Below are 124,336 nucleotides of genomic sequence, written 5' to 3'. Positions count from 1 at the left end.
AGAGGAGACCCCCGGCCCTCCATGGGCAGAGCCCCGGTGCGGCGGTAACCACCCTCCTTCAGGCTGGCTCGTTATTACTGATGGCATTTGCATGGAAACAGGATGTTTTTACGCCTCGCGGCTCCATCTGCTCCTGTTGAAGTCACTGCGCTGCACGTGAGCTCCTGGGGGGGCTGCCATGGGAACCGGGGCGAGCTCCCCGCAGCGCCGGGACCACCGGCCTGGGCTCCTGCGGCAGCCAGACCCCCGGCCAGGCGCCAGGGCAGGGCAAGGAGGGGGTACTTGGTAAGGATGGCACCCACGCCCCTGGGGCACCCAGCACGGTGCTGCCCTGGGGCAGTGCAGTGGGGAGGGGTCTTGGGGCCCCCGGTATGGTGCCAGCCTCATCTGCTCCTTGTGCTGCTCTCCCGGGATGGCTTCCAGCTCCCGCTCCTGGTACTGCGCTGGCGGTGCCAGCAACAACATTCCCACCACCCGGTGCCTGCCACACCTTGCCTGCATGGTGGTGCCAAGGGTGCCTGGTTCTGCCCCAGCTTCGCCCAGTTCCCTTGCCACGTGCTCTTGACACGCGGTGCCACGTGGGTGCTGCACCGAGGCTGTGTGGTGTCACCCTGCATGTCCCTCCTGTGCCACAGGCCAGCACGGCCGGGCTGTCAGTGGGGAAGCGTCAGGGCGCACTGATGAGTTAATAGACTCTAATTAATACAGATTGGGGAGATCACTTTCAATTCCGCTCCCTCTCCCTCTTGCTGAGGAGGAGCCAAGGGGGTGGGTAAGCCGGATCCTGCTCCACAGCTGCCGGAGCCCTGAGCCCTGCCATCAAGGGGCTGTGCCAGCCCAGCCTGTGCCCGTGGGGATACCCGGACCAAGGATCACCCACCAGGGCAGTGTGAGGGGCCACAGTGTGTGGGAAGCCACAGGACTTGGAGGCTTTGAGGAGAGGAGCATGGTGTCTGGCTTGCCCGGTGCCCCAGGGCAGTGTGCTCAGCACCTGGGTGTCCTGCCACCGCCGCAACCCTGGGGGGATGCTGGAAGCACCAGCCCCACTGGGTGCTGTAAATGGATTATTACTCAGAGTAATTAAGATGGAATTAAAAATTAATTCTCTTCTCCAGCGTGCTGCGGTCATGGCTCAGCCGCGTGCTGCAGCCATTGTGCCATGGCTTTCTCCCGAGAGAAACTGGATTGGGGTGGAGGTGGGGGGGAAGGCATCATCCGGTGGGTGGCAGTACCCAGGCTCCGCGGGCTGCGGCTGCCACCTCTCTGGGGACATCACTGCCCTGGCACCTCTCTCCCCTCACCACGTGCCCTGGGCGCCATGTCTGGCCGGGCTGGCTGAGGTGAAGCAGCTCCCACCCATCACCGGGTCTGGCAGAGCCCCTGCCCGTGCCATGTCCGACCTCCTGCCTGGCCCCGGCAGCCATGGGCAGGGCCAGCCCTGAGATTTTATAAACTCCCATCAAATATTTAAATAGGTATTTAAGCTCATGTATAATGGATTGCCCGTGCGCTGCCTCCCCATCCATTTGTGGTGTTTAAGGAAGTCGAATATTAAACACCATTGTATTAGCAAAACCGCCGTCTGCCTAATTGAGTTACCAACAGGGATGGTGCTGACAAATAAATAACGCATAATGCATGGCCCTGAGAGCAGGATGCGGCCGGCACCCTGGCGCTGGATGGGGTCTGGGCTATGCAGGGTGCTGGGGGCCAGGAGGGTACCCCAGTGGGGACCAGGCACCAGTGCTGCTGGTGTCAACAGCAGAGCCGAGGGTGTGAGGAACATGTGTGCCATGCAAGGGACATGTGCCAGAGCGTGGCATGGCACAGTGTGGGACATCCCGGGCCTCATCCTGCATGGGGATGCTCAGAAACGGAGCCAGAAGCCCAAGAACAATCCCAGCTACATGAGGAATGGAAAGATTATGAAAATGAAAAGTAAATAAATATGGATGTTGAGGACCTAATTCTGATAAAAGGATTTTCAAAATTAGCCGTTTGCAAGAGTAGATTAACAGTGCCCAGTGCTGGGGCGGGAAGGGCTCTATTAAGACAGGTGGCAAAGCCCATCCTGGCACAGCCCGCTCCTTGCAGCCCCCAGCACCCGCAGAGTGGCTCCCCGCTTTTTAAGGAGGTGGATTTGCTGCTGCTGTGGGGGAATAGAGGGCAGCTGGAGGGACCAAGGCACAGCGCCGTGCCACCCAGCATACAAGGGCCCTGCAGACATGGTAGCACAGCATTGGGACCTCACAGGAGAGTGGCAGTGGCCGGAGGCACGGGGGTGCTGGTGCCTGCGCCCGGGCAGGCGGGACGGTGGGCATGGTGGTGTTGTGCAGCCCGGGGTCCCCAAGGGTGTGCCTGGCACCCCCCAGCCTGGGCGTGCGGTGGCTGAACCAGTGGCAGCATGGGGCTGGGACGGGGGGAGTGGAGAAAATAGGTAGTGAAGCTGTTGGCTTGTGCATACTGTGGGTGCCTTGTGCTCCCGGCCAGAGCTGGTGCTGATGTCCCCCCCAGCAGTGCTGTGGGTGCTGGGGCAGGGTCACGTCTGGATGCCCTGGGGTGGGCAGGGGCAGGAGGCTGCTGGGGCTCGGAGAGGTTTTTCGCACCCTCCGGCTGGGATTTTCTATCCAGGCAGCCAAGCAGAAATCCCATTACAGCCCTGCACAAAGGCAGCGTCCCTGTCCCTGACCCTGCGCCTGGCTGGGGGCTGGCGCAGGCTGGAGCGGGCATGGCTGCAAGCAGCGGGAGGGTGCCCTGGACATGGGCAGCTGTGAGGGCTGAAAGGGGCCGTGTGCTGCCCTCCAAACCCCCCCCCAGCCCGTGTGCCCCTCACCCCAGCCCAGAGTCTGCCAGCCCCCTCCCCAGCCTGACACAGACCCCCCCTCTGCGGCACAGGTGGGTCAGGCGTGGGTCCGAGGTGGGTGCCAGCTCCCACGGGGCCTCCAGACCACGTGTGGGGCAGGGGCTGTGGGCTTGCAGGCAGGGCAGGCAGAGCAGGGTGCAGGCAGCCCAGGCACCCTGGGGCCCAGCGCTCCCGCAGCAGCAGCAGCAGCAGCAGCAGCAGACAATTAATTAGCAGGGCGGTGGGAGAGCAGCCGGTGGAGCTGTACGGGATCGATGGGCGCATCGACCGCCTGGGAAACACCAGCCCTCCCAGCCAGAGACAGGGTGCTGGGGCGGGTGGACAGGGAGATGGGCAGGGAGTGTGGCAGGAAGCCTGGCAGCCCCCCAGCCCTGTGACTGGGTGCTGGCAGGGGGTCGGTTGTGGGCTGCAGCATCACCAGCCCCTTGCAAGGGAACAGCAGGGTGCACAGGGCCAGGAGGGAAAAACGACAGGCACCGGTGGCACTGGCCACCGTGTGCCCTGTGCCCCAGCAGCCGCAGGGCTGGCGGCTGCTCCCCTGAGCCAGGAGAGAGGCTGGTCCCTGTGCCACGCCAGGAGGACGTGGGGGTGCTAATGGAGCCCCCCCTTTCCCAGCCGTTGGGATGCATCTATGTCAAGGGAGGCATAGGCTGGTCCCTCTGATCTGGTGTCATCGGCTGGGGGAGCCGAGGGACGGGGCTGCAGGCAGGGGCTGCGCCATGACCATGGTGAAGGCTCAGGGACAGCTTGGGCACGGCACCTTGGTGGGGGGCACAAAGCCCCGCGGGCACGTGCCAGCCAGCCGGAGGGCACCCAGGCCATGGCACAGGGCCAGCAGAGCAAACCCCAAAGTGATGGTGGCCGGGGGGCACAGGGCAGAGTGGCAGGGACAGCTCTGCCTGCGCCGGGGCACTGCCTACAGCCTGCCACAGTGTGCCCCGGCCATGCCTGCAGGTCTGATGCCTGCAGGTCTGTGGCCACGCGGCTCCTGTCCCCATCCCTGTCCCTGTCCCCATCCCACCCGCCCGCTCCCCCCCACCCCCCCGCCTGCCTCTGCCAAGCGGGAAGTGCCAGCCCGTCCCTGCGGGGGAAGGAGAGTGCTCAGCCATGTTGCAGAAGCCTGGTTGCCACTGTCAAGCAGATGAGAAGTGACAGCAAGGGACCCTTCCCAGGTACAGGCTCCCTGCGGCGCAGGGATACTGTCCCCCTCTCCCCCGCCTCTGCTGCTGGCACTGGGGACAGCCCTGCAGGCACTTAACCCCTTCCCCTCCGTGCAGACCCCTCCATGCCAACCCCGCCGTGCAAATCCCACCATGGAAACCCTGCTCTGCAACCCCCTCCTGTGCAAACCCAGCGCAGCCGGGCAGCACCAGCAATGCCATGCCTGCCTGCCCCACGCTGCAGGGACAGTGGGCAGGGAGCAGGATGGGGCAGGCAGAGCCTGAGGCCAGGAGCAAGACCCATGGGTGCAGCCCCTCTGCTGCGCCCCGCTGTGTCCTGCCACGTGGGAGCCTGAGCGTGGATGGGCCCGTGGGCCCCTTGCCTCCCACTTCCCCCGCACCAGCTGCTGTCTCTGGGGAGGTTGTCATGGGAACGGTGCGCTGTAGGTACCCCTCACCCTGGGTACCCCTCCTCGCATGCCATGGTGCTCATGGATGGAGGGCAAGCTCAGCCTGTGCCTTCAGCAGGGCCCAGCAGGGTGGGCAGGGAGGGCACAGGGCAACTCGTGGGTGCCCGCCCCACTGGGGGTGCTCACGGGATGCTGGTGGTACCCAGGGCTGGAGGTCCCCTGCGTGCCCACGTCCCCCCTGCCAGCTCCCAGAGCATCTCTGTGGCCCCCTGGCAGGCGATGGGGCAGGGAGGTGGGTGCAGGCACTACGGGAATGGCGTGGCACAGCCCCAGCGCCGGCAGCCGCGCTGCCTGCCCACTCCCACTGTGAGCCAGCGCTGCCTGTTCTTCCCCGGCCCACGCGCCATGGAGCCTACAGCTCCTTCCCCAGTTACTTTGGGGGATTTTAACGCTGCAGCACCCACCGGTCACAGCGGGATGGGTGCCTGCGCCCAGCCTGGCACCGGGTGCGTGCCAGGAGCAGGAGGCAGGATCTGTCCTCGCTGCTGGAGCTGTCAGAGCCGGTGGCGCAGGGAGCGGCCGGGCTGGCAGCCTGCCGAGTCAAGGTGCAGACCGGCAGAGCCCGGCCCTGGCTGCACGCCAGCTGCCGGCAAGGTGACCCTGGGCGGGCGCCCGGCACCACCAACCTGCGCTGCCAGCCCGGAGAGGGGGACATGGTTCCCCATCCCTGTGCCAGGCCAGCACTGTGCTGCTGCACGCATCCCCGCTGTGCCCCACAGCAACCCTGGCCCTACATCCCCATCCCTCCTGCGCCCTGTGGGTCCCTTACCCTGCACCGCCCATCCCCACTGGACACCACAGCACCCTGACCCTCCTGCCCCACTGCACCCCATGGCTCCCCTGGCCCCCCGATCCCTGTCCTCGCCAGCCCCCCTGGCTCCAGTGCCCCCCGCCCCCACCTGCAGCCCTGCCGCATGTCTGCTGCCATCTGCCTCTCCCTTTTGATTAGTATTAATTTTTAATTATGATTATTGACAGGGCTGCCAGCCTGGCTGCCAGCTGGGACAGTTGCCCAGCGTGAGACAGGCCAGGGGCAGCCCTGGCACTGCTGTGCTCACTGGGTGGCTCCCGGCCACCGCTGTGCCCAGCTGGGGGGTCCCTGAGTGCCCCCCACCTCCCAGCGCCCTCTTCCCCCCAGGCAGGGACCCCAGGGTGCAGTAGCCAAGGATGGGGGCCATCGCATCCCCAAAGGGTGGGCTCCAGGTGGGCACCGCCAGCCCCCTGCCCCTGGCCCAGCTGGGCTGCTGGGACCCCATAAAGCCATGGAGATAAGTGTTCCCTGTTACTTTTCCAATCAAATGAAATCCCACCGCGGCTGCATGCGAATGGGAATGAAGCACGGCAGTGTGCAGCAGTGGCAGCCTCTGCCACCACCCCACCCACCCCCCCCCCAGTAACCTTGGCCTCCCTGTGTGGCAGGGCGCAGGGCACCCCATGAGCACAACCCCCTTGCTGTGCCCATTGTGGGTGTGAGGGGACAAGGACAGTGCGCCAGCGTGGCATGGGGGGGCTCAGCCCCAGAGCCGGGTGAGGGGCTGGGGAGGGGCATGCCAGGGAGACGAACGGGTTGAAGAGGCAGAGGGACAGGCAACCCCCGCTCCTCACTCACTTCATGCTGCCGCTGCTGGGGTGGGCACAAACAGAGGCCATTAACGGTGCGTTGGATGGAGGGGTCTCAGCACCCCATGTACCCCTTGTGCTTCCACCCCCCCGCTTCACCCTCAGGCCTGCCAGCCCCACAGCCTGTGCCCCACGCGTGGCTCCTGCCTGCCTCACCGGGGGGGGGGGGGGGGGCGCTGGGGCAGCTCTGCCACCCCACTGCAGGCAGGGGGTACCCCACGGCAGGCAGGGCTTGTGCGAGGTACCCCAGCGCAGGCAGGGCAGGGTGCCAGCCCTGCCGCGCCGGAGCTGGCCAAGGCCGGGCGAGCGGCACCATCGCGTGGCGAGGGGCCGGCAGTGCAGGCAGCAGCCGGGCTGCCTTCCCCGCGGCACGCGCTGCCCGCGCAGACCGACCCCGGGCCGGGCAGGCTGCACCCCCCAGCCGGGCCAGGCAGACCCTATGCCCGCGTCCCCTCTTCAGGGCCTCCCGCCTGCGGGCACCCCGGGCCTGGGGGTACCAGCCACCGCCACACTGCTGTGCCCCCTCCCTGCTGCCAGCCGTGGGGCCAGCGCAGCCCACAGCACCCCGCTCCCGTTGCCCTCCAGGGGCGGGCAGCAGGGTCTGTCGCCCTCGTATCTGCGCAGAGAGGCAGCCTAGGGCCACCACAGGACACAGGGACACGGCCTGGCACCCTGCATGGCAGGGACAAGCTCCCACCTCCCCTCTCCGGCAGCACCTCTCCTCCCCAGTGTGCCTGGCACAGGGGGTGTGAAGGGCAGGCAGGCTGCAGGCAGAGCCCTGGCACAGCTGCCCCAGGGGAGCTGCAGGGCTGGTGGCCCTGGGGAAGGGCAGCTGAGTCCCAGGGACACAGCTCTGGGCAGCCATGGCAGCATCCCAGAGCAGGGCAGGGCTCAGCACGCTCCAGCAAACCCTGTAGGGCTGCAGCGCAGGCAGCCAAGAGCCCAGGGTACCGCGGCCACACCGCCGGCCTGCAGAGCTGTGGCTGGACATGCCTCAAGCAGCTGTAATAGTGGAGACATAGTCAAGACTCTGCCCTTCTGCGGGACCAGCTCTCTGCAAACCCCAGGTGCAGGCAGCAGCCCCAGCTGCAGGCAGGGCAGCACTGAGCTGGCACAGGCACCATGCAGCGGTGGGGGACAAGCAGCCCCGGCTCTCGGGGAGGTGCGGATGGGCTAGATGTGCTGCCCAGGATGGGGTGCAACCACGGGCTGAGCTGTGGCTGCCTAGGTGCTCCTGGATGAGAGCTGCAGTGAGGCCAGAAGTGCAGGCAGCACTGTCAGGAGGTGAGCAGGCAGCTCCACCTCAAGAACCTGAATAGGCAGGGCGGGAAGGACAGACCCAACAATCAAAAACCACAAATGAAAGCATGGGCTGGAGCAGGGGGGTGGTGTAAGGGGTCCCCTCTGCAGCCAGGGCCAGGACAGCCAGGAGGGACAGCAGAGGACATGGGCCATGGAAAGGAGGAGCCAGTAGACTCCCAGGGCTCAATGGGCTGGGGCTGTGAACTTGCAGGTCTGGCACTAATAAACCCTTGGGAAGCAAATAAGCTTCATACCACCTGTGCTGCAGGTGCCTGTGGGAGGGGATGTGAGCAAACACAGCCTGAGGTAGGCAGCATGGGGACGATACTGTGCTGCAGCCCCAGCACTGACCCTGTGGGGACACTGGGCAGCCCTCAGCTGGGGAGCTGGTCTTCCTGAGAAGGTAGACCCGTGTCTCACCAATGTCCAGGGGCTTGGAGGAGATGGGGACCAGCTCCCCAGGCTGAGCTGACTCAGAGGAGCTGGGCTCTGGTACTCCCTCCCACACCCAGGCTTGCAGGGCAGCGAGTTGTGCCCATGCCTTGGCCAGGGGAAGACAGAGCCCAACATCCTCCTGGGGACTATCCAGGGTCCCGCAGAGCAGAGGGACACCTGCAACCCCAGGAAGAGGGGCACTGGTCCCAGGCAGTGGGGGAGGCAGGGGGACACACGCAGTGCCCCAAGCCCGCAGTGATGCCAGCTCTGCGCTCCCAGCCCTGCTTGCCCAGCAGGCAGGTACAGCAATGCATGGTCCCCCTCCCAGGAGACCCCCCCAAAACAAGAGCCGCCCCACGGCGCCAGAGCCCTGGCCCAGCTCTTGACACACAGACTGTGCTCAGCTGCAGCCATTCATTGTGGAACAGGACAGGGGGACCCCACAGGCAGCACCCCGCTCCCCTTGCAGTCACACCACAAACTTGGTCTTGGTGAGGGAGCCGCTCTTGGTGGCTGTGTCCGCATGGGCCTGGTACCCAATGGCCACCTTCTGCGACAGGCCCAGGTGCTCCTTGTAGACTCGCCTGGAGGAGGGAAGGGGATGCATGAACGAGGCAGCATCACTTCTCCATCTGTCTCCCTGCCCAGGGACCCTGTTCCCCCCAAACCGGGCCCCATGCAGCCCCCCCCCCCCCCCCCCCCCCCCAAGCTGCATTACCCAATGTGGGTGACCCCTTCTCGGTTCTCAGCTTCCCGGGTCCAGATGGCAATCTTGTCCCCCTTGGCGCGGATGTTGATGACGGCCCCGCACACCTCGTCACTGTACTCATCAAACATCTCCCCGATGAGGCACAGCAGCTGCCAGGAGGAGAAAGGGAGCCCGGGACAGTCCCCGCTGCGGCTCGGTGCTGTGGCAGGGGGAAACACGGCTGCCAGGACCCTGCAGGCCAGCCACAGCGGGACCGCACTCACCGTCTCCAGCCAGAAACGGTCCAGCTCAGTATGCCGCTGCTGCTTGGCCAGGGTGATGAGCCAGCGCCCGCCACGCTTGTTCCGGCTGTCCTCCCACATGGGCTCGATGCCGTCCTAGGGACAGGCAAGGGGATGGTCAGGAGCACCAAGCACCCAGCCAGAGCCAGCTCGGGGAGCTCTGAGCACCCAGCCAGGCTTCCCCTCCCGCCCTATGGCCAGGGTGGCCTGCCAGCCCCACCAGCACCCACAATGCTGGATGCTGCAGGGGACTCCAAGGAGGGACTGTGGCAGAGGAGATGTCACACCTTGAAGAGGGAGTAGTCGCAGCCAGATGTGAGCTTGCTGGCAAGTTGGATGTGGCTGTACAGCCTGTGCCGGGCAGAGACAAGACACAGAAGAAGGTGAGAAGAGGGGCCTCAAGGACCCCCAGCACCCTCCTCTGGCCCAGACACCCCCACTGGGACCTTTCCAGAGGGGGCACATTGCCCACCCGTGGGACACTCACGCCCAGAAGTCCTCCACAGTGCTGAACTTGGTGACAAGGCGCAGGTTTGCCTGCCACATCTTGCTCTTGTCATTCTTGAAGAACCACAGTGCCCACCTGGGGAGGGAGGGGATGGGGGGCAGTCAGCCATGCTGGAGCCTCCCTCCAGCCCTGGGACCCCCCTCCCAGCACTGGGAGAGGCTGCCCATGGCTGGGCCCCCCCATACCTGTTCTGCAGGGGATGCTTGCCCAGGCTCTCTGCCAGGAGCAGCTCTTGCTGCTGAGCCCTCCGCCGCCGCCGCTCCTCTTGCCTCCGCTGGGGAAGGAGGGACAGCCCCAAGGAGCCCCCCAGCCACCCCAGCAGGGGAGCCTGTGGCCCCCCAGCCACCCCCACCCCATGATATGGATCCCACAGGTGGGAGCCCCGAGGGGGTGGCAGTGCTGCCTAGGCTCTGCTGCCAGGCCCAGCCCGCAGGGAGAGCACTCACCTGCTCCCCTGTAGCCATCCTGCCCAGCACAGGCTCCCCCCCAGCCACCCGTGGCTCTTAAGTGCCCACAGGCGGGCGGGATGAGGCAGCCTCCCAGCTGCAGCTGGTGGGGTGGGAGGGCGGTTTGCTGGGGAGAGGGTTGCAGGCCTGCCCCTCCTGGGGAGCATGGAGATGGAGGGGAACCCCCTCTAGGGCAGGGAGCTGGGGGATGAGGGCAAGGGGTCAGGGTGGGATGGGATCAGGATGGGGGGGTAGGATGGGGTAAGGTGGGGACAGTGTGGGGTGGGATTAAGATGGTGTGGTATGGGGCAGGGCAGGATGGTACACAGATAGGGTGGGATAGCATCAGGATGCAGGGTGGGGATGGGATGTGATGAGGAGGATGGGATCAGGATAGGATGGGATGGGAACAACACGGGATAGGAATGGGATGGGATGGGATGGGGAGAGTGTGCAATGTAATGGGGAGGGGATGGGATCAGAATTGGATGGGGTGGGGACCAGATGGGATGGGAATGGGGTGGGATGGGGTGGGATGAGGTGGGAAGAGGACATGATGAGGAGGGGATGGGATCAGGATGGGATGGGGGACGGGAATGGCATAGGGACAGGGTAGAACATGGAGGCAGTGGGACAGGGACAAGGTGGGACCGGGACAACCTGTAGAGGGTAGGGGATGGGATCAGGATCGGGAGGAGATAGGACAGGGAGAGGGTGCGATGGGGATGGGACGTGATGGGGACCAGGACAGGATAGCGTGGGGACAGCGTGGGATGGGATCAGCGTGGGGATGGGCAGAAGGTGCAACGGGATGGGACTGTCCCGGGAGTGCCGAGCCGTGCGGGGAAGGAGCCCGCGGGCTGGGGCGGCAAGGGGCCGGGGGTGCCGCTCCCGTGCGGGGCGGGGTGGGGGCAGCCGGGCACGGCTCAGCCCGGCGCGGCGCGGTCCCCCCCGCGCATCACGGCGCATCGCGGCGCGGCGCATCGCGGCGCGGCCCCGGCACAGCCGCACTGAGCCCGCCCCGCCGCAGCCCGGCCCGGCCCGGCCCGGCCCCCCCCGTCCCCGCCGCCAGCGAGCCAGGTCGGGCGGGCGGCGGGGCCGGGGGCCGGGGGCCGGGCGGGCGGCGGGGCCGGGGGCGCGGGGATGCGCGGGGCGGGCGGGAGCGGGGCCGGGGCGGGAGGGGGGGGCCGGGGCGGGGTGAAGCCGTGCGGCCTCTCCCCGCAGAGCCGCCATGGAGGTGTTCATGAAGGGCTTGTCCAAGGCCAAGGAGGGGGTGGTCGCCGCCGCCGAGAAGACCAAGCAGGGGGTGGCCGAGGCCGCCGAGAAGACCAAGGAGGGGGTCCTCTATGTCGGTAAGGGCCGGCTCGGCCTGCGTGCCCCCTGCCTGTCCGCTGCCTGCCCACCGGCTAATCCCCGCCCGTCCCCTGCCTGCCCCTGCCGGCCCCCTCTCCCTGCCCTTGCCTGCTCCTGCGTTTGCCCTTGCGTCCTCCTGCCCATCCCGCTGCCGTCCCCACCTGTCCCCGGCCCCGCTCTCCGCCCCCGGCCCGCCCCTGCCCCTTCCCCGCCACGACCACCCTGCCGGCGGGGTGCCCCGGGGCGAGGGCCGGTGCCCGCAGTGCCCTGCCCGCTCCCTGCCCACGGGGCATGTGCAGGCAGGAGGATGGGGCCCCGCGGGCAGGGGGAGGGTCGGGGCTGGTCCCCGGGCTGAGGGGATGGGACCCCCGGGGACCGGACCCCCTGCGGCTTCCGGTGGTCAGAGCCCGAGGGCCCCGCGGCTCCTCGCCGAGGATGCTCTGGGACAAGAGCCCAGAGGGACCGTGATGGAGGTGGTGACCCCCGCGCTGGGATGTGCCCGGCTCGGAGCAGGGGGGCTGGGGACACGTTTGTCCCCCTCGGAGAGGCTGTGCCCTGGAGCGCATCCCGCACCACGGCTCTGCCGGCATCTCCCCTGCACCCAGCCGGCGGCGGGGGGAGTCCCTCTGCGCTGCCTCCCGGGGCCGGGGTCCATTCGGGGCCAAGTCCTAGAAGACGTCGCTGGCAGGGAGGAGGCAGCTCCCGGGCCGGCTGTGTGCCCGGCTCTGGTCTTGGGCTGCTTGGGGAGGGAGCTGAGGCCGCCCCTGCCTGCAGCAGGAGTGAGGGCGCAGGGCTGGGGCTCCATCCCGCTCCAGAGGTCACCAGCTCTGCAGGAGGGCTGAGGCCCCAGGGCTGTTCCCCTGAGTGGTGGTGGGTGCCTGTCCTGGACTCCCACCCTGCGCAGGGGTGCGTGTCCTGGACGGGGGTCCAGCAGCTCAAGGAGCGCCCTGAGGCCCCATCCTGCAGGAGCTGCCTTTCCCGCTGTCGCAGACACCCCGCTCCCATCCCGTGGGGTGTCCTGGCATCTGCAGGCGGTGTTGCCTGAAGGGAGACCGGCAGGGTTGGCATGGCCAGTGGCAGCACCCGGCCCAGGGCCGCTCTGGCTGTGGGGCTTCCTGTGCTGTGTTGGCAGCAGCTCTGGGTATGGATCCCGGTTCCTGCGGGAGGCTTCGCTAAGCAGCACGGCCAGTATTCACCCTGCCCAGCTGTGCCGTGGCACGGCGCTGGGCCCTGGGGTCTCTGCCCTGCCTGGCACGTGGCAGTGGCCCTGTGCTGCACCAGCCCAGGCTTCTGCAGGGACCGGAGGAGCCTTGTGGAGGAGCCTTGCGGGGAGTCAGGCAGGTGCTTGTTCCCCCAGCTGCCCCGGTGTGGCTGGGCTGCGGTGTGGCCAGGATGCTGCCCCGGCTCGCAGAGCCCTGCCAGGGTCCCAGGCACGGCACGTGGCAGAGCCTGGCTGCTGGACCCTCTAACCCCGTCTCTCTTTCTATCCCCAGGGAGTAAAACCCAAGGCGTGGTGCAAGGTGTCACCTCAGGTATGGTCCCTTCCAGCTCCCCATCGCGATACCCCTCTGGCCCCGTGAGCGTGGCCGCACTAACGAGATCAGAGGCTAATTGAGGGGCTGATGTCACCCAGCTAAAGCCTCTTATATAACAGGGCCCGCAACGAAGGATTTGTGGTGGCTGCTCACACTCTCTGCTTAGCTGCAGAGCAGTGTCCTGGCCCCCTCCCCTCCCCAGCGCCCGGGCAGGGAGGCAGGGAGGGCCTGATCCTGCCCAGAGACTCCCCACCAGGCCCCCCCTGGGTGGTGCGGGGCACGGACCCATGGCTGGGCACCCCTCCCTGGTATGGGGGGGCACTGATGGGCACCCCCGGCTCTTGCAGTGGCTGAGAAAGCGAAGGAGCAGGCATCCCAGCTGGGCGAAGCGGCGTTCTCGGGTGCTGGCAACATTGCGGCGGCCACTGGGCTGGTGAAGAAGGAGGAGTTCCCTGCGGATCTGAAGGTGAGACCCCCCCGGCCACTGCCATGCTGGCAGGAAAGCTGGCACGTCCCCAGGCTTGGCAGGGAGCCCCTTGGTTGCTCCCCAGCCCCGCGGGAGGGACCCTGAGGGTCCCCAGCTGCTCTGCCTGTGCTCAGGGCAGGCTGGCATCACTGCCCCAAGCGTGCCGGCCGCGTGCGTGGCCGCTGTGCTGTGGACGTGTGTGCACGCGGGCTCCTGCATGGCGGATGGCGGCGTAGGGTTGGTGGCGCATCGCTACAGCGGCTGCGAGGTGACCTGACAGCTGTGGGAGCGGAGGGGCAGGGAGGGGCAGACGGTTCACATCTCACCGCCCCCATGAGTCGTTGGCTTCCAGCTTAGCCCAAAATAGCATCAGCTGAAGAAATGAGGCCACCGCCGCCACTGCTGCTGCACGGGGGGATCGGCTGCCCCCCTTTCCCTCCTGCCAGCTGCTCTGCCAGCCCTGGGGAGGGGTTACCCAGCACCACCCTCCCCTGCCAGGGATGCAGGATGCTCCTGTGGCCCCGCCAGTGCCTGGAGCCCGCCAGGGCCCACACGGTGCCAGCACCCATCACCTGCCTGGGGCCAGGGCTGGGAGTGGTGCAGGGACACGCACACCCAGGCCCCGCTCTCATGGACTCCTGCCTGTCACCTCTCAGCTAGGTGTGCTGGTGTGTGCCTGGGGTGCCCTTGGTGGGTGCCCCAGCCACCCCCTGCTGGGCCCCCCATGTGGTGCCCCCAGCATCCCGGGTGCGTTGTTGGTCTCTGCCAGGTCCCCCAGTCTGGCAGGGGCAGGGAGGGTGGGTGCTGCATGGCGGGGCTGTGTGCATGGGACTGACCCCCCCGGTTCACCCCCAGGCGGAGGAGGTGGCCCAGGAGGCTGTTGAGGAGCCGCTGGTCGAGCCGATGCTGGAGCCAGAAGGGGAGAACTATGAGGAGACCCCACAGGTGAGGGGATGGGGTGGCAGGGGGCCACAGGGCACTGCGGAGGGCACGGGGTGCCAGCACTCAGTGTGCCGGTGACAATCGCTGTCCGGAGCAAAGCCCGGAGCCTGCCTGCTCCCAGGTGCCCCGTGCACGCAGCCCTGCAGCGTCGCGGGCAGGCTGGTGTGGGGCTGGGGGGGACGGGGGCTCCGTGCCCCACCCGAGCTCTCTCACTGGCTCTTTCTTTCCCCACCCCACAGGAGGAATACCAGGAGTACGAACCAGAGGCATAATGGACCCCTGTCCTCGCCTCTTCCACCAGCAGCACAACGAACCGCCGGTAGCCCCCTGCTCCTCCCCAGCTGGCCCCGGCCGGTGCCCGTGTGCCAGGGAAGAGCAGGGGAGCCCCTGCCCCGTTCGCTCACGAGTTCTTCCTCCAGTTCCGTTCCAAGGGACTGTGTCCATGTCTCCGTACCATGTGTAGCAGTGAGAAAAACCCGCCATGTCCGAGCCCCCAAGCCCCGGAGTGTGCCCAAGCTGTGGGCGCTGCCCGCAGGGGCTGGTGTGCGTGCGTGCGTGCGTGTGTCCGTGAAGCCCGGGTTTATCGCTCTGTATCCCTCCCAGCGCCATAAACCCCGGCTGCGTCCCGGCGTGTCTGTGTCTGTACAAAGCATGTTTACCTGCTCGCGGGCTGCTGTACATTTTGCTTGCATGCGTGTCCCTGTGGTTCTGCTCTGGTCATCGTGGAACTATTTTTTTTTTATATGTATCTCTCTATCTATGGGTGGACGGGTCTTTTGCCTTTGTGAACCCTTGGCACCCAAGCCTGCTCCCCAGCCTGCTGGGTGGTGACGGTGCCCACGCCCCCCCCACCCCGAGGTCCCGAGGTGCCGACGCTGTGTTGTGACGTGGCATGGATATCCCCCCGCCCCCGTCGCTGGATGTGCAATACGAGGGCAGCTGCCAGTGACACAGCTGCCCCCGTGTCCGTGAATAAAGCCAACTCTTGTCTGTAGCCCCCTGGTCCTGGTTGTGGGTTCCCTGGGGAGAGGGGTGGCCCTGCGCTTTGGTGGCAGGGGTAGTTTTGGGAAGAGGAGTGAGGGGCTGGGGCAGGCTAGCTGACCCCTTCCAGCTGGGGGAGCGGGCAGGACTGGGTCCTGGTGAGGACAAGATGCTTTCCTGTCTGCTCGCTGCTGCGTCAGCAGCGGGTCACTGTGCCCTGGACCTCCAGCCACAGTTTGGCTGAGGCCTGGGGTGCAGGCAGTGTCCCTGTGCCACCCACCTGTGTGCTGGCTGCAGTGCTTTGCGTCTGCAGGTGAATGCAGGGGGCCCTTTGGGGCTGAGAACCCCGAGCCAGGACGAGGCTAGACACAGTCCTGGGCTCGAGCACTGGTTCCCTCCCAGGAGACACTGGCTGTGCTAGCAGAGGGTGTTAGAGGCTGGGCGCAGGCTTCCCCGAATCCCCCCTGCAGCAGGATGTGCTGCTGTTTGTAAGGTACCTCCTAGGGACGCACCCTGATCTCGTGCTTGAAGCGCAGAGGAAAGGGGAGCCTCTCCTCCGCTGTCCCCGCATTCCTACGTGACCCTGCTCTCCTCTCAGGGGGCCGGGGACATGGCTGGCGCCTGTGGTTTGCTCAGCTGCAGTGTGACCAGCTCAAGGGCAGGTGACAGCCACACACCACGAAGTGATGCCCTCCACGGCGGGAGGTCCTGTGCCCACCCCAGAGCACAGTCCTTGGGCCTTCAGCTCCCCCGGGGCAGGGCCACCAACGCAGCCTGAGTCCCCAGACAGCCTCCAGCCCCTTGACTGAAGCACAGGCCGGGGTGAGAGGCTGGGCTGAGTCTCCCCGCCATGAATATCAGATTAAATCCCCCACCCGCGCTGGCTTGCCAGCTTTGCCGGCGAAGAGTGAAGCTGCAGCAGTCAGCACGGACACACAACAGGTTTGCTGACGCCTGCAAATCCCCGCCCTGGCTCTGCTCCCCGTGTCTGCGCCAGTTGCAGCAGTGCTTGCAGCGCCCACCGTGCATTATTAAATGCATTGAGACGGCTGTTCCTGGGGCTGGCTGTGCCGTGGGCTGTCCCCTCCCCTAGAGCTAATTGCATTTTCTTCCTTTGCGTGTCCAATTCTGCCAGCCATGGGCAAGCAGACCCAAACCGGCATCAGCATGGCTTCCTCCAGTGCCCAGGAGGCTGCAAAGGGGCTGGGGCAGAGCGGGTGTGTGGGAAGACAGCCCCCTGCCAGGAGCCCGTGGCTCTATGGTGTAGGCCAGTCCCAAATACACGACGTCCTTCTCTGAGGCACCCTGAGGGGGAGAATAAGTGAATCCTTTGTGGGAGAGGCTAGAGGTTGCCCCCCCCAAATCCATTTATCAAACACAGCCTCTCTGCTCAGTGCAAGACCACCACAGATGGTCTAAGCTTGGCTTGCCACCTCTGCAGCTGGCTCCAGCACATGGCTTGGCTCCCAAGGGACTCCCTGCAGCACCCAGCAGCATCCTCAGATGGTAGGGCTGTACCACCACACACGACATCTCCACGCCATCCCCTTCACTACTGGGATGACAGCACGGGGGGCTTCGTGTGTGCCACAAGCTCAGCTTTCAGCACGGGGACAGCAGACAGGAGTGTCTGGGAATGTGAAACAAGGGGGCCAAGACAACCCTCCATGCTTGTAGACACTTACAGTCACACAGACCTGGAACTCTGGGGATGGGATGATGGGGATGGGATGATGGGGATCTCCCCTCTGGCCTTGCCAAACCACTGCTCCAGGCTGTGCTGCACTGACTGCAGGAGGTGGTAGCTGGATTCCCACTCCTACTTGAAGCTGAGATGGCCGTAGCTAACGTGGTTCAGGTTCTTCAGCCACTTGAAGAAGGATATGGTCACACCACCTGCATTCACATACATGTCCTGCCAAGGGCAGTACATGCTTCAGATTTGCTGCTTAGGGTGACCCCAGGACCCACGACCTATCTGGGGATCTCTCCTCCTCTGCCTTGTGTTCCTCCCCATACCCTCAGGCTCTGCCCTTAGAGACAGTCCTGAGGTTACTGGGATGGCTGAATCCTAGAGCCACAGTGGCTCTGCACTGCCTCTGAGCAGAGACAGCAGCTGCTCTGACACCTCGTGTGATGTGGCACGGTTTGCTGCTGGCCCATCAGTGGCCACAGGACATCCCAGTGCTGGCCAGGAGCCCCATGGTCTATTGCTGCTGCAGCCAAGAACCAGGAGGGTTCAGAAGGGAAACAAGCATCTGAGATGTTCTCAGGAGCTGGGGGCAAGGCAGGGAACAGGCTGACTGAGACAGCACCATCAACGCTGCCTGATCCCAGAGCCTGGCAGGGCCCAGGTGGATCCACATCGGTGCAGCTGACAACACCGGGTGGCCCTAATAGCCATGAGCCCACCATCTCCCCATGGGAATGGACATACCGGGATGACCAGGATGTTTCTTTTCAGGCATATGTCATGTGCTGGTGGTGTAGTGAGGCCATTGGCAGCTTCTGCAACGATCTGAGAGCACAAGCAGAGCAGAGGTGAGATAGGCGGAAGAAATGGAAGAAGAAACCAGTGACAGGCTGCTTTCCCTGCTACTGGATCCCCCCCACCAGGCCATTTCTAGTGGCAGGGGTTTGGGTGCTTACCTCCCCACTGAAGCTGTTCAGGATGAGCAAAAGCTCAGACCTCATGTTTCGCACAGAATGATTAAAGGCTCAGAGGCTGCAAAAGACCTTGGCTGCGACAGAGTCCCAGGTCTCAGGACACCCTGTCCCTTTGGTCCCTAGAGCTCACAGTGAAGGTAGGAAGCTGGTATTCACAGCAGTCCCCTACTTTGTCCACTCTTATCTGCTGCCTATGATTTTCACTGTCAACACTGTTACACCCAGTACCTTTGAGGATATCATCTCCCCTGACCTGGGGGAAGACTGATACAGCAGTGAAGACTGAGGATGCCAGAAGAGCCAGCCAAGGTCACTCACAGAATCACAGAATGACAGGGGTTGGAAGGGACCTCTGGAGATCATCCAGTCCAACCCCCCACCAGAGCAGGTTCACCCAGAGCAGGTTCACCCAGAGCAGGTTGCACAGGAATGCGTCCAGGTGAGTTTTAAATATCTCCAGGGAAAGAGACTCCACAACCTCTCTGGGCAGCCTGTTCCAGTGCTCTGCCACCCTCAAAGTAAAGAAGTTCCTCCTCATGTTTAGACGGAACTTCCTATGATTAGGTTTGCACCCATTACCTCTCGTCCTGTCACTGGGCACCACTGAAAAGACTGGTCCCATCCTCCTGGCACCCACCCCTTAAGTATTTATAAGCATTAATAAGACCCCCCCTCAGTCTTCTCTTCTCCAGACTAAAAAGACCCAAGTCCCTCGGCCTTTCCTCATAAGAAAGATGTTCCAGTCCCCTGATCATCACTCCAACAATCCTTGCTCCCTGCCAGCAAAAGGAAGGGCTCAGGCTTTCCTCTTCCCCTGAATTATGTGACCTGCCGCCTCTGCCTCAGGCTCTGTCCCTCTGGCACAGTGGGCAAGTTGTCAGTGCAGTGATGTGACACCTCCCTGGAGTGCTCCGCGCCAAAAGCGAAGGTTCGGCTGGGCTGCTGTCACTCGCACTGACGCAGGGCCTGTTGGGAGTGTGCGGTGTGAGCGGTCTGGACCTTTGCTTGCACGCAGGGTGCATTCTCCCTCATGAGCTGCTTCTCAATAGCGGCAGGGATGAGGATGTCACAGGGCACCTCCAGGATGCTGCCATCATAGGGCTCTTTTGGGAAGCCAACTATGGTCCTGTGGCCCTGGAACGAGCAGGAGAGCCGTGCTGGGCCCAGCCTGGCAGCATCGAGCACTGTCCTCAGAGCTGGACTCTGCGGAAGGTGAGGGGCAGCCCCCTTCGCTGTGGGTGTTTCAGAGACAAGCACTGACCACCACCCCCTAAGAACAGGGGCTGGGTTGACTGGGCTCAACTCACCTGCTCATAGTCTACTGCCTCCTCAGGGTCGATCCCTCTGGGATTGCAAACGGCTCCATCTGTCTCCCCAACACAGACGCAGCAGGCTCCATACTCGCGCAGGTACTTCATGGTGTGCTGCCCCGCTTTGCCAAAGCCCTACAGCAACACAGAGCAGAGACAGTCTGGGGAGAGGGACATCGTGGGGACAAACACTGAAAACTGACCCGCTGCTCTGGTGACAGTCCCCTCTCAGGAGCTTGAGCTGAGAAGCACGAATAGGAACCCCTGATCTAGCAGTTCTTGGCGAATGTTTTGGCTGGATGGAGACTAGGACCTGTCAGGACAGAGATCTCCTTGGCTAGTTAGAGGGTTGTGAAAAGCAGAGCCCATGGCATAAAGGCTTCTAGCTCAGCCTGTCTTTATCACCGCCAGAGCTCCTGGACGCGATGTTCCAAGCACAGCACGCCGTTCAGCTTCTAAGAGCAGACCTCAACAGAAAACAGATCCAGTGGGAAACACAGCCCCTTGGTGGGCACCACACAGCATCTAGGCACAACCCGAGCAATCCTCCTGCACCTCACGCTGAGGGGGTGTGATCGGCTGCCACGGCACCAGCACAAGGCCGGGCCATGGGGGTAGCTCAGCTCTTCTTACGGGAACAGATGATTTTGCACTGCCTGCCCCAAAGTGCTTGCCAGCTTGGTACAGCTCCTAAAAGCAACACTGATTCCTGAGACTGCATAAACATCCCCCAAACACAGCAAAATTATACAAACAGTAGCCAAGGACTTCAGCCTTCTCATTCTCTGCCATATCAGCAAAGCAGAAGGATGTGCGGAAAGGGAAGGGATGAGCAAAGGCAGGGCCATTCCTGAGGGCACTGCGGGCAGCAGCTCCGGGTGCAGCCTCCGTTCAAAGCCTCTCCCCCGCGGCAGAGAGCTGCGTCGAGGAGCGAGCGCTCGGAGGAAAGCACAAAGTGCCAGCCACAGGCAAGACTTCAGCTGCGCGGTTCCCAGTGTATTTCTCCCTTGCAGAGAGCAGTGGCTTCAGCAGGAAACGGGCAGCTGTGGGCAGCACGGGCAGAGGATCGGGGCAGCAGTGCCTGGCCGAGAGCAGAAGCTCCTGGAGCTGCAGGGGGGAAGCGCCTCACCGCAGCTGTGAGCCGGCCCTGGGCTGCGGGGAAGGGAAGGTCTTTCCTGGGAAGAGGGGAAAAGGCAGGGCTGGCACCCACAGGGTCCCACCGAGCTCCCAGGTTGCTGGGCAAGGCAGGCCAGTGGGGGCCAGACCCACAGAGCACCCAGAAGAAATGGGGGGCTGCACCCACAAGCAGGATCTTCGCCGTGGGTAACATCATGGCTCGCTGCGGCCGGTTTGGAGGTGACAGAAATGTGTTGTTGTCACTGGGTCAGCTCTCTGCTCAGTCTGGCAGAGCCCCCTGTGTCCTGCCACCTCTCTGCTCTGCCTGCTGCGCAGACGAGGGTCAATGGCAGCTTCCATTTTATGAGTGATTTCAGACAGGATCGCTACAGAGAAACCTTGGGAATGCCTGTGCAGTGTGAGCAGTGTGGCATCCCTGGACCTCTGCACGCAGCAGGTCTGAAAAACTGCTCAAAGAAGTGCCAGCTGCCACAGGGTGAGGAGAGATTCAGGAAATCTTGTCCAGGTAGCACTGAGACTGAAAGCTCTCCTGGAAAGGAAGGGCAGAAAGATCCCGAGGCAGTGTCCTCTCTTCAGAGCTGTAGTGGGCTGAGCACTCACCCACAGCACAAAGGTCTTGCTGGGGAAGCCGGGGCTCAGGCCGATGCAGTCTGTGTTGGTGACATAGTTCTCAACACCATGCAGGACCCCCTGCCCGTGGATGCCTCCCTGGCTAATGGGCTTTCCTGTCACACATGCCTGGGCATTGATGTCCTGTGAGGCCGGGATGGGGAGAGCAAAGGTTAAGGTCTCACCTGCTACAGGTCCTCTAGAGAGGACTTTCCCCAAGCCTCAGCTTCCCTCACACTCTCCTAAGCCTCAGCTAAACCGAGTATAACTCACTGGCAGGGGCCTCTGGGCACGAACCCTCGTAGTGCCCATAGCATCCCGGACTCCAAACCAGCACTGTCGGAACTAACCCGATACCCCAGCGTGTAGGTGTAGGTGTCAGCTATCCAGGACATCTCCTGCTCCCCAGTACTGACATCAGGGGCCAGCACGTCAATCCCACGCCCTGTGGAGGTAGAAAAATCTTTCAAATCCTGTCTTTGCAATTCGATTGCTTTCCTCCAACCAATGGCACGTGCACAGCCAGGTGATTTCCACAGGCTGGTCACGTCCTCGGGCACACCAAGGAGCCCCCCTGACCAAAGTGTGGTGTTGCTCATGCCCCAGGGCCTCCCCAGCTTCCCTCAGGCATGAACGTCTTTGGTTTTCTCAGGGTGTTTGCCGTGTCCCTTCCCAACACTTTCAAGTAAAGAGGGAATGGCTCTGCCTTGTGACCAGCACCCACTGAGCTCTCAATCACGTGCTGAGACAGGAGAAACCTTCAGTTCTCCCTGCGACTGCCCAGGCCAGTGGGAATGGAGCGTAACGTGCAAGTGAGACTCCTGCCCAGCAGTACCTGGGAGGCAGCCTGGGCCAGCACCCCCATGCACAGCACCACATGAGGCTTCCCCTGCTCCAGATTCATGGCACAGGCGGAGCAAAGCCGCGAACAGACAGCAGAGCACCAGGGCAGTGAGCGCTGCTGACAGGCAGTGAGTGAGCGGCAGCCTCTATGCCTGCCCCGCCAGCCAGCCGCTGCCCACTCCCCTGCCTGCAAGCCACACACTGCTTACAGAATGGGGACAAAACCACTCTCACCTTTAAATGCCTTCTTGGCCATTTCTACAGTAAAATGCCTCGTTATTTTCTCCAGCTCATGAACCTGTGCAAGAACAACAAAACACAGTTGTTACTACAGGCCCCAAGAAAAATCACAGAGCTGCGGTACAGCATCCGGCAGCTGCCCTGCCCTGCCTGTACAGGGCACACCCTGACGTCTCCAGGGAGTTAATTCACAGCAGCTGCGGACCCTGGATAAAAAAAAAGAGATGTGTGAACTCCTGGTCCCTTTGCTCGCTGCCCTTGCTGATTTGCACCTTCTCTCAGCACAGCAGGCAGCGGCAGGAGTGTCCCTACTCCAGACTCCTTCAGCGTGTGTCTGGCCAGATGCACGCACCCATAAACCAGAGTTCATCACCCCTCTCCCCATCCTGAGCTGCTTTTCGCAGTCGCTGGGTGAGTGTTACTCACTACAAACGTTTCCCCCCGCTTGTCAGAGTGCATTGCTGTGATACGCATGGAGAGGAAGGGCTGTGCAAATGGAGCATGAGTTATGGGCTGTTGGCGGGGGAAGGAGAGGAGTGAACTCACCGGAGTGTTTCCTCAGATCGATCGTCACACCCGCCATCCGACCACCAAAAGGAACATCTGGAAAAGATCAGATAAGGCAGACAGATGTTCCCTGCCTTCTCCCCAGGGCGAGAAGGTGGCCATGGCAATCATGACCCTGTTTGCAAATCCAGGCAAGGGCCCACCGCTTCCCCATGCCACACATGGCTCCCCCCTAACGCTATGTGCTCTCTGTAGAGCGGAGCCGAAGGCAGGACAGGATACAGACCCTGAGCCTGCCACCAACGCCACCACCCAGAGCTGAATCCATGACAACCCAGGCACAGAGACTGCATCTGAGAAGCACGATGCTTGACACTCCCTGATTAACACGAACATCCTGGACTGCCAGTGGCGTATTCTGCAGCCGCAGCAAGCTTTGACCTCGCACATCCGTGCCCAGAGGAACATCCTGCACTTCTAGAGCACTTCTGATTTTCAAAGCATCTAACAAGCTTTTCTGACTCATGGTATCACAGCCCCATCCCATGCCCAAGTCACCACGTGCCTTACGTTCCCCTTGTACTTACCCACTACAGTGCATTTGTATGTTATTAATGCAGCCAGGGCTTTTACTTCATCGACACCAATTGAGCTGCTGAAACGAACCCCTGGGAAAGGAGAGAGAAGTGAAGAGTACCTGCCTTTTTACCACAAATGGCACAGAGGCATTGTAGGAAAGGCTTTGACTCTTCTGAAACAGCAGCATCTAGTTACAATAGGTCATCAGCAATCGTTCAGCTAGATCTTTTCCTCCAGATCACCAGAGAATGGAAAGCGGGTCCCTACCAGCCGGCCACCCCACAGACACAGGCCTTTGCTGTGGCGAAAGCCTCAGGCTAAGGGCGAGGGGACAAGAGGCTGTGACCCCTCAGGCTCAGAACAACTGTCGCTGCTTTACGGTGTGTTTAGGGCAGCGAGTATATGGTGTTGAGGATGAGGAGTCAAAACGCACACGGGGGTGGCCTCCAGCCACACTGTTCTTGTGCTCCAGCGTGAGCAACTGGGCTGCAGACGAGGTTGGCAAAGCTGGCTCCCCCAGGCATCCCTTGTCCTTCTGCAGGTTGCATCTGAGGACGGCATCCTCCTCGGATGTGGGGCAGGGTGGCCGTGGGGTGACACGGGTGCCCGCCTGGCTCCCGGGGCCTGCACAGCCCCACGCTGCCACCCCAGCAGTGGGGGCTGTGCCTCCCTGTGACCCCATCCCTGCCCGTGCCCCCCAGCTGGGCCTGGGGCCGTCCTCTGCCTGCACCCAGAGCCCTGCCTGCACCCAGGGGCACCCAGGCCGATGTGCTCGGCCACCAGGCTGCGGTGTCCCAGCCGCGGTGCCCTCCCACCCTGCAGGGCTGTGAGCTGTGCTTCGGGACACCCAGGGCAGAGGGTGCTGGCAGGGATCAGGGCCCCCCCAGCACCTCCGCACTGAGGTGGCTGGGAAGGCGGCGCTATTTTTAGGGTGCTCGGTGCTTTTGGATCTCCAGGTAATGTTCTTGTCATCCCAAGGCACTCGCAGTTCTGGGCACCCTGCGCGTCCTCCCACCGGCAGCACGGCCCGGCCCAGGGAGGGGAGCCCGGGGGGGGCGGGCAGCGTGGTTTGCAGGGCTGCTGTCGGCAAAGGGAGCCTGGTGCCCCCGGGCATCCCCTGCCACTCCCAGTCGCCAGCACCCCATCAGCCTCCCTGCCCGCGGAGAGCACGGGCAGCCGCCCGCGGAGGCGGCAGGGCGGCAAGCGGGAGACCCACCGCCTTCCCCCTGGGCAGCTCTGCAGCGGCCACCTTCCCCCGCCAGGCCCTTCGGGCTGCGCCCCACCGGGCACCGCCGCGGCAGGCGGTGCGGTGCGGAGCCCGGCCCGGGCCCAGCCCTGTGCCCGGCGCCTGTGCCTGCCCGCGCCGGCGTGCGCGGGTGCCGGCGGCGTGCTGGCGGCTGTGGGGGAGCCCGGCGCGTTCACGTGGCGCTGCCCGTGCGGGCGTGGGAGGTGGGCCGCGGCGCCGAGGGAGGGGGCTGCCACGCTCCCTGCGCCCGCAGCCCCCTCCGCCGGGGGAGAATGCGCTTTTCAGGCAGCTGCTCGACTCCGCGCGCGGCGGCAGCGCGGGAGTGCGTTGCCAAGGCGATGGGGACCATCTTACTCATCCTCCTCGCTATTGTTCTCCTGCCAGCCCCGAGGTGCCCGGGCGGGGAGAGGAGGAGGAGGAGGCAGCTGGCCTGGGATGAAGGCTGCCTGCGGGGAGGGGAGGATGCTCCCCGCGACCACCCCCCCGGCCTGCCCCAGTAGGGATGGGGACGCACTGGGTGTGGAGATGCCGAAGGGGACGGGGAGAGCGGCTGCCGGCGGAGCTGAGAGCGGCGGATGGAAGCAAATGCCAGCAGGATGCGGCCCCGCAGCCCCCCGCCCCGCAGCAAAGGTCCTGGCCAGGGGATGGGGGGACATTCCGGTCCCCTCCTCTGCCAGGACTTGATCCTGCCGTGGTGTCCTTGTCCCCCCCCCAGGGTCTGTGCCCAGGCTTGGGTCTGATCTCACACGGGGCAGCGTGGGATGTAAAAGCATACCTACACCCCACACCGTGCTCCTCCTCACTCCAACCAGGCAACTGGGCCCAGTCAACGCTGTGGGACTGGGACCAGCACACAGGACCATGAGTGGGGACAAACACCTTGAGGGGGGACATCCAAATGGGTGCAGTGATGCACCCCCACCCCATCCACCCATTGGGGTGCCTGGCGGTGACATGGGGGTGCCCCAGTCTGCCCCAGGGTGGGAAAAGCAATGCTTTTTCTTTTATTTCCACATCCTGCCTCCCTATTTTTAGCCTTCGGGGTTTTGTTCCAGCCTGGCTGTTTACTGGAAGGAGCATTTCCAACCTCCCTTGTCTCCAAGCAACCAGGTGTGCCAGCTCCCATCGAAACAGCCTCACCCTATAGATCTATAGGGCTGAGGGGGGGTGCTAACTTTAACCCCAAGATGGGCGAAATCTGTCTTGGGGTTAACGTTAGCACCACGCCCCCCGCCCCGACCCTATAGATCTATAGCTCCTGCCCCAGTGCTGACATCCCTGGCGCAGGGAGGGGATGCTGACCCTATAGGGTAATGGGGGACAGCTGAGGGGGGGGGGTTAGAGGGATGCTGGAGGGTTTTGGGGGGGGGATACAGGGATGCAGGCGAGGCAAGCAGGCCGCCTTCCCCCCCGCAGCGCGAGCGGGAGTGCGTGGGAAGGAGTTAGACAAAGCCTGAGCCTGGGAGCAGAGGCAAGCGCTGCTGGGAGGGAGACGGGGCGTTCTCCCCTCCCCGTCCTCCCCCACCGTTGGGCGAGGGGTACACGGGAGCCCACCTCCATCCCCGCCGCGGTGGCACGTTGTCCCCGTCCCTCGTCCCTCGGGCTGGTTGGGGTGCAGCCCCCCCCGGTGATGCCCGGGAGGGAAGCGGCCGTCTCCATCACCAGGTAGGAGGGGGACCAGCCTCTGTGTCGCTGTCACCCCCACCCACGGAACCCACGCTAAGGGTCGGGGACCCACGGGGCAGGCCAGTGCCAGCCATGTGCCCTGCTGTGCCCGGGTGCACCCCGGGGTGACCGTCCCTGGGGGCTATGGGGTGGTGATGCTGAGGGGTGCCGGGGGCTCTGGGCTAATGGGTCGCTCCCAGGGCGGGCCGGTGGGGTGACAGCGACGACACCGGGAGGGGGGGTGCCGGGACCCCCACGCTCCCCGCGGCAGCCGGCCCTCCCTCGCCTCCCCACCATTGCCCGGGGGCGCCGGGGCGGGCGGCAGCCGGGGGGAGCAGCGCGGGGCGCGGTACCGCCCCCGCCGCCGCCACCGCCACCGCCCCACGCATGCTCGCCACCGCTGCCGCCGCCGCGCCGGAGCCGAGCGGAGCGGGACGGGACGGGACGGGACGGGAGCGGGCGGGAGGATCGGCCGCCGCAGGTAACCCTGGTCCCGGGGCGCACGTGGAGGGGCCGCGCCGGACCCTGCGGCCGCCGCCCGCCCCGTACGGGCACCCCCAGGGCGGGGGGCGGCGGCCCCGCGGGCCCCGGAACGTACGGTAGTGGCGGCGGGGACGGCCTCCCCCCGGGCCGGGGCTGCCGCGGGGGCGGCTTTGTCCGGGGCTTGGCCGGGGAGCCGGGGCGTGCACACGCGCGTCCGTGCGTGCGGGTGTGCCCGCAGCCATGTGCCGGCGTGTGCGTGCCTGTGTGTGTGCACACGCATGTTTGTGCGTGTGCACGTGCCTGTGCGTGTGCACACGCGTGTCTGCCTGCGCGTCTGCACACGCGTGTGCCGGGGCTCGCAGCTCCTCCGTGGAGCAGCAGTACCGGGGCAGCGCGCGCGGCCCCGGGCCGGGCGGTGAGCCCGCAGCCCCGCGGAACGTAGGGTGCTGTCAGGGCAGGTCGGGGTGCGAGGCGGCACGGCCCCCCCGGGAACGGGGTGCTGCGTGGGAAGACAGGGACGGGGCGGGGGGTTCATTGCCTCCGGGGCCCCGGAGCTGCTGGGCGGCCGCGGGGTGTGGGGGGGTCGGTGCCAGCCTGCTCCTGCCGCCTCCCGGGGGGGACTCGCTCAGCTCCAGCCGTGTCTGCTCGGCTCTGCCCTCTCCGGGACCCACTAGTGACCGTGGCCGGAGGTGAGGAGCTCCCCACGGCTGCGGGATGCGTGTGCTGCCAGCTCCGGAGGGGCTCCCGGAGAGCTCGGGGCTTTCTGCCATGCTCCTGCCACAGGGCTGCCCCACGGGGCTGGGGAGGGGTTGGGGCCGGTTGGGTGACACCGGCCTGTCCCCCCCGCCACTGTGCCGGGGTGCCTGCCCGCAGCCAGCTCTGTGTGGCATGGCTGGAGCTTGGCGCACCCTCGGCATGGGGCATAGGCGCTGAGCTGGGGGTTCCCGTGGCTGGGACACACACGTCACTCCTAGCTCCGGGGATGCTGGTCACAGTGAGCAGAGGGAAGGGCTCAGGCTGCCTCGCGCCCCTGCCGTGCCCTGCAGCCCCCCTTGGCCCCTGGGCCCAGTTCGCTCTCACCCCTTGCTGTGCCCAGCTCCCCACTGGTAGGTGGGGGGTGCTGAGCCCCCCCAGGCTCTCAATCTGGTGCCTGGAGCCACGCTCCAGCTGCCACTCTCTCCGCAGGAGTGCCTGCGCCACGTCCCCTCGCTCCGGCAGCCACAGCAGCGCCTGGATCCCACTCCCAGTCCGGCCGTGCTGGCGGAAGGCTGGCTTTTACGGTAGGCGGCTGACACCGTTCCTCCCTTCCTGTAGGACCATGCTCTAGGCGGCCGCCCAACCTGTTAGGGTGGCATGGAGAAAAACAGTTGGCAACCGAGGGGGGCTGGGAGTCTGTGCGCTGCTCCCCCCTCACTGCCCCATCCTCTCTCTTGCAGACCCACAGCAGGACTAGCATGGGAGAAGCCTTCCCCGGGCATGGGCAGTGCTAAGGAGCCCGAGGGGCTGCAGCTGTTGAGCCGCCAGGCAAGGGCCGAGGACACCTGCGAGCCTGGCGTTAGCTCCCCCGGCTGCCCGCTGGCAGGCAACTGCCTGCCCGGCTCCGGCTGCGCTGCGGAGGGCCGTGCCATGAGGACCTGCTGTGCTGTTGAGCCGGAGGCCCAGGACACCACGGCTGGCCCAGCAGTGGAGAAGAAGGCACCACTGCTGACAGGACCGCCTCCCGGCACGCTCCTTCCAAACACCGACACGGAGCCAAGCGTGGTGGCAGCGACGGGGAGCTGCAGGGGACCAAGCGGCACTGCCCCTGCCTGCAGTCCCACGGGGATGGGGAGCCCAGGCACCCAGAAGGAGAATGCAGCCCCCGTGCCCTCCCTGCCCGAGCCCTGCCTCAAAGCGCCCAGCAAGGACGCAGGGAGCGCGCCGGCTCCTGCCAAACACGTGGCGTTCATGGAGCCCGCTGCGGGCACCGGAGCAGCTGAGCTGCCAAGTCAGGAGCGGCCCCAGGGTGGCACGGGGATGTCCCCAGGCGCTGTGCCCCAGCCAGGGGGCAACAAGGCTACCAAGCAGCCCCAGGGGGGCACAGCGGACTCCCCCGGTGCCAGCACTGCAGGTAGCGGGGGCCAAAGCGAGGCAGGGCCGAGCCCCGCCACCCTGGGCCAAGGCAGAGCCGAGGGGAGCCCAGCCCGGGGTGCAGACGCTGTGAGCAGCCAGCAGCCCCGGACAGCCAAGCTGCTCTGTGAGTCCTACTCCTTTGAGGTCACCCCACCACAGGACGCTGGGACACAGGACACGGGGACGCAAGTAGACAGCCGAGCGTCCCTGGTGTCAGTGGCCTTGAGCCCCATGAGCCCCCCGGGCGGGGCTGCTGCCTTCACCTTCCCCAAGAGAGAGCCGGGCTCTGCTGCTGCCCCGCGCCTGGAGCCCTCCAAGAAGGACGCGGAGATGCAGGTGTCCATGCCCGTGGAGACCCGCTCAGTGGCCACCGGGCCCATGACGCCAGTGGCCAAGTCCCCGCAGGCCTCGTACCCTGAGGTGCATGTGAAGGGGACAGTGGCGGAGGAGACTCCGGAGCCCATCCGGGAGGTGAGCTGGGACGAGAAGGGGATGACATGGGAGGTGTATGGGGCCTCCATGGAGGTGGAGGTGCTGGGCATGGCCATCCAGAAGCACCTGGAGAAGCAGATTGAGGAGCACGGTCGGCAGGTGGTGGTGACCCCGCAGAGCACCCGCGCCGGCTCCATCAAGGGAGCCCCCCGCAAAGGCGAGGCCAAGAGGCAGCCCAGTGTCTTTCGGGCTCTGCTGCAAAACATCCGGCGGCCCCGGTGCTGCTCCCGTGCCGGCCCCACCATGGAGTGAGCAGCTGCCCGCACTGGTGGGGCAGGGTGCCATGGGGAGGGGTCCCTGCCCCAGCGTCCCAAGACACCCGCTGCCGGTGTGCGGGGCTCCTGGGGCTGGGGCGGGCGGTGATGGAGCACTGCATGCTGGGGCAAGGCACCTCCTTCGCTGGGGGTCCCCCTGCCAGCCTGGGGTCCCCCCGCCAGCCTGGCCCCTTGGACTTGTTCTGGGACATGAGGCTGGTGCCACGTCTCTGTGCTTGGTGGCTTTTTTTAGCATGAGGAAGCACGTGGCTCCTTCCAGCTGGAGGTGGCTGCTCCCAGGGCATCTCCTGCCCGTGGCACAGGTCTGGTGATGGCTCAGGGTGGGCACAAGCAGGTCACTGCTGGCTCCCCCGAGTTCTGGCCTGGCTCGTGTCCTGGGCAGCAGCATTGCTTTCCGTGCTGGAGAGACACTGGTGCATCACGGTGCCACTGCTTCGCCTGCCCAGGGCTCGGTCATGCTCTGACCAGCCCACAGCCATGCACACGCAGGTCCCTGTGGCTTCCCAGGGTGGGGTGCTCAGCCCAGCCCGCCACAGCCCTGTCCTCTCTGCCCCAGTGCCGTGCCGTGGGTGCCCTGGAGCTGGGAGGACGTGGCCATGCAGGGCACTGGGACAGATCTCAAGAGGGAGAGACTGGGGCCAACCACGCCTGCAGTGGAGAGCCGCTCGTCCCTGTCGCTGTGGCTGGAGGTACTTGGGAAGTCTGTCTCCAGGGCCCGCAGTCCTGGAGGGGGCCATCAGAGCCCAGGGCACATCCTTGCCACAGCTGGCAGTGGGGATGAAACCTGCCCTGCTGCTGGACCCATCCAGCCTCCCCAGTGCTGGAGAGACCCCATGTGCTGGGGATGTGGGCGTGTGTCCCTGCGCGGGTCCCTCCAGCCCCGCTGGCTGCTCTCCCCCACAGCAGCCGGGGATGTGCCGGCTGCAAAGTGCTGCCACTTTTTACAGCTGGGGTTTTACAGGGTGGGGGGGAGGGGGGCTTTTATTGAACTGTGTTTGCATTTTTGGAGCTTTTTAAGAGACACTTCCAGCTGTGCATGTCCTGCCTGGAGCCACCTCCTCCCTGGTGGCCTGCAGGGACGTGACCCTCTTTTCAAACACTTTTCCTACATTGCCTGTGCCCCGCCGGGCTGGAGAGCATCAGGAGCGAAGGGTCAGCGTACAGGGGGGTGAGCATCCCCGTGGCCAGTAGCACCGTGGCATCCCGCCGAGACGTGGGACCTGGCCCCTCCAGCCTGGCCCCGTGCAGAGGACTGGCCCCACAGTGCCACAGCAAGGGGGGGCCCAGGCCTGTGCCCAGCACCTGATGGGCTGGAGGCTGCAAATGGAGGGTGCTTGGGGAGCTGCACCATGCCCTCTGGGCAGAGGTGCAGCAGTGCTTGAGGTGCTGGGGGCACCAGTGCAGCCACTTCCCCTCATCAAGGGGCAAGTCTTGTCCCCCCCCAAACCCTCGTTGTACATCCTGGGCTTGTTTTGGCTCTGCAGGGCTGTCTCTTGCCCTGGGCGGGGGGGGGTGCTGCAAAGGGCTCGCTGAAGTGCCAGCCTGCAGCCAGGGCTGCAGCCCGTGCCCACTCTGTGCTGTGGCGCTCACCGGGAGCTGGCTCTTCCCTGTGCCTTGGGCTGCAGGAGCGGTGCCATGGCCACACAGGGAAGACCAGGAGCCCTGGGGCATCCCCATGCTACCCTGCCCTGCGCTGTCCTCCACCTCCAGCCCCGTGCTGCCGAGCTGCGGCACACTGGCGCTGCAGCTTCATCACCTACTTTCTTTTTTCCCTCTTGATTTCTTTTTTTTGGGGGGGGTGGGGGAGGAAGGGGGCGGGAGGACCAACCTGTCAACGTGGATGTTGGGTAATAAAACCTTGCACAAACCTCTGCGCAGGGCTGCCTACACCTCCCTCCCCCGGGGCTGAGTGGGGCCAGGGGACAGTGGGGCAGCCCAGGGAAGGGTCCCAGGGACAAGAAGCCAGGCCAAGCCCCGTGGCAGCACTCGCCTCTCCTCTGGTGCCAGCCTGGCCCGAAACCAGTACCTCCTGCTGGGAGAGATGACACCAAGCTGGCTGACTCCCCCGGGCAGACAGGCTGATGGCCACAGGACGCTGTGACCCACGTGGGATGGGTTTATTGCCAGCATCTGAACACATCACCAAAGCAGCTGCCCGAGTCCCGCTCCAGCCCGCGCTGCTCCCTGCGTGCCCGCTCACAAGTCCGTGGTGGTGAAGGTGGTGTTGATGTACGCTGTTTTGGTGGGCTCCTTCAGGTTCAGGGCGGCCACCAGCACCTCCTCGTCAGTGGGGTCCATCAACAGCTGCGCTTTGCCCTGCTGCAGGAGGAGAGCATGGTCAGAGGGGATGGGGACAGGGATACTCCCGTCCTTCCCAGGAGCTGGGGGCTGTCAGGCAGATGGAGAGTAAGGGACATGAGGGGCCCAGGAGCCTGGGGACCACAGCAGAGAGGAGGGGACGCGGGGTGCGGTGGCAGGACTCCCTGCTGGGCACCAGCAGCTCTTTTGCATGCTCACCTTGGCCTTGAGGTTGTCGTCCCCGGGTGCATTTACTGTATTTTCATCCAGGGAATTCATGCTGTGGAGAGTGGAGGGTGGGGGGTAGAAGAGGGCCCAGGCGCTGGCAGAGCGGGGACACAGGGTGATGGCCCCGTGGCCGTCGGGACCTGCCCACAGAGCTCACCTGGCCACAGAGCTGGAGTCCTCGTGGAAGCCCAGGTCATGGGAGGGATCAACCGAGAGGTTCAGCATGGGGTTGGCCCTGGCCAGGGATGGGTGGCAGGTGAGTGACCGTCCCGTGGGGCTGCAGGGTCACCCTGGGGCAGCTGTGTCGCCCAGGCAGGAGGGATGTGACAGCAAGCCCTGCAGCCCCTGGGTGTGGGGACATGCCTGAGCGAGACTCCCCTCCTGCTGCAGGGAGGCCCCCACTCACCCCTCTGCATTGTACTGGTTGGTCCCGGGGATGCCAGCTCCCTGCTGCACCATGGCAGGGCTGAACGTTGTGGCCACCTTCAGGGCCTTCATCGCACTCAGCTTCCTCTTGTAGCTGCAAAGCCCAGGAATGGGGCGGGTGAGAGGGGCAGGGGGGAGCTGGGCCAGGGGATGGGGTGGGCAGGAGTGGGATGGAGGGTAGGGATGGGTCTGGGGGTGCCAGTGAGGATGGGGGTGGCAGGGTGGAGGCATGAGGAGGTGCGGGCGGTGTGGTACCTTCTGGTGGTGAGAACCAAGACCAGGGTCATGATGAGGATGAAGATGAGCAGGAACGCCGCCAGCCCTGCGATGATGCCGATCAGCTCCGTCTCCCTGGTAGGCTTTGCCACCTCCCCAGGGCCCTGGCGCAGAGCAGGGGTGAGGGCACAGCCCCAGCCCGTGGACCTGCCCCCCAGACCTACACGGGGCTGGTGCCCTCTCCCTGTGCCCCTTGTCTGGCCCCACTCACGATGACAGCCAGGCCCAGGTTCACCAATTCAGCCAGGACCAGCGGGTCGGACTGGATGAGCCTGCCAAGGAAAGCGGAGGCGTGAGTGGCTGGGCTGGTCCGGGCACGTGGCAGTGCCCATGCGTTGCCCCTGCCCCGGCACGCACACACTCAGCTGATTGACATCCAGGGCAGTGCCGTTGCTGTAGACGAAGTATGCCTCCATCACCGACTTGGCTTCCACCCTGCGGTATCAGAGAGATGGGGTGAGTGGGGTGCAGGTGACCCCCTCTGATGCCACTGCCACGTCCCCTTCCCCTCCGCTTGCATGGCCCCACTCACTGGGAGGCACGGGTGTCCTCGATGCTCCGGATGGCCACTACGTAGACCCCTGCCTTGGTCGCGGTGGTCAGGGCCCTAGGAACAGGAATGGGAGGGGTGGAGGGAGGCTGGGCCAGATGCCCTGCCACTCTGCTTGTGGGCATGGGAAGCGGCTGGACACCTTACAGCCCCTGGCTCTCATGAGGACCTGCCTACTCCGGTCCCTTTCACAGTCTGTGAAGCTGGGAGAAATGGTCGGTGGGTCCTGGACTGCATGCTTGTGTCCCCTGCTGTACAGCCATGCACCTTCCCCCCCAGCCCAGTACCCCTTACACTTTGATATTTTCGGAGTTACTCTGGACTTCATCCACTGCTGCCACGAACTGGAGGCGAACACGGTAGCTCTGATCCACTGCAAAGATCTGTGTGGGGAGAGCAGGGGTGAGTGGGACTGGGCAGGGTGCGGGGCATCCCTGGATGGGGGGACAGGGGTGACACTCACGTTCAGCGTGGTCTGTACTGCGTGCACTGGTGCCTCGCTATCCCGAGCCTCCACTGTCACCTGGTACTGGCCCTTCAGCGAGCCATCGAGGTTGCTGGCCACCCTTCAAGGACAGGGACGTCAGCAATCCCGTGGGACATCCTTGGGAGGGCACCGCCATCCCCCAAGCTCCACCCTGCCACCATGCCCAGAGCAGGACCCCAGGATGGCTTTGTCCTTTTGCCACCCTGTGCAGGCCCTGCCTGCACCTCTGCCTTGTGGCAGGCAGGAGCTGAGCCGCGTTCCCCCCACTCCGGCCCAGACCCATTGCCCTCACTGGATGCTCCCGACGTAGCTGTCCTGCTCGGGTGTTGTCACCACCTTGAAGAGATTCTCGAAGGGTCGGCTGACCCCATTGTCCTCCACGAGCACCACACTGACAATGGAAAAAGTGATGGTTCCCCTCAGCCCCGAGTCAGCGTCTGTAGCCTGCAGGGACAAAGCATGGCAGGAGCACGGATGAGAAACGCCACCACCTGCCCATGGCAGGGACGGGCGAGCCCAGCTCCGCAGACTGGGAGATCCTCACCCCAGCTCCTCACCTTCACGGTAGCCACTTGCAGGTCCACAGGAGAGATTTCAGGGACAACAACTGCCGGGGACAAAAAGAAGGACAGCACACTCATGCTGGTGTGCAGCCAGGCTTGCTGCAGACCCCATGTCCTGCACAGCTCCGGGACTCGGCAGAGCTCTGAGCATCCCCCCGCTGCCCTCAGCCCCACAGCCTTCATGAAAAGCATCGAGTAACCCAACCTGGCCCCTGCACCTCTCACAGCCCTGCTCTGACTGGGGAAAGGTCCCCACTGCCGGGGATCACTGCAGAGCATGTGCACACGCAGAGAGGAGCCCACAGGTCACACCAGCTCTGGCTACTCACCAAAAGTCTCCATGATGGGCAGGAAGACGGGGGTGTTGTCGTTCACATCGGTGATGAGGATCCTCAGGGTTTCTGCAAATGTCCCAAAAGCAGACCTCTGGTCACCAACAGAGCAGCCCTGTAGCACCCTCCTCTGCTGCCCGTGGGAGCCCTGTCCTCCCAGCAGGCTCAGGTCCCTGTGGCAGGGACCAAAAGAGCTGGGGACATCCTCCCTCCATCACCCAACTGCCCGGCTCCTGCCCTGCCCCCCACAGCTCCTCCTGGGAGGTGGGAGAGGCAGGTCTCACTGCCCACCATGGACAGTGGTGGTGGAAGGAGCGGGGAGTGGGTGCCATACCGTTCTTGCTGTAGCGGTCGCCCTTCTCAGTGTACAGGTCTTCAGCCCGCAGCGTGAGCTGCACCCTGTCACACAGCTCATAGTCAATGTCTGAGCTGTTCACGAGCACCGAGCCGTTGGGTGCCAGCACAAACCAGTCCCAGCACACCTCCCCAGCGCTGTTCTCCCCCTTGAAGCAGGCAACTGCCAGCTCCTCAAAGACCAGCGAGTGATTGGTGTCTGGGTCGGAGGCGACCAGAGTGTGGATCAGACCCTGCTGCGTGCCGTTCTCGCTCACATGCACGTCCTGCAGCGAGGTCAGCAGGACGGTGGGGGGCTCGTCGTTGATGTCTAGGATGTGGACCACCACCGAGACATTGGCGGTGTCCCCCACATTGTCTGCGGCCGTGTTCTCCGCCAGCACCACCAAGGAGAAGAACTTCTGCTGCAGCTTGTCATAGTCCAGGGACATGTCAGGGTCCACGGACAGCTGCCCACCATAGTGCCCTGGCCCCAGGTAGGACGAGCGGATGAAGAAGTTGCTGGAGCCACTGCCCCTCTGAAGTAGGAAAGAAATGCGGGAATTGATCTCCGTCCGGTCAGCATCTGTGGCCTCCACTTGACCCACGAGGGACCCTGCAGGTGGAGACAGACACTCAGTGGTCAGCGGGCACTGACTCCAGGACACCACTGGTCGCATGAGCCTGGCCACGCAGCTTCTACCTGGAGAGCCTTCAAAGACTGAGAACTCATAGGACTGGTTGAGGAACACAGGTGCATTGTCATTCATGTCCTGCAGGAGATAAAGTCCAGGAAACAGGGTTGCCCACAGCAGGCTGGGGACAGGAGCATGGACACCTGCCTGCCTGCTGGCAGGAGGCACACACGCCCTCTCCTGCCTCTCTGCATCAACTATTCCCTCTGCCTCCACAGAGAATCTGGGGACACGGTGCCCCTGCTGCAGCCAGGGATCCCACGTCCCCTCCCTGCCCTTACATCCCAGCTCCAAACCTCCGCATGCCCCAGCCCGTCCCCACTTGTGCCCAGGGCTCACCCCCACAGTGATGGTGACGTTCACCGAGGTGCTGAGCTGTGGCACGCCATGGTCATACACCTCCACCGTCACCACCATCTGCCCCCGCTCATCTTCCAAGGCCTCACGGTCCAGCGGCTCCTTGCTGTGCATTTCACCCGTGGCTGCATTGATGGTGAAGTTGTTGCTGAATGGTCCTGGCAAGATCTTGAAGCCTAACTCGCTGTTGCGGTTGCCAGGCTCATCGTTGTCAATGGCCTGAAAATGTCAGGGGTTGGAATGAGGCTGTCTGGCACCTCGGGGACAGTCCCTGCTCCTCTCCAACAGCCCCCTGTTGTCCTCTCCATCTCCGGTGGTGCATACCTGGATCTGTGTTGTAACGTTCTGCCCCTCTTCCACTGAGATGAAGTAGGAGCCGGTAATGATGGGTGCCATGTCGTTGTCATCCAGCACTGTGATCTCCAGCACAGTGGTACCCACCAGGTTGCCCCCATCCTTGGCCTGGAGGTTGGCGTAGTAGATGGAGCGAGTCTCCCGGTCCAGCAAGCTCCCGTTCTGCACCAGCACTGCCCCAGTCGTGGCATTCACCGTGAAAATTTTACGGCTATGACACACACAGAGTCGTCACCAGGGCTCAGGCCTAGAGCCCCCTTGCCGGGATGATGCCCGGGTTGTGGCTGGCCGTGCCCCTACATACATGCTCTCTGGGAGTAGCTGGTAGGTGATCTGGCCCAGGACACCGCTGTCCGGATCATAGGCCTAAAACAGAGAGAAAGAAGCATCCAGTCAATCCACCTCAGCCCCCAGGGCAGTGATGAGTCTGGGGCACTGGCTGTTGGCAGTGAGCACCCCAAAAACGTGGCCCTGATGGGCAAGTGGTCCCACGTGCTGTGTGCCCACTGGTACCGTCTCCTTCCCATGTGCATGGAGAGACCAGTGCCCTCAACACGAGCTGCACCAGCAGTGCCAGGCATGCCCAGCGCCCTGCTTGGGGGACGCAAGCTGTGCCTGCTCCCTGCCTAGCACCTGACCGTGATATTTGGGGAGATGATGGTGCCAGCAGGGCTGTTCTCCATCACACTCAGATTGTAGGTGCTCTGGGGGAACTCGGGGATGTGGTCGTTGCTGTCAATGAGATCGATGGTCACAGTGGCTGTGGAACAGCAGTCTGTGGGGTTCCCCATGTCATTAGCAATGATCTGCAGGATGGAGAAGGGACAGTGTCTCACATGGGTCCCCAAGCATGAGACAGAGACCAGTCACACTCCAGCCCAGCTCCTCTGAACAAACAAGCTGCCAGGGCAGTGCCATGTTGTTTTGGCTTTTGAACCCTGCAGGAGAAGGGCTGTGTCCCCCCTGTGCCCTGGCATACACAGGGAGCAGGGACTGTCCCCACAGCAAACCTGCACCACCATGACATGGCTTATCTCGTAGTCCACAGATGATGGGTCTTGCACGAGGAGCTGGACCTCCCCTGTGCCCACGATTTTTGGGGGGGAGACAGTGAAGGCGCTGGCATTCGGACCCTGCAGGTACAGCTCATATTTGCTGTTGATGCCCTGTTGGGGAGAGACACACAGGAGTGAGGGTGGGTGGTGCAGCTGGGACAAGCACTTGGACCCCAGCCCAGCCCCCTGGACAAGCTCCTACCTTGTCCGGGTCATGGGCGACAATGCTGAGGTTGGACACGGGCAGTCTGGAGGAGGAGTGCTCTATGATATTGCCCCTGAAGTTGTTCTGGGCACTGGTGGAGAAGTCGCAGCTGGGAAGGGAGCAGTGGTAGAACTGGGGCTTGTTGTCATTGACATCAGTCACCATGACTGCCACCATGGTGCTGGCCTGCGCCACCTTGCCGTGGATGTCCAGGTTCTTCTCACGCGCCTGGGCAGGAGGAGAGAGCGAGTTGGAGGGCCGTGGGGAGAGGAAAAGGATGGGGTTCCCCTTGCTATCTCCTACTCACCATGACTTCCAGCAGCACTTCCTCGTTTGGCAGCTGCTCACGGTCCAGGGGCCCACTCACAGTGATGGTGCCCGTCGTGGCATTGATGGCAAAGGGGATGCTGGTATCTAGGGAAAGGGAACAGCAGGAACCAGCTGCAGCCACCAGGAAACACAAGCCTGGCCCTTTTTCTCCGCCAGCAGGGCAGGCTGGCAGCACCCAGGACCCCAGAACCAGTCCCCGTGGTGCCCCTTGCTGCCTGATCACCCCCCAAGTCCATCCCACCCTGCCACTGCTCACCCCCTGCCCATTCTGCCCTGCCCCATCACTCACTGGTGATGCTGTAGGAGATTTCATCATTCACCCCTGTGTCTCTGTCCATGGCGGTGACATTCAGCACAGTGGTGCCCTGCAGGGACATGGCCATCAGGGCAGGACCCACGATGTCTCCAGGCGCCACCATGCCAGGTGGCCCAGACACCACAGGGCATCAGAGTCCCCACGGAGTGCCACGGGTAGGGACATGCCGCTGGGGCAGGTGGGCTCCTGACCAGGGCACAGTTCTCTGGCACAGAGCCGGAGTAGGGCTCGTTGAGGAACCGTGGGTCCAGGTTGGGCAGGTCGCGGACGGTCAGGGACAGGTAGGTCGAGCTATTCTGGAAGGTCAACATGTTGTGCAGAATCCCCCCACCGTCCTGGGGAGCAGAGCACTCGTTAGTCTCACAGCACCCTTGCCTGGCAACCCCCTGCCCCCAGCCTGGCTGGCCCCCACCTTGGCAAGGATCTTGATCTGGTAGAAGGTGTTCTTGGCATAGTCCAGTGAGCCATTGAGCACCACGTTCCCGTTGGGCAGGATGTAGAAGAGCCAGTGATTGTTCGTGCTGTCTGGGATCACCTGGGCAGAGGACATCACCCCATGTCACCAAGGCAGGGAGCAGAGGTGCCCCAGCAGAGATGGAGGCTCAACTCATCCTTCTGCCAGGCTTGGCCCACAAGCCATGGGGACCTCCTACCACCTGGCTTGTTCCCAGCTTGCAACTGTTCAGCACCTTGCACCCATTGCCCAAAGGGTGCAGAGCCAGTCCTCCCGATCTGACACATACCCTTGCTCCCCCAGAGCCATGGGGCTGCCCCCAGCCAGGTCCCCCTGCATCTCTGCCCCACGGAGGTGGCTCAGGGGTGGGTTTTGGGTATGGCATGCCCCACTCTGTGATGCACTGCTGCTCTCCAGCAGGCATGAACCCCTCCTTGGTGCCAGGGAGCGGGCAGGCTCAGCCAGGGGAGATGCCAGGGCCTGCCCTGGTTCACATGATCAAGCCACGTCATCTTCCCATTGGCACAGAGCACTTGCTGGGGATGTCCTGGTACCCCCAGCATCCTCCCGGTGCCCCACACCCCAGCACGCTGACCCCCCAGCCAGGGCAATGCCCGGGGTGTTGGGGCTCAGCCCCGCACAAACCTCCTCGATGCTGTAGCTGACTTTGGAGGCATTCCCAGTGTCACTGTCGTTGGCAAACACGGTGTAGATGGTGCTGTTGAGTTTCATGTTCTGGGCACACAGCGGGGTGGTGGTGGCATCACCTGGGGAGAGCTGGGGGGGGCGGTGCTGGGCCCGGCCCCTGCCAGCCCTGCTCTGGGGTGCTCTGGCCCTGCAGGGCTCCAGGGGCTTCCCAGTGCCATGGGCCACGTGGGGATGAGCTGCTGCCCTTGCTAACGCCAGGCAAAGGCCGGATCCCCCCTGCCACCCTACCCCAGGCTCCCTGGGAGCAGGGGCTGCACCCCAGCCCTGGGGCTGCTGGAGGGGGGTCAGGCTCAGCCCGACACCCTGTTTGCACCCTGATCTGGCCTCACCCTGGCCTGGGCTGAGCAGCAGCTCGGGCACTCCCTGATCAGAAACTCATCACAAGGGCAGAGTCTCAGCCACGCGCCAATGCTTCAGACTGGCACGGAGGCACCCGCCAGGAACTGCCCTGGCACGGAACACTCCCAGGTCAGCCTTGCCAGCTACACCGTCGCCCCACGCCCAGGCACACTGTCACCTGGCGAACCGTTGTCCCGTTGCTGGCACACCCATGCCACAGGAACCACCCAGCAACCCTGCCCTGCTGCCCACGGGGGTCAGGAGGTCCCGGGGAGGTACCTCGGGGATGGAGGTTTCATATGGCAGGTGCTGAAAGACCGGGGCATTGTCGTTACGGTCCTCCACGATGACCGCGAGCTTTCTGGAGACCTATCGGGTGTCAGGGAGAGCACAGGGTGAGTGCAGGAGATGGTGCCCAGCAGAGGTGGGGGCAGCTCCAGCACCCTGTGCCCCCCCGGCTCCGAAGCCAATCAGCATCACCCGCCGCTGGGCAAAGCCCACCTCCAGCCCCCTTCCCCACAGAGCCTCGTCCACAGACCCACTGAAACCCTGCTTCCCTCCCTGTCCCCATCACCCGCTGCAGCCACCCAGCCCGTGCCCTGGCACTCACTGCTTCGTTCATCCCATCGAACACCCCAACGATGATGGTAAGCTTGGCCAGGAGCTGGAGGGACACAAGGCAGGACTTGGTCAGGACCAGGCGGAACTCAATCCTTCTATGGCTGAGCCCCAGTGCCCTCCCTCCCACCACCCCTGGGTGGGATGCTCCTCCCAGATGGCTCTCCCACCAGGAGCCAGGCTTCCAGGCCAGTGAGTGACTCACAGTACCACTGTGAGCAGCTCTCCCACAGGAGTCATGGCTTTGCCCTCCGTCCCTGTCACCCCAGCTCAGGCAGGGACATCTGCACTTGTCTCTGCCCTCACCTCGCGGTCTAGGTAGTTCTTCAGCGTCACGTTGCCCGTGCGGGCATCGACAGAGAAGTAGAAGGCCTCTGGCCCACTGATGCTATAGGTGAGCGGGTCCCCATCTATGTCAATAGCCGTCAGCTGGAACGCATGCTGGCCTGGGGACAAGGGCAGTGTCAGCCCCTGCCCAGGGCCCCCCTCAGCCGCTTCTCCTGCACCCCGCAACCTGCTTGAGGCTGCCCCACTCACCCAACTCCAGGTCCTCAGGCACATAGACAACGGTCATGTTGAAGAAGGGGGCTGTGTTGCCTGAAACTAAAAGGAAGAGGTGTGCTGAGCACCACCCCTGCGCCAGGGTCTGCCCGCACCCTTGCACCCCCACGCCTGGCAGCACCTACCTAGCTCCAGCCTCAGCTTCCGTCCATGGTCTGGGGCTCTGGGGGAGGCAGGGAAACCCACCACCCCTCACCTTCCTCTTGTTCATCCCACACCTCCCACCTCCAAACCACACTTGACCTCCAGCTGCAGCACCCATGCTGGGTGCCATTCCTGCTGCCCAGCCCCCTGCCCGCTCTGCCTTGCCCTGGGGCAGCAAGGTTGCCTTGGGTCTCCAAGGTGCCAATGGGGTGGGCAGCTGTTTTGGTGGTCCCAGCTGCCCTTAGGGAATTCAGAAGGAGTGTTGGGGGCTGAAAGCATCTTGAAGGCCTCCCGCCCACCCGTGCCAGCCGCTGAGCAAAGTCCTCACCTGCTGCCAGGAGGAAGGGGAGCAGGACCAGGGAGCACCATGCCATCCTGCCGGTGAGCCTGCAGGCACACACCAGACAACCAGCGCCTTGGGGCTTGTGGACACCTGCTCCCACCAGTGCCCCCCAACCCTTCCTGGGGAGCAGCCCCTAGGGCAGGAGGGGTTCTGGTGGGGACAGTCCCCTCTGCTGAGCCAGGGTGGTGAGCAAGCACCAGGCTCCATCCTGCACCCCCGGGCACAGGCTCTCTGGGGACGTAGCATGAGGGGACAGGGTTGGCCTTCAGGTGCTGGAGACCATGGGGGTGCTTGGGGACCCCGGGAGCCCCTCCTGGGCATGGCTGGAGGCTCCAGCGCTCGGGCTCATCGGGGCCACCCCAAGCAGCACTTGGAGCCCAGGAGCAATCTGTGACACCACTGTGGTGTCCCCCTCCTTGTGCCATAGTCTGTGGGCAGCCCCATGGTCGACAGACACCCCCACCTCCCCCTGCAATGGATCATGGTGCCCGCGGGGACCGGTGCCGGAACCGACATCCCTTACCTGTGGTCACGTCGCTGGGGATGCTGCCGGGCGGGCTGCTCTGCGCTCGCACCCTGACACCGCCAGAGACCTTTGCCTCCTGCAGTAAACATGTTCATCAATTATTAACTGCAATTAACGGGTGAGAAATCCCTCTCTCATCTTCCTTATTCCTTGTGCTCATCCCCCAGCTCCTATCCAGCCCAGCCCCATGCTCGCTTCCCAACCGCAGCCCCCAGGCCCCCCCGCTGGGTGCTGTCCCCCAGGATTCGGCCACCCCAACCTGCACCCATGGGACTCTGGTTCCCAGGAGGGATGCAGTGCCTGCGGGGATGCAGAGGGATCCTGAACCACCCCAGGGGACCGGAGAAGGCCTGGGGAAATGCCCTGCATCCCCTGGGCTGGGGACACCAGGGTCCCACCGGGACAGGGAGTGGGCACCCACACAGTGGTGTGGCTACCGGTGTGGGTGCCTGAGGCCCTCTGCACCCCCCTGGCACCCACTTCCCTCCCCGGGGGCTTGGCCCAGCCTCCCTGACCTACTTCGGACCTGCTGGGGACAAGGGCGGATTGTGCAGCTCTGCTCAGGCAGAAGAGGGCTGGGAGGTGGCGGGGGGGGGGGGGCACAGCCAGCCCTGGGCCTGTGTGACCCCTGGCTCCGCAGCCCTGGCCCCCTTTGCCCCTATTCCCTGGGGAACCCGAGGGGTCTGGATGTCCAGGAAGCTCTGGGGTCCGCCCAGATGCCCAGCCTGCTCCGAGGCCCCACCTCAACCCACATCTGGGTCAGGGACCCGCAGAGAAGGGGCCACAGAGGGCCAGTCTGGGACACGCCGCCCATCAGACCCCTCAGGGCTGGTCCAGGATCCCCCCAGCCCCCGTGAAGGCTGCCTTGGGACACCCCCACAGACACCCCGTGGGCTGCCCGGGGGTACCTCTGGACCCCCCCGGGGCTGGCCCAGGCCAAACACCCTGAGCCCCCCGGGACTAGTGCTGGACACTCCTCTGCAAACTGCCTGGGCTGTCCCGGGACACCCCCACACGTCCCAAGGGATGGGGACATCTTCCCCCCCCGGGCCGGCATTAGGGTGCGCTGCCTCTCGGAGCATTACGGCCGGAACGCCCCGCCGCGCGGTTTGGCGGCGCCGCTCTTGGGCGCAGTACGGCGCGGGGAGGGGGGGGACGGGCGCGCCCATCGGCGAGGCGCGGGGGGCGGTGCGGCGCGGCCGGTTCCATCGGGGCGGCGGGCGCGGGGGCGCCATGAGGCGGGGCTGAGGCTGGGCCGAGGCCGGAGCGGCAGCGGCACTGGGACGGACACCGAGCCCGGCGGGCCCGGCCGCCGCGCCATGCGAGCGGGCTGAGCGGCGGGCAGGGCCGGGGCAGGCACCGAGCGGCCCGCGAGCGCCGGGGGTGCGCCTCAGGTAGGTACGGGGCGCGGCGCGGCGGCGGCGGCGGGCCCGGGCTGCCGCGCGCAGCAGCGGCGGCGGGCGGGACCGGTGCACGGGGCGAAGGCGGCGGGCAGGGCCCGGGGCCTGGGGAGGGCAGGCCCCGGTGCGCCGGGGGAAGGAGGTAGGTAGGGCTGGTGCAGCGGGGTGGGGAGGCCGGCCCCGGTGCACCGGTGAGAGCGGCAGGCAGAGCCGGTGCAGGGCGCAGGCGGGGCCCGGTGCAAGCGGGGCGGATGCACGGGCCAGCGAAGCCCGGTGCGACGGGCGAAGGAACAAGCGGGGCCCGGTGCGCGGCGGGGGGCGGCCGGGCCGGGCGCGTTGCGCGGTGGCTTGGAGGTGGCGAGTGCCTGGGGCAGGCGGGGGCCCGGCGCGCCGGGGCCGAGCGCAGGACCCGGTGCGTGGGGGTGGTGGCTGCATGGGGCACCGGGGGTCGGGGGGGGGGGTGGCCGTAAAGGGCAGCAGGGCCCGGTGCAGCGGCAGCCGCACGCCGGCGCGAGGAGGCCCCGGTTCTCGGGGAGCCTCTCGGGGAGAGGGGGGGGCCGCGGCAGCGGCTCCCTGGGGCCCCGGGGAGGGCGGCGGAGCCGGAGCTCTGCTGCCCCTCAGGGCCTCGCCGGCAGAGCGGGGCTGCCCCCAGGCTGTTCCGGCCGTAGCCCCTTCTCGGGGGGCTCCCGCGTCCCTGGCTGGGCGTGGGTCGGAGGCTCCTGCCGAGGCTGGTTCTCTGTCCCCGGCTCGCTGGACACCCCGGGATGCCCCGTCCGCCGCTGCCGGAGCCCCCGGGCCCTGCTGCCCGACCCGGGGTCAGTAAGCAGGGCCCGGCTGGGGGCGAACCCCCGGCGTGTGAAAGGGGACGGGAGGGGAAGTAGCGAAACTCTTCAGAAAGTTGTAAATGGGGAAGAGGTAGAAAACAAATAAGCCCCAAATGACGGGGTGGTGGCAGCCGGGGCGATGGGCCGGGTGGTGTGTGCGCTGGCAGCGCGGGCTGCGTGCGGGGCCCGTGGCAGCCCTGTCCCACGGAGGGTGCGTGGGACGGGGCTGTGGGCAGCTGTGGTGTGCTCCGGGGTTTGCTTTCCCCGGTGGGAGTTGAGCCCCATGGGCAGCCTGCGGTCAGGTGGGTGCTGTCCCTCCACGTGGGGACACCCCCTTTTCCGAGCGCGGTTTGGTTGTGCACTGGCATCTTGGCTGGAAGCTCTGCTCCGGCACAGCTGGCCGTGTGTGTCTGCAGCTCTGGAGCTTGTCCCCGTGCTCGCCTCCTCGCCATCCTGTGTCCTCGCCTTGCTCTGTCCCTCTGCCACCTGCACCCGTTTCTGCTCCGCTGCTGGCTCCAATGCCCAACGACCCCAAGATTCCCTGTGTGCAGCGGTGGGGCCGTGCCCTGGGGAGATGTGTAGGGCAGAGCCCGGGGGGGGCAGGTCGGTCCCCCAGGCCAGGAGCCTCAGGAGGAGGAGCGGGCACCGGCCTTGCCGGCTGTCGGAGGGGAGCAGGCTGCGTCTGATGTCACTGCGGTGCATGGTGGGTAATTATGCACGTTGCAATGAAAATAATAAGGCCGGCTTCATAGCAGTGTCTAAAAATACTGCTAATGCGGAGTGCCTGCCGGGTGCCTTTGTTTGTCACCTTTGGGTGTTTGCTTTGAGGCTGGCTGGGCGGTGGGAGCCACGCTCTGTGGTGTCACGCCCCTCGGGCGGTGGGTTTGGCTTAGGAGGTGAACTGTGACCCCTCCGTGCCCCTCCGCTCAGGCAGCGGAGCTGGGGCAGGCGTCTGCATGGGAGGTGAGGCGGGAGCCACCTGGGTGTGTTTGGGAGGCTCCGGTGTCACCCCCACTGCACACAACTGTGCAAGGAGTTGCTGTGGGGTGGTGGGGCTTTGTCCCCCCATAGCCTTGCTTGGAGCCGTGTGCTCTGACATGTGGCTATTCCTGTGTCCCAGCGACCTGCCCTGATGTCCCCTGGCAGGTACCAGCGTGCTGGCCTGCCCGCAGGTGGGTTGGTGGAGATCAAGCTTCGGGCCCAGGTGGTGTGGTCTGCCCGTCACCGGTGTTATGCAGCTGGGGCAGAGCTTGCTGGGGCCGGGGCTGCCTCCGTGTCCTGTCCTGGCACTGGCAGGATGGGGACTGTGACATCTTGCTGCTTTCTGGCTGAGCAAAGGTGGGAGGGAGGGATGCGTGTCTGGAGCGGAGGGAAATGGTGTGATGGGTGCTGGGTGGCACCTGGGCATTAGCCTGGGGCAAGGGCTGCGGGGGGGGGGGGGGTGTGCTGATCCCTGCTCCATGGGCAGGCAGGCATTCTGCCTGTCCTCTGTGCAGCTCTCACTGCTGCTGTGGTCCCTCCATCTGCTGCCAGGAGCCGGTAGCTCCCCGCTGCAGCGGAGGGAGAGGCTTGCAGGGGTGGTGAGAGCCATCTGGAGCCCCGGCTGCTCCAGCCACCGGCCTGGCACGCTGGCGGGGGGAAGGTGGTGTGTGGCAGGGCCAGGAAGGGCAGGAAATGATGAGCCTGTGCGCTCGGGTCCCCGCGACAAGTCTCTTCCGCTTCGTGCGCAGGGAGGCCAGAGCAGTGGCAGCTGCTCTTGGTGCCCAGTTGATGCTTGCGGAGGGCTCCGACTCCAGCTGTTGGCTGCGAGAGCTAAGCCTTGTCCCTCTTCACCTTGGAGTGAGTAGAGAGGCGTCACCCCACCTTGCATTTAGGGTTGTGGCTGCATTTTTTGGGGCCCCGTGCTGGGCTCTCCCCTCACTGGAGGGGGAGCATTGCTGCTGCCTCTGCTCTTGCCAGGCACTAAATCTGACCTCTGAAGCCGTGTGTGGCAGTGACGTTCCCTTGAGCAATGAAACACGCTGTCCCTACCTGCCGCATCGTGTGTCTCCCCTTTGGTGAGCAAGGAACAAAGAACCAGGAGAGGAGACTTTGCAAATCCCCATTGATTCGCATCGTGGAAGCTGCCTGCTGTGTGTTTGCATCTGCCTGCCTGGGACCAGGGCTCTGCGAGGGGAATTGATCAAGCTGTAAAACCCAGAGCCAGCTAATGAAATAGGGACTATAGATTTTTATTTTAAATGGAAGAGAGTTTAGGGGAGATTTAATTATCCCTGTTTTATGGACCTGTTAGAGGAATGAAATAACAGCCGTCAGGTAGGGCCCGGGCTTTGGCTCGCAGCACTACTTCCAGGTGTGTGCAGAGCCGGCGAAGTCCTGCCACCCCAGGGCAGCAGTGGGGAGTGAAGCGAAGTCATGCAGAGTGGGATGGGGCAAAGTCCTGCTTGTCCTGCCAGGTGTCCCTGCTTCCCTGGTGGGAGTATCTGTGCTAAAATAGCAGCGGGGCTGGCTCTGGGGAGGTGGGCTCCCAGCCTGAACACGGGCTGGTGTAAGAAGAACGCTCCTTGTCCATGGGGCTTGGTGTGGGCCTGTCCTTGCGCTGGTGGACATCGGACAGTTTGGGAGCCCTGTGCTCACTGGGCTGTCTCCCTCCAGGTGTCGTTTCCCTGGGGCCGTGGGCACTGAGCTCTTGCTGAAGTCTCTGTCTGTGTACCTGCGCAGAGTGTGTGGGGTTTGTAAATGAGAGCTGCAGAGCGCTGGGATTTGCTGGGCTTAGCTGTGTGTCGGACACAAGCTGTAATGCTGTCACTACAGCCACTCCTACTGTGTGCATCCACTTCACTGTCACGTGAGGCCAGCTGCGGGGCACGGCTGGGCAGCTGGTGGCTGGGCAGCTGGTGGCAAGGGGTGTGGTGCTGGTTTTCGGCAGAAAAGTGTAGAGCTTTTGGATGTCTTTGGTTTTTCATCTCTGAATTGAGGAGCTGGTGCACGGCATTTTCCCACCATCCCTTGGCTCCCTGCTCGAGGCAAGCTGGACAATTGTGGTTTATCACCTGCCCTGTGTAGGTGAATGGTTGGCCAAGGGATTTGTGTACCCACCAGGCAGGTGCAGCACATAGAGTGCCAGTTTGATGTGTCAGAGGCTGCTAAAATGTCTGCAGAAGCTGCTGGTGCTGGGGAGCCCTCCCAGAGGCCCTGTGACATTGGCCTGGCAGGAACTCCAGAGAGCTGGGCCCTGAGCCCTGTAGTCACAGAGCTTTACAAGGATGTTGCGTGGCTCCCCAGGACAGATCAGTTCTGGCGGGGAGCAGTGTGGATCCATGCTGTTGGCTTGCAAGGGTGCTGGGAGAAGCCAGCCTGCCTACTCTCCGGGCAGCAGAGCCACCCCAGTGTGCTTATCCTTTCCTTTGCCCTTGCACCTGCAAGTCCTCAGCCTTTCAGGGTGGGAGCCATTTCCTGGAGGGCACAAGCAGCCCACAGGGACCTGTGTCCAATATGGGATGTCTGGGTTTTCTGGAGCGGGGTGGTTTGGGATGGTTCCCTGCTTCACTGTGTGCATGGCAGAAGGCGAGGCGAGTGGTGTCCCCAGCAAGCAGCACTCGTGACAGGCCTTGGGAGTATTATTTTCCAGCTGCAGCCTGGTCCCTGGAGACCTGGCCTCACTGGCTGCGGAGCTGTAGCTGTGGGCTTTCCTTGGCTACCCTGGAAAGCAGGACGAGGGATTTCAGCTTGACTGTGCAGATCAGAGCACTGGCCTGCGATGCTGTGTGCTAGGAGCTGCTTCCTCTCAGGTGAGCCTGCGTGTTGGTGACCGAGGGCTCCAGCCCCTCTCACTGTCTCCCCCTGGAAGGGAGGGCCCATGCTCTGATCCTTCCTCCCCCTAGCCTGGCAGTGCTGAGCCGAGGTCCCCTCTGGCAGGTTGTCTTTTCCCTGCTGTGCTGGTGGGGCTCCTTGGCTGTGTTTGCATTTTGAGCAGAGTGTCTTAGTTGCTTTTCTCTCCGTGCCTGTGCTTTGGGAAAGTGGCGAACAATAAAAATCTGCCGGCAAGAGCTGTAGCAGAGGTCAGCCAGCTCCTTGTGCCCCAGGCTGCTCTGTTGTCACTGCACAGTCGTTCTTTGTGCACAGGGGCTGTCAGCTTGGAAGTCATGTTTTTGCTCTTAAAACCATCCCCAGGCACTGGTGTGGGGTTCTCTGAGTGGTGTACTGGGGAAGTATTGCAGCAAGCCTTCTTCGCACTTAAGGTAGTGGTCACTGCCTGTTTTGGTGCATCTCGTAAGCAGCCTCCTGGCAAATTTTAAATCAAGGACAAAAGAGGGTAAATGGTTGCTGAAAATCATGAATATCTCTGAGCTCCTTTCTGAAAATGATCACTGCAGGTTGTTGGTGTCCTTGCAGGCTTCTTAAAATGTAAAATGAAACACCCAACCCAACTTCCTGACTGTCACTAGCACTTTCAAGAGACGCTTCGTTTTGCTGAGTGGTAACGAAATTGCGCTTTGCTATCCACCAGCTTCTGGCTCTGCCCATATCCTTTTGCTCGAGCCTCGATGCCACACACTGCCATTCAGATCTGCCTCCTGTGCCCCGGTGGTAGAAGGGCAGTGTGGAGGGGTCCAGCCTGAGCCGGCCAGCGGAGCAGTGGGGAAGGTGTCTGGAGCCCAGCTCCTCCTGCCCTCGGCCTGTTGCTTGGTAGACACTATTAACACTGCCTGCAGTACGTAGAGAGCAGGCTGGACTTGGAAGGATGCTCGTGGAGAGGTGGCAGGTGAACTGGGGACTCCCAGGGATGCTGTGTGGGGATGGGGAGGGGGGCTGAATCCCTGCTCCCTGGGCTGGCTCTGCCCAAGGAGAGATTGGGTCTGTTTTAGGAAAGAGCTGTCTGAAAGGAGAACTAAAACGTGAAGGGCAGAGGAGTACAGAGTCCTGAACCGTGGTGTATTGTGGTAGGAAGGAAGGGGAGGACCAAGGCGGCTGCCCAGGCAGCGGGTTGGGGACGGACTTGGCGGCATTCGCTTTTTCTCCCCACACTCAACGTGCAACTGAGCTGCAGAACCGGTGGCTGCAGGATGCCGGGACAGACAGAGGTGAGCGTAGCTTAATGTGCTGCTGTCCAGGGGAGAAGAGTCTGCCCAGGAGAGCGGAGAACATGACCCGTTGCTTGATGCCTCTGAGCTACAGAGTTACCTGAGCTGGACCTGGCTGCTGCACCAGCAGCCTTCTGGTCATGCTATTCAGGTCGTGCTGGTGTTTCTAGGGCAAACGAAGGAAGGTGGAGATATCTCTGCAGATTATTTACCCTGTCCTGAGGAAACAAAAGCTTGTGCAAGCTTACTGTTTATTTGCAAGTCTTCTCCTCTCCGCTTTGAACTTGCTGGATGGTGTCAGTTGTGGTAGGTGTCAAGTGCGGTAGCTGTCTCAAAGGTCTCCTACAGGCTCTGGCTCCTGGGGACGAAGATGCTGCTAGTTCTGCCTCTGCAGTGCAGCTCAGCCTCGCTATTAGACATCAGAGAATCCACGTGGGAGAGATCGACAGGAAACCGGGCATTATCAGTTCCGTTGCCTGTGCAGCTACTCGCTCCTCATGTCAGCATCCTCCACGTGTGTGTGGCTGGAGGCGTTTGACGGGAGTGCTGTCAGTCCGGGGGTGTGAGTGGGTGGCGTGTGATCGCGGCAGAGGCGTCCTGCCTCCACTGCCAGCGAACTCGGCTCCACCAGGGTGTGCAGAGCAGGGAGGGTGCTCCTCGCCTCCCCGTCTCCCCAGCAGAGAAGAGCTTCACCCTGCATTAGCTGCTGGTCTTGGGGTGTCCCTTGTCCCTCGGTGCTTGTGTCAGGCCTTGGGTAGGGTGTGGACACTCCTGCTGCCCCCCCTGCAGCCTGGGAGCTTCTGGGTGGTTGGTGCTGGTTTCTTCCTGCTTGTTTTCCAGGCACTGGGGAGGTGAGAGAAGGATCTGAGGCTTCTTCCTCTCCCTGGACTTGAGGGAGAGGCCAGGGAGAGTGTGGAGGCGAGCCATTGGCATGCTGGGTGTTGGGGAGAAGACGGGGCAGAGTGTACCTCCGCTGGGAGACATGCTCACACCACTCGAATCACCCCAGCTAATCCTGTGACAGACCTGACCTATATATGGGGCACGGGAGGTGGCACGTCTGCGGCAGCAGATGGTGTCTTAAAGAGCTTGGGCTTGGGGAGGCTTCGGTTCTGCTGGCCCCTGGCTCTTGCGAGGGAAAGGATGGGCCGCCTGTTAGCTGTGGAGCAGCCCAGTTCAGCCCCCACAGGTAGAGAGCTTTCTACGGCTGCTGCCTGGCACCGGGGGGTCCTGCTCACCTTGGGTGTCACAGGTCTCAGTGACTGGAGTGGGGACCCCTTGTCCTGGCCCAGAAGCACTGACCAATGCTGCTGTTCGTGGCCAGCCTTGCTATAGCATTGGAGGGGTGTCGCTTGGCCTCCTTGCCTGGCTCTTCCAGGCAGAGCTCCTGGACCTGGGGCAGCGTGATGTTGGTGGCTGTGTGCATGGCCACGTTCCTGAGATGGCGTGGGCAGGCTGAGCTGCTTCCACACACTCTAACCCTGCGGCTGGACACGCATTGCCCCATCCTCACAGGAGCTGGCTGGGCAGGCTCGGCACGGCCACACGTGGCGTAGCTGGACCCGACTCTGCCACAGGAACTGCCCAGCCTGGCTGGGCAAGGAGCAGGAGCAGTGCCTCACCGGCCAGCTGCGCTCCATTGATGGCTTCTTGCCCTCCTGAGGACATTGATAGCTGCTGGCTGTGGGGGAGCTGGTGACGCTGGATTGGGTTGGGAGGGAGTGTCTGCAGAGATATCCACCATCTGTGGCCTCTGCCTGGGGCCGGTGCTCTGCCCAGGATCAGGCCATGTCCTGGCACCCTTGTAAAGTTGCGGTGCTGCCTCTGCTCACAAATAGTGGCAAGGTCAAAGTGCAGAGTGCTGTTTTCCTCCTCTTCCTTCTAGTCCCCAGTTCTTGAAGCAAAGAGGCTGTAGTGGAACAGATCTTGAGGGTGATCGTTCAGGTCTGGGCTGACGATTCAGTCCTTTGGCTCTTGCCTCCTGGGGTGCTTGTCTGAGCACATAGGTCTGACCCTGTCATAGGTCTGCCTCATGCCCTGCTGTGCTGCTTTCCTGTCCTGTGTGTCCCCTACCATGGGGACGGAAGCAGTTGTCTGTGGTGCTGTTGACAGTCGTGGCAGGTGGAGCTTGCCCCAGGATGCTCCATGTCCCAGGGGATCCTCGAGGCTGGTGTGGGTCCTCATGTGCACCTGGATTGTGGGTGAGGAGGTGAGAGCTGGCAAACTGGCCTTGAGAGGGGCCTGGAGGGAGCTGGGCATGGGGCTAGGATGGGGCAAAACTGAATTCGACTGCTCATCACAATGATGAGCCTACTGAATCGTTAAATCGTTGCCACTGATCTGAGGTTTTCTTTAAAAGGGGTGATGTTACAAATTAATTAGCTCCCTTTTGGTTGTTAGCACTTTAAAGCCCAGCTGTCAGGGGAGGGCTGGTTTATAGGCATTACATCAGGGCTGCCGGCTGGCTCACTCGCCTACCTGGGAATTTCCAAGTGTGCATTGTAACCCGGGGAAGTTTGGCTTGGATGCAGCATCTGGCTTCCAGCAAGGCTGCTGCGATGCGCTCTCTGGAGCACAGGGGTTTGACTGGCGCTGAATGGTGCTGCCGGGGGCACGTGGGGAGCCGACAGCACAGCCTCTTGGCACGCGGCTCCCAGCGTTAGCTGCCAGCCGGGCAACTTGCACGGCTGACCTGCAGGTGTGCAGGAGGTGCTCCGAGGAGCTCCTGCTCCTTGTTTAGTCGAGGGGAGAGAGCAGGAGGCTCTTCTGAAGCAAAAGGGGCTTTTCTGGTGCCTGGAAACTTCAACTGTAGAGATGCCCTGGGAGAGCTGCCTGTGCCTGGCAGGCTGCTGGTGCAGGCGAGGGCTCGATGTGCTCAGCAGGAAGGGAGCGGCTTCTCCATCCTCCTGTCCCAGCGCAGGAGGGTGCCTGGGAGTGAGCTCCTGCCTTCACCTTCCACCCTGCCTGGGATTTTCTGCCCACCTGGCAGCAGAGGCATGGCGGCACGGTGTGGGCTGGCCAGGAGTGCCCGGGCACACAGTGCTGTTGTCCCCACGGCCCACTGGGCTCATGGAGCTGCCAGCCCAATGGGCTGGGGCCTGGTGGGCCGGGAGTGGTGGCGGCCTGGGAGCAGGGGGCGAAGCCGCAGGTAAGGTGCCCCCTCGGCCTGGCCCCGCGGAGCCCTAGTGCCCGTCCCAGTGGGGTGAGGCGGTGCGGCCGGTACCAGGGCCGGGCCCCTTGAAGGCGGAGGGGCGGACGGTGCCCGGTGCTCCCGCCCGCGGCGGGCGGGTCTCGGTCCGGCCGGGCCGCCCCAGGCCCCGTTGCTAGGGGCCCCCTCTCCGTGGAGACTGTTGCTAGGACACCGCCCCCCTCCCCCGGGGGGGGGCGGTGCTGCCCCGCGTGGCGGCGCGGCCCCGCGCCTCCAAGATGGCTGCGGAGCGTGACACGCCTGGTCACGTGGGGCGCGCGCGCGCCGCACCGCCCACCCCCCCCCCCTCCCTCCCGCCGGCCGCGCGCGCCCCCGGGGCTTCCGAGTGTTGTGACTCGGTCCGGTGCGTCCCGCCGCCGCCGGTTCTTAAAGGGGCAGGCACCCACCGCGGGCCCCCCAGCCCGGCGGCGGCTGCCCCGGCCCGCCGCGGCGGCCCCGCCGCCCCGCGCCGCGGAAAACAAAGAGGCACCGGAAACAGCGGCGGCGGGGAGGGGGCCGGTCCGGCGGGGGGCGGGAGGTGGGAGGGAGGGAGGGCCGGCGGGGGGCGGGGGGGGGGGGGGGGGGGGGCAGGCCCGGGCCCGGCGTCGGCGAACAAAGAGCGGCGGGAGGGGGCGGGGGCGCCGCAGCGGCACCGGAGCGGCGGCCCAGGCCATCGGTGCAGGTAGGTGCGGGGGGGGGGCGGGAGCGGGGCGGGGGCGGGGCCGCCCCCCGGACCCCCGGCGGCACCTGCCCCGGGCGGCGGCGGCGGGGCCCGGCGGCCGCCTTTGTTATTGCTTTTGTTTGGCGCCGAGCACATGGCCCCGGAGCGGCCGCTCTTAAAGCCACAGCTCCGCGCCCGGCCCGGCACCGGCGGAGCTCCGCTGCTGCGGCGGGGGGCGCGGGCTGCCGGCCGGGCGGTGCACCGGCGGGGGGGGCGGCAGGCTGGGGTCCGCTGCTGGGGTGCTGGTGGCTGGCGTGCCCCGGCGGGGTGCTGCACCCGTCGGGGTGCTCCGGGATGTGCCGCTCGTCCCGCCGCGTGCCGCCGCCCCGCAGACTCCGGGGGCTGGGCTCGGGTTTGGGGTCGGCGGGGCGGCCCTCTGAAGGGGCTGCCGGTGCGGCGGGGCCACCGGTGACGCCGCTCCCGGGGGAGTTGGCGGCGCTGGCGTGGGAACGGCGGGGAGGGGGCTGGGGAGCCCGGGGTGTCGGGACGGAGCCGGTGACGGGTGGCACCGGGGTGGCAGGACCCCCGGGCAGGCGATGGCGGGGCGGGCGGCTCCCCCGGCAGCCCCGGAGCCCGGCTCTGGCCGAGCAGATGGCACCGGGCGTGAGCGCTGGCGCGCTGCTAACTTTGTTCTCGGCGCGGCCCGGGAGCCGCCTCGCCCCCCGCCTCACCGAGCGGCTGCGGGGCCCGGGGTCCCCTTCGCTCCGGGGCTGCGGTGGCCTCCACGGGGTCACGGTGACCCTGCCCGGGGTGGCCGCTGGCTCCCAGCCATGGGTGCGAGGGAGGGACCCGGCTGCGCCCGCGTGGGACAGGGCGATGGGTGCCTTGGGGGGGTGCTGGTTGTGGCAGGACGGGGGAACCGGGCACCCCTGGGCTGTGCCAGCCCCGTGCCCCTCGGCCACCACCGTCCCCATCACCGGGACGTCCCGCCGAGTTAGGGACATGTCACCTGCGGGAGGTGCATCCTCGGGGTGCCATCCTGGGGTGCTGGGAGCCCGGGCAGCCCCCTGCTCTGGGGGTCCCGCGAACAGGCGAGCCGCTGCTCGCCTTTCGTGTCCCTCTGAGGAGGTGCTCCCCGTCCCCAAGCCCATCGCTGCGGTGTCTGGTCTGGAGGGTGCCTGCCGGGTCACGCAGGGCCTTTGTACCACGTGTGCTCTGAGAGTGAGGATGCGGAACTGGAAGCAGTAACACCTCGGGGAGGCTCCTGGGGAGCGGGGTTAAACCTGAGCCACCGCTGCACCCCGGTCCCCAGCCTGCTGGCCCCCAGCCTGCTGGCGGGGCACCTGGGCAGAGGCTCTGGGACGGAATAAAACACCCATGTGGCAAACCCCCATCCTTCAGCACAGCCCCTTCCTCGGCGGCAGCCCCAGACAGGCTCTGGGGTGGGCTCAGGCTGTGGCTTTTGGGTTTTTTCCTTTTCCCCCTAAAACAGACAAATTTGCTTTCAGCTTCCAAAACAGTATGGTAGATGGGGGTGAGGTTAAGAGGAGACCTGTGTGTGGCACAGGGCTTGCCCTGGTGACTTCCCACCGTGGTTGGTCATGCCTGTCACCCAGGTGTGACATTGCAGCTTCTCCCTACTGGGGTGAGACACCCCCCACCCCCTGCTCAGCCTCCTCCTGGGGCTGAGCAGTGTTCCCCGGGCTTGGGGTGCCCTTCTTGGCCCCAGTGTGTCTCTGCCACGGGCACCGAGGAGGAGGAGATAGGGCTGAAGATGGAGCTGCTTTGGGAGGGCATACCACCAGCCTACAGGCAAGCTGGATTTAGGGGCAGGTGGGGTGCAGTGCCAAGGCCATGGCTGCTCCCGCTTGCCGGCCGTGGCTGTGGAAGCCGAGGGAGGCTGGCAGAGGTGCCTGCTGGGCAGCGGGAGGGTGCCTGGGGGAGGCCTCTCCGGGGTGGGGGTGTAGGACACACATGGAGCCAGGGGAAAGCCCTTTTGGGGCCAGGGGAACCGGAGCCTGGGGAAACGCAGCCCCGCATGCAGATGCAGTGCTAAGCTTCATTGGGGCTGGGGGGCCAAACTGTGTGGCGGGAGGGGGGCTCTGGCATGGGGACATCAGCCAGGCTGGGTGCAAGAGCAGAGACAGGGCAGTGCCTGGGGCTGTGTTCCCACTGACCCCCTGCCTGTGGGGGTGTATGGGGGAGCAGAGCTGCCTGCCTGGCTTCAGCTGCAGTCCATGCCTGTCACTGGCTCCACGGAGACGTGCAGTTGTGGCCCGTATGCAGCAGAGAGTTGATGTGCACAGACTGAGCCAGAGCAGGGCCATGAGCCCCGCTGTGCCCTGCCAGCCCCCTGTGCCTGTCACTGGGGCTGCAGCGTCAGTCCAGAGCAGGACGTGCAGGAGCCCAGCAAGAGAGAGCAGCCCCTAGAGCAGCACTGGAGCCCATCTTGGCCAAGGACACGCTGGATACCCCCCCATGCCACAGTTCAGGCTCCCCGTTGGCCAGCGAGCAGCCTGGGATGCTGCCACAGCCACAGGGCCCTTCACCGCTTGCTTTTTCTCTGTGCCAAAAACAAGTGCTTCTCTTTCATTTGGTGTCCGTGTCTTGCATGGGGGGGGTGGCTCTGTGGCTCTGGCCACACAGTGGAGGGATGGTAACTGGGGAGGGATAGGCTCTTCCTAGCCCTCCCCAGGCCCCAGCCAGCCCCAGGAGATGGGGTGGGTGGAGGTCCAGGTACTGCAGCAGCAAGAGCTCCAGTCATCAGCATTACCATCCCGGGGGTGGGGGGGGAGCAGCAGGCTGAGCCGTGCGGGGACACTGGCACTGCAGTGGCTCAGAGTCACCTGTGCTGGTGGCTGGGCTGAGCATGGGGAAGGGTGGCTTGGCTCCCAGTGTGGAGGCAGGAGCCACACCACCACCGCCCCCCCAGGATGTCTGCCAGCGCAGTGGCTGCCCCAGCCTTGCTCCATGCCTGTCCTCCCTTCCCTCTCCCAAAGCAGGTGGCAGGGGAGTGGGCTGGGGCAGTGCTGCCCAGGCCTGGGCGTGCGGGGAGGATTCAGGGCTCCTGCAGCCCTGCACAGCCCCGGGGGTTGAGGTGCCCTGACCCACTGTCCTTGTCACAGGATCCAAGGTGCTGGTGTCTCGCCCTGCCTAGAACCTGAGGTCCCGTGTGCCCATCCGCCTCCCGACGTCACCAATGCGACCATGGGAACTGGCAGTGAATAGGCGGCCACCCTCTGCCCCTTTTAACCAGCGCCATTTCTCGGGGGGATCCTGCAGTAGCCCCGACCACCTCCGGCGAAGGTACGGCGTGCAGGGTGGTGTGGAGCCCTGTCACCCATGGTGTGTGGGGATGCGGGGCCAGTTCCATGGTCCTGCTGGGGCAAGCCACCAGCTTCTGGGGGATTGGGGGGGAGATCGCGTCAGGGAAGCACATCCATCTGGCCTGGCTGATGGGTCCCTGGGGAGCAGGGGTCCCTTTTGTGCTAAGGACACCGGGAGGGGCATATGCAGAGTGAGCAGAGGAGCTGTTTCTGGAGCTCCCTAGTGAGACAAGGAACCTGGCCTGGCACAGCGCCCTGAGCTTCTTGCCCTGGGAGCCGGGCTGGCACTGACCTGCCTGTGGCTGTCCTGCCCAGGGCTGTGGTGCCCCTGGCCAGGGGGTCACTCCTGCTCTGTTTCTCTCCCGCGATGGCCCCCGCAGCCCCCCTGCCAGGCGTCAGTGGGGACGACGCGACCGACCTCTGGCAACCCTGCTGGGCCAGGATGAGCCCCAGCTGCACCCTGCCTTCCCCCAGCAGCCGCACATCCCTGTAGATGAGCCCCGTGCCTACGCTCTCCCCAGCACGCCGCCACGAATGCTTCACCCGGCCACTCACCCACCCCACCAGAACCCATTCATGGTGGATCTGCACGACCAGGTAGGTGCTGCAGCCCCCAGCCCCAGGACTGAGGGTGACCCTGTGGTGGCCCCGGGCTGGTGCCTGGGGCAGTGGTCCCAAGACGTGTTCCTGGGTCCCCTCTGACCAGTCGCTTGCTGCTGGGAGCACCCAGCCCTGAGGCTGCCAGTGCTCTTGTCCTCCAAGCACTTAAACCCTGGGGTCCCCGTGCCAGCTTGGGTGTGCCCAGGGTGGTCTCTGCTCCCAGGACTGGGGACAGTCCCCTCATAGGGTTGTTCATGTCACAACTGTCACCATCGTCCATGGTGGCGGTGCTGGGTTGGAGGCCCTGCCAGCCTGTTCGTGGGGAGCAAAGAGGGGGTCCAAAAGTCCACTCAGACCCAACCTGCACTCAGCCTCCCTCCTCTGACCCCCACCTCTGGAGGTGCTGGGTGCTCAGTGCCCTGCTGCCACCCTGCCAGGATGGGGACAGCTCAGCGGGGGCTGTACCCTGACTGTGCCCTCGGTGCCTCATCTTCAGGTGCACCAGGGGACCCGTCCCTCTCTCCTACACGGTTACCACCGTCACGACGCAAGGCTTCCCCATCCACGCCGGCCAGCACATCCCTGGGTGCAGCACCCAGCAGCTCCCAGCATGCTCAGTGATGTTCAGTGGACAGCACTACCCGCTCTGCTGCCTCCCGCCCCCGGTGAGTCACGCACGGCGGGGGACACCCACAGGGGTTGCCTGGGGACAGCCTGGGCCATGGGTGCCTGGGGGTTGCATGGGTAGCCAAGTCCACTGGAGTGCAAGTTTCTGGGGGCACAGGGTCTGTTGGAGGCTCTGGGGAGGGAGCAGGGGTGCAGCCATGCCTGTGGTGGGTGTCTGACCCCTGTTTTTCTCTCTCTCCCCTGCAGCTGATCCAGGCATGCGCCATGCAACAGCTCCCCGTCTCCTACCAGACGTTCCCCCCCATCATCTCCAGCGACCATTACATCCTGCACCCACCCCCGCCGCCAGTGCCGCCCCACCAGCCACCCCACATGGCCCCCCTGGGGCAATTTGTACCTCTCCAAGCCCAGCACCCACGCATGGTGAGTTGGGGTGGGGGTATGGGCTGGGGACATGACACGCCCCGTGGCCCAACGAAGACTACCTTGGGGTCTTGCCCTTCTGCAGCCCCTGTGGGGCTGAGCTGGTGATGATGGGTGGGATGCCCAGGGTGCCTCTCTCCTGCTAGTGTTGGGGGGGTGTAATTTGGGATGCCCCTCCCAGCCTAACTGTTTCCTTCACAGCCTCTGCAGAGGATAGACAATGACGTGGACCTGCGAGGGGAGCAGCACCCCATCACAGGCTTCACGTACCCCCCGTCCCACCACACTCCTGCGCTGTCCCCCTCTGTGCCGCTGCATTACCTCCCCCACGACCCGCTGCACCAAGAACTGCCATTTGGCGTGGTGAGTCCCTGTCTTGTGGAGGGGTGGGGGGATGCCGTGGGGCTGGCACAGCTCTGAGTGCCTTGTCTCTCCCTGCAGCCATACCCCCACATGATGCCCCGGCGGCTGAACACCCAGCGGTACCGGCTGCAGCAGGCGCTGCCCCCCCCGCCGCCCCCTCCGCCGCCCCCCCCATACTACCCGAGCTTCCTGCCCTATTTCCTGTGAGTACTGGGGGGATATGGTGGGATGTGTGGGGCAGGGGTGGTACTGCGGACCGGGGGTGCAGCGGCACGGCGTTGGCACAGGTGGCTCTGACCCCCTGGGGACACCAGGGCGGAGGTTGGGGTTTATGGCCCCACACTGACCGCCCCGTCCTTCCCCCCCAGCTCTATGCTTCCTGTGTCGCCAACGGCCGTGGGGCCCACGATCAGCCTAGACCTGGACGTGGATGATGTGGAGATGGAGAATTACGAGGTGTGTCGGCTCTCTTTCCCTGCAGGGTGATGGGATGCGGGAGCCGGGGGGAATTTGGGGATTGCTCTGCCAGGGTGGGGAGAGCCTGGAGGGGTGCTGCACTGGGGCATGAGCCGAGCTGAGGCGGCCTCTGCGTCTCCCTTCAGGCGCTGCTGAACCTGGCCGAGCGGCTGGGGGAGGCCAAGCCGCGGGGACTCACCAAAGCAGACATCGAGCACCTCCCGTCTTACCGCTTCAACCCTGAGAGCCACCAGTCCGAGCAGACCCTGTGAGTGAGCCTGGGGCACAGACGGGGGGCACGGGGGTGCCTGGTGGCGGCTGGGGCCCGTGGCTGTGCGGCGGGACCGTACTGACAGCTGCCTCCTCCAGGTGCGTCGTGTGCTTCAGTGACTTCGAGGCCCGGCAGCTTCTCCGCGTCCTGCCCTGCAACCACGAGTTCCACGCCAAGTGTGTCGACAAATGGTTAAAGGTACTGCCCGTGCCTGTGCCTGCTGCAGGGAGTGGGGCAGCTTCTTGGGGTGCTGCGGGCGCAGGGCACTGCCTTTCGGGTGGCCTCGGTGCCATGCAACGCAGGATGCACTGAGAACAGGGGCCAAGCACTGTGCTGGGCTGGATCAAGCACTCCCGGGATGTGGCACACTGTGGGGTGCTTCCAGCCCTTGGTGGTGGGGTGGGGGGGGCCCTGCGTGCAGCTGGTGCCATGGGGTGCCCGCTCACTTGCCGCTGTCTCTCCTTGCCTGTAGGCGAACCGCACGTGCCCCATCTGCCGGGCGGACGCGTCGGAGGTGCAGCGGGAGGCGGACTGAGGCTGGCGGGCGCTGTGCCGCACAATTCGCTAGAGGACGAGGACGCCGGGCCAGGGGCGGGGGCCACTGCCCGCTGCTAGGGCCTGACCCTGTGCTTACCCCCCCTCCCTAAAGCCTCTCCTCAGATGTGGTGAGCATTGAGCAGTCCGGGCTCCCAGCCAGCCCTCCTCCTCCCCACCGGGGCACAGACTCGGCCGGACGCCTGCCCGCTGTGCTCCTGGGGCCCCGAATCGTGTTGTGCTGGAGGCGGGAGGCGCGTGGCCGTGCCCTCCGCGCTCCAAAGACGCTGTTGTTGCTCCATCACTTCCCAGGTCTTTGTACTCCGCTAGGGAATGGGTTTTTTTTTCCCTTTGTCACTTTTTTTTTTCATGGTAGGGTTTGTTTGGTGGTTTTTTTTTTTTCCGTTTCCTTTCCTTTTCCATCGTGTTTTTGGTTCCATGGCCGTTTGACCCAGTGGCGAGCAGGCAGCTCCTCCCCTCAGCGTTGCTCGCAGAGGACACATGGTGGAGAGAGGAGGGAGTGCCGCGGATTTGATGCTGGCGGCACCCCAAGCCAGAGCGCCGGGCCGGCCCCGGGGGCAGCCGGAGGAGGTGGCCGGTGGAGCGCGGCCAAGGTGGGACACCAGCAACCCCGCGGCGTGGCCGGGGCAGGAACGCCTCCGTCCCAGCTCCCGCATGCAGCCCGGCGCGGCCCCTCTCCCGCCTCGGCTGCCCTGGGGAGCCCTGGGGGGTTATGGCTGGCTGCTTGGGGGTCTTTCCCCGGTGGGAGATCAGTGCTGGCACGGCCCCAGCCCCTCTCCCCGTTCATTCCCCCGTGCCCGGTCGGCGCAGCTCCCAGGGCCAGGCCATGTGGCATCCTGTGAGGCAGCCAGGCCTGGTGGGGACCCCAGCCCCGTCCTCGCAGCCATCCGTGTGCGGTGTCCCCGGTGTGCCGCCCGGCCCCCAGCTCCTGCTGTTGTTTCTGTGTCCCGCCGCCGTAAATTGAACTAGCCCCGCGCCCCCGTCCTGCTGGCTGGACGGCGCAGCGCGGTGCCCCCGGCCGGTGGGCAGCGGGGGGCCGGCCTTGCTGCAGCGGGTGCCCTCCGGCCCTGCAGTGGGGTGGGGGGGGGGGTTAATCCATAACCTCGTGGTGTATTTTCAGTGCTACCCCTGGCCCTGCCCTGGCTGGTGGGGGGGCAGCTGTGGGCAGCCCCTGTGGCCGGATCCCCCCCTCCTGCCCACGCAGGACTGGGTGGGCGGGCGCCGTGTTGGCGCAGGGCCGGGAGAGAAGCTGCTGCCACCCGCCGCCCGGCTCCAGCAATCCCGCGTGGCCGTTGTTTTGCATGATTAATTAGCGAGGAGGGTGACGGGAGGCGGTGGGGCGGTGGTGGTGGTGAGAGGGCCGCCCTCCCCTCTCGACGCCCGTTGCTGACGCCTGGGAGCCTCCGAGCGGACGCCAGCCCTATGTAAATGTTCACAAATATGCATGCATGTCTGACCAGCTTGGAACGTGGTCTTGGCTACGTCTAGCCGGCTGTGGGGTGAGGGGGGTGGGGAGAGGGGTTTTTGTGCTCAGCTGATACTGCCATGCACTGTACTGCACATGTCCGCAACGCCACAGCAGGACCGTGAGACTTTCAGGGCCGTCCCCGCGGGGCCTGCGCCCCTCCGAGCGGGAGGCGGCGGCCGGGGGGGGGGTGCCCGCGGCGGCGGCGTGTGCAAGGGGACGGGGTGGGGGGTGGGGGGGGGGCCGCTCCCCGCGGGGCGGGGGGCAGGCGGCGGGGCTGGCCCCCGGCAGCGGCCCTGGCCGCCACGCTGGGGCTGGGTGTGAGGCGAGGGGCCGCGCCCGGCAGGTGGGTGGGCGGGATGGTGCTCCCCGCGCTGCCGCGCCATAGGAGGGGCGGTGCCAATCACCGAGCTGCTGAGGTAGGCCGGCTCCTGATTGGCAGAGGGCCGTGCGCGGCCTCCGCCGATCGGCGGGCCTCTCCCAGCACATTGGTGGGCCGGCCCCGGTCTCCGCCCGGCCAGTCAGGCGCAGGGTGGGGCAGCGAGCGGTGTGTCGCTATTGGTTGGCCCACCCCTTGCCTCTCTTTCCCAGCCTCCCCGGCGGCCGCCCTCCATGCGAACCGTCGAGGCCGAGGGCCCCGGGCCGGCGCCACCAGCTCCGCCGTGGCGCGGGCGCTGGCACCGCTGGGCTCGGTGCCCCTTGGGCAGGACCCCGGCCCCCTCCCCATCCCTCGCTCAGTGACAGATAACCAAAGGAGTCCCCGTGCCGCGCGGCGGCCTCGCGCCCCGGAGACGCCCCCCCCTCCTCCCCTCCCACCCTCGCGGTGCCCAGGGAGCCAGGAAAGCCTTACGGTCCTTTGACGGCGACTCGAAAGCTCACAGCTCGTGTGCTGCAGAATTTATTCCAATGAGCAGCTAAAAGTATCATTTAAAAAAAAAATAACAAAAAGAAAAAATTACAAAAAAAATACTAAAAAACAATTATTTAGGGTGTTTGTGATTGCTGACTGCGCTGTAGATACCACTGTTTACCAATGATTTCCTGTGGTGGGATAGTGGACTGTTTACTGTTCTATTATACCAGTCCCCGGGCCCTCCGGTGGGACCCCCGCGGCCCCCGCGGCTCCCCGGAAGGTGCTAGGACGTGTGTTCTGTGTTAGAAAGTTTTTATATATATATATATATATAAATATATATATATAATTTTTTTTGCTCTGTTACTTGCACATTTTACAGTTACCTCATTTTTCCCATGTATGTATTTGAAAAAAAGGCTAATATATAGAAAAAAAAAGGTTCTTAAAGCTCTAAAAGTGTTTGGTTTTTTTTCCATTCCATTGGAATCATATTGGTTTTGTAGCATTTAACATAACTAGTATGTTGTATTATATATATGTGTATTATACTGATTGAAATTTTTAACAGATTTGTACTTTTTTTAAAATGAAAGTTGCTAGTTCTGCTTGACCAAGTAGTGCAATCATTATTTTTTTTAATGTTGTGGCTGATTTTGAGAGGGATATTCACTAATAAATGTATGATGTATACCAACATGCCATGCCCCAGCTCTTGTCTCGGTGCGGGCAGGTGGGGGCTCGAGGTGGGGCCGGGGTGGGCACATATGGCCCTGCTGGGTCCCCTGGGGGGGGGGCTGAGGCTGGACTAATGCTCTGGTCAGGGATGGGGTGTCCCCAGGCCCTCACAGAGTAGGTGGAGGGAGGGTGCAGCAGCTGGAGAGCCCCAACAAAGGGGCTTGGAGGAGAGACCAGGAGAGCCCGAGGGAGGAGGCAAGAGCTAGCTGGGTCCTCTGGCCCCAGAGGGGTCTGTGATCCAGCAGCACCATGGACCCCCTCGCTCCCACCTGGAGACCCCTCGCAGCTCACACCAAGATGGAAAGTGCTCCTGGATGCCATCCTGGGACAGCCCATCTTCCTGGGTGGCTCCAGCAACACCAGGGGGGCAGCTTCCACCTCTCCTACAGCCCAACCCTTCAGCATGCCCAGCCAGGGAAGAGGCGATTCCTGCCCTCCCCTGCCTGGGTGGGAGACCAGCCCAGCCTGCCTGGTCCCAGAGGACCTCAACAGTCCCAGGCTGGGCACTTCAAGCTGAGCAGAACAGACACATCCACCCTGCATGCAAGAGAAGGCAGGAGCTCTGGCTCCCCACGACTAAGAGCAAGGTTGCTACTCCCCAAACCATGCTGCTCCAGAAGGCTCCACAGCCAGAAAGCAAACAGCTTTTCCTCCAGGAAGAAAATGAAGGATCTCTCTGTTGAAAAAGCTATGCTAGAGCCTGAAGCCACCAGGAAAGGAGGCTGGTTTACCGCAGCTTATAGGCTTCAGAAATGGTGGGAGTGGAGAGACCTCCCTGCTCCTTTCTGTGCTTTGTGCAGGCAAGTGAGCATGGTTACCTGTTCAAAACAGATGACCAGCAGGTAGGGAAGGGAATACTCATTGTCAGGGGGGCATCCTGGCTTGGAGGATGAGCAACAGAAGGATTATTCCACCCAAGTGGAACATATTAGATACTGCACGTAAAACACTGGCTGTAGCAACAGCAACCATGGTGTGAAAGCACAAGAAATACCATTTGCAATCCATCCTTTAAGCCACAGGAGCACAGGGACTAGCAACCCAGGCAGAGATGGCAAGGTGGAGAGGGAGGAGCTTGGGAAGGAGCAGTAGTGGGGAAGGACAAATAAGCTGGGTGAAGCTGCCAGAGGTTTAGGAACTGGATACTCTCCCTTTGGGCAGGAGCTGACAGCACCACTCTACAGCGATGACCAAGCCTCTGGCAGGGGCAGGCAGGGAAGAAAGGGGAACAGAGGCTTACACCCACCCTTCTCCACACTGCACCTTGCACGTCTTTTTTTCCATCTCTAACTTGATCCAGGAGGGTTGACACAGCCTGTTGATCAAAGGGCGGGCCATCTCCCTCCTCCCCAGCCTCACACAGCAGCACTGTGTGCGCACACTCTTGCTCTGCTGGCACAAAATTACCAATTCAAGGCCAGAAGTTAAGTGTACACATAATGCTGCAAGCAGTAACTTACTGTAGAGCCACAGCAGCTGGAACCCCCCTGCCCCATGCTTGGTTGCGGCAGGGGGCACAGTCAGAAAGCATTGGCACAGACATGCTAGAGGCAGAGTTTATTACACTACGCAAGCTAAGAACCCTGGGCAAGACCCCACACGGGTAAGAATTGAACCAGCTCTTTATCAAAAAGTTAATACTATAGTCAACCCCATTCTCCTTTGGTCATTACAAAGCAAGAGAAATATTAAAAGAAAGATATTTATACACAGAGGGAAGCTGAAGAGATTCTGTCCAGCCCTTCCCGCACCACCCCACTCCCAGCACATTCAGGTGCCCGGTCTTCTGGCTGTCAGGAGCAGCAGAGTATCAAATCTTCACAAGATGTCAGGTTGTTGGCGTTTTATTATTATTGTCATCAATAAAAGCAATAATTACTGAGAGCTGCCATTCCTGTTCCTCCCCCGGGAGGGCGGAGGGGCAACACCAGCTCCCCTCCCTCTCTGCCCTCCAAGTGTAGGAGATGGCTGTGTACACAGGTGTGTGAGGATGTGCACACATTTCCTCTCGCCAGTGCACACACAAAGCACAGCTGGCACAGGCGATGTGGTCTCTGATCCCTCATTTGTATGCAGTCTTTTAAAAAAAATATTGTATTATAATAATAATATGAATTTCTCTTTCCATTTTGTGTCTTCTGGAAAAGTGTCAATCGTCCGTGAGGTCCTGCACAAAGAGGACTTCCGTGTGGCTGAGTCCGGCCTCCTGCAGCGTGGGTGGGTTGGGCCACTCCTCTGTAGGGAGGCAGGGCAGGACACGGCGAGGGAAGTTGGCCTCAATCTGGAACTTTTCAGGGCTTTCTTTCAAGGAGAACAAGAAGTCATGGATCACCTAGGAAAGAAGCACAGAAATAACTGCCAGCTGAGGGAGCAATGACACAGCCAGACTGCATCCATAGCACCTCACAGGGGAAGGTTACCAAATTTGCACTATCATCCCATGGTAGACATGAGACAGCCATTTTCTTAGCATGCATGAAGCTGGACTTGTCGTAGAGTACCTGGGGAGTCCAGACACTGTTTCTGGCTCTTCCTACACTCTTATTTAATAGTGAGCAACAAAAGCCTCAGCTTTTCAGGAGATGTTTCTTCCATTTTTTTTTTCCTCCAATCTCTCTCTTTTAAGCTGGTGGGACCAGGCCCCAAGACACCCTCCTTACCCAGGAACAACTCTGCCTGCTAAGGCTCTCAAAGATCACCATTTGGCAAAGTCCAATGGAACCAAAGCTTTGCTGAGCCATCTGGAGAATTTCTTGACCCTCTTTTACTCTGGGAAGCCCATCAGCTCTGCCCTGAGCTCACCGTCAATGACTGTGTGAAGTGGAATCGCCGCTCCACTCTGGAATCATTAGGCAGCTTGAAAATGATCTTAACGCTCTCTGGGTCATCGGGATGTGGTTCGGGAGGAAGGCATTCGGACTTCCGCTCCTTCTCCTCCTGCAGTGTCTGCAAAGTAAGGAGTGAGCAGGAGAAACGGGCATGCACTGAATGGACCTTTATGCTCATCCCTTGCAGCACAGCTGCTCCAGGAGGCTCGGAGGACACTCAAGCCCCAAGGAAGACAAGCAGCTCCAATCTGACAAGAAAGCCCTACTGCAGGCACTGGTCCTACGCAATGCGAACACCCAACAGGACACAGCAGCCTCTCCAGCAGTCAGTTTGCTCTCACCTGTCGCCGCCTCTCCTCTGCTAGTTTTTGCTGCTGCACTTCCTCCTCCTTCTTCTTCTTCCTCTCCCGTTCCTCCTTCTTCTTGCGCTCCTTTTCCTGGTCTGCACGCAAGGATGCCAGATACGCCTCGTCCTGCTGCTGCCTCAGAACTTGGGTTTGGTTCCTCTCTTCCCTGCAAACATAAGCAGGGAGTGGTCAGGGCTAGCAGGCCCTAAAGCGAAGGCATGGCAGGCTGATGGCAGACCTGAGGGTGCAGGTACAGCCTCAAACTCACAGGAGCACACACATCAGGTAATGCCTCATTTAGAGTACCATGAGCTCCTAAAAGGCAAGCCGAGTCTCCACAGTCCCTAAGCACACAAACTGTTTCCCTAAGTTGAGTGAAAGTGAACTGAACAGAAAAAGACTTCTCACCCACTGCAGCTTGACAGAGTGGACAGACAGCACATAAGCAGTGCCCAGGATTTCTGCCTCATACTTGAGACTCTTCACAGTTTTATCTCGTTCAGGTAATTCTTTGCACATTTCAAAAACCAGAGGCATCAAAACATGTTACTGGGTCCCCCACAGAGACCCTGGGGCAGAGGAGGGGCACACAGAAGACCAGAAGGTAGCATCCTACTTCAGACAGAGCCTGCAAATCCCTACAGAGTTATCAGGGACTGGAGCTCATGCTTGTGAGGCACTACCAGACAAGCAGTCAGAATTCAGGACAGCCAGCTCAGGCTGCAGCATTCACTCACTGAGTGGCTGCACACGCCAGCCCTCCTCGTGCCTGCAACGCCTTTGCTCCCACTTGGCTCCTACTGGCTATTGTTCAAGCTTTACCTGCAAAGCTCCAGCACACTAAGGGTGTGCCCCAACTATGGACAACAGCAGAGCACTCACACCCACCTTTCAGTAGAAGGCCTGCATGGGCAACGCATCCAGCTCCCTGGCTATAGGGTGGCCTGAATTTATGAACCAATGATCCCGCTGGGAAGAGGAGAGCCCATGGGCTGTGTTACAGAACAGGAGATGCTGAGCTACCTGCCTACATATGGTGTCAGAGGGAGGAAGGGGGCAGAGCCTGCCTCCACAAGGTCTGCATTACTGGAGCTCAGGTCCTGTCATACCTTTCCAGGCGTTCAGACACCAGGTATGTTTGGTTGGCGTCCATGATGAACATCAGTTGATTAATGAGGTCATCAGCCTGGATGAGGCCTTCTAGTCGCCCAACTACCGTCATTCTGCGATCCTTCAGCATAATCACGGCCAGGAATGGGTATGTGTTCTCTCGCAGAGCCTGGGAGACTGGAAAACAGGCACAAACATCACTGTAACTGCCCCATCCAGAACTGTCAGCAAGGGGTACAGCACAAATGCTTTCCATCACCAAGGGCCTAGGAAAGCAGCTTCCACAGCCACTATCTCTTCCAAGGCAGAAAAGGCCTCAGGCTCCATTTTGTCAAACTAAACCCTATAAATTAGCAAAGGGAGGAAGTGGCTTGGAGCACAGAGACTGAGAGGAAAAAACAAGCTTTCAAGTAACCAAAAGGTTCTTTAATTCAAGCAGGAAGGAAGTAAATTGCTCTGAATGTCCATTCAGAATGGGACAAAAAGCCCTGGGTTTAAACTGCAGGAAAAGAAACACGGGTCAAGCACAGGGAAACACTTGCTAAGATAAAAAAGGATGGCCAGACTCTGGAAGATACTGTCATGGGGAAGATGGCAAAGTGTCCATCCTGGACATTTCCAAACAAAATTAGGTTGTTTCTGCCAGAGGCAGGCTCTGTCTTGAGGCAGGGAATGGAGCAGATCAGGGGCTTTTAAGTTACTGTTCACCTATGGCTGCTGACCACCTCCTCCTTAAAACACACATGGCACATCACGCAACTTCAGGCCATTATTACCAGTGGAGCACTCCAAACTAAATCAGAGCACCCGTGGATTAAATGAAAGGCCACAATCCCTTCCAGCTCTGCTTTCTAGGTTGTGACTCCAATGCATTGCAGCAATGAGACAGCAATAAGTAAAAGAATGTATCCTCAAGAAGCCATTCTTTCAAGGTGTTGATAGCTGGTAGCTGAACTATGAAGCCAAGAATGACCTAGATTTAGTATCAGAACTCCTGGCCTCTCCTGCCATGAAACAGGAAGGATCAGAAGCGACACATGAGGCATAAACAGAACTTTGGGAAAAGCCTCCATTTGCAGCAAAACCCTACCAAAATGCTGGCAGACCAGGTATCAACAGCTCTGGAAAGACAGTACTTAAAGGACCTCACTGTGGACTTTCAAGGAGACAGAAAGACTGGGTGTGGAGTAAAGATGACTGTCTCAGAAAGGGAAAGAATGCACCTAACAAGTCACTCCTGGCTTCAGGCATAATATGAGCCAGTGCTAAGGGCACAGGCTAGTTAGGTACTTGTTTCTGCACTCAGTTTAATCCTCAGCACACACCCACCAACTCCCATTAATAAGGCACTGAAAGCAGCTTGAATGCCCACAGCAAAGAGCACACAACTAGAACTGCCCAGAATCATGTGGAACAGTGGAGGTGAAGAGCAGAAGGTATTTTCCTGGCATCCAAACAGGCTCTCAGATACCACAAGGAAACCAACACATATTTCCCCATGCAATCTTGAAATTTCTTCTCTGCTTGCACAAAAAAACAACAGTGCATTTCACACATGTAAATTTGTCAAAGAGCATCTGGCTTGTTCCAGAGACAGGAGGGGATAAGTAAAGCCCAGGAGGGACACACTCACCTCTGTATCCCTCTGGTTTATTGGTTGAGCAAGCCCAGAAGAGCATTCTAGTGTTTATGAGGGTGATCACCTCAGGTACGCACAGTGTATTGCTAGAGGACAAGAAGAGATCGTGTGAATGAAGCTGCATTTAAAGTGCAAAGATAACTATTTGGAAAACTCTCCTACCTACCGGCAGAATTCATCTGTGTCTTGGTGGTCGTCTCCATGAAGATAAACCAACAGGAAGCGCAGCTCCCGCTTGGCATCGTTCAGTGCCTTAGCATAAGAGCAGAGGAGGTAAAGTTACAGGGTCTCTAGGCAAGGGGAAAGCAGCACCTACAAGACTTGGGTGACACAGCTCAGCAACATTTACCCAGGCCATTTCTCTGCCACTAGCATGGTTTTAATGAAGCAGTAGTGGAGGATGAACCTGTCAGACCTTTGACTAAACCCTCATTTAAGGGGGCTACAACGGTGTTCTTTCACACTCCTTTCAGGATGTGACTTTGGAGAACACTGAACTCAGAGCGAAGCCAGGCAGGCAACTGCACAGATTGACACCCCCCACCATCCTGCCAGACTCAGCTGGCAGCAAAGAGCCCTCCTTCATCCCTCTGACTCACAGCAGCCAAGCCTAAGCTTTCCACTCTAGCCTGTACAGGACACAATCTTCAGACTACATCAAATGAAAACACTACTAAAAAAGATAATAATGCTGCAAGCCCCAACAAAAAACAAACAAAATCAAAAACACACCCACAACAAAAAAACTTTTTGCATCTACAGTCTCTGGATTCCACCCACCCAAGAGCATTTCTTAACAAGACCACAGGATAAGTGCACAATAGGCTCCCTGTTTCACTAGCACTGATTTTTGGTAGCCTAACCATTCCGTGGTTATTTAGGTTTGGATTCCAGGCAAGACAGAGGGGCCTAGAAGAGCTGCAGAGGCAGTGAGCTCCATTGCTGTGCAGCATGGAGCAGATACAGACTCCAGATTCTTCTCTGGCACTCAGGAAGCAGTGCTGATCCAGCTGTCTGCTGGGACACACTGCACTGCAGGAGGCCCTTCCCTTGGCTAGGCAGACAGAAGCTGCAGAAGAGGCAGTACCCATTGGGACAACCCTCTTTTAGAGAGGGCACCATCAGCCCAGATCTAACATATGGAACTCTCACCTCCCACAATTTCTTCAGGGGCTCCCTCTCTCAATTTTGAGGTCCCGCACCAAGTTCTGGAGTTTCATTATAATACAAGCCCAGGCAGTCAATCCCAATTTGGTGAACAGAAGGACAGGCTCTGGCGTACCACATCAGTTTATAAAAACAAAGGCAGGATTACAAAGAATAGCTGTTGGATACAGAGCCATACAGACGGTCAAGGAACAGTCAGAGCAGCTTTGCTTTCCAACTTTGCAGGCTTGGCACATCATCAAGCCTGGCAGACACCGGTTTTCCAATATACTTGTTCACTAGCTCTCCATTACCCTGTTAGAAAGTTTGGGGACAAACGCTGGGCTTTTAGATGAAAAGTGATTTTGCCATGTAGGCCCCGATACCATCTGGCAAAATCCCCACTCTCCATCTCCCCAGGATCTATGCACCAACATGTGAACTGACCTGGCTGTAAGTTCCCTGGTAGAAGACAGGGTGTATCCTCCCATACTTTTCCTCAAACATATGAATAAACGAAATAATGTCACCCACTGGGTCAGTGACCCGACTACGAGGATCAGGGCGTATAAAACGCAGAGCAAACCTAGGAAGGAAGCAAAGGACACTGGAAATTCAGCTTACTGACTTTCTGAAGAACAGGTTTTCTTTTCCACAGACAGTCACTGCTATTCATAAGGAGGAAAAAAGTCACAGCTGAGACCCTTGAACATTTATAATCACAACCTAAACTGCCACCTGCTCCAAACCGATATCACTGCTACAGAAACCAGCCAGTCAAATATTATCTCATGCCAGGCATCAGCAAGTATCTGAATTCTGTGTGATTAACAGTTTTGACTTCCTCTAAATCATCAGGCATAAGCCACACCAGCAGTATGAGGTTTGAGGAATTTAGTCAAAGACAGGGTGTTAAAAGCCACACAGTTTTGTCCAGTTAACTTTGAAAACTGCATTTCTGCAGTTCCAAGACTAACAATTCCAGAGTGCAAAGAGCTGCAGCAAGAGAACATTACACTAGGAGTCCAGTGAAGACAGAAGAAACAGTCATTCCTCTGAGGCTGAAAAAGCCGAACTGCAAGGCAGATATCAATGTTGTTTAGTTCTATTGATGTGTAGAAGTTACACTGAACTTTGGAAAAGTCTTTAAGAGGGGAAAAAAAAAGTAATACCACAGGGGAAACTGACAAAACAGTGCAGATAGCAGGACTGCTGGATATTTACCACCTTTCAACATTCCCTTTTCTCTCTATCAATTCTGTAAGGAGGCAAGATGAACTAGCCCTTCGGAGCACTAAAGGGAGAAGAGGCAACAGACACCAAAGGGGAAAAAGCAGAGGTGTTTACAGTTTGGGTTTTGCCAAGTAACATACCGGGATTAGGGCAGGTTAACCTGCAGCCCAGTCCGATGGGACATGATTCTGATCAAGCTGTTTGTGCAAGAATACCAGACAGTTATGCTCCACAGGACACTGTTTTGCATCCCCTTTGTGTGGCACTCAAACTGTAAAGCTGCATGGAGTTAGAACTCCAATTAAATATTTCATTTACAGAGCTGCAAGATGCTCTTTTTCTCTGCAGTAAGATTTATTTCTTACTAAACAGTGTAAAAACTTTACAAGGCTACATATAAAGCCAGCCGAGCAAATAAATGGAAGAATCTGCCATTAAACTTAATGATCCAAGTGACAGAGGTACAGCCAAATCTAAGCTAGACTGTGCCTTGACACAGTCAATAAATGAGTCAGCAGAAAAAAGTACTCACCTAAATATATCAAGTAATGTGTAATAGGTAAATCGGAATGGAAGCATTATGAAGTAGTAACCCCATCCTAACAGGCCCTGCAATTACAAAGAAAGAATTAGAACAGTCTCCACCCCAGGAACAGGCCTGCTGAAGCAAAGTGTCCACCAGCATCAAGCATACAGGCACACATGGGAGTATTGGTGCTCTAAGTACTGCAAAAAAGCTCAGCAATGTATCATTGCTTCAGATACGTCAAATCAAATTTACGTGACTCACATGGTTCATTCAGAACTCAATGTGACACGTCTGAAAACTGGCATCACTGACTATCCAAGCAGCAATGCTTTTGCTCTGTGCTAATTTCCTTAACTGTACAAAGGGACTAACTGCACTGAGTCTTATAGGTGCTCATGCAAATTTGTTTGTGAAACATTAATGCAAGTAATTGATACTGTATTCAAGTTAATATACATTTTAAGGGGGCTCTAAAAAAATATTATCACTCTGCCATAAGGAGGGGACAGTCCTTTCTTCCAACTGAACTGATCAAAAAGCTTTACTACGCCACAGCAAGACATTCTATGACACAAAGAAGGTAGTCTCATACTGTGAATCACACAGTGGAGAAAATATCCACAGTAGTAATAGAGGCTGAAGGAACAGCTCCACATTTTGTTTTCAGAAGATAAAATATTTAGAAAGGAGATATCCGCATACAAAGAAAACAATTCCTTTCCCTGCTTGCAAGTTCTGTTGTTCACAGAGTCACACAAGGAGGAGGACAAAAATGCACTGTAAGATAACTTGCCCTTGGCTGCGGCCTTGAGACAACGTAACTGTAGATCCTGTGGTCAGCTGTATTAACCTGCAATGGCCGTGATGGAGGAGGATTAAAGACACTTGGGACACCCTCTTGCTCATTCAGTCGGTCCTGTACAGCTGCCTTTGACACAAGAAAGGGCAAAGGGAGGTTTCAGACATTTAAGGAGAGCAGAAAATATCTTTTTTTATACTTTGGACACTAACAGTAGGTATTATTTGTCCACAGCCCCAGAGCACTGGATAAGCACAACTCATTACAAACTGTAACCACCAATACTCTTCTGTATGGAAAGCCTTCTCCATGGCAGCCTGCACACACACACTACGGGAAGTTACACAATGTGCTGGTCAAGTGATTGTTCACAGCTGTAACAACTCTGCTGTGTACTTCTGAAACCAGCTCTCCAGATGTATCAAGATACCGTTATAAAGAGCACTAGAGTAAATTCTGGGGTTGACAGATTAAGTCTTACTGGCAGCTGCCCCCCTTCCCGCAGAGTACTCCGTTTAATCCAGGTATTTGGAAACTGCTACAAATCTTATTTGCAGTGGTACCTCTATGTTCCAGTTGTGCTGCTCCAGTGTGTGACGACATTGATCCATGGACTCTATGCCGGTCAAGTCCTAAAGAAGGAGAATAAAAGCAGATGAGTGCTAGGGAAGTGCTGTATTTTTACTGTTCTTTGCAACATGTGAGCACAGACAGGAGTTACCGCAACACATTAAAAAAGAGTATTGTAGTATAGTGCTCTACTCTCAGTTTAAGATCAAAGCAGCCTGAGCCAACCCAAATCCAAAACACACAGGAGACCTCAAACAGGCCTTTGCACTCTTCCAGCATTAGCCAATTCTCAGTGGTGCCCAAGGCCTGTTACTACAACTGAACTCAGCCCAGTCAAGAGTCTAACATGATATTGCCCTCAAGTTTCACTCTGGAAGGATATGCCAGGCCAATGCCCTCAAACATCACCTCAAAGCACCAACTGAAAAGACAGGCAAAGCATTTCGGAAAACCCAAGATGACCACTACTTCATTCCCTGCAAGTACAAACAGAGACTATAACCAAAATGAGCCAGGCACTAATGAAGGTAGTGTTTTCCAGCATCATGGGGGATTCTACAGCAAAAAAAGAAATCCAGTCCAATGCAGACAGTACCCGAAACAGAAAACATAGCCCAAACACACCAGCAGACCTCAAAGCCACTGGGCCTCAAGTCAATGTTTGTGAAGGCACATTTTAGCCCTGTGCCAATCAGAACTTCTGCACAAGAGATCAAACAGCAGTATTTGTTATTACAGGAAACCACGTCAGCACCTCTTGAATGGAAATGAATCTTTGCTGAAGCGAACATCCCTGTCACTGTGCCACAGAAACATATCTCTTGCCACACCACTCACTGTAAGATGTTTGAACAGACATTTCAGGGTTGTATACTGCACCTATCACCTCAGAGCCGGAGCATACACTTTCATGCAAAAGCATAGACACAAATGTGCTGCCACTACCCTTTTACCAATCCTTTGAATCAGTCAATGAAAGATCATTACAGGTGACACCATTAACAATGCTGGCAATTTTGAAGGAAACTACCATTATTTTTAAATTAAAAGGAGTAGAAAGTTTATAACTGGGCTACAGAAAGCCAGGAAAACAATTACCTTCAGAAACAATTACTTAGCTCGGATACAAGATGGCAGAAGCAATGACAATAATTGTCACAAGCAGCGTAACAAATTCAAGATAAAAATGTACTGGTGATATAAGGAGACTGTTGAAATGTAACAATTTCTCCAGCAAGGTAATTCTTGACAAGGGAACTCTACAGATTCTTAATGCTTCATGTTCTCACCCCGTGGATTTCTCTCCAGACATCTCCCCAGCCAGCTGGTGTAACACTACAGAGGGTACACCTCCCTCAGTAGCTCAGGGACCAAGCTGAGAAGTGAGGCAGGATGCTTTCCCGCTGGACTGCTACACGCTGTGACAGGTGGAGCCTGCTAACCTACAGAGGTTGTGTGAGCTAAACTACACAAGGGCCTTGCCTGTCCTCCATCTGCCGGTTCCACACACTCTTCTCTGCAGCACCTGAGAAGATCTCAGCCATGCAGAAGTTTGGCAAAGAGCAGGGAACTTTTGCTCCCTGTGCCTGTCGTACAGCAGAGCATAGCTTTTCTGCAGGAGGCAGCCTATGATGATTACTAACACGGAGCAGTGACTTGATATAAATCCTTGTGCGTGGTTTCTATTACACCTTGTGATCCAATCCATTGTTAGCAATCCTGTTTAATTCCGATCATAATCTCCTCCATTTCTTGCTTCATCTAAAAGCCCCCGAAGCAGTCTTGACAAGATGACCGTTTAAGAATGCACTGAATTGGGTTTTTACTGGAGAAGGATGGTGCATCTATTCCCTTCCCTTCCCCCATTCATACATTCCACGTGCTGTTTCCACCCGAGTCACACTATGGACAAATGCCCTATTCAATGTCTGGGCTCCGTTTGGTTTCCTTCTCATGAAATCTTCACAGATCTCTACCTTCTCCCCAGTCTACTGGGGAAAAAAAAAAAATCATTCTGTTGTACAGAAATAGACTGTTCAAAGCATTGCTGACATTAACTATGTCACTGCAGTTGCTCAGAAAAAAAGCACTTCAAGTCACTGCCCAGTGGTGTATAAATATTTATTAAAAAGTAAGTTTGCAGCAAGCCTTGCAAGGGAGCACTACAGAAGTGAATTTCATAGAAGAAATGAAGCTCAGTGAACTCAGCTGTTGCTGCCAGAACACCTTCATTTATCACTCAGCTTCATGATTTAGTGTTTTAGTTTAACTATCTTTCTTTAAAGGTGTGCTTCACTGAGTAAAATTTAGTTTTTGTATTCTGTTGGGTTTTTTTTTTTTTACCCCAAACTCCTACAGAAAGCACTTCATTGTCTTTTTAGAAGGACATCTTAAAAGGCACCTGCAATTTACTCAATTATTTAATTTTACAATGGAGTCACAATGTGTGTATTTCAAAGCCTTGAAAGTCTTCTGACCACCATTCCTTAACACCCTGGAAATTCTGCTGGTGTTTGCAAAATTTACAAGACTCAAACTCATTCAAACCTTTGTCTCTAAGTGTCTGGATTATCACTCACCACTAATAACAGGGCTTCATGACTGAACATTCCCTCCTTTTTAAATTATGCAAAATGCTTTAGCAGTGTTAGGTCAGAAACCAGCACCAAAGTAACAGCCATGCAGAACTATCAACAAGCATTTAGTAAGCACTGAATCACTGCAGCATTTGCAAGACCTACTGAGCTCCACAGAGACAGACTACAGGCTGGCTAACTTCACCCCTTCCCAACCATCATTACAGCAACAGGCACACTGTTGGTCAGATGTCAGTCTTCCACAACAGCCCTTCTCCGCGGAGGTGAATCAACTTTTTTTTCTTAGCATCTTAATACAGTTGCTCTCAACACAAAACAGAAGTGACAAAACCACCCCAGCAGCACCACGTCTAGTGCTCACACCACTCTTCTAATCAATGAAACTGCACAATTAAACATTGCAGGAAAAAGAAATTGCCTATGCAAAGGCAGCTTTTAAAATTGAACATCTTTTTGAATGTTACTTTGACATGGTCCCTAAGACAGACACACTACAGTTCCAGGATGTTCTGGAAGACACATATGGGTTCAGAACAACTTGCACTCAGTGTAAGGAACTGCAGGAAGACAGTTCAACTGTCAGTTTAGACAACACTTGCTGGTAAACACCGATACTGTTCATTATCACTCCCAACAACCATTTATGCTGTTATCTCAGTACCTTCTATGGCCACTGCTTCACCTTAGTCACAGAAACAGATTAGAAACTTTAAACAACACATCATTTCCACTGCACCAGTTATAGCATTTCTGGTGAATCGCATGGCTAGCTGCAAACTGCATTATTCACGTGCCAGACAAATGAGCATGTTCTTAGTATCATTAAGGCTAAGAGAACAAACGGTATCTTCCAATCAGTCACTAACTGCTAGTTTCCTACTTACTGTAGTCTCTCATTAGCTGCAACAAAGAGCATGTATCTTACACACACATAGTAAGTAACAAAAAGATAAGGTCCCCTGTAGTTAAATTAATCCCATGAAACTAACACCCTCAAACCTTCAAATAAATGTAGATCCAAGCTCAAGACAGTGGATAGTATTTAGAAAACAAAATATTAAGTACCACAAATGGCAGGAAAGTTCAATGCTGCCTTCTCAAACAGCACCTAAAGCAGAGTGCCATCCTAAAACATACTGAAGCTGCTGCTGGATGTAATTATTTGCATCTCTCACCTTTGAGACTGCTCAGAAGGCTAGAATCTTCTCAATACTGAAGTAATGGAAAGCGCAATTCCATGCTTCAAAGGCAGAAGGAATACCCCTGAGTGGACAAAGGTTGTAAACTGAACTTACGAAACTGTTGCCTCTGCAGATATGCCCGTACATTGAAACACAGTGTAAGAGATGCAAATCCACAGGACTAACTGGCACTGCTCTTATTCCCCAACCCACTGCCAAATTCCAGAGAATTATGTTTCCAAGGGTAAAGAACATCTGACTTCAAGCAGCAAAAAAGCATTTACTGATAAAGTTTTTCTTTGCATATTACAGCAAATACCTTTATGAGGGTTTTGATCAACACGCAATACACTGGGTAATAAAGATGCCTGGAGTTTCTTGTTTCTTCATTCCTCCTTAAATTAGAGATGTTTTCATTCCTGAGCATTTTGTTTTCCCCAGTTGAAGTTAGAGATAGTATCATGAGAGCTAACTTTTTCCTTTGCAAATAACACTCCATTACTTTACATCAGGATATTATAACATCAGCCCAAGTGTAATGGGCACAAATCAATAACAAGATCCTACAAAAGCTGCTCTGCTGTTTCTTCCATCTCCCAAATGGAACTGTATCTCCACAGCTTTCTTAAACTGTTCACATCAAGTTTCTCTCTACAGATATCAAGACAGCCAAGTCTCGACAGATGAAAAATTGAGATGTTTTTATTCCTTTACATTAGCCAATGCTTCAGCAGTAAATGGGAGGCTGAAAGCATGCAAGAGTGCTGTTGCTTTTATTTCAAGTTTATCCCAATTATCTCTCCATATTGGTACTTTTTTTCTTTACTCCATTAACCTGCCATAGCAGACAACTGTCCTATTCCAGCCCTGTCAGTAGGAAGAGAGCTGCTACTTTCACCATTCTGTCAGCAGAGCTGTTTATACGAGCACTCCCAAAACGCATCAAGCAAACATCATGGAATTAACGCAAAGCATGTATTTAAACTGTACAGTAACCCCAACGGCTTAGACCACAAAAGGGACAGCAGGCATTCACCTCTCTACCTTGGAAGCAGCACTTTCCAGCAAAAGTAGGATAAACAGCATAGGGCAACACCATCTTCACCCAGAACAGTTGTTTGCTGGGTGAATGGCAATCGACAGCTCTTGCTCAAATAGAAAGCCAGAAGGGAAGCACTGACTGTAACACTACTGAGGGCCTTCTGCTATTGCTTACCTCTTATCCCCACCCTCTTCTTTCCTATTCCGCTCTCCTGCTTTATTCACAGTGCAGCGGCATGCCAGCTTCTGTGGAAGTACAGTGCTCTGCCACCACAGAATATTGTACAAATTACTTATGACGGTGCATCACACCAGAAGTGTAAAGTCATCTTTGAAAACATTTACGTGTTCCCTGTGAAGACAGCAGGAATCCCTGAAAGGTTTACAAGCTAACTGTAGCAGTGTTTTGCAGCAATAGCAATGTACAAATGATTTCAGTGAGACTTAGCCATCTTCTCCAAACAGCAAATGGTATTTAACAGAGTCCAGCTAAAGGAAACAAACAAAAAAATCTTTTCCAGGTGGACTGATTTACTCTATCTCACTTCAAAGAAACAAGCAGGACTGCACAGCTGAGCCCCTTTCAGCCAGGTGTGACATACCAAAGGAGAAGGACTCACCAGCGAAGTCTGTCACTAGCCCAGCCCTGGTGAAAAGCTAATCCCATATACCCCAGGGGACAGAAGAATGAGAGGATCCTGGTATCAAAGCCTTCTGGACTACAGCTTTCACATCAGGCTCTGGACAGTAGCCTATAGTCTAAGGAGCATTTCCCTTCACACCAGGACTCAACAGGAAGCTGGACTAAAACATGAATCCCTCCTCTGACTCCTTCTCCTTCCCCTCCAGCACCCAAGCCTGCTGTCCATGGCAACACCAGGTAGCATTAGGAAACAGGATTCTTCAGTTTCACAGCTGCCCACAGGGTTTTGAAAATAGCAACAGGGACACTGATGAGTGCAGCTGGTCCTATCTGTCCAGATTCAGTAGATTAGTAAGTACTACAATATCTTACAGCAAGAGAATGCGAGCCAGAGGACAGCTTTTGCACATACATATACACAGCATAAGGCAATGGCTTAAATCTCATTACTTACCAGGGAAATGGTAGCATTAAGAAAGCAATTGTTAACATTGCTCTGCCTCCTTTGTCTGTAAGTTAAGATTGCCCACCCAGCTTCATTTGCAGTAAAGATAGCTATAGTCATAGAGAAACACTGCAGTACATTAATTACTTCAAGAGGTTCTTGAATCCCCCTGGCTCAGAAGTAAAGGCTTGGCAAATATCTGTCTGGAACAACGAGGAACACCTGCACCTCTCTCAGCTGTGGAAGGCAGGGCTGGATGCCTCTGAAGTCCCTTCAAGCCCTATAATTCCACAATTACATCACACCAAAAAAATGCAAAGCACAGTCTTAAAAAATGAATACGAAGCAACAAAATCAGACAAAACACTCTAGAAAGACAATATTGTATTTGTAAAAGAACTCTGCAATCCAAGGAACACCACATGATGCCCTACAATTCAGAAACAAACCCAAGACACCTGATGATAATTTTCATTGGCCAGCATGTTTAATTACTTCTCACTGAGCAGCCCTAATTATTTCAACTCCACAGCACTGTTTTTTCCCTAACAAGCCACATCTGCATTCTTGTTTTTTTAAATTATTGAACTGCTACACAGCCCAGAGGCCCTGGCAAACCAAAGGTTAAGCAACCCAGCCCATGTTATGCAGCAGACACCGAGATTAGATCATTACAATCCCCAGTGGCCTCCCCCCAGTAGGCATTACCAAACAGTAAGTGTTAGAAACAATTTTCTGAGAAACCACATTCCAGAGAAACCCACTGGCTAACCCTCCCAAGACACCAGAAAAGGTTCTCCCATTCACCGCTAACGACAAGAAAGAGAATTTTTCAGACTACCTAATTAAAATGGCCGGGATTTACCGAGGAGTCTTTCCCGTAAAGGTAATGGGGTTTATTCAGCAGTCACTTCCTGTCTCCCCAATTAGCGATGACTGAACACCATTCCTAATGAAGCACTCGGGGCACGCATACCGCCGGCCGGCCCCTCAGCAAGGCCCCCAGCTCAGGAGAGCCCGAAGCCCGGGAAGCCCAAGCCCCACTACAGAGCTTCACTCGTCCCTACGAGGAGAACCCTTATCCCCACCAGGACCGGGACCACGGGACTCTTCCCTCTCGCCCCCCACTCAGGCCCCGCCCGGCACCCTCGCACCCACTCCAGGCGGGGCCTGTGCCGGCTCTCAGTAAGCCCCGTACTCTCCGGCCCGGCACAGGGCCGGCAGGACCCCAGCGCCGGCGGGGCAGGCCCAGCCCAGTCCGTTCCGTGCCCGCGCGCCACCTCCTCCGCTCCCGTCGGCCGGCACGGCCCTCCCCGGACACAGCACCTGGAACTGCAGCAGCTTCTCGGTCTGCTCCGCCGTCAGCTCCCGCTCCTCAGGGGCCGCCATTTTGCTGCCGCCCCTGACCCGCCGCTCCGTCACTCTCCGGAACTGACGTCTCCCACCCGCACTTCCGCCCCGGCTCCAGGGCGCGCGCGCACGAGGCGCCGCTACAAAGCCAATGGGCGTTTATCGGCCGCAACCGGAAATGCTCGACCGCGTTCCGGAGAAAGCCGAAGTGCTCTCGGACCTGTCCGGAAATGCCCGAATCTCATCAACGGGGCTCGTCGCTCTCGGGTGTTCCCGATGGGCGCACGAAGAGTTCCGAAGTGTGCTGAAAGCCGCTCGGGCGTTTCCGGAGCTGGCCGAGCGCGGGGGAAGGGGGCTGCCTTCGGCTGTGGGAGCGAGTCCCGCCAGTGGGGGCCTGGAGCCCGGGGCGGGCCGCGGCGGGAGGGGGGACGTGGGACGGAGCCCCTTGGGAGCGGGTTGGGCTGCCTGTCCCCGGGGTGGCCTGTCCGCCACCGGGTGGGTACTGCTTAGGCACCTCCCGTCCCGCCGGGTGGCCCGTCCACCGGCGGCGGCTCCACCCAAGATGGCGGCCGCCAGCCAAGATGGTGGCTGCGAGGGGCCGCCCGCTCCCGCCCCGGAGAGCTACGAGCGCGCGCGTGGGTGGGGACGGTGCCGCGGGACCACGGGCCTGCGAGCCCGGGGGGAAGCGGCCGAGTAGCTCCGGCCCCCTGTGCTCGCGGTGGGGCCGCGCCCGGCCCGTGCCGACTCCGGCCGGCAGCGGCGATGCGGGGAGCTGGCTGCGGCTCGGCCCCGGCCGGCGGCCTGGCAATGCGCCGGGAGGCGGGGAAGCAGGACGCGCCCGGCGGGGCGGCCCCGCCGCTGATGTCAGCGCGGCCGCCCCGCCCGCCGCCGCAGTGACAGCTCCGCCCGGGCCCAGTCGGAGCCAGCCCAGCCGAGCCGCGCAGCCGGAGCGGGAGCGGGGCGGGCGGGCCGGCCATGGCCGACGACTTCGGCTTCTTTTCCTCGTCCGAGGGGGCCGGCGCCGAGGAGGACCCGGCCGCCGCTTTCCTGGCCCAGCAGGAGAGCGAGATCGCGGGCATCGAGAACGATGAGGGCTTCGGGCCGACCGACGGCGAATCGGCCACCGCCCCGGCCGGGCAGGCGGCCCCGCCGGAACCGGGTGAGCGCCGCGCTGCGCCGGGCGGGCACGTCTGGGGGCCCGCGGGGTCTGCTTGGCTGCACGCCCGGTGGGCACGGAGGGGGCTGCCACCCCCGTGGGTGTAAAGGAGGACTGTGCCCCTTCTTGCCTCGAGGGCAGGGAGGGGTTCCCTCCAGACTGCACCCCCCATGGGACTGGGGTTCCTCGTGGGATGCACAGCATTCCTAGTGGGCGATGGGGTCCATGCTGCACCCCCAGTGGGCAGGCAGTGGAGTTCCCTGGTAGGCCAGGCCTACATCCCAGCAAGGAGTGAATATTAGGAAAATTTTCTTTACTTGAGAGAGTGGTGAAGCATTGGAAGAGGCTGCCCAGGGAGGTGGTGGAGTCACCATCACTGGAAGTGTTCAAAAAACGTGTAGACGTGGCACTTTGGGACATGGTGTAGTGCTCATGGTGGTGTTGGGTTGATGGTTCGACTCGATGATCTTAAAGGTCTTTTCCAACCTTAATGATTCTGTGATTATCCAGGGCCTGTGCTTGGTCCCAAAGGGCTTGATGTTGGGGTTCCCTCTCAAGCCTCAGGGTGTGGGGTGAATCCTGAGCTGGGACTTGCCAACTATGGGGCGATTCCTCCCCCGTGTGCTCAGGCTGGTTTCCCTGGGTTGGATGGACCCCTGTCTCCATGTCTCAGTGTCCCCAACTAGGGCAGTGTGAGAGGCATCCAGGCGAAGCTGAGGAGCAGCGACAGCTCTGTCGCTGTCCCCACAGACAGGAGAGCCCTCTGGGGTGCAAAATGGAAGGCATTTCCATTGGGGACATTGTGGTCCCAGGCCCTGCAGGTAGAAGGTGCTAATCCTGATCTCTTGCCTCCAGTCTGTGGGGGCTTTTGTAGGTGGTAGGGGCTCAGGGTCTGCTCTCTGCATGGACACAGGGACACTGCTGCCACAGTACTCCGGCTCCTTCCCCTAATGCAGGCCCACAGGGTGTGCTGGCTGTGGAGCAGTGGTTTCAGCTCTCTGCACATAAGGCTGCGGAGGCAGACCTGGGCCCAGTGAGGTGTTGACAGCCATGGTGATAAATGCAGTCAGACAGGCTGGAGCTGGGAGTAGTCGGAGCTGCACCATGGGGGTGAGCACTGTGGGGACGGTGCTTGCCTGAGCTGCGCTGTGCCTGTGCAACTGTCTGTGCCTGCAGCTAGCCACCCAGTAGAAGCCCTGTGGTCATCAGAGCTGTGGCAGCTCAGAGCCTGGAGTCTGCCTCCTGCAAAGTCTCTTGTCTGCCTAGCAGCGGAGAGGCCTGAACGGGGCTGGTCTTGTGGCCCTCGTGTGCAGCTTGGTGTTCTCTGGGGCTGGGGGGAAGACGGGGCTGTACCCCAGCTGTGGATGTCAGTGGTGCCTCATTCCCAGTCCTAACCTTGCAGCTTGTCCCAGGGGCATGCCCCCAGGTGGGCTCTTGAGGACCTTGGCATGCACACCTGCCCTCCTCTCCTGGTGGAGCACACTGCAGTCTTTCTGTGGGCTCTGTCCCTGGCAGGAATGCCTTCCCATTGCAGCCCTGCACTGCTAAGTACTTGGCCAGCAGCTTCTGAGTCACCTGCCTATGTCCATTGACAGCCTCTGCCTGGCCGCTTGCAGGTTGGGGTTGGTCAGGTTGTCTTTCTACAGTCAGGGCACCTGCCTGTGTCCAGCCCTATGCCTGGAACAGTTTCCCTAATCTTCAGATAAGAAAAAATACCAGTGAAAACATCATAAAGACATAAATGCCTGGAGAGGCTTGTCTGGGAGAGAGAGAGAAGTGCTGGCTGAATCCCACCAAGGACAGGAGACCATGGGGCCTGGCCCACATATGTGGAGCTGTTGTAAATGGGTGTGCTGGGCTGGAAAGAGCACAGCCACATCCTCCAGCAACTGACTTGCTTCTTTTTCCATGAACACCAGCCCCTCTGGGATCACCTGCAGCTGCCGTAGTCGTGTTTCTCTTTCTCTCTTCCTTTTTCTACAGCTGGTTTCCAGAATGGAGGAGCCACTGTCAATGGAGATGTCTTTCAGGTGAGAGCTCAGCCCCTTGCCCTGGCACAGTGGTACTAAGTGGGATTGGGTGGGTATGGGGCCAGCACCCCACTGCTCTGCCCCCAGGATTGACTGGAGTTTGCTATCCAGCCCCAGAACAGCTGTGGTGCTTCTGCAAAGGTCTGGGTCTCAGCAGGGAGTCCTGGCTGTTCCATTCTCACCCCTTTTTGAAGAGAACGTTGGTCCTGCCTGCCATGACCTGCCCCAAATCTGTTTGCAGGTGGCCTATGCCCTGAGGGAGTGCCTGGGCCTTAAGAGCAGATGAAAAATCCTCCATTCCCCACAGAAGCCCCTTCTCTCCAGCCTGGGTAGCTCCCAGAGGCCTCCACGGCAGTCAGGAGCATCTCTTGGCAGAGGCCAGAGCTAGGACGGGGCTGCCACGGGAAACTGTCTTTGCTGTGGCCTTGCTGCCAAGTCCTGGCAGCATCTCCCATTAAACTCACTTGCCCCGTGGCCAAGGGTGTTTTGTTGGGCCCACCCGCCTGGGTTTCAGCTCCCTCTGTGAGCCCAAAGCCCAGCTCTGCTGGCTACAGGAGAAGCTGTGCCAGCATCTGGCAAGCCCTTAACCCCACTCGGCACCCAGCAGAGTGGCATGTGCATTGACCGTGCCTAGTTTACAGGATGATAATCACATTAGAGATGAGGCAGACTTAATTAGATTGGGGATCTTGGAGGAGAGCTGTAATCCCATTGCTGAGCTTGATGTCGAGCTGGGTGTCCCGGCCAGCGGAAGCTGTTGGGAGAGGTGCTGAGCCAGCATGGTGCTGAGCCTGATGGGAGCTATATAGGCAGCTCAGCTCGGAGGAGCGAGGGAGGCTCTTGCCTGCAGGCTGGTGTCCATGCAGAGAGCGGTACCTCCTGTGGGCCCTGCCCCTCGCCTGGGCTCTCTGTGTCTGTTGTGGCCAAGCCTGTAATGATGCTCAGTCCTGGGGCTGCCTCAGCCTGAGTCAGGGCCAGGGAAGCCTGGTGCTGGTGGAGAGCATGTCACAAAGCTGGTGTTTGTCCTCTGCTGTGGGGCTGCCCAGAGGATGCGAGAGCTGTGTTGGCAGTGGGCAGCAAGTCAAGGAGGGGAACGCTAGAAGTCTTTCTGGGTGGCAGGGCCTGGGCCTGGGGTCGGGAGCTGCGACAGCAGCTCGAGCAGCACTTTGAGGACTGTCCCAGGCTGTCACCCTCCCTAGCTCTTGGCTTGTCTGAGTGCTGGGAGTGTGGGGTCCTGCCCTGCTGCCAGCCCTTCAAGGTGGCTGGGCTAGGCTGTGGGAAGAGCTGGTGCTGATGGTGAGGTGCTCGTGTCCTGCAGGAGTCCAATGGCCCCACGGATGCCTATGCAGCCATAGCCAAGGCTGACCGTCTGACCCAGGAACCTGAGAGCATCCGCAAGTGGAGGGAGGAGCAGAAGAAGCGCCTGGAGGAGCTGGGTGAGACCCAAGGCCGTGTGTGTCCCCACTCATGGCACCTTGTGACATGGCAGTGGGGCCCTTGGGGTCCTTCACCTGGCAGTGACCCTGCTGCATCGCAGAGAGGTGTCTCGTGCCCCACGCCATGTGGTTGCCCCTGCCAAAGATCTGCTGTCCTTAGAGCACTGGTGCCTTTCAGACAGTACCAGTGGGGACTGGGGACAGGCCTGGGTGGCTGCCCAGCTGGCCCAGTGGGTGCTAGTATGGCTGATGGGGTCTGTCTCGCTCTGGCCTTAGATGCGGCATCAAAGGTGACTGAGCAGGAATGGCGTGAGAAGGCCAAGAAGGACCTGGAGGAGTGGAACCTGCGTCAGAATGAGCAGATGGAGAAGAACCGGGCAAACAACAGGTATGTCGGTGTCAGCATGGCCAAGAGGGCTGCAATGGGAGCTGCTGTGCAGCCAGATCTGCCTTCCTGGGATGTCTGGGGGCCTCCTTTCCCACAGTGGGGCCCAGCCCTGCAGGGATGGAGCTTTGTCAGGCAAGGGGAGAGGCACCAGGGCTTCAAGCGGCTCTGGTGGCTATGCAGAGCGGCCCTGGCTGGGACCATACTGGGATCACCCTGGGATCTCAGTGCCTTGCCCCTGCCGTGGGCCTTGCATCAGGGCAGGGTTGGGGCACTGTCTCTGCAGCTCTGCCATCACCGGCAGGTTTTCCTGGTGCCGCGTACGCTGTGATGAGTGGGTCATGCTCTGTGGGAGGACGCTAACCCCCTCTCTGTTTCTCTCTTCCTAACCCTCTGCCTGCCTGTCTGTTCTGCGCTCTCTCTCTGTCTGTGCCTCGGGGGCTAGGATCGCTGACAAAGCCTTTTACCAGCAGCCGGACGCCGATGTGATTGGCTATGTGTATGTGCCTCTTACAGACCGTATCCTGCCCCGCAGGGTCTGGGGGTCCTGGCCCCAGCGCTGGCTGCCCAGCCAAGGGAAGGGGGGATGCTGGGAGGTACTGGGCCCTGGTGAGGTCCTGAAGGGAGGATGATGCAGCTGAATGTTTCCAAAAGGTGGAGTCTTAGGAGGCAAGTGGAGCTCCTGGAAATGCTCCTGTGGGGGCTAGTTGAAGAGGCAAAGCCGTGGGGTCTTGTGCCTTTTGGGGGACAGCTCTGGGGACAGAGAAGTCTTGGGAGCAGGCAGACATCCCTGTGCCCCTGGATGAATGGTATCTTGGGTGAGTGCAGCCAGCAGCAGCCTTGAGCATTGTAGGTCTCCGGATCCCAGAGGATGCTGAGCTCATTAGCTGTAGGAAGGGGACAGGAAGCGGGGACACGAGGGGTTCCCATACGGAGGGGAGGGTCTCCTTGGAAAAAGTTCTGCCAGTGACAGCCCTCAATGTCTCTGCAGGGCCTCAGAGGAAGCATTCCTGAAGGAGTCCAAGGAGGAAACCCCAGGCTCCGAGTGGGAGAAGGTGGCCCAGCTCTGTGATTTCAACCCCAAGAGCAGCAAGCAGAGCAAGGATGTCTCGCGGATGCGCTCGGTGCTCATCTCCCTCAAACAGACGCCCCTGTCCCGCTAGCTGCCACTGGCACAGCCGGGAGCGCAGCAGGGCAAGGCCAAGCTCACTGAGCCGGGCGGCTTCACGGGGCCAGCCCAGGAGGGGCCTCACCCTGCCAGTCCCCTGCTCCCTGGTGTGCGCCTCGGCTGTGCTCGAGTCACTGGTTGTAACTCTCCCCATGGTTTTCCTTTGCTTAAAAGGTGCATCGGTCTCTTTTTACACTTATTTATTACTGTGGCATTTCCCCGGGAAGCGACACTGGGTGGCAGAGCTGAGTTAGCTGGGGAGCCCCCGGCCTGGGCTTTGCGGGAGGTTGTGCCCAGGGCCCTGGCTGAGTGAGAGGGGGAACACCCCACCCCGTGTTCCCCACCTCACCCCTGTGCTGGGAATAAACCTGCCTGCGGCTGTCCTGGTGCCAGGCAGGTGCAGGCATGGCAGCCCCATGTCTGGGCCTGGGTCCTAGCCCCAAGGCAGCGATCCTAGTGGGACCCGTAGCTCCCATCTGCCTTTCTGGCAGGGTTTACAGCAGAGCTGGCTGTGGGGCTGGGAGTGTGGAGGAACAGCCCTGACTCAGCTATGCAACACAAGGTTCTGCAGGGAGCGCAGCCGCAGTGCGATGTTGCTGGGCTAGCAGGGAGTGAGGAATGTGAGTTCAGCACCCAGGCTGGGCTGGAAATGCCAGCAGTTGCCCCAAGCACAGCAGACCTCTCCCCAGCCTGGCTGTGCACCTGAAAAAGCTGGCAAAGCTCCGAGCAGCAGTTGCAGTGTCTGTGTCCCATCTGTCCTGTGGGGCTGCTGGTGCCAAGGCAGCACAGTAGTGCAGGGCACTAGGAAGGGGCCATGGGGTGAGCGTGCAGGATGTTTTCTGTCATCCCCCAAGACCACCAGCAGTTGGGAATGTGGGGTGCCAGGCTTTGTGGGCCCTTGGCTCTGCTCTATTCCTTCCCCTGCTACTAGGATGGGAGATGGAGGCTGTGTGGTTGCAGGGAAGCAGATAGGAAGGTCCAGCTGCTGTGGGGCAGGTGAAGCCCCCAGCTCCCTAACCCAGGGGCCCAGAGCAGGATTGGGCAGAGTTCTGGTGCCGGGACTTGTGCTGTCCCTGGAGAACAACCCGTGTATCTGTCTGCAGCTACTCTGTGGCTTCTCTTTGACCTCCGCTGGATTTGCACACTTAAGGCAGCATGGCAAGATGCCTCAGTCCCGCTCCCCGCCCCACAATGCACACGCTTTCCAGCCCAAACACTGGGTTTCTCTCTGCTTGGCAGGGCTGGCACCAGCCCCTCCAGCTCAGAGGCCCAGCCCTAGAAACCTGCAAAACTCCCACATAGCAGGAGAGGGGCAGCCCTGCATGCACCCTGCTGTGGGGCAGCCCTGCATACACCCTGCTGTGGGGCAGCCTGGAGCTTGTGCCCCAGGTCTGGCCCACCAGGGGCTTGGGAAGGTCTCGCAGCAGCGGGCTGGGGGGACATGGAGCAGAGTCCACAAAACATTTGCTTGAGCCTCACTGCACAGCTCTGCTCAGCCAAAAAGCAAGTGTACAGAGCTCTCCTGCCCTGCAGCTATGGCTCCATGAGTCAGGAAGGTCACCTGCCCTGCTGCTGCAGCCCTCATGGGGTGACTGGGCACCCCAGGCTCTGGGGCACGGGCTCAGCAGTGGGCTGGGAAGTGAAATGGGTGCATAGGGAGTCACTCGGTGTTGTGTGCTGGGATTGTGCCCCCTTGTCCATAGGGCTGATTGCTCCTACTCTGTCCCCCTGCACTCCAGCATATGTAGGCACCTCTGCTGTGGTGTGGGATGGATGCTGATGCAGGATACCTCGGGACTTGGCTGCCTGCTTCCGCCTTTCACTGCAGAGCAGCAGGAAGTGCCTCTGGCTGCTTCCTGGGGGCAGGGAGCCCCCCCTGCGCTCTGGCCCTCCAGCCCCGGCAGGCAGCCAGGCCCCTGGGTCCCCCAGCTGCCATGCACTCCATGTCAGGCAGGGGCAGCCAGCTCCTGGGGAGCCATGCCCACAGCTGTTCTACATCCCCTTGGCTTTGGTTATCTGTGACTGTTCAAATTACCTGTTAAAATAAACCGACATCTCCAATCCTACAGGGCACTGTTGTCTTTCTGCTTCAGCAACACGCACATGTGTGTTTAGAAGAACCCACAGCCATGAAGCCTCCTGCGGAAAGGATGGGGCTGGAAGAGAACCACATCCTACAAGAAAAAATAGGAGCCAGGGGAACAGCCAGAGGGTTTGCACTAGGGTGGGGCAGAAGCAATGGCAGCAGGATCCAGGGGCTCTGCTCTGCCCCCAGGAGCTGCGAGCTCCTGCTTTTGTCCAGACGGGCCGAGCTGCTCCCCAGCCCGCTGCGCCTGTCTCCAGGCAGGCAAGGGATTGCGCTCGCAGATCTGCCCACCGGTTGCCTCTCACACCCCTGCCCTAAGCTGGCCGGGCTGGAAGTGCCAGTGAGGCAGCCAAAAGCAGCTTCTTCTGGCAAAGACGTATTGAGCAGGCAGCCAACGAGGGAAGGCAGGCAGCGCCACAGCCCTGCAGCAGGCAGAGCACCAGGCTCCCCGGTGCTGAGGTGGAGCTCCCCCTGCTCAGCACCGGCGAGGGCTTGTCCCCCACCCTCACCAGCTCTGGTGGGCAAGAGCCTTCTCCCTCTCCATGTCCAGGCCCACCGGCACCATGGTTCCCCAGATGAGACAAACCAAGTGCTTGTTCATGGGCAGAGCGAGTTTACCTCTCGCCCTGTCCTCCAGAGCTGCTTATAAGGGCAAAGCGGGATTAGCAAGCTGCCAGGCAGCTGGCTGCAAAGCCACTGCAGGCCAGGGAGGGCCGGGGCACAGGCACCAACATGCAGACACACAAGGAACAAAGCCTGGAAATGCCCTAGGCAGCTCAACATTGCAGCATGGTTAATGGTGTCTGCGGCCTTTTCCCCTGCAGAGATACGCTCTGCCCACAGACAGGCACAAGCTGCCGCAGCCACAGAGCAAACAGAACCAACGGCCCCATTTCCTCCCCGCTCTGCAGCCCTGGCACAGGAGAGTACAGTCTTGTCCGTCTTGCTGCTCACCAAACACCCCTGGTGTGATCCAAGCCATCCAACACCAACGGCAGGACTTGGAGCCACCTGTGATGATGTTTGTCACGACACAGGCAGTGCAGCTCCCTCTGGGAACAGCAAACTTGCTCAGCAGCCAGTTCCTGCTCACGCAAAGCAGCGAGCTGCGCAGGAACTCACTCCCTAGCAAAAGCAGCCGAAGCAGCAGCGTGTCCCAGAGAACATGGCCAGGCTCCATTTTGGAAATGCGAGTTCCCAAGTTCTTTTCACAGGGAGTCACATCTCTTGTGTCCTGCTTGCATCACCACAGCTTCAAGGCAGCCGTGCCTGCTCCCCTTCCTTTCTACACTGTTTATTATTCCGGCTTCTCAATGCTCTGCAATCCAGTATCAGTCAGAATCTTGCTGCAATTTACTTTATTGCTCACTGGTTGCAACCAAACAGATTACACATTCTCCCCAAACAACTCACCCACTGCTTATGAACTGTCCTGCCAGAATCAGGCCATAAACAGAGCTGTTCCTTCCTACGCAGGCAGCTCATTTCTCAAATGCTGCTGCACCACCTGACTAAAGCCACGCCTCAGCGCAGACCATGACCCACAGGACACAATTTTAACAGACTGTGACAGCACCAAGGAGGGACAAGAGGTCTGATGGGGGTGGAAAGCCTTAGTGAGGTGCAGTCTCCAGTGTTGTGGGAGGATAAGCTCTCAGGGAAACAAAAAATGCCACGGCCCAAATTTCAGGGTAATCACAGAGCTGTATTAGCCACATTTCCAGTGCTCTGGAACACAGAGCCTCTCTGACACTGGCTGCACGGACACATCACAACCGTCTCTCAGGAAACTCCATCCGCAGCCAGAATCCACCCTGCCAGCTGAGACCCAGGCTGGTGGGCACCTGCCCGCAGCCGCAGCCTCTCTCTTGCCTGATTTCACTTTCTAGATTTCATGGCTGTGACCACCATGCCTCCCAGGAGAGCTGCGAAGGTAAAGCCCTGGGCCAGGATACGTGCCCGCATCATCAGCTGAGACTGACGGGTGTTGCCTCTCTTGAAGCTGATCAGTCCGTAGGTCAGGACGCCGACAGTGCAGAGGCAGCCTGCGGGGAAGGACAGAGGGACGGGTCAGCAGGGCGGGGGCTGCCAGGGTCGGCTCTTACCTCCTCCCGCCTTCCCCCCTCACGTCCCCCCACGCCTGAGCGTGGCTGGCTCGTTAGACAACACCCTCAAACAAGAGATGCCCCCCCGGAGGGCAGCCCCTTGGGTCTGGCCTCAAGAGGGGCCGACCCACTGCTCACTGCCCTCCCCCATCACCAGCCCCATCGCCCTGGCCCTTCCCCCTCACCGCAGCGCCCCCCCCCCCCCCGTCTCCCCCCGGCCGTTCCCCCTCACCGAGGGGCACCAGGGGGTTCTCGCGGGTCTTGCGCAGGAACTTGTCCCCGAAGCCCTCCTCGCTGAACACCGGCAGCGGGCTGGGCTCCAGCGGCGGGGGAGGCCCGGCCGCCATGGCTGCGGCCCGCAGGGAAGGTGACCACCCGCGACCCTCCCCGGCTGCCGTAGCCAGGAAGCGGCGCGCGCTCCCGGCAGTCAATGGGGGGGGACAGCTCCCGGCAGGCCGCGCGCCCCGCCGCGGGGCATGCCGGGTGTTGTAGTCCATAGCGAGCACACCCAGCGGGCGGCGCTGCAGGAGCGGGACTACACTTCCCGTGGTGCCCCATAGCGCAGCCCCGCCCCGCGCGACGCGGCCCGGCCCTCGGCGGTGGCAGCAGCAGCAGCAGCAGCGTGGGGCCGCCATGCCGAAGGCGAAGGGGAAGAGTCGGCGGCAGAAGTATTCCTACAACGTCAACCGCAAGCGGCTCTACCGCAGCGCCCGCCGCCGCGCCGCCCCGCGCATCGCCTGGTGAGGCCGCGGGGGGTGGGCGCGGGCGGGACGCGGGGCCGTGCGTGGGCTGTGGGCAGGGCGGCCGTGAGCCCGCCGCCGTGCGGGGGTCCTGCTACGCTTCCCGCTGGGCGCTTGTCTGTGGGGAGGGGACACGCACCCACGCGCGGAGGGCGAGCGCAGGCCGTGATGCCGCTGCCTGTCTCCCCGCAGCTCGCATATCCGCCATGCCTGGGACCCGACCAAGTCTGTGGCGCAGAACCTGGCCGAGATGGGCCTGGCCGAGGATCCCAACAAGGCCGTCCCCATCCCCAGGAGAAAGCTGCTGGTAAGTGCCGCCGTGCCGTGCGCCGCCGGGGAAGGGCAGGGGGGGCTCGGCTGGGGCTGCTTCTTTGTGGGGGGCAGAGCGGGCCTCCCCCAGGACACGCAGCCGGGCTGGGGAGAAGCAGCGCGGAGAGCAGCCTGCCTTACAGTGCGGGTCAGGTGGCTCCAGGTTAGTTTCTGTAGGTGGATGGGTTTATTACGTTTATTAGTATGCTTTACTTGCCAAGATCCTGACGTGGGAGCGAGCTATGGTGTCACAGGGAAATAATGGACTTTGGAACAAGTATAAATAACGTCAATCAATCTTCTGGGACTTGCCAGAGAGAGGTGGGGTTGGGAATGCTGCAGCCGGGTTGCTCCTGCTTACAAAGAAAGCCTCTTTGTGTACAGCAGTGCCAGCCTGGCCTGCCTGCGTTGGTGGGCAACGCTTCCAGGAGAAAGGTGGCCCCACGAAACGTCACACCATGAAAAAAACCAAGAGTGACCTTGTTTGCCACTTGTTTCCATTCACATACTATTGCTCGGGTGACTGGCTTGCCCACGGGTTAGCTTAATAGTGCAAATAAGGCTCTGCTTAAGGTAGCTGAGATTTCCTGGTCCTTGCAGCTGTTGTATAAGCAGCTTGGAGTTTTGGGAGCAACATGTGGTGACACAGCTCTCTTCCAAATGGGCTTTTCTTGAGCTGCCTTCTCTCTCATTTAACATAGGGGATGGAAGTGGAAAGTGATGGACGGGAGCAAGGAAAGAAAATAGTGCGGAAGCCCTACGTGGTGAACGGTCAGTGCTGCTTCTGTCCTCCCCAGGGAGCGCTTCACCACCTCCAGCCCTGGCAGATTTTCTGCTGAATCACACCATTGCTATTGCCTTTGGGGTTCTCCCAAGGCCCTGTGTGTTATTTTGTCTCTTGTCTTTGTGCTGCCAGACAGTCCTTATCGCCTGTGCTGTGCCAGGGGCAGGGAAGGCTGTTAATTCTTATCCAGGCTTGTGGGCTTGTAGAGGAGTAGCCCCCTGGCAGCAGTCAGCTGGGTGTTCCCAGCCAGGCCGGAGCTGAGTCAGGAGCCAGGACAGCAGCTCTGCCATTCCACTGTATCCTCTGTCTCATGAATTTCCTTTTCCCTCCTGTGCTGCTTTTTTCGCAGTATTTCTACCTGCAGCCCCAAGAGGGCTCTTGTTACTCTGAAACGTGCTGGTGTGTGGCACAAGGGTGACAAGAAACTGTGGCTGCAGTACCCCATATGTTTTAGCGGTGGGCTGGGCAGCTCTGAACAGTCACGCTCTGCAGCCTGGGCAGAAAGGCTCCACTCCTTGTGGTGTGAGCTGGAGAGGGGCCGCAGCGCAGCCTGGATGCCTGCAGCCTATGTGGAGGGCTGTTGTCTTCTTCGTTTTCCTGCACGATTGTGCTGGGAAGCAGCTTTGTGTGTGTGAGCAGCCGAGCTGTACTGCAGGAGCCACCTCCTCTCTGCAGTACTGGCAGGGCTCGATCTTGGGAAGAGGCTGGGGAACCTCTGAGGTGCTGCATGCTTCCTTCCCCTGCTTCATGGTGTCTCTGTTCTCTGCCTAGAGATGGAATATGAGGCCAGTCTCCCTGAGAAGAAGTCAAACACACTCTCACGAGACCTCATTGACTATGTGCGGTACATGATACAGAACCATGGGGAAAACTACAAGGTAAGTACTGGCTCTCCCAGAGCGAGGAGCACCCGGAGCGATTCATTCCTGGCTCTTCTGAAGGATGGGAATCGCTAATCTTCTCTATCCTGGATCCTGTTTTGTAGTCAGCTGATTTTTAAGGGGAAGCAGCACTTTGAACCTTGGCCACGTGCCTGTCTGAGTCAGGCAGTGATCACAGCCATCCTGGGTGGGCCTTTGGGCTGGTTTGGTGTTTGCTCTTGGGTCCAATCCTCTGACTTACCCTCTTCTTTGTCATAGGAAATGGCTCGAGATGAGAAGAACTACTACCAGGATACTCCCAAGCAGATTAAGAGAAAGATCAACGTGTACAAGAATTTCTATCCCGAGGAGTACAAGGATTTCATCGCATCACTCAAGCAGGAGAAAATGGACTTGCAGTGACTGCCCTTTTCTCGTAGTTTTGCCTGTAAGCACAGGTTTGACGTGACCATTTTCTGAACTGAGCAGGGACTGACAGACAGGTGACAGTCATAGGCTCAGCGCCAGCAAGTTGAGCTACGCAAAGCCTCTGGCGATGGAGGAAGGACGTTCATTAGACAGAAACAGTTATAATCAGGCATGAAAGACTGTTTGCTGTGGCTTGTGGCATTGGGACTGAATGTGCTGTGCCGCTCCCTTTCTTTGTGGCAGTTAGCACTTCTTTTGCCTTGTTAAAATAAATTATTCTTTCAAGCTGGTGTGAATGTCTTGCTCATGGGCTCTCGCTTGGCGCAGTCCCGCTTCAGAGAGCTCCTGGTGCCGACCTGCAGGACATGGGCATCGGGTGTGTGTCACCCCCTGCAGCAACGGGGCTGGGGGCCCACGGGGTGCAGGCAGCACTTGGGCCTTTGCTGATTTCCCTGTAAGCAGAGGCTGGAGCGGGGCCACGAGCTGCTTCTTCCCCCCCTGCCCTGTGCAACCTTCCTGCCTCCAGCTTGGAAGACCAGGCTGGGGGCCCCTTCCCTGCCAAGGAGCTGGAGGACAGTGCAGAGTGATCAGCCTCTTTTATTGACAAAGGGAAGGAACGACAGTACGAAAGGTTTCACAGCAGAGACTGGCCGGTGTGTACTCCCTTTCTCTGGTGTGCTCCCCAGCTTCCATGATGGGTTTTCCAGGACCCAGCAGCCCTTCTGCCTGCAGGCAGGGCTTCCTGCGGGCCCTGAGCCTCGCTGCTTTCCCCTTCTCCCTGGGGCAGCTGAGAGGGAGGGAGACCAGGCAGGGGGGCAAATGCCTGCTGAGCACAGCTCCTACCAAACAGCCCATCTGTACCCTTGTTCAGGGTGAGGGGGCAGTGCAGGGCTGCCTGGTACTTCATCTCTCCTAAACAGGGCTTTAAATACAGAGCTGGGGGAATTGAGAGCTGTGCTCAGCCCCGGTGAGGGACAGCCTGAGCTGGTTATTCCCACTGGCGTGCGCCATACTGGCAAGGCTGCGCCAGCAGTAACTCGTCGTGTTTTTCGGGAAGCAGAGCCCACCTCCTGGGATGACCTGTCCATGCCAGTGGGTGAGTGGGCTACCTTGTTTGTTCAGCCCCATTCATTTAATGTCCTGCAGGGCTGCTGTGAAGTGTGGGGCCCTGTCCTGTGCTGCACATTCCCACTCACCAGGAGGTAAGAGCTGTGCTTGTGCTCCCATCCCAAGGGAGATTTTGTCCCTGAACTGGGGGAGGTGGCTGCCCTCTCCCTGTGGCAGAGAGCGGAGCCCGCTGCTCATGTTCTCCGAGGGCAGCCGTGCCGCAGCTCAACCCCAAACCTTGCAGGGTGCAGCGAATGCCCCAGGGCCAGCAGCCTGCTACCAGTGAGTCTGAGCTCCAGGGCTCCTGCACGGCTGCCTCCATCCTTGTGCCACAGACCCTGAAGAGGAGCTGTGCTGGGGTGGGAGCCTGCTTACCGCCTGCGTGGGCTCAGGGCTGGGAGAGCAGGGTGATCAGCAGGCTCTTCACGTGGAGGACGCTGGTGGCAGTGCTCAAGCTGGCCCAGGTCGCGCTGGTGGGCAGGAGGAAGAGCTCCCGCTGCCCGCTGAGTGTGTGCAGGGCCAGCTCCTCCCGCAGCTCTGCCGCGCTCAGGGCATTGCTCTTGTCCTGCGAGGGAGAGAGGTGGCTGCTCAGGAGGGGAACAGCACTGGGAGCCGTGCTGCCGGCTGGCAGGAGCCCTGTCCTGCCTGCGCGGTCCTGGCAGGGATCATGCGCAGGCAGGGCTGCATAGCTCTTGCATTGGAGTCGCTTTGGCATGAGCTAATGGGAAGCAGCAGGAGGCATGTGGTTGGGGAATGTATTTCCCCTTGGGGATTTTGCATCCTGCTGCCTAGGTGCTCTCCTGAAACTCATTAACCCAGGCACTGGCAACAGCAACTGCACGGCCACGCCTCCTGATGAAGACTGGAGGAGGCAGGCCCTGAGAAATCAGATTTTGCAAGAGCTGGTGGATTTTGGGTGTCAGAATTTCCCCTCGGGGCCCTGGCGAGGGACAGTTTCACTGGAAACAGCCCTGTGGGCAGCTATGGGGACAGACAGACGGATGGACACCCACCTGCTTGTTGGCCAGCACGACCAGGGGCAGCCGGGGCTCCGCGGCCAGCAGCGCATGCAGCTCCTGGCGCGCAGTCAGCAGGCGCGACCTGTCCACCGAGTCCACCACGAACACCAGCACATGGGCCTGGCTCAGGTAGTGGGGCCAGTATGCTCGCAGGTTCTGGCTGCCCCCCACTGCGGGAGACAGGCAGGATCAGGCACCAGCGTGGGGGCGAGCAGGGCTGCTGCCTCCCCATAGCACCCGCAGGGAACCAGCCCTCCCGTCGCCCGGGCTGCTCCCGCCGCCTGGGATGCTCGGCACCCCCAGCCCGGTGCCAGCAGGCGGGGGGACCCTCGGGGCAGTGCAGGCTCAGCCCCAGGGGACCTGGCAGGGCCAGGCCAGCCTTACCCTCCAGTAGGTCCATCTCCAGTCCCTCGACATAAAGCTGGGCAGAATTGAAGCCGCGGGTGGGTGCGATGCGCTCCCTGGCCGTCTGGCTGCAGATGTAGTGCAGGACGCTGCTCTTCCCCGCCCCGTCCAGCCCCAGCACCAGCACCTGCCGCCAGTCCAGCTGCGGGGGCACAGGAGGCCGAGAGCCTGGGTGGGGGCCGGTGCCAGGACCTGCAGCCCCGCGCTCAGCAGCTGGTTGAGGGACCAGCCTGGAGCAAGGGGTCCCGCCAGCTCCCCAGCCCCTGCGCCCCTGCCTCCAGCCTGGTGGGCTCCGGGGCTGATTCAGACCGGGGACCCCTTCCCCGTCAGGGTGGGCTGCAGCAGGGTCCCCAAGGGCCACCATCCTGTGGAATAACCTGGGGAATCCAGTCTGACCAGCTCCGGGGGATCCTGGTGCGGGATCCCAGGGGGATCCTGACCCTGTGCCCCCTTCCCCAGCCCCACGTGCTCAGAGGGATCCCGCTGGCAATCCAGGGACCTCCCCAGCCTGGTGATCACAGGGGCGATCCCGACCCCCTGCCCCTTCCCCAGCTTGACAGTCTCGGGGCTGTGAGGAGCCCGGAGCGATCCCGACCCCCTGCCCCGTCGCGATCGGAGAGATCCCGTTAAAGGGCTGCCGGTATAGGGGATCCTGGTATAGGGGATACCGGGGAGATGCCGACCCTGTGCCCTTCCCGCCTCGCGATGGGCCGGGGGTCCCGGCGAGGGTCCGTCCCCACTTACGGCGTCGCCGGCGGGGGCTCGGTCCCGCAGCTCCCGCAGCTCCCGCTCCCACCAGCCGCTCCAGCCCGTGCCGGTGCCGGTGCCGCGGAAGTAGATCTTCCAGGCGATGAAGAGGAGGGAGCCGAGGGCGGCCACGGCGGCCCCCAGGGCCAGCGTCAGGTCCCGGAGGGCGCCGGGCGGAGCCATGCGGCACCGGCAGCGGCACCGGCAGCGCGCGGCGGCGGCGCAGCTGTACCTCCCCCCGCGCCAGCTGTGCCCGCGGGCGGTGCGCCAGCGCCAGCTGTGCCCGCCCCTGACGTCACCGCCGCGCTTAAAGGGGCCGCTCCGACCGCGGGGGGAGGGAGAGATGGATGGATGGATGGATGGATGGATGGGTGGGTGGGTGGGTGGGTGGATGGATGGGTGGGTGGATGGATAGGTGGAGGGAGAGAGGGAGGGATGGATGGAGGGAGGGATGGTGGAGAGAGGGAGAAAAGGTGGGGAGAAGGGACGATGGGGAGAGGGAGGGAGGGAGGGAGGCAGCAGGGCCTCCCCAGCCAGTGCGCTGACACGTGAGCCGCCCCCAGGCCCCACACCCGCCTGGCACCCAGCACAGCACGCGCCCACGGGCCCAGGCGTTACGCCCGCTGCCCACGGTACTCGTTTGTCTTCGCTGCTCCTCCCCGGTGGCGCAAGGCGCCCCTGCCCCGGGCCGGCTCCCCTGGGAGCGGCAGCGGGGCCTTCCCTGGAGCCGCTGTGCCCAGCTCCCAGCCCCGCTGCGGGGCCGTGGGTGGGCTGGGCACCCCTCCGGGGGGTGCGTGGCAGAGCTGGTGCGTGGCCGGGCAGGGGACGGCAGCGGGCAGGAGCAGACAGCGGGTGCGCCAGGGCGGGCAGGGGCGGGCAGCGCTGCCCTGGCAGGGATGCCCGACGCCAGTGAGGTCTGGCAGGGACGGGGTGTGGCGGGCAGCAATGCCCACCCGCCGCTCGAGGCCCCCGACCCCCGTGGGGCCCGGCCCCGCCCTGCCCTCTGCCCCCCGCCCGCCTTGCCCCCGGGACTCGCCCGGCCCCGCCCCCTCCACGCGGCCCCGCCCCTTCAGCACAACCCCGCCCCCTCCGCTTGGCCCCGCCCCGCGCTGCCCGAACTACACCTCCCAGCGTGCCCCGCGCTCCGCCGCCAGCTCTCGCGAGACCTGCGCGCCTATAAGGGCGCTCCCGCGGGGGTGTGGCGCCTCCCCTCCGGCGGTGGCGCTGGGTCGTCCGTGCGCTCCGCCATGGCGCCGCCCGGCCCGCCGGCCCCCGGCCCGCCACCCCCCGCCGAGCCTCGCTAGCTTCATCCGCGCCGCCGCCATGAGCTCGCGGCAGCCGGACGCTCCCGGTAAGGCCTTCCCCGCCCCCGCGCTCCCCACCGGCCTGGGTAGGCCGCGGCGGCGCTGAGCGCTGGCCTCTCTGTTCGCAGCGCTGGAGCAGGGCGGCGGGGCCCGCCCGGGCAAGATGTCGCTGCCCCTCGGCGTGCCGCGGCGGGCCTTCAGCTACGACGACGGCCTGGAGGACACGGCGCCCATGACGCCGCCGCCCGCCGACCTGTGCGCCAACGTCCTCTGGAAGCAGCCGGTCATCCCCGAGCGCAAGTACCAGGAGCTGTCGAAGGTAGGGGCCGGCCGGTGGCCGCGGTGGCCCTGGCCCAGGCGTGCCTCCTGTGTGCCGCTGCAGCCCGGCCCTGGCAGCCCTCCTGCCTGGCCGAGGCACCGCGCTGGGGGAGCTGCCCCCCATTCTCCGCAGCAGAGACCCGCTGGGCCCTGGGAGCCCTCGGGGGGTGCTGGGGACGAGAGAGCGGCTTTGCTGCCTGGCCCTGTTGTGGGAACGCTGAAGTGTGGTTGAGATAAGCGAGGAGACTCCTAGAACATGCCTATGGGAGGCGTTTATAGGTAAAAAAGCTGCAAGCTCTAACCAGGTGTAGTTAAACCAGAGCAAAAGGGTAGGTTTAGGTTGGATGTAAAAAGCAAACTGTCCAGTCAGGGAACAGTAACTCCGGTGTTAGGAGGAGGAAGTCTGTGTTTCACAGAATTTGTGTTATAGCATTTATTGTCTGGTTCTTTGTTGCCAGGGTCTTGCGATCAGTGGTAGAGCTATGACCACTAGATACACTGAGCACGAAACTGATAAGGAATGGGAGGGGAAAACAAGATCTAAACACTAGCCTCTAATCTGTATAACTGCCATTCTGTAAGTAGTTTGTGTTTCTGAGCTGTGTGTGGAAGGGTGCTCTTGCCCAGTTGACCTTGAAGTCCAATTTGCAGTTATGAGAATGGAAGTAGAGATGTTCTGGTTTCTTTCCTCTTGACCTTTTTGTACTTGGACTAACAACTTGTTGGCTCTGAGCCTGGTAGGTTTGCAAATGTTGGATGCAAGTTGCTTGTTCATTGCTAAGAATTATAAGCTTCAAGCTCTAAACGTTCCTGGGCTGCATTGAGAGCAGTGTATGGGTTTCTTCCATAGGATGAAGGCGAGCTGCTTGGGCTTGTGTCTCGTTTGAAGAGAGATGTGTCCTGGCAAGGTGCTGAGATACTTCCTCATCTTCAACTGTACCCTGCTTCTTCCCCACAGGTTGAGGAAGGGGATGCTAACATGAATGCACCTGTCATAACTCCTTCATCGTCCACCGAAAGTGTGAACAAGGTACCTGTGGTGAAGGCCAAGGCCACTCATATCATCATGAACTCTCTCATTACAAGTAAGAACTCTCAGCTCTAATGTGGTGGCTAACGGGGCGTGGGCACATGAGCGTGCTCCAGTTTAGTAATGCCTCAAGGTAACTACCAGAGTTCCTGGACAGCATGTGGATTCAGACTGACTCTGTTCTTGAGCTGTATGATTTTTTTTTGGAGGATGCTTCTAGAAGGAAGCAAGGAACTAGGGAACAGGCCACACTTACTGCCTCTGTGTTTCCAGGTGCTGGAGGTGGGTGATGAGGGAGGAGTGCAGGGTACATTATCTGCTGATAGGACACTGCAGTCCATGCCACCTTGTTGCTGGAGTGCAGAGGCGACTGCTACTCTGTTTGCTTATTAACTTGCTATTTCTGAATGACACGTAAAGCTCTAAAATTAACCAAAGTGGTGTGGAGAGCTGACATACTGTGCTAATGGGGCAGCTGCTGGCATTTATGTTAGTTAATAGCGGCAGCTGTCTTGCCAACAGTAATGCTTGCTTTAAAAAAAAAAAACCCAAAACCTCATAAATCATGATGCTTTAAAATCAAATTGGGTCAGTTATGTTTGCATAGAAGACATGCCCATTGGCAACAAGAGGAATTATTCATGTGTTAATCTGTCCTTGCTGCCTCTTCTTCTAGCAGCTGGGATCTGAGCTTCATCTTTTCCTCCAAGCAGTGCTTCCAAAGACTTCTAGATTTTCAGATTAGCATTTTGGAATAGCTATATGTTTGCACTTATTTCAGTCTTGGCTCAAAAATAACCAACATGTCAGAAAATAACATCCAGGAATATGGACTTTCTTCTGGAAAGCAGCTTCTGTTCTAGTCTAATGATAAAATGCTAATTTAGTTAAAACCATGATGGCCTAAAATGTTCTTGTGCAGTAAGAAGTCAGGAGCCCCAACCTACATCTCCCATGAAGAACATTCAGTCACAAGTTGGAAATAAACATACAAAAGTCCTCTAGATTTCTCATATATGGTGCACTATGCCTGCAAATAACTTTAACATTAATATGAGAAGTGTTATCTCTTTTAAAGAAGACATTGGGCTTTTCCAATAGTCTTTTTGTGCTCTAATTCCTTTTGACTTTTTTCTTAGTTTCACTAGGAAGTGTACATCTTATGCTAGTAGTGGGGAGTGAAAGTGCTTATGTTTTTCAGAACTGAAGTTGATATCAGTGTATTAGATGCTGGTGCTGTATTTGGCTGAAAAAGCTTATTTTACCTAATCTAGAATCACTGGGAGTCTTTACCACCTGCAAAGCTGTGATTGTCAGATTAGCTAGTGTGGGCAGTCTTTCAGAAGACTCCCTTGAATCTAGAGGGTCACTTAAAATGTCCAGCTTATTGGGGTCTCCTAGATTTAGGAAGTTGTAATTAGGAGTGATGCAGCTTCTTGGGTGAGATGGGTTTAATTACAGGTGTTGCATTTATAATACATCTGGTGATTTGGGACAAATCACTGCTCATCTGACTTAGCCCTATGACTCAGGGTAGTTTTCAAGTCAGAATATCTCATTAGCTTCATCTTGCTGTCTCTATCAACTCATCACAACATGTGGGTATGAATGATGAAAAAAGGGTCTTGCATTCGGTTGCTTAAGTTGCCTTTTTGCTAGAACTGCTTGTGGTGGGAATTTCTGTGTCAACATGCACTCTTGTCTGTTCCAGAGCAGACTCAGGAGAGCATTCAGCGCTTTGAGCAGCAGGCAGGGCTGAGAGATGCTGGCTACACTCCCCACAAAGGCCTCACTACTGAGGAGACCAAGTATCACCGAGTGGCTGAGGCAGTCCACGTAAGGCTTGTTTTGCATTGGTTTTCTCCATGTAGGTTGTGTACTAGCTTAACACCTATTAGTGACATAACTTTTGGAGCATGTTGCTAGGACTCTCCTTAAACTGCTTCCTCTGAAGGCTTTTAGCTCATTGTGTAAAAAAGGTTACCCACTTATATTTTAAAGTTAGCATTAGCCTTTATAGTTTTGAAACAAACCTTTTTCTGAAATCTGTCATATTCCACAGTCATGTCAGACTATCACAGTTGTCCTTCCAAGTGGGGACATCCCTATACAGAATCTAGTTTCTTGCTGTACCTTTGAACGGTGCCCTGCAGTTGACTGTTGTAACTGTTTGTCCCAAGAGAACTTGTAAACTGTGCATTTCCGATGTGGAAGTTAGCAGATGAAATTGGGCTTGCCTCTTATGGGAAATAAAGACAAAGGTCTTGAATCAACATGTTTCTGATGAGCTCAGTTGCCCACAGTAATCTTGCAGGTGGAGTTTAATAGTGAGCTCTCCAAGTGTACTCCCACAAGGTCAAAGTTTCAATAACATTGTTGAATTGCATTAGTGTGGCTTGGATAGCCACAGTAAACATTCTGAGAAGGTGCCTGCGTAGTTGGTGTTTGAACTATAACTGCCCTTCAAGTGACTTCTTCAAAGTTCAGTTTGTGCTGTCTGACTTGTAATAATCTGGTTCACATATGCCCAGTTCCTGTTTATTTTATGACCAGGCATACTCTTCAAATGCAGTTCATCTCGGTGTTCTAGAGCAGTGTTTCCATCCTGTTGTATGTGGTTTACTTCTCCGGGTCTAGTACTCCTAGACCTTGCACCTTCTCTATGAGGTCTGGTCTCACCCTCAGTAGAGAACTTGTGGGACTGAAAGCTTTGTTGCTCTGAAAAGTGCTGCAGACAAATGGTTGCTGTGGCATTTAGACTTGTGACCAGGTAGCTGAACTGATGTGTAAGCTAACTCTGCTACATCTGCAGCCTCCCTATGAATGCTGGTATTGAAGCAGTGCATTACTGTTGGGTAGTGACTCTGAATTGCAGGGTGAGGTGTAGGTGTTATTTTACTTCCTCTAGGCTGGAGGATGTGTCTTGAGCATAATGAGCTTCCAAAATGCTTATAGCTGATGTGGAAAGAAGCTTAAGGGATGTAAGCAAGTATTGTAATACTGGGTTTAGCTTTAGGTGAAGTGACACTTAAATCCTTTATCACCTGTGATATATGTCCAGTTTTGACAATAAAACTGGCATAGACATGTTCCTTGTGTCTTGTATTTATGCTCTGTTGCTTCTGTTTCTCTTGCCTCTCCTAACAGAAGCTAAAAATGCAGAGTGGAGAGATAAAAAAAGATGACAAACAGACTTCTTCTGCTCAGTCCACTCCAAGCAGCACTCCCCACTCCTCTCCCAAGCATAAAAACAGGTACTCTGTTCCTGGCAGACCACTGCCTCCTTTGGTTTCCTACAGGTTGCTGAAGTGGGAACTGCTACAAATAACCACCTTATACAGTGAGGGACTGTCTAAGGGGTGAAATTCAGAGCCTGCTGTGGATTTGTGTTGGATAGATCCAAATGTTGAAAGCTTGTGGAACTTGAGCGTATGTATCTTCATCCTGGGTGGTAACAAACCTATTAAGATTGTTTAAATTGCCCGTGGTAACTGCATGTAAGGTTCCTGGCACAGTGGGGCCACTTGAAGTATTTATTCTTCTGTTTTGTACATCTCAATGATTTTTCCCTAGGGGTTGGTTTAGTCAGGGATCCTCTACTTCTATCACTGGCCCGGACTTTGCCATGGAAGCTGGTGGGGACAAATTGCCATCTGAAAGATGGAGCTTTTTTGGACCCAAAGCCATCCAGAAATCCACTAATGATCCAGGTATGTCCTCTAAAATCTCCTGCCCTGCAAGAGCTAGGGGAGAACTGTCACTTGCTAGCTGTTGCTGGAGCTTTACACTGCTTGCCTTGATACTTTGTAGGACTACCTTGTGAATGTGTGCTATTCATATAATTTCTGTGCCTAAATGTAAAGCAGTTAGGGGAAACCTATGCCAAAGATCTGAAAGTAGAAATAACTTGCACTGAGCTGCAGTGGAAGGGCAGGGTGTGAAGGTGACAGCTTTTTACTTTCTCTGCTGTCTGGTTGAACCAGAACTGGAAGTGCCAGTCACTGATGTGGAATAGGCTTTAGATGATGTGAAGCTACTGGGTCTTGCATAGGCTTTCTGTAGTGTTGGGCATCAGTGACACTGCTCGCTCCTGGCAGCAGTGGAAAAAGGACTTCGCTAGGTTTCCTAGCTCTTACTTGATGTGATTTCTCTTTTTATCAGGAGGATTTACCATCCAATCTTATAAGGGTGCCCAGAAGCCATCCCCAATGGAGCTGATGCGTGCTCAGGCTACTAGAATGCCAGAGGATTCAGTCACCTTCAAGCCACCCAAAATGGACATTCCAGTGACAGAAGGGAGGAAACAATCTCCACGTTCCCATAATATCAAACCTCGGGATCTGAACGTGCTCACTCCCACTGGGTTCTAGGAAGAATGCTTCTGGTGTCTTTAGTGGGCTACAAGGTGTCTTAGGCTCTGCTTCCTGTCCTGTTGTGCTGCAGTAAAATAGGAAAGTCTCCCTTCCAGCTCTTTATCTCAGAAAAGGAAACAGTTGTGACTGTCCTCCTAAAGCCAGTCTTGGAAAAACTCCTGCACTAGTACTAAACCAATGTAAACCATCCTGTCTGCTGTATTGCACCAGTTTGGTCTGCTAGGCTGCACTAGATGTGCTTCCTGGTACCATGTTTTGTGGGACAGGACTGCATGTGGTATGCAAGCAGGCTGGCTTGCCTACCTGTAGTCTGATTGTCTTGTCCTGCTCAGTGCTGAAGTACCCTCAGGAGGACCATGGTTCTGTCTGGCATATACAGAACACCAGCAGAAAATTATGAAAACAAGGACTAAAAACTGGACCATTAACTGCCAGAAGGAAGTTGCTCTGGGAGTGTGGTGGGTCAGTTTTAAATGTGGCACTCCCTTACTATTCAGTGTGACCTTACAGTTCAACACCTAGTACTTTTGTTCTTGGAATTTTTTTAAAGGAAAAGCGGAGCAGTGACCATCCTAAGATGCTCTTATTAGAAAGGTAGGGAGCAGAATCTAATGGGGCTTGGCAGTAACAAGGAAGAATTGCTTGTATTCCAACTCTTCGTGTTCCTCCAACAAGGTGGAAATGACCAGAGCTGGTGTGGCTTGAACCAAGCCACCTCTCTTCCTTTGGCAAAACAACACTGTCCTGCCTTCCCCTAGACAACAGACTTACAGATGTTCTGGCACTCTGGGTGCTGCTTGATTGGTTTTTTCCTAGCATTTTGTACGAATTGTGTAGAAGTGTATTAGACACCAAAGGCACTTCTCAAATAGGGTTTTCTGTTTCATCAGCATTAAATGCATTTTGCAGGGCTGGGGGAGGACTGAGGGCAGATCAAAGCTAAACATTCCTCCCTGCTGTGATACAGCTATATGTAATTTTTGGCCTAGGCAGAACCAGTTACTGGGAACAGCTAACACTTGCTTTCATGAAAACTGAAAGGAACTCCTGGCTACCATCTAATCCCTTAAGCATTACAGGCAGTGGTGTTGCTCTGTAATCTTCCCCTGTCCTGTGGCAAACAAGGCTCCTCTCTTGATCTCATGAGTGTGTTGCAGAGCTCCCTTAGCCAGCAGCAACCCTACTGTAGTGGTGAGGTGGCAGCAGCAGCCTTACATCTGGTACTGAAAGCTTCTCTGTTGTCAGGACATTATACAGAGGTTACTTAACAGCTGGTAACCATTGAGCTCTGGGGTTTCTGCCTTCTTAAACCAAACATTCCTCCTGGAGGGTGAGGCAGGGTTGGCTCACTTGGCTAGCTGCTCTTCCCTTTGAAAAAGCATGTTTTGTGGCTTTACTTCCTCTCAGGCTTCAACAGCACTGCCAATGATGTGTTGAAAGTCTCCCACCCAACCAAGCAGTCTTCAGTGTCACCACTCATTTGCACCTTGGCAATCAGTCTCTCATCTGACATTAATTTATTTGTTGTCTGTATTCATGTCTCTAATGTGTATGATTTTTTTGTTTGTTACAAGAAAATAAAATCATCGTGAATGGAGGTCCTTGGTGTGTGTTAGCACTGGCAAAGCATCTGTGGAAGAAATGTGGGGCTGTCCAGTGAGCGTGCGCTCAAGGTTCTGCCTAATAAGGCTCTGGCAGCACTTGCACTAGGGTAAAATGTTTGCACTGCAAAACTCCCTTTTGACAGGGAGGCTAGGTTTAAAGACAGACTCAGTCCTGTCTTAAGGCTTGTGCAGTTGAAACTAAACATGAAATCTTTGTTTTCTTGAGCCATTCAGATGGTGATTCTTCATGTTCCTGAGATTGCTTCTCTTGCAGCTTTGTGCTGTGTTTGCATCTGTACTGTGGAGGTGGGCACAGGTGTGGGAGCCAGGCTGGTATTTGCCTAGATGTGCCCAGCTCCCAGTGGTGTGGCCGTCTCTGCCTTGCCTTCCTCTGAAAAGTTCTGGTTTGAGTGCTGTTGTGGCATTTGTAGCTGCCAAAGTACTGCTGATAGAGCATGCAATTCCTCTGGCCTGGGAGCATCTGAGTTGAATGCTGGTGTTCCCTGTGCTTCTAGAGTGTTAGCAGAACTAAAAGTGGTGAAATAACTCCTGACGCACCCAGGTACTCTGGTACAGGCTGCTGCTGCAGGTCTTGGTTACACAGGCTAATCTCATAGATTAGGTTGGAAAGACTGGGGTTAGAGGGTGGCTTCTTGGTGTGATATTCTCATTCTACTTCCTGTGTTTTCCTCCAACATCATTCTTGGGATATGATCAACATATTAGAAAATAATATCTGTAACTACAGACCTCTTGCTGGAATGTGGCTTCTTTTCTAGTCTGATGATAGAATTCTAATCCAGTTAGAAGGACCTAACTGGAAAATACACCTGAATGAGCATACCATGCAGGCAGAGCAGCTTTCTAGAGCTGGGAGCACTTGGAGTTGGTACTGTTTGAAACACTTCTGGCTACTACTCCCAAAACAGACTTCCTCACTTTTCACTGGATGGCTTATCCCTAGATTAGAGGGGCAATGTCATGCAGCTGAGTGGTTTGTTCTACATCTGGCAGTTGGAAACAATCTTCCTCAAGAACAAGGGGCAAACCTGTGAGCCCCAGGTGGGACCCTTCCAAACAGTTCTAGGCTAACTGTAGCCAGGCTTCTGGATGAGGCCTTGCTGTGTAGGAAGCACCAAGTCTTCAGTATGTGCAGCAGTAGCATCAGGACCACTGCATTCCTGGCCATGACTGTGCTGCTCAATGCTCCTAGGCTCTGGTCTCCTCATTAGGACCCTGCCAAGGGTTGCCTACCACACGGGCAGATAAAGGTGTGGCGGGCAGCTACGGGAGGAATCTTTCTCCTGCTCCCAACCTCTGTTGTTTCTGAATTGTCTGAGGAAACCTTCTGTGGAAATGCATAATTGCTCTCTGACCTCAGCTGTGATTTGAGTTGATGGCAGGGGATTTGAATTCATTATTCATCATAACACACACGCTTGCCTGCACTGCAGACACTTCAGTGCATTCTGGAAGAGGCACAGCCTTTTCAGCTGATGCTGCTATCCCAGTCCTCCCTCCCTCTTGACATGCTAATCACCTTGGGGGAAGTCATGTAAATGTAATTGATTTGGAACAGAAATGTTCATCTCCTGAGGGCTGACCAGCATGGTGTGGGGATCTCTGCACTGTGAATGCCCTCACTGCACCCCACACCTGTTTTGTTTTTTTTTTTTAAATAGTGTCACCTTCTAAATATTGAACAGGTAAGTTTAGCATTTTGCTTGCTGTGCAAACTATTGTCAGAGTTTATGGCTGTGTTAGTCTAATGCTATCCCAAGGTACAGCTGACCGTGAGAGCTCTGCACTTTCTTTGGGCAGGGCTGGCACCAAGATGGAAGAGTCTCAGCAAATATGAAAATAATTTATTTTTTAAAAGTGTACAAAGTGCATTGTAAAACTGTAGGATGAGGCAAGTTTGAAAGGAAATTCTGAGACCATGTAAACCAGACATTTTTCCAAAGAAATGTATAAACAAACCCATGATGTATGACACTTGAGACTGTAGTATGAGATGGGGGTTTTGGTGGGGTTTTATAGAGAAAACATGAAGGCTCTTTGTGCCCCTTGCTGCAGTGGTTGTCTCCATCAGGTAGCAGTGACAATGAGGAACAACTCCCGAAGCATGCACAATTTCTCCATGATCTGCAGGGGAAAAGGCTGCCCCAGGACCTGCTGCATTCGGCTGATGAAGTCCTCTATTTTCAGTTGAACATCCAGGTGGCTGATGTCATCGCCATCCTGGAGCTTGGGCTTGGCTTTCTGAATGATCAAGTCCATCCGGTCATTGAGTGAGCTCCGCAAGTGCTCTGCAAGAGAAAATGCTGGTGAGGAGAGGCAATACGCAGCAGGCTGCCTGACCTGTTCAGGGACAGAGTGCAGTGTGCTGCAGGCAGCGCTGTGCTGTGGGGAGGAGTGGTTGGGAACTGCTGATCCTCTCATGGTTATCCTTGATACTTCTGCACAAAACTAGCCTGGTGGAAGAAGGTACTGTCCTCTCCTGGAGCTCAATCTGCACATGGAGAGAGCCCAAGAATTGGGGAGGGGGCAGGGCTTGTAGCATCCTTTTCTCCTGTGCTAGTGGCAGACTGGACAGCTATCCAGCTGCAAGAGTGTTTCCAAAGAGCTTAACGACAGTGATTGTCTTTATGGCTTCAGGGAGAGGGTTTTAGGGAGTGTTTTGTGACTGCGCTGCTCTCCTGGGGTCAGAAATACTGCTTCTTCCACAGCTACTGTGGGCGGTGCTCCCTGCCCAGTCTACTAAGTGCTCAGAGTGTCCTGGCTTTACCATCTCTTTGCCTTCTGCTTTTCCTCCTAAATCACCCTATTCTTCCATCCACTGTGTGTGCAACTTAGACAATAGTGGGTACAAAGCCCCAACCTCATGTACTTCTCAGCGCTGGGATTGATCCTTTAGGAAGTAGACTATTTCTTAGAGGCTAAACTTGGCAAAGCAAGTTGGGTGCTCTGCTTGACACAACATCACTTCTTTCCTCTGACTGCTGGGAATAGTTACTAGCATGGACAGAGGCACATTATCTTTGTAAGACCCAGCGGCTGTGAGTTCAAGGGTGATGAGAAGAGAGGAGGAAGGGTACTTTGGCTGTTCTACTGCAGTCTCTTGAAAAGATTGTGTTTGTTAAGGCCAGAACAGGCTGCTTACCCAATATTACATTTTGGTAACTCATCAGCAGCAAACTCAAGTATTGCAGCATCTCATCCCATCTTTGCCATGTTGCTGTTTCATCCTATGACAGGAGACAGTATTTGATTATTAGAAGAGGTTTTCTCAGGAGGAAACAAGGCAAAGGAGAGGTTGGACTGGATACCTGATATTGCAGCAGCACAGAGGAGTGGCTCAGAAAATACAGGATCTTGGCAAGACACAAGGGCAAGGTTGTGGGCACGTCGCAACTATGCTGGAACAACAGTTCTAGCAGTTTGCAGCGCAGGAGCTGGCTCTCCATGGTGTTTAAGAAAGCTTCCCTGGAAGAGAAAAGGGATTTACTTTGGGGGAGACAGCACAGCCTGATCAGGGACAACTCCTCCAGCATCTTCCTGGTGTCCTGCTGGTGCTGATCTGGTGCAGATGTGGGTGACTTCAGGGGCTGCCCAGCAGTGCCATGGAAGGAAAACCACCAGATGTGATAGAGAGACCTTTGTTATGCAGCTTGGCCATGGACATGTTTACGTCCTTAGGTCTGACCTGTGGCAACTTGAGGTCGGTACGGTCTGTGAATCAAGCTTAGCTGCTTCACTTCACCCTGCCCAGCAGCCTGTATGGAAGTTACCCATTCCTGCTGACTTGCAGGGAGCACAGCCAAGCAAGTGTGAAGTGGGGTCACTGGCCAGCAGATCTAGGAGATCTGTCCTGGGAGGAGCAATAGCTTGGTTAGAGTCAGTTTGGCTTGATTAGACCCAGTGTGCGCTCAGAGAGAGTTCTGCTAAAAGGGTCCGAAAGGACTGCCTGCTGGGGGTGGCAAACATGGGTTTGAAATGTCTGTGGGTCTAGTGGTCTTGTGTCTACACTAGAGCCAGCCAGGCCCTTGTGCTTTGGCTTCAGATACTACATTTCTCAGAGAAGCAAACAAAAGCATGTCAAGGCAAAGCTGTAGGAACTGTATCATATTTCTGATGAGCTTCTCAGTTGTCCCTGGGAATCAGTGATATGTTTGCCAGTACTTGACCATGGTGATGTAGAGTGCTGCTTTTCAGACCCTCTTTACAGTTTTAAGGTCCTGTAACTTCAACAAGCAGGAGAATCAACTTTTCTCAGCAACACACGAGCTAGGGAGATGCGTTCAGCTGGTGATGTTCCATCTCCATTGGGATGCCAGCCCAACAGCCACGTGTTTGCTGGCTGGGTCATAAATAAGCCTGTCTTTCTAAACCCTGTGGTACTTTATGCATCCAGACTTGGATGTAAATTGGGAATAAGACTATTACACAGGCAGATGCTGCCTTGCACATGTTTGTCTCACCTTTGGCTCCTCAAGGGAATATTCAGTATAAATGGGAATATCACATCTGCGATCTTACAGGAGCTGCAGTTGGGAGATTTGTCCACTTCCACTGCGATGGACAACATGCGCTGGAGCAGAAGCATCACCCTAGGTTAGAGAGACAGTCAACGCTAGGAGACTCTACCCCTTGGCTTGCAAAGTAAGGCAGTGGGGTGGCACCTAGTTCAGCCTCATGCCTTGCAGTGAGGGACGCATGGGAATGTAGCAGACTAGATTTGGTGTCTCTTGGTGGCTTTTGAATCTGATGCTCTTGGAAGCAAAGCTAATCCCTAGATGGGCCCTTGGGAGGTCTCAGTGGCTGTACTGAGTGTTGGTGGAGCAGGACAGGGCAGCCTGGGCTGTGGGCCAAAAGCTCCAGCCATATGCTACATGTAAGAGGAGGATGCTCACTGAGCCAGTTTCCTACCAGGTGAGGAAGTCTCTTGCTCACCAAGTGTATGTCTACCCCAAAGGAGAACTTCAGGTACAGCCTGGCTTCCCTGACCTGACAGGGAGAGACTCTGGCTTCTCCCTGACTTGGGCCCCATGATACTGCCAGCAGGGAGTCAGGACTTCTGGGGCTTACTTCTGGGCGAAGAAAGCTGGTGGAGCTACTGCTGCCTGGTGAGTGCTGGCCAGCCATGGTGCAGATGAGCTGCGTTCGGCCCTTGCTTCTGCTGAAGAGGATGTAATCTCTTGTGGCTGCTCCTGGGGCTGGGAGAACCTGAGTCCTGTAACTGCTGCGACCAACCATTCAACCACCTCCCTGGGACAGAAACAGGAATGTTAGCAGGGACAGGCCTGGTTTTGCTGCATTCTGACCTTCAGATCCACTTGGAGCTCAAGGAAAGACCCTGAGAATGAAGAATATGTCCCACCCGCTTTGACAGGCTAGGGAGTAGCTCTGTTGAGCAGATCTATATGCTTGTCAACTCGACTGCCTCCTTCTCAGTCCTGTCCTGAGCAATGCAAATCTGACCTCGTTCCCAGGAAAAGCCCGCTAGGCTGTGGCTGGAAATGCCTTGCATCATCTCTGGTGGTTTGCTTTTGTAAACCTGCTCCTGTTCTTTATACTTGGGTCCTATGCTTCCCTCTGTCTCCCAAGCTTGTTTCCTGGAAAGCCTGACCTGGAGTCTCGACAAGTGTTCCCTGAGCTCCTGCCTCTCGGCATCTGGTTAGAGAATGGGGGAGGAGGAGGTGTCCCTTACTTGACATTGTTGAAGCACATGTCACATGAAAGCACTTTCTTGGCAATCGACTTCTGCAGCAGGCGCAACCTCAGGTTCTGCTGGAAGTCATCCTCCAGGGTCTGCACCACGTACTGGAGGAAGAGGAGTCGGCCAGGGGGCTTCTCCTGAGGGCAGATGGAGATGGTATGAGCCTGGCAGAGCCACAGGGTGAGGAGCACCAGGGAATTTGGCTGTCTCGGGAATGGGTTGATGACTGAGGAGTGGCTCCAGGAGTATCTGCCTGGCTCAGGCAGTGCCCCGGGAGCTTCACTGGACCTGGTCTACTATTGCACTAGGGCTGTGGTCCACAGAGGTGCTGTCTGTTGCTGTGTTTTATTCAGTTGAGACAACCTGCCTACAGCTGTGCAGCAGCTTAGGGAGCACTGTGGATAAAAGCAGGAGACCCAACTGGCATTTGCTGCCCTCAGTGGCTGCAATAAAACTGCATGTTGGGCTGGCCCATTCTGCAGCAGAGCACGGCCATAAGGCCCTGGGGCAATGCTTACCCTCAGGCACCGCATACTGGATGATCCCTGCCCGATGTGACACACGATGTGACACACGTGGTGCCAAGTACCTGGTCCTCCATGATGTATTTCAGCAGCGTCCAGTCCCATCCCACTGTGGCGGCATTGGCTGGATGGAGCCTGCAAGGACAGCACTGTCCGTTTGTGCTGAACTGCCCAACCATCTGCCTGGAGGCATGGCAGTCCCTGGCCCTCCCCCAGCCCCACTTGCTCAGGGGTCTGCCCTGCCTTCTCCTCTCCAGCTTCACCCTCTCCCTTTCTCCTCCCCTGACCACATTAATTTTTTGGAAGCACCTAACTGGGGCTGTACTCCATGGAAAGCCTTGGCATTCCCGGGCCTGTGGCCTCACAAAACATTGTGACTCTCTGTGGGAACCCTGAGTGCAGCAGGGAAACTGCTCCAGCCACCTCCAGCCCATGGCCCCTGCTGCAGCCCAGGGAAGGCATTTCTGCCATGCCACAGCGGTGAAGAATGAGATCTGCTCTTCAGGAGCAAGGCAAACACATTCCCCTGTCATAGAGGGCTCCCTGGTGTCACAGTCCATCCCTGCACTGTGCGGGCTTGCTACTAAACAATTAAAGCATGGTCATGATACAGTTGGAGCTGCTTTCCCTCTTGGCTCAGCATCCACTGCCTCTCTCACCCGCCCATCCTCCATCCACTTGGGGGTTTAGCGGCTGCTGTCTGGGTCAGCAATGGTCCTGACCCACCCTCAGGCAGCCCAGGGTGTGCTGGTAGCAGGAAGCAGGGGCAGGAGGATCATCCTGGGTTATATGGGAAATCGCTCCCTGTTCTGTGGGTGAGGATCACGGAGAATAACCTTTATGCTGGCCAGGCCCCCAGGAGCACCTAGCCAGCCTCAGGGCACCACGGCAAAGGGAACACGTACATTTGGATCTTCATCAGCAGCATGTAGGTGTCCTTCAGGATCTCTGCTTGGTGGGGGTTCAACAGGATCTGTCTGATCAGGTGGGAGATGATTTCTTTGGGGGGACAGTGCTGGCGGGAGACGAACTCGCTCAGGAAATGCAAGGTGCCCTCCAGGAAGTTCTCCTCCATGGTGGTGTGCACCATGCTCAGCTTCCCGCTGGGGATGAGCTCAGGTTCCCGCTGTGTGCAAGGCAAGGCAACGGGTGAAAGCCGGCTCCCCCCAACACAGAGGAACCCAGCTGTGATGTGGGGCCCACCGTGAAGGGAACTGCAATAACCAGAGATCCCAACTGCCTGGCTTCCCAACTTCACCCGAAAGGGGAAGCGGAGCAGGGGCTGCCCCTGCTCCATCCTCTACTGCAGGGGCTGCTCTGAGCAGGCTCCATCTGGGCTTGGCAGCGACTGCTCTGAACCCTGTTTACCTGCTGTGTTTCTCTGTTGGGTGCTACGCCTTGGAGAAAGAGGTGCTGGACTCCGCTCCTCCTGAAATAGTGCAGTTTGTTCAGCCAGGCCTTGCTGTTAGCCTTGGTCCTGGCTGGGGTCACTTGCTGGATTGCTTCATGTGGCGGTAAGTCACCTGCTTCTAGCAAAGGCCCTCGGGCCTTCCCTGGGTTTGTGGGGATGGCTGGGGCAGGGCTTACCCTTGGGGGCAGCTCCCTTTGCTGGCAGAGGTGGGGAGTCTCTTCCTCCTGGCCACCACCTCTCCAGCTGCTGCTGCTGTCCAGGCTGGAGGGGGACAGGGACAGCAGGTCCGACTCCAGCTGCATGCTGGCCAGGGAGCCCAAGTCACTGTTAAAAGTGGTGGTGCTGCAGTTCTGCTCTGGGCTGCAGGAGGAGCCGTGGCGGCTGGAGGCGGGAGAGAAGCCGCTCCAGTTCTCCCCGCTTTCTGCCATGTCCGTGGTGGCACTGGGCTCCATGGGAGCGCCATGCCAGGGTACTGCAGTGCTTGGCCTCACCATTGCCTCTGTTTCTTGTGTTGTGGTGGAGCAAAGCCGGGGATGGGATGTGTGTGCTGCCGGGGCAGCAGGCGCCTGCCTGGGGTCCTGGTCAGCCCAGCTGGTGGTGTGGGGAGGGCTGTGGGGAGCGCTGCATGTGTCCTCTGTCAGGTCGATGATGGTGAGGCTGCTCCATGGCGCTGAGTCTGTGCTCGTGTCCTCGCAGGTCAGATCGATGATCTCCTGTAGGGACAGAGGGGCCAGCGCTGTCAGTGATGGTGGCACCGGGATACCTCGGTCCTCCCCTGCCAGGGACCTCTGCTATGGTGGCACTGTCGCCCCAGCCCACAGGGGAAAAGGGGCTCATTGGCACCAGCCCAGGAAGAGAAAACAGGAGCAAAGACCCCACTGCCTGGCTGAGGGGATGGGGCAGCCTGCGGGGTAGCAGCCCCAGGCTGTAGTGTCGGCCTGCCCTGGCAGCATGGCTGAGCCCGAGCCCAACCTGGGCTCTTCTTCCCCACTCCTGGCAGAGACAAACCCCACATTCCCCCCAGGGCTCCTTATGGCAAATGGCTGCGTCCTCTGCTCCAAACACCTCTTGCCTTGGCCCAGAGTGGGTCTGCTGCCTCCTCAGCTTCCTCCCGGGATGGGGGAATGCCAGCCCCACCGGGGTGCTGGGGAGGGCAAGGGGAGTGCAGTGAGCGCTCCTGTCCCCTGTCCCCAGGGGCTCCTGCCCAGAGCTGGCAGGAGCAGTGCAGGATCCGAACCTCGGCACCTCCCCTGCGGCATGACTTCACCCGCTACATGGACACGAGCGGCAGGGAACAGAGCTACCTTCACATCCATGGCACCGAGCCAGAGCTACAGTAGCCCTGAGACTTTGGGGACTCCCATCCAGGACTGACGCAGCACCCAGAGCTCCAGGGATGCGCCTGTCCGAGGGGCAGCAGGAGCAGGCAGGGGAAGGCAGCTGTGTCCGCACCACCGGCGTGCAGGACACGGCACTTCTCAGGATCTCGACGTGCCCAGGAGGGGTCAGAGCCTGTTTGCTCTTGGAAAAAAAAACCCCTCAGCGTCTCAAAGCAGGAACACGTTTTGCGGACAATTTAAATCCATTTTTTTCCCCTGACTCAGACCTGCTGCCTTTCCCAAGGAGGGGCCGCATGTAGCCTGGGGAGGTGGCAAAACCCAGCAGGCCTGGCGTGCCCCGGGAAGCCGGTGGAGCCTCGGAGGGAGCCTCGGCTCCAGCCGGCCCCACCGCACCGGACCCTGCGGAACTGCCGCTGTTTGAAAGCTGCATCAGAACCGGGGCCAACGGCGCCCGGTGTGGGGAGCGAACGGGCCGTTCCCCGCCGCCCAGGGCTGTGCCTTGCCGGCAGCCTTGTGCCCTGAGCCGCGGCCGCACCGTCCCCCCGTCCCGGGGGTGGCCCAGGTGAGGGGGATGGCCGCTGCCCCGGCGCGGGGCTGGACCCGGGTACCCCGCAGGGTGGCGGGGGGCTGAGCCCTGGCGGGCTGGGACCCTCCTGGAGGCGCAGCCAGGGACCAGGACGCTCCAGGGCAGGGTGCCGGGGTCCTGCTGGGGGGACGAGACCCCCGGACGCTTGGGGACCGGGCCTCTGCTGGCGGGAGGTGGCCGCGGGGACCCGAGCTCGCCGGGGGGAGGTGGCTGGGGCCAGGACTGTCCTTTGAGGGCCGGGACCGAGGGGACAGGGCTCCCCGGGAACACACGGCCGGGGCTCCCGGCCCGGGACACGCACTGACGCCCCTCCTCGGCCCGCGAGGCTTCTTGTCCCCGCGCGGCTCCCGTCCCCGCCCGCGCCTCCGGCCGCGGCGGAAGTGCCGCCATCTTTGTGAGGGGCAGGCGGCGCCACGCCCTGCGGGAGGCCCTAGGGGCCGCCGACTTACCGCGGGCGGCGGGAGCACGCGCCGCCGCGGCGGCGGGCGGCGGCAGCGACGCCGGAGCGGCGGCGGGCGACTGCTTTCAGAGTCCGAGTCGCTTATGAGGACGACGCTGTCGGCCATCTTCGCGGCGGGCGGCGGCTCCGCCCCCATGGGCCGGCGGCGGCGGCGGCAGCGCTCGGGCCGCGGGCCGGGCCGGGCCTAGGGGGGCGGCGGAAGCTGCGTCAGTCGCGGCGGCGGGGCGGGGCAGTGGTGGCGGCGGCCCCGGTCGCGGCGCCGCCGCCATGGCGCTGTCGCCCTACGTGCAGGCCATGCAGGAGCTGTTCCGCGCCAACACGCGGAGCCGCGAGTTCCCGGCGCACGGCGCCAAGGTGCACTCGGTGGCCTGGAGCTGCTGCGGCCGCCGCCTCGCCTCCGGCTCCTTCGACAAGACCGCCAGCGTCTTCCTGCTCGAGAAGGACCGGCTGGTGAGCTCCCCCGGCACCGGACGGGCGGGGGACGGCGGTTCGGTACCGGGCCGCGGGGGACACCTGGAGCGGCCACTGGGTCTGGTACCGGGGCACCCCGGGAGCCCTTGGGCTGGGACTGGTGATTGGGGCCGGTACCAGTTCGGTACCAGGGACCCCCCCTCGGGCCCGGATGCTGGGGCAGGTGGCTCGAACCGGGAGTGGGCCCCGCTGGTCGGTACCAGGCCTGGAAGCGGGTACTCGGGTCTGTACCAGGAGAGGAGTGTCGCCAAGGACCCCACAGGCCGGGGCCGGGGCCGGGGCCGGGAAGCTGGGACTGGAGCTGGTGCCTGGCTGGGGAAGTGGGGCGGGCTCCTCCATATCAGCCGGCCGTGGGTGGGGAGTGTGACTGAAATGGCGGTGGGGCTCTGGGCTGGGCTCCCGCCCCATCCGGTAACCGGCAGTGGAGTGGGGTGCAGCATACTGGGCTCTGGGGCAGGAGTGGGGGTAGAGCTGGGCTCATCCCTCCCGTCAATGGCTGTCCTCTCCCTCCAGGTGAAGGAGAACAACTACCGGGGCCACGGGGACAGTGTGGATCAGCTCTGCTGGCACCCCAGCAACCCTGACCTCTTTGTCACGGCGTCCGGGGACAAAACTATCCGCATCTGGGACGTCCGCACCACCAAGTGCATTGCCACTGTCAATACCAAAGGTGAGTCCTGGCCTTTCTGGGAAGGCGGCTGGGTCCCAGCAGGACCTCAGCTGTGTGGAACCCGTCTGCAGTGGCTTCGGACCCTTCTTGTGGCTGTTGGCCATCGGGGCATCTTCGCTGACTGCTTTTATCTTTGTGTTGCATTCATCTGTAAGGAGCAGCAGTGAGGGCTGATTTATTCTGGTGTCAGGACTGGAGAAACTACTGAAATACGATGCTGGCTGTTAAAATGTCCTGTGTACTTGTCTCTGGAGTCTGTGGGCTGCCAGGCTTTAGACTGGGGAAAGGCATGTTTGCAGAGAGCCATGGTGGAAGTAAAAGTTTGCATCGATTCAGAAAACAATTATTTGAATTCATGTGCTGGTTAACCCATATACTATCGCTGCCCTTGGAAATCTCCAATTTTGAGTTGTTTGGGCTGGAAATGGCATTGTAAGATGGTATAACTGCAACCTGCCATGTTCTTACCCTCATTCATAGATATTTATCGTTGGCTTCTGTTTTTTCTGGATCTTGAAGATCGCTGGATTCAGAGGATCTTTGAGTTGACCTTGTTTGGTAGTTGCTGTGGTCCCATCTTAGCTGAAATGGGAAGGGCAGTGATGTAGTCATGTTGGCTTGAAGCTGTGGTTCTGTTAAGTTTAATTTTCAGTAACTGTATGTATTTGCTGGACAGCTACTGTATAGGGTTTGTGTGTTAGACTGCAGACCTGGCTGTCTTTCCCATTTGGGAATGGTTTGGGGTTAGTGGAGCGGATTGTGGCCTTGGATCAGGAATAAAAGCTGCCTGTCTGCTTAACTTGTGGCTGCTGTGGATTGTTGGGTGGAAACGGGATCTGCTGCCTTTCTGTCCCTCCAGGGGAGAACATCAATATCTGTTGGAGCCCTGACGGACAGACCATTGCAGTGGGGAACAAGGATGACGTGGTCACCTTCATCGATGCCAAGACACATCGCTCCAAAGCTGAGGAACAGTTCAAGTTTGAGGTGAATGAGATCTCCTGGAACAATGATAACAACATGTTCTTCCTCACTAACGGGAATGGCTGCATCAACATCCTCAGGTGGGTGCCCGTGGCGGCAGGCAGGCAGGATATCTGGGCTAGCCGGGGCAGACATCAGTCTGCAGGCCCCTTCCCTGCTTTTGGGGAACCTGAGTCCCACACCCCAGCGATTACCAGGCCTCTGGTGGGAACAAACTTGCCTGGAGCTGAGGTTGCCCCAGTTCTGGGCTGGGCTCCCTGAGAGTGACCCTGATGCTTTGCCTCATTCACTTGGCACTCAGGGTTTCCAAGAGCATGGCCCTGCACCAGTTTGGTTTGCTCACAGTCCCAATGTGCCTCATGCCTGCCTTGCTTGTAGATGAGCTCCTCTGACTGTTTCCTACCCTCTCTCTTCATCTCCACAGCTACCCAGAGCTGAAACCCATTCAGTCCATCAACGCCCATCCTTCAAACTGCATCTGCATCAAGTTTGATCCCATGGGGAAGTACTTTGCCACAGGCAGTGCTGATGCATTAGTCAGTCTCTGGGATGTGGATGAACTGGTGTGTGTGAGGTGCTTCTCAAGGTAGGTACTGCTCTCCCAAAGTCGTTTGCCTTCCCTCTCTGGTGACCGTGCGGGAGATGGCTCACTGTCTGCTTCGCTCTGTTGCTGCAGGCTTGACTGGCCTGTGCGAACGCTGAGCTTCAGCCATGATGGGAAGATGCTGGCATCAGCATCAGAAGATCACTTCATTGACATTGCAGAGGTGGAGACAGGTAATCGTTTTGCTTTTGGGGAGCAGCAAGGAGGGAATTGGATGGAGAGGTGCTGGTGGAGCTGGGAGGGCACTGGGAGTGTTGGTCTACTAAGAAAGAGCTTGGCTGTGCAAAGCAGAGCACCGTGAGGGGGAGCCTCTGCCTCGTTAGTCTGTGGTAGACATGAGTGTCATGTCTGTGCCTTGTCACCAGGTGACTAAAAGGCGCTGAAGCAGTGTTTGTTCCTTCTCTGCCCTGCGCTGAAGAGAAGAAGCAGGTGCTTGGCTCCGCTGTGTGCTATGGGACAGCGTGCAGTGGAGGGCTGGAGCTCTCCAAGCTGACGTGGCCCCTTTTCCATGCAGGAGAGAAGCTCTGGGAGGTGCAGTGTGAGTCCCCCACCTTCACAGTGGCCTGGCACCCGAAGAGGCCGCTGCTGGCCTTCGCCTGTGACGACAAAGATGGCAAATATGACAGCAGCCGGGAGGCAGGCACCGTCAAGCTCTTCGGGCTCCCCAATGACTCCTAATGAAACCACACTGGGGGAGGCAACGCTTTCCTGCTCTCAGGGATGGGAGAGTGCTTAGTTAGTGTAGGACGGGGTAAGGAGGTAGCTCCCCTCCTTGCCTGCTTGGCAGTGCTGCGACCTTTGGTTCAGCTCTGTGCATACTGCTCTCGGGAGCATTTGTAAAAAAGCAGCTTGTGTGTTGAGAAGGATGGGGGGATGCTAGCAGAGCCCCCTTCACCATCTCAGGGCTGCCGCTGCCTCCTCTCTGGGGCATGGGGGGGCTTGTTCCAAAGGCAGGTGGTCAAAGAAAGTCAGTCACTGAAGGTGTCTGCTGAGGAGCCTCCTGAGAGAGGAGCTCCAGGCTCTCCAGCAGTGATAAGCTACGTGACTGTCCCCTTCTGCCCCACGGCCTGGTGGCGAGGGCAGCCCTGGGAGCACAGCCTGCCCCTTCCCCTCCCAGACACCCTGTGTCCCTTCCCCGCTCTGGGGCAGCGAGGGGAGGATGGGGGGGATGCGAATTGAGGGATGTTTCCCCAGCTGGGGCTTTTTTTTTTTTAATGTGGTTGTTTTTCTAATTTTGATAAATCCTCTTCCATAACAAAGGTGCCTGTGGCTGCTGTGGGGGCAGAAGTGGGGGAGAAGGTGGATGCTGAGCTGCTCTCCTGTGACGTCCTCTCCCTTCCCCTGTCTCCTTCCCCTTGGCAGGGTCCTGGCTGAGGGGTTGTGTCCAGGGGCTCTCCCCCTTGTCCCCACTGTCAGTCCTAGTGTCTCTGTCGCCTGTCCGGCGCTGTCACGCCACCAGGGGGTGCTGCGCACCCACGCTGGGGACAAGTGACAACAGGGACACTGCACGGAGGATGGGGACAGCCGCAGGGACCTGTCCCAGTCCCATAACCCTGCTCCCACCTGGCAGCACCCCACATGGATGGAGCAGGGCTGTGGCCACAGCAGAAAGTGCCACCTGTCCCACGCCACGGCCACTGGCCCTGGGCAGAGCCCTTCCCTGAGTCCTTGCCAGGGCTTCCCCATCCCTGCTCCCCAGGGAGAACCATGGGGCTTTCTTCCCCCCCGGCATCCTGGGTCGCAGGGGAAACGGTCGCTGCAGAGGAGGTGCGGGCGCAGCCTGCCTGCGATGGAGACCTTGCCTGCAAGATCTCTATCATTTCCTACCCTAATATTTTCTTCTGACAGGAGCTTTTCCAGGTGACTGCTCTGCTGATGCTGCCTGGGTAACAGCTGAGCTCTTTGCTGGTAAATGATGGCAAATCAGTCGAAGCTGAGGCTGGCTCCGGATGGAGGTCTCCAGGGCTGTGCCAAGCCTGGGCACTGCCATGGGCCCTCCCTTGCTGGGGGGCACGAGGTGCCCCATTGCCCAGGTGCTGCCCGTAGCCTCATGCTGCTGCTCTTGGGGAGGACAGAAGACTGTGACCTACCAGAAACAGCCACTGTACCTCGGGGGTATCCCCACTCATTCTGTGAGGGGAGTTCCAGAGTCAGGGGGAAGGGGCAGAAGCCCTCCTGCCATGCCTGTGGCACCCATCCCTTTTACCTTGTCCCCAGCCCTGGAGAGGGCACCTGCAGGGTAGACACAGGGGTGTGGGGAGGCAGCTGGACTGAGCAGGGCTCTGGGAGCTGCGTGTGGCTTCTCCTTTCACCTGTGGCCTGGCTTGGGTGCTGCTCACCAGGGTGAGCCCTGGAGCCTCCCCTAGTGTGATGAGCTGTCAGATCTCAGCCCTGAGGGTGATGGAGGGGGGCAAGGGAGCTGCCATGGGGCCCCAGGGAAGCAATGGCTGACAAGAGGCTGGAGCAATGTACAAATCCCTTTATTTTATTAGTTTGTCAAAGACTAGTTTGAGCAGGATGGTCACAGCATGTCTGCAGGGCCCCGAGCCGCCCGCCGCCTCCCGGGGAGGGCCCTGATGAGCAGCTGGGGGCTGTGGCGGAGGAAGGACGGGGAGAGGAGAGCACGGTGCGGCAAGGGATGGACCGGGGTGAGGGCGTGCCCCTGAGTCCCCCCGTTGGGGTGCAAGCAGCAGCTCCTGGGATGTGCCCGGGTGCTTGCCCAGGGAATCCTTCCCAGGCCTGGGGAACCCGTGTGTCCAGCGTCGGGTGGGGGGCAGCTGGGCCCTCCCAGCCCGGGACTGGCCTGGCAGCCCTCGGCCCCTCGCTGGCTTTATTGCAGGGGGCAGAGCGGGGGCCCCGGCAGCGCGATGGGGGCTCTCAGCTCAGCGCTGCAGGTGGCCCCAGGGACAGTGGGGACTTGGGGGTGGGAGCATGAGCAGTGGACACGAGGACGCATGGAGCGACGGGCGCACCCTGGCACAGAGACACTAATGCGATAACAGGGGCCAGCAGGGCCAAGACACGGACGGGCGAGCAGTGGGGACGGCAGGGACGGGGCGGAGGGGACGAGGCAGGGGGGTCCCTGCCCCGCACGTGCCTTTGTACACGGTCGGCGGAGCGTGGCGCCTGCTCCTCCCGGTGCTGAAGTATTGCAGTCTAACTGATATGGCTTTAACTATGGGGCCAGAGATGCAGGGAGGGGGGGGTCCCCTCCAACCCCCCGATGCTGGGGCACACCGGGCAGCCCCGGGGGACCCCCGTGCCCGGGGATGGGGGAGCTGCGGGCAGGGCGCCTGGCTTTGTGCTTTGGGCTTGGCCCAGGGCAGGATGGGGCAGGGGGATGGCAGTGCTGGGGACGAGGGCAGGCGAGCAGAGGCCTGCCAGGGTCCCCTGGGAGGGCAGGAGGGGCAGGGCAGGGGGCACAGGGAGCCACCCCGCGGGGGCCGGTAGCGCCTGGGGTGCCCCCAGCCTGCCACGAGGTTACATCAGTGCATTTGGTCCCAGTTCGCCCTGTCCGGCCAGGGCCGCTCCCCTTTGGCACGGCATGGTGGGGGGGCCCTGCCTGGACAGGACGGGGTGGGTTTTTGGTCTGGTCGGGGTAAAGGGCAGGAGGGGGTCGGGAGGGGGTGTGGGGAACACCCCCTCCCCTGAGGCCAAGGGAACTGATGGAGGGGTCAGAGGGGAGAGGGCGCCCGTGCCCCAGCACCCCATGGCAGGGTTGGCGGTGCTGTTACTTCTTGAACATATCCTGCAGTGGGCCGGGTAGGTACTTGAGGACGGTGTCCAGGATGCTCTCTTCCTCCTCCTCCTCCTCGTCCCCGCAGCCCGCCGGGATTGCCTTCTTGGGGCGCGTCAGGCTGCCCTCACATGGCTGCTCCAGCGCGGCTTTCTCCTCCGCCTCCTTCTCCTCCTTCTTCTTCAACCCATACTATGAGGACACAGGCCCTCAGCAGGGCAGGCAGTGGGTGCTGCCGCACTGTGCTCCGTGCCCACCACCACCACCCCAGGCCACCCTCCTCCGCGGCCATTCCGGCTCCCTGCCCCAGCCCTGCCCGGGTGCCGCAGGCAGGGGTGGGTGCAGGGGAGGCATGTGCCCACCTTGTCGCGGATCTGCTGCCGGACTTTCTCCCGCTCAGCTTCCATGCGGGCGTGCTTGGCTTTCCGTTCCTCCTCCTGCTGGCGCAAGGCCTCCTGCCTCTCCTCCTCCTTCTTCTGCGCGTCAGGGTCCTTCTCCTCCTCTCCCCCCAGCATCTTCCCCATGTCCTTGGTGGCCCCTGTGCAGCACAAGACCATCAGCCAGTCCCCAAGGGTGCTGCAGCCTGGCACTGGCTGCCGAAGCCCCTGCAGAGGCAGGGAGGGCACGGAGTCCCCTGGCAAGGACCACCTGGGATGTCCTCAGGGCCACCCGTGCCACAGTCGGCTGCAGTTGGGCTCCGGAGGCTGTGGGGATGGGGAGTGCCGTAGGCTGGCTGTGCTGCCCTAGTTCAGCATCAGCCAGGGGAGATGCCGGCAGCTCCTTCGGTGCTGGCACCCAGGGGACCCGCCGGGGAATCCCACTTAGCAGCGGGAGAGCCGGGATTCCCCAGCCAAGCGCTGCTGGGCGCTGGGAATGGGAGCCCCGGAGGGTTCTGGCAGCAGCTCCCGGCTGCTGGTGGCTCTCCTTTTGGCTCTGTCCCCCTGCCGTGTCCCTCCCACTGTGCTCCCCGGGGTGCTGGGCCGGCATTGCTCCCGGAGGGGTGACTCTGAGGGGGGACAGGACCCACTCACCGCCCAGCGCTTGCTTCATGACGAAGTCCATGGTGCCGGAGTGAGCGTGCGGCTAGGCCAGCACCCAGTGCTCATCCACTGCTGTCCGGGCTCACCGACCAGGGCCACCTGTGTAGGCAGAGAGGGACGTGGTCAGGGATGCCATGCCCAGGGTCCCTGCCACCCAGGCACGAGGGACAGGATGGTCCCTGGGTCTGCTGGATGCACCCTCTGCATCTCCAGCCTCGAATGCCTTCCAGGATGGTCAGAGGGAGCTTTTGGCATCTTCAGGCAGAGGGTGGTCAGATCTGCCTGCTGGCAATGCCTGCTCCCCTCGGCACCTCTGCAAATCACTGCTGGCCTTGGGGACCTGTGGAGGGACCAAGGCAGGGACCCCCGAGGGACTTTCCACCCCAGCGCTGCCCTCAGTGGGCCAGCAGGAGCCTGGGAGCCCCGGGGTGCTGCCTGCGGGCTCGTGGGACGGGGGCCCACCATGCCACCACCCACTGCGTGCCCCTGCTTTGGCGGCGGGGGGTGTGTGTGTGACAGGCCCTGTCTGGGGATGGCAGTGCAGCACAGCCGGACACGGGGTGCTGTGTGTGCGTGTGTCTATCGCAATGCCATGTGCTCTGCAGAGGGATGGAGAAGAGGCTGGTGGCAGGTTGTGGTGGTGTTTGGGGGCTGTAGGGGTTGCAGGCAGCAGCCTGTGACTGTGTGTGTGATCCCTGTGGATGCTGGGGACAGGTGACGGTGTGCAGGGGCAACGCATGTGCAGGACGGAGCGTGTGTGTGCACACTGTGTGTTGTGCATGCTGTGTTTGCTCGCGCTCTGTGTGTGCGTGAGCTGTACGTGCAGGCTGTGTTTGGTCAAGAGGTGTGTTTGCGGGTGGCTGCAGGCTGTGTTTGCATGGGGGGTGTGCACGCACACGCATGTGTGTGTTTAACTTTGTGGGGCTGCAAGTTGCGTGTGCCCACACGGTGTGCGGGTTTGCAGCCCGTTTGCAAGCTTTCAGTGTGTGCGTGCGTGAGTTTCGGGGTTTGCAAGCTCTGCGGCTGTGTGTGCAAGGACTTGCATGGGTGAGCGTGTGCACACTGGTTTGGAGTCTGTGTTTGTGTGCACTGTGTGTGTTTGCACACTGTTGGGGGGGTTGCAGGCTGTGTTAGTGTGCCTGTGGGTGTGTGTGTGGGTCTGTGGGTTTGCAGGCTGTACGGGGGGAGGGTGCACACAAATTTGCAGACTGTGCCGCGCGCGTGTGTGCGTGTGGGGGTGTTGCAGGCTGTTTGCATGCTCTGTGCGTGTGTGCATGAGGGACATTGCGGGGTGTGTGTATGTGTGTGTGTGCGCGCCCGTGCCCCCTGCGTGCCCTGCGTGTGTGTGTGGGGCTGCAGGCTGTGCTCACA

At 59.6% G+C, this 124,336-nt stretch overlaps 14 protein-coding genes across 28 annotated transcripts; 6 read left to right on the top strand and 8 right to left on the bottom strand.

The window, feature by feature from the left end:
- Nucleotides 1-8,319: 8,319 nt before the first annotated feature.
- EIF4E1B (eukaryotic translation initiation factor 4E family member 1B) lies at nucleotides 8,320-9,812 on the bottom strand. 2 transcript variants are annotated; one of them, XM_059825376.1, is made up of 7 exons: nucleotides 9,795-9,812; nucleotides 9,534-9,622; nucleotides 9,328-9,423; nucleotides 9,128-9,191; nucleotides 8,823-8,936; nucleotides 8,569-8,708; nucleotides 8,320-8,434 (listed from the first exon to the last, which is right to left on the bottom strand). In XM_059825376.1, exons 1-7 carry the CDS (start codon nucleotides 9,810-9,812, stop codon nucleotides 8,320-8,322), a joined length of 636 nt encoding a protein of 211 aa, XP_059681359.1. The 2 variants fall into 2 exon arrangements, with proteins under 2 accessions (XP_059681359.1, XP_059681358.1); XM_059825375.1 differs by having other exon boundaries at nucleotides 8,569-8,936.
- A 1,213-nt stretch (nucleotides 9,813-11,025) lies between these two features.
- On the top strand, nucleotides 11,026-14,362 carry SNCB (synuclein beta). Of its 3 annotated transcripts, XM_059825495.1 has the most exons (5): nucleotides 11,026-11,146; nucleotides 12,641-12,679; nucleotides 13,030-13,148; nucleotides 14,004-14,093; nucleotides 14,330-14,362. In XM_059825495.1, the coding sequence occupies exons 1-5, from the start codon at nucleotides 11,026-11,028 to the stop codon at nucleotides 14,360-14,362; spliced, it is 402 nt and encodes a 133-aa protein (XP_059681478.1). The 3 variants fall into 3 exon arrangements, with proteins under 3 accessions (XP_059681478.1, XP_059681480.1, XP_059681481.1); XM_059825497.1 differs by lacking the exon at nucleotides 12,641-12,679; XM_059825498.1 differs by lacking the exon at nucleotides 14,004-14,093.
- Nucleotides 14,363-15,928: 1,566 nt separating this feature from the next.
- On the bottom strand, nucleotides 15,929-26,263 carry LOC104256697 (glutamate dehydrogenase 2, mitochondrial-like). The gene is given in 13 exon segments (XM_059825582.1): nucleotides 15,929-15,984; nucleotides 16,229-16,376; nucleotides 16,765-16,986; nucleotides 17,509-17,589; nucleotides 18,738-18,872; nucleotides 19,046-19,183; nucleotides 20,786-20,938; nucleotides 21,145-21,239; nucleotides 21,872-21,942; nucleotides 22,432-22,480; nucleotides 22,972-23,052; nucleotides 24,254-24,360; nucleotides 26,169-26,263. Coding segments are annotated over 13 exon segments (1,431 nt in total).
- Nucleotides 26,264-31,432: 5,169 nt separating this feature from the next.
- On the bottom strand, nucleotides 31,433-45,998 carry CDHR2 (cadherin related family member 2). Its single transcript, XM_059825581.1, is given in 34 exon segments — nucleotides 31,433-31,555; nucleotides 31,754-31,814; nucleotides 31,920-31,997; nucleotides 32,169-32,282; nucleotides 32,444-32,568; nucleotides 32,676-32,736; nucleotides 32,822-32,899; nucleotides 32,997-33,071; nucleotides 33,309-33,397; nucleotides 33,478-33,580; nucleotides 33,794-33,945; nucleotides 34,059-34,108; nucleotides 34,394-34,465; nucleotides 34,731-35,345; nucleotides 35,433-35,502; nucleotides 35,764-36,000; nucleotides 36,106-36,346; nucleotides 36,440-36,501; nucleotides 36,774-36,941; nucleotides 37,146-37,301; nucleotides 37,393-37,623; nucleotides 37,703-37,809; nucleotides 38,015-38,090; nucleotides 38,233-38,376; nucleotides 38,454-38,576; nucleotides 39,141-39,230; nucleotides 39,822-39,911; nucleotides 40,153-40,206; nucleotides 40,467-40,606; nucleotides 40,698-40,763; nucleotides 41,194-41,252; nucleotides 41,732-41,796; nucleotides 41,798-41,839; nucleotides 45,990-45,998. Coding segments are annotated over 34 exon segments (4,026 nt in total).
- Nucleotides 45,999-56,039: 10,041 nt separating this feature from the next.
- RNF44 (ring finger protein 44) lies at nucleotides 56,040-59,520 on the top strand. Its single transcript, XM_059825410.1, is given in 11 exon segments — nucleotides 56,040-56,196; nucleotides 56,597-56,813; nucleotides 57,313-57,327; nucleotides 57,329-57,481; nucleotides 57,690-57,866; nucleotides 58,068-58,229; nucleotides 58,308-58,432; nucleotides 58,598-58,685; nucleotides 58,832-58,953; nucleotides 59,055-59,154; nucleotides 59,429-59,520. Coding segments are annotated over 11 exon segments (1,329 nt in total). The 5' UTR covers nucleotides 56,040-56,089; the 3' UTR covers nucleotides 59,492-59,520.
- Nucleotides 59,521-64,154: 4,634 nt separating this feature from the next.
- FAF2 (Fas associated factor family member 2) lies at nucleotides 64,155-80,064 on the bottom strand. Its single transcript, XM_059825338.1, has 11 exons — nucleotides 80,002-80,064; nucleotides 72,762-72,830; nucleotides 72,193-72,327; nucleotides 71,403-71,479; nucleotides 70,085-70,223; nucleotides 68,658-68,743; nucleotides 68,486-68,577; nucleotides 66,852-67,029; nucleotides 65,737-65,908; nucleotides 65,370-65,513; nucleotides 64,155-64,899 (listed from the first exon to the last, which is right to left on the bottom strand). The coding sequence occupies exons 1-11, from the start codon at nucleotides 80,062-80,064 to the stop codon at nucleotides 64,717-64,719; spliced, it is 1,338 nt and encodes a 445-aa protein (XP_059681321.1). The 3' UTR covers nucleotides 64,155-64,716.
- A 933-nt stretch (nucleotides 80,065-80,997) lies between these two features.
- CLTB (clathrin light chain B) lies at nucleotides 80,998-88,266 on the top strand. 12 transcript variants are annotated; one of them, XM_059825196.1, is made up of 6 exons: nucleotides 80,998-81,184; nucleotides 83,165-83,211; nucleotides 84,530-84,647; nucleotides 84,924-85,035; nucleotides 85,478-85,531; nucleotides 86,024-88,266. In XM_059825196.1, exons 1-6 carry the CDS (start codon nucleotides 81,001-81,003, stop codon nucleotides 86,193-86,195), a joined length of 687 nt encoding a protein of 228 aa, XP_059681179.1. In that variant the 5' UTR covers nucleotides 80,998-81,000; the 3' UTR covers nucleotides 86,196-88,266. The 12 variants fall into 12 exon arrangements, with proteins under 12 accessions (XP_059681179.1, XP_059681180.1, XP_059681182.1 ...); XM_059825197.1 differs by having other exon boundaries at nucleotides 80,998-81,185; nucleotides 83,151-83,211; XM_059825199.1 differs by having other exon boundaries at nucleotides 80,998-81,205; nucleotides 83,186-83,211.
- A 1,372-nt stretch (nucleotides 88,267-89,638) lies between these two features.
- On the bottom strand, nucleotides 89,639-90,757 carry HIGD2A (HIG1 hypoxia inducible domain family member 2A). The gene is made up of 2 exons (XM_059825475.1): nucleotides 90,624-90,757; nucleotides 89,639-90,331 (listed from the first exon to the last, which is right to left on the bottom strand). Exons 1-2 carry the CDS (start codon nucleotides 90,736-90,738, stop codon nucleotides 90,165-90,167), a joined length of 282 nt encoding a protein of 93 aa, XP_059681458.1. The 5' UTR covers nucleotides 90,739-90,757; the 3' UTR covers nucleotides 89,639-90,164.
- A 267-nt stretch (nucleotides 90,758-91,024) lies between these two features.
- On the top strand, nucleotides 91,025-93,731 carry NOP16 (NOP16 nucleolar protein). The gene is made up of 5 exons (XM_059825461.1): nucleotides 91,025-91,131; nucleotides 91,324-91,442; nucleotides 92,152-92,211; nucleotides 92,996-93,102; nucleotides 93,364-93,731. Exons 1-5 carry the CDS (start codon nucleotides 91,025-91,027, stop codon nucleotides 93,505-93,507), a joined length of 537 nt encoding a protein of 178 aa, XP_059681444.1. The 3' UTR covers nucleotides 93,508-93,731.
- A 1,277-nt stretch (nucleotides 93,732-95,008) lies between these two features.
- Nucleotides 95,009-96,974, bottom strand: ARL10 (ADP ribosylation factor like GTPase 10). Its single transcript, XM_059825553.1, has 4 exons — nucleotides 96,789-96,974; nucleotides 96,024-96,186; nucleotides 95,634-95,809; nucleotides 95,009-95,185 (listed from the first exon to the last, which is right to left on the bottom strand). The coding sequence occupies exons 1-4, from the start codon at nucleotides 96,972-96,974 to the stop codon at nucleotides 95,009-95,011; spliced, it is 702 nt and encodes a 233-aa protein (XP_059681536.1).
- A 1,140-nt stretch (nucleotides 96,975-98,114) lies between these two features.
- On the top strand, nucleotides 98,115-105,413 carry KIAA1191 (KIAA1191 ortholog). Its single transcript, XM_059825325.1, has 7 exons — nucleotides 98,115-98,142; nucleotides 98,224-98,414; nucleotides 99,372-99,498; nucleotides 101,155-101,279; nucleotides 102,591-102,697; nucleotides 103,017-103,153; nucleotides 103,605-105,413. The coding sequence occupies exons 1-7, from the start codon at nucleotides 98,115-98,117 to the stop codon at nucleotides 103,811-103,813; spliced, it is 924 nt and encodes a 307-aa protein (XP_059681308.1). The 3' UTR covers nucleotides 103,814-105,413.
- Nucleotides 105,414-107,366: 1,953 nt separating this feature from the next.
- On the bottom strand, nucleotides 107,367-114,844 carry SIMC1 (SUMO interacting motifs containing 1). Its single transcript, XM_059825487.1, is given in 12 exon segments — nucleotides 107,367-107,729; nucleotides 108,584-108,668; nucleotides 108,750-108,906; nucleotides 109,902-110,030; nucleotides 110,509-110,688; nucleotides 111,131-111,276; nucleotides 111,729-111,798; nucleotides 112,569-112,789; nucleotides 113,032-113,787; nucleotides 114,587-114,595; nucleotides 114,681-114,778; nucleotides 114,781-114,844. Coding segments are annotated over 12 exon segments (2,136 nt in total). The 3' UTR covers nucleotides 107,367-107,508.
- An 883-nt stretch (nucleotides 114,845-115,727) lies between these two features.
- Nucleotides 115,728-119,403, top strand: THOC3 (THO complex subunit 3). The gene is made up of 6 exons (XM_059825413.1): nucleotides 115,728-115,910; nucleotides 116,445-116,601; nucleotides 117,461-117,665; nucleotides 118,010-118,171; nucleotides 118,262-118,362; nucleotides 118,704-119,403. Exons 1-6 carry the CDS (start codon nucleotides 115,728-115,730, stop codon nucleotides 118,865-118,867), a joined length of 972 nt encoding a protein of 323 aa, XP_059681396.1. The 3' UTR covers nucleotides 118,868-119,403.
- Nucleotides 119,404-121,919: 2,516 nt separating this feature from the next.
- On the bottom strand, nucleotides 121,920-122,987 carry CPLX2 (complexin 2). The gene is made up of 3 exons (XM_059825523.1): nucleotides 122,957-122,987; nucleotides 122,288-122,463; nucleotides 121,920-122,117 (listed from the first exon to the last, which is right to left on the bottom strand). Exons 1-3 carry the CDS (start codon nucleotides 122,985-122,987, stop codon nucleotides 121,920-121,922), a joined length of 405 nt encoding a protein of 134 aa, XP_059681506.1.
- Between the last annotated feature and the right edge of the window lie 1,349 nt (nucleotides 122,988-124,336).

This window comes from Gavia stellata, chromosome 16 (genome assembly GCF_030936135.1).
Source record: "Gavia stellata isolate bGavSte3 chromosome 16, bGavSte3.hap2, whole genome shotgun sequence".
NCBI lineage: Eukaryota > Metazoa > Chordata > Aves > Gaviiformes > Gaviidae > Gavia > Gavia stellata.
Note: the sequence above shows the minus strand (reverse complement) of the source record. Positions and strands in the feature narration are given on the sequence as shown.

What these genes read in the sequence shown, in the direction of transcription:
- FAF2 (XM_059825338.1), bottom strand. Translation starts at nt 80,064, where the DNA reads ATGGCGGCCCCTGAGGAGCGGGAGCTGACGGCGGAGCAGACCGAGAAG. An exon ending in TCTCAAGGCCGCAGCCAAGG is followed by an intron (nt 71,480 to 72,192) that starts GCAAGTTATCTT and finishes TTGTAATTGCAG; the next exon opens with GGCCTGTTAGGATGGGGTTA. An exon ending in GTGTCTGAACGCCTGGAAAG is followed by an intron (nt 65,909 to 66,851) that starts GTATGACAGGAC and finishes TTATGTTTGCAG; the next exon opens with GGAAGAGAGGAACCAAACCC.
- KIAA1191 (XM_059825325.1), top strand. Translation starts at nt 98,115, where the DNA reads ATGAGCTCGCGGCAGCCGGACGCTCCCG. An exon ending in AGTACCAGGAGCTGTCGAAG is followed by an intron (nt 98,415 to 99,371) that starts GTAGGGGCCGGC and finishes TCTTCCCCACAG; the next exon opens with GTTGAGGAAGGGGATGCTAA. An exon ending in CATGAACTCTCTCATTACAA is followed by an intron (nt 99,499 to 101,154) that starts GTAAGAACTCTC and finishes TGTCTGTTCCAG; the next exon opens with AGCAGACTCAGGAGAGCATT.
- NOP16 (XM_059825461.1), top strand. Translation starts at nt 91,025, where the DNA reads ATGCCGAAGGCGAAGGGGAAGAGTCGGCGGCAGAAGTATTCCTACAAC. An exon ending in CAGGAGAAAGCTGCTGGTAA is followed by an intron (nt 91,443 to 92,151) that starts GTGCCGCCGTGC and finishes AGGGGATGGAAG; the next exon opens with TGGAAAGTGATGGACGGGAG. An exon ending in GAAGCCCTACGTGGTGAACG is followed by an intron (nt 92,212 to 92,995) that starts GTCAGTGCTGCT and finishes TTCTCTGCCTAG; the next exon opens with AGATGGAATATGAGGCCAGT.
- HIGD2A (XM_059825475.1), bottom strand. Translation starts at nt 90,738, where the DNA reads ATGGCGGCCGGGCCTCCCCCGCCGCTGGAGCCCAGCCCGCTGCCGGTG. An exon ending in GAACCCCCTGGTGCCCCTCG is followed by an intron (nt 90,332 to 90,623) that starts GTGAGGGGGAAC and finishes CCTTCCCCGCAG; the next exon opens with GCTGCCTCTGCACTGTCGGC.
- THOC3 (XM_059825413.1), top strand. Translation starts at nt 115,728, where the DNA reads ATGGCGCTGTCGCCCTACGTGCAGGCCATGCAGGAGCTGTTCCGCGCC. An exon ending in TGCCACTGTCAATACCAAAG is followed by an intron (nt 116,602 to 117,460) that starts GTGAGTCCTGGC and finishes CTGTCCCTCCAG; the next exon opens with GGGAGAACATCAATATCTGT. An exon ending in TGTGTGAGGTGCTTCTCAAG is followed by an intron (nt 118,172 to 118,261) that starts GTAGGTACTGCT and finishes CTGTTGCTGCAG; the next exon opens with GCTTGACTGGCCTGTGCGAA.
- ARL10 (XM_059825553.1), bottom strand. Translation starts at nt 96,974, where the DNA reads ATGGCTCCGCCCGGCGCCCTCCGGGACCTGACGCTGGCCCTGGGGGCC. An exon ending in GAGCCCCCGCCGGCGACGCC is followed by an intron (nt 96,187 to 96,788) that starts GTAAGTGGGGAC and finishes GTGCCCCCGCAG; the next exon opens with CTGGACTGGCGGCAGGTGCT. An exon ending in TCGTGCTGGCCAACAAGCAG is followed by an intron (nt 95,186 to 95,633) that starts GTGGGTGTCCAT and finishes TCTCCCTCGCAG; the next exon opens with GACAAGAGCAATGCCCTGAG.
- CLTB (XM_059825198.1), top strand. Translation starts at nt 81,001, where the DNA reads ATGGCCGACGACTTCGGCTTCTTTTCCTCGTCCGAGGGGGCCGGCGCC. An exon ending in GAAGCGCCTGGAGGAGCTGG is followed by an intron (nt 84,648 to 84,923) that starts GTGAGACCCAAG and finishes CTCTGGCCTTAG; the next exon opens with ATGCGGCATCAAAGGTGACT. An exon ending in GCCGATGTGATTGGCTATGT is followed by an intron (nt 85,532 to 85,990) that starts GTATGTGCCTCT and finishes CCTTGGAAAAAG; the next exon opens with TTCTGCCAGTGACAGCCCTC.
- SNCB (XM_059825495.1), top strand. Translation starts at nt 11,026, where the DNA reads ATGGAGGTGTTCATGAAGGGCTTGTCCAAGGCCAAGGAGGGGGTGGTC. An exon ending in GGTGCAAGGTGTCACCTCAG is followed by an intron (nt 12,680 to 13,029) that starts GTATGGTCCCTT and finishes CGGCTCTTGCAG; the next exon opens with TGGCTGAGAAAGCGAAGGAG. An exon ending in ACTATGAGGAGACCCCACAG is followed by an intron (nt 14,094 to 14,329) that starts GTGAGGGGATGG and finishes CCCACCCCACAG; the next exon opens with GAGGAATACCAGGAGTACGA.
- EIF4E1B (XM_059825375.1), bottom strand. An exon ending in ACTGTGGAGGACTTCTGGGC is followed by an intron (nt 9,192 to 9,327) that starts GTGAGTGTCCCA and finishes TGCCCGGCACAG; the next exon opens with GCTGTACAGCCACATCCAAC. An exon ending in GCGACTACTCCCTCTTCAAG is followed by an intron (nt 8,937 to 9,127) that starts GTGTGACATCTC and finishes GCCTGTCCCTAG; the next exon opens with GACGGCATCGAGCCCATGTG.
- CPLX2 (XM_059825523.1), bottom strand. Translation starts at nt 122,987, where the DNA reads ATGGACTTCGTCATGAAGCAAGCGCTGGGCG. An exon ending in CATGAAGCAAGCGCTGGGCG is followed by an intron (nt 122,464 to 122,956) that starts GTGAGTGGGTCC and finishes TGTGCTGCACAG; the next exon opens with GGGCCACCAAGGACATGGGG. An exon ending in GGCAGCAGATCCGCGACAAG is followed by an intron (nt 122,118 to 122,287) that starts GTGGGCACATGC and finishes GTGTCCTCATAG; the next exon opens with TATGGGTTGAAGAAGAAGGA.